The sequence below is a fragment of the Cannabis sativa genome, chromosome 8 (assembly GCF_029168945.1).
Source record: "Cannabis sativa cultivar Pink pepper isolate KNU-18-1 chromosome 8, ASM2916894v1, whole genome shotgun sequence".
Taxonomy (NCBI): domain Eukaryota; kingdom Viridiplantae; phylum Streptophyta; class Magnoliopsida; order Rosales; family Cannabaceae; genus Cannabis; species Cannabis sativa.
The window spans coordinates 14352330-14496508 of NC_083608.1; the positions used below are offsets into that span (position 1 = coordinate 14352330).

Here is a 144179-nt window from a genome sequence, read left to right on the forward strand (position 1 = left end):
TATATTTGTTTTATTATCACAATGAATTAAAATATAACAACTTACTGTGAAAAAAATATATTAGTGCTTGGTTTTGGACGGGTTAACCCGATCAATTCATTGGGCGGGTTAATTTTTTTTCCTTAATTGAGCGAGTTGCTCTTAGATTTTTGTAACCCGATCTTAAATCAAATGTAACGTAAACCGACCAAATTGATCGACGTACACCCTTACTTTAGATGCTTTTTTTTTCAAAACTATCATTTTCATCATATTTTATTGTTTTTGTAAATAAAGGAGAGTGATTAAGTATTCTCACAATTCCTCAGTTTGTTAGTGTATTTTTGATGCGTTATGTGTTTAGTTGTGTATTTATATTTTTAAGTGTACAGATATTTGGAGAAGATGTAAACTTATTGGTTACTCCAAGTCATTGAAGCAAAAGAATTAGCGTTAATGGTAGTTCTGGATTGGTCTCACACGTTGTTCTTCCTCTTTGTTCTGTGGAGTCTGATTGTGTAGCTTTGGTTTATGTTTTTCAATAGCGCTCTCCCTTTTGTAATGAGCTAGTTTTTTTTGCTAGTTTGCTTTCCAGTTTTCCTAAGGCATCCCTAGTTCATGTCAGTTTCTTATGAATTAGTTGTGTATGCACTTAGGGTGGATCGTGAATTAGTTATGATTGATGATTATCCATCTTTTGTTTTTGATATGTATTAAACGCTGGTTCTTATTAATAAGAGTTTAATTTAAAAAAAAAAAAAAGTGAAAGTATTTTTCAAAAATATATTCTATAAAACTATTTTCACTTTTTCACTTTTTTTTAAAACAAAAAAAAGTCACTTTTATTATTTTTTTTAAAAAATTTTTTAATCAATATTTTAGATTTCGACTAGACTCGGACCCAGACCCAAACCCAGCCCTGGCCCTGGTGCCGAACCTAACACCCGACCCGGACCCAGACCTAGACCCAACTTCAATAAAATTAAAAAATAAAATAAAGATAAACTTTACAGAACACACTTTTATTTTTTTATTTTTAAAATTGAAAAACAAAAGTGGTTATAGAACACATTTTTATTTTTCAAAAACAAAAATTTTGAAAACAAAAATTCTACTTTCATTTTTGTGATTGAAAAAAAAATACTACTTTCGATTTGGCGGTTTTGAATAGTTTTTAGCAGTTTTGGGCAATTTTGGACGGTTTATAGCATTTTGATAGTTTTTGGTTTAACTATTTTTTTATTTCAAAAACCGAAACCGACCGCCATATCAAAAGAATCGTAACGAAATTGACTGCCAGATTCGGTGATGATGTGAAACTAAAAATTCAATTACGGTCTAGTCGGTCTGATGGTCGGTTTTGATTTTTCGATTTTTATGAACACCCCACTTTTCACTTAATTTGTCTCAAAGGAACCCCAAGATATTTGAGAGGAAATACCCCCTCTACGAACTTAAAAAAAATGTAATAAGACTTGCTTATTTATTTATTTATTTATTTTTGAAGAAAAGTGTTCATATATTAGATAAAAGATAGTTAGATCTCGCTCTCGCGGTCATTACAAAAAAGGTGTTCAGAAATCGAGGTAATAAGAATATCTCTGAACCTCTGGTGGGAAAACGCCCACTTAACCACATTATGGGCAACACAATTATAGTTTCTACTAATATTAGAAAAAAAAAAGTACAACTAAAAAAAAGAGGGAGAGGACTTAATACAAAAGGAGACATAATTCTCAAGCTCCCACCTGGACTCAGTCATGTTAAGAGCATTGATAACTACCCTCGAATCACTCTCAACTATAATAAACTTCAAGCCAAGATTCTTCGCAACATCCAGCGCAGAGCAGCAAGCCGCCGCTTCTCCACATAGAGCATCAACAAATACCATTCTGGAAGTATAAACCCATATCACCTTGCCGAGATGATCCCTTACAACAACAGCAGTACGTGTAGTGTCCAACTCCACTTTAACATTACAATTCAGCTTTATCCAGTCTTGCGGGGGAGGACGCTAGTCAACTGTTAGGCTAAAATTAGTCTAAGTTTTGGGTCGTATTTTCAGTTAGTTTTCACTCTTTGTTTCTAGTTTTAGGGCTATTTTACGCTTGATTCTTTTGTTTCAGGTCCTCGGGTGTTTAAAGAAAGTATGTACAAGAATTGAGGAAAAGTGGTGAAAGAATCGAGAAGAAAAACCAAAAATTGTGTCGTCGCTTGTTCCGGCCGCGATCGGAAACATGCCGCCGCGACGGAGCGGCAGAGAAATTTTCAAGAAATCGAAGTTCAACCGCGTCGCGACGGGGGCATTGCCAGTCGCGACGGGGACCCAGTGACGGGATTTTTGGGCAGTTTCGTAATTTCACGAATTTTAAAGATGAGAATTGGTTTAAATAGAGGGAGTTCGTGAAAATTAGGGATTATTCAGATTTGGAGCCCTAGAAACAAAGGAGGAGGCTAGAAGAGCGGCTTGTGGTGACCCGAATCAATTGCTTGAACTAGTTCTTTCTCTTCTCTTTAATTTTTCTATGCTATTTTCTGTTTCAATGTTAATTATGGATTTGATTATGGATGTTTTGAACTAAACTCCTAATTAGGGAGAATGATGAATGTTGTTTAAGTTTTTCCTAGTTAATGAATAATTGCCATTCCTTAAATCTTGATTGTGAAATTATCTATATTTGTGTTAATTCCATGTGTAAGCTTGATCACCTTCTACATGTTCTATGATCTCAATTCAAAATCTGAAAAGTGAGAATTGAGAATGCTAAAATTTGATAGTCTAGGTTTTGATGTGAAACGAAAGTATTTACATAGCCTTTGTGACATTTAGATTATTGCTTAATGCTGATTTCATGTTAGTTTAATTAAGAGATTAATTAGAGAGCATGAGATTTAGAACCTAGAAGATCTGAAAAGAGCTAGGTTAATTTATAATCTGTCATTCACTTCAAGAGAAGGATAGCAATTAGACATTAACATTGGTAACTTAACAACAGGATTCGTCTCCCTTTTCTCTCATCTTGATTAATATTCACTTGTTTCTTTAAGTTTCTTGAATTTCTTTCTTCCTTTTTCAATCATAAATGTTTTTGACTTGCCAAATAGAATTATAAGTATAGTTTAGTAGTAATTAATCCAATTCCCTGTGGTTCGACCTCACTTGCGTGAGTATACTACTTGATTGCGTGCACTTGCGTACTAATTAATAATTTCCGCAACAAGTTTTTGGCGCCGTTGCCGGGGAATTGTATAAAGATTGATATTATATAAAATTATACTATCTTCTACTTTGGTTAATTATTTTTGCTTATTTCTAATCTGTTGCTTTTAGATTAAATTTTGTAATATTATTAAAAATTAAATTTTGTTCTAATTTGGTTTTTCTTTTTAGTTTTAGTATTAATTTTATTGTTTCAAATTTTTATCTTTTTAGTACTAATTTAGTTTTATTTATTTTTTTTAATTTTACTAATGTTGTACTTATGAGTTTGACCTGCAAGATAAATCCAGATGCTATATCTTGAGGATTTTGCCCAACAACACAATGAATCATTCTATTCTGCTTGGAGGAGATTTAAAGAGCTTGGAGAAAGATGTTATCCCACTTTCTCAAGTGGATGTTTTACGTGGCTCTTTTATAATGGACTGGATGATGAAACAAAAAGTTGGGTGGATTATGGAGCAGAGGTTACTGGAGAGCATTTGTTAAGGAGAGGCCATGAAGCAATAAATCTGTTGAATGATATGGCAGATTTTGATTATGATTGGCATTGGAATCCATCACTTCAAGGTTGGATTCATCAATACCCTCCTTATTGTCCAAACTCACCCCAACCAATTGAAGAAGAGGAGGATATTCTATCACTTCCAAAAGAGATTAATCGATTGGCAGACATGGTGAAAGCTCTATGTGATAATTTAATGGCGCAAGATTCAGAGAGTTTTAAGGATAATAACTCAAATAACGAAAGTTATGAGAGTTGTTTGAATATAGAAGAAGCACCATCAGATGAATACATAGAAGAGACTGAGCCTAGAATTGAAGAGAAAGAATCCTTTGAAGTGGTTGAAAATTTGGATACATTGGATGCTTGCTCAACAAATGATGAACTCAATTTGGTGAATGAAGAAACATCCATCCTCAATGATGAAATTATTGAAGATCAAATCACAGTCAAGGATGTGGATGGTCATGAGGAAACTGAACAACCAATTGAGAGGTTATTTGAGAAAAGCAAGAAAGAGGTGCCATTGGTGGTAGAAGAATCACTTGTAGTTGTTGATTTGAGGTTGTCAACACCACTATATTATGAACCACCAATGGACCCTTATTTTCCACTAATGCCGCATTCTCCATATTATATTCTCTTCGAGTTACCAAAGGCTTCTCCCCAAGCACATCATCCAAAGTCTTATGTTGTTGGTGCTGACTTTTGTTCAAACTCATCGCTTGCCAAGCTTGAAGGCAAGTATAACAATACTTTTCAAGTTTTCTTGCATGACGCTTATTACGGGCGTCAACCGCTTGTTGATGTGGCGCGCAGGTAAGTATCTCTCAACCACAATTTTATTTTAACACATTGGGGACAATGTCATATTTAGTTTGGGGGGAGAGATTTAAAAATTTTAATTTTATTTTCTGCACTTTAATTTTCTGTGTTAGTTTTTTTTTCTGTTTTAGTTAAGGATGGCATAAGCTAAAAGATAATTGTGTGCTGCTGATTAGTGTGACGTGATCTGAAATTGTAAAATAACTGTGTGCTTGATTCTGTTAACTCTTTGGATTAGTTTGGATGCTTAGAAACCTGTGTTTATCTGCAAATACTCAATCTGTGAAAATTGTTATAATTGTTTTACTATGGTTTGTGGTAAGATTGATAGGATAGCTTAGAACTTGCATGTTTATTCTTTTGAGACGAAATCCTTGATAGTGTTCAATTGGAATATGACTTAGGCATTTGTTGGATAGTTTGAGCCTTTCAAGCCTACCGTAATAATGTGTATCCCTAGTTAACCTTTTGAGCCTAAACCTGTTATGTTTTTCACCCATCGATTTGAAAAATTGCAACCACACTATTAATTTTTCTTCACCATGTTATCCATGATATCATAAGCTACATAATTAGTTTGGGGGAGGAGAAACATTTAGTGTGAGGAAATAGTGAGAGGAAAAAAAAACTTGTAAGATTGAGAAGAAGAAAATTGTGTAATTCAATGTCACTGAAAAAAAAAATGAAATATGATGAAAAGAAAAAAACACAATAAAAAGTAAAAATATGTGTGAAAAAAAAAAGAAAAAAATTTCAGTGATGTTGAAAAATAATAGAGACGTCTTCTATCAATCTTGGAAATTCGGGAATATTATGGGATCTTAGAAAAAAAAAAAATGTAAGAAGCTTGTGGGTTCTGTTTGTGTGCTTATGATATCTTGAGCCAAAATTGTCTTTTGCCTGTCCCTGAATATCTGAGCCATATTACCCAAAGCCTTGAAAAGACCTAAAGATTCCAAAGAGTACTGTCAACATTAGTGGAGAAAGGTAAGCATGCAAGCTTATGAGTTATCGGGCTGTGGAACTGTTGGAAAGAGTAAAGCTTTTATAACAATGCTTCACATTTGAATAAATTTTTGCTGTGTGTGGGCACTACTCTTACACTAAGAATTTCGAAATCTCAATGAGGAAGAGAGAGAGAGTGGGTTCGGCCAAAGATAAGGAGAGAGAAGGCTCAGTTTTTTTTTCTGAATTAGAAGTGTCAGAAGAAAAGTGTAATTTTCGTGAAGCATTCACTATCTATTTATAGCATTCCACTAGGGTTAGGTTTGAATTATTTGGCATTAAAATAATGAAAATATCAGTTTAAATTGCCTACAAAAGTGGTCGGCCAAAGATAGTGGATTTGGGCCTCACTTTTTTCAATTTTGTAGTTTTACCTATTCTGCATCTGATTTTCTCAAAACGTCAATTTTTAAATTCAACCATTTAAATGCCAATTCTAACTATTTAATAACTATAAATAATTATTAAATAATATTGTCATTTATCATATTTATTAATTGAACCATACAAAGTATCATAATTAACAAATATGCCCCTAAAACTCTTTCTTTACAATTTCGCCCTTACTTAGTGAAAAATTCACAAATAGACATAGTCTAATTTGAGAATTATAATTGATTAATCAAAACCAATTACATGAGTCTTACAAGCAATATTATCTCAACTAGTGCGGGGACCATGGGTTTATATAACCGAGCTTCCAATAAGTAGATCAAGAATTTATTACTAAAATTCACTAACTTATTAATTCTTCGTTGAATCCACGCATAGAACTTAGAATTGCACTCTCAGTTATATAGAATGCTCTACATGTTCCACCATATAGACGCATCATTAGTTATCCATTGTTATAATCCTAATGTGATCAATGATCCTCTATATGAATGATCTACACTGTAAAGGGATTAGATTACCGTTATACCCTACAATGTATTTTATCCTTAAAACACTTGACCCCTTATAAATGATATTTCAGCTTATGTGAAATGAGTACTCCACCATTTATGTTCGTTTGGTCAAGCTCGAAGGAGATCATCCTTTGCTTACTATTCGCCAGATAGAAGCTATAGATTCCATGTTTATGCTAGCACTCCCACTCAATTGCACTACCGTGTTCCCAAAATATACGTATCACCCTGACATAAAAGTAGGCTTAACTAACAAATCAAAGAACACAAATAGACTTTCAAGATTGAGCCTAATCATAACATGATTAAGAACATTTGATCTAGGATCAACTATGCGATATTGACTTGAATAGATATTACGGTAAGTTTAATAAATCTAAGTCAAAGTTCAACATCGGTCCCTTCCGATGCATACTCCATGCATCCAACCTGAGCTTTACTTTAACCAATGCTCTGGAAAGAACATAGCATTTCTCCAAATGCAAGCAAACTCTTGTTGTAGATTATCATATCAGTAAAACCCTGTGTCTGATAAATATAGGAAACTTTATTCACATAGTCATGTTTACTTTCCAATGTGTTTACAGCACAATAAACAGGATCAAGTATGTGAAAAGGGTTTCAGACGAATTCATACATTATGTACATATAATCATGAAATAAATCATGTGAACCATGCAACATTAAATGTTATTTCTGATCTATATTAATAAGTAAATCTGATTATATTGAAATGAGTTTTATTTAGGGCACAAAACCCAACAATATATTCATTCACAATTACAGTGATGTCAACACAGTGGAATGTGATTGTGATTATATGATTCAAAAGACTAAGTCCCTGTTTCATCAGTGTTTTTAGATTTACACTGAAGTGATAATCAACGATGAAGTGTACTTACACTTTGCATAAGTGTTATGTTCTTTCCAGAACATTGGTAAAGTATACTAGTTTCGAATGTATGGAGTATACATTGGACTGGACCGATATTGATCTTAGTTAAGATATTATAATACTTACCGTTGTATCTTTCCAAGTCAATATCACTAGTTGATCTTAGATGAAAAGATCTAAATCCTGATATGCTTAGGCTCAATCTCAGGAGTGTTATTCATGTTCTTTGATTTGTTAGTTAAGCTTACTTTTGGGTCAGGATGATACGTACATTTTGGGAACATGATAGTATGATTGAGTGGGAGCGCTAAACATAAATATGGAATCTATAACTTCTATAGGTGTTTAGAAGTCAAGTGATGATTTCCTTCGAGCTTAGTTAAATAGAAGTAAATGGATGAGCTATTGTTTCAGTGATTATATTTTAGTTTACTAAAATATCATTTACAGGTAGCTAAGTGTTTTAAGGAGCCAAATACATTGAGGGGTGAAATGGTAAATTTATCCCTTCTCGGTGTAAATCATCTATATAGAGGATCTTTGATCAAATTAAGATTATAACGATGGTTAGTGTATCTATATCGTGGAACATATAGAGCGCTCTATATATCTGAGAGTGCAATTCCAAGTTCTAAAAGTGGATTCAATAAGAAATTAATAAGTTAGGGAATTTACTTGGTAAATTCGGTTCAACTTATTGGAAGCTCAGTAATATAGGTCCATGGTCCCCATTCTAGTTGAGAACATACTGCTTGTAAGACTCAATAATTGATTTATGATTAATCAATTATAATTCTAGAATTAAACTATGTCTAGTTTGTGAATTTTCACTAAGCAAGGGCGAAATTATAAAGAAAAGAGATTCTAGGTTTTATTTATTAATTAAGAGACTCTATATGTCTAATTAATAATTATATTAAACGAGAATGTTATTTAATAATTTATTTTAGTTATTTTTTTTTATTTAAGCGTTTATTAGGTTTTTTTTATTATTTATTTTAGTTATTAAATAATTAGTTTTGACATTTAAATGGTTAGAATTGAAAAATTTGCGTTTTTGAGAAAATAGAAATAAAAATTGTTAAAATTGCAAAATTCCAAGTGGGGCCCATTAACACCATGGCCGCCCATTTGGATAGGCTTTTCCCAATTAATATTTTCATTATTTTAATGCTAAATACTTACTAACCTAAACCTAGTGGTTACCTATAAATAGATAGTGATGGCTCACACCAAAATAAGAGTTTTCAAGTGATTCAAGAGATTGCCTTCAGAAATTTGAGCCACTCACTATCCTTCTATAGCCGACCTCTCTCTCTCTCTCTATCTCTCTCTATCTCTCTCTTTTCTTCTTCGAAATTTCGAATACCTTGAATGATAGAGTAGTGCCCACACACATCAAGTGGTACCTCAATCATAGATTGGAAGATCGTGAAGAATCCAAATTGAAGAGAAGGACATTCGGACTCAGATCTTGGTGATACTCTGCGATAGAAAGGATACAAGGGTTAGAGATCTGAGTGGAAGGAGACATATTATTCCGCTGCAACCAATGTAAGGTTTCCTAAATTTTATATGTGTTTATTATCGTTTTAGAAGTTCATATTTAGGATGTTAAACAACATACTTGTGAGTAGATCTAAGATCCTGGTAAAATAAATTCCAACAAAATTCCCCAGGGAGAGGACCTCCACAAGTGGAAAGCCACATTACAAGATAAGAACTGATGTTTAATAGTTTCATTCTCTGTCCCACACAGAGGGCACGACACCTCCTCAAGAAATTTTATGAAGATCACAGAACGCACTTGAAGAGCCCTAGCCAGTATACACCACCAAAGAGTCTTCAGTCTTTCAGAAATTTTACAATTCAACAACCTGTTCCAAAGAGTCTTCAGTCTTTCAGAAATTTTACAATTCCACAACCTGTTCCAAAGAGACGGGGCGACCTCACAAAGAGGCGCTATGTCAAGAGCTTGGGCAAGATAAGCAGATTTGCTCGAGAACCGCCCATTACATTCCAACGTCCAAATCAATTTATCGTTGCCCAGACTAGACGAATTACCCCCTTTCAAGATATCAAAAATAGTTTCCTTGTCGAAAAGACTGTTTAACAAGGGGATATTCCATCCTCCAGTATCTAACATAAGTTTCGCAACTTTGTTTACCCCAAATGTGGAGGAGCCATTAGAACGAGGGAAGAAATCTTTCCTATGAGCAATCCAAGGGTCATTCCAAATATTAGTATCATTCCCGTCCACCACCAACTTACAGGCTCCTTTTTTTTAAAGATAGAGTTGGATTTAATCACATTTTTCTAAAACTACGAATCAGAATTCTTGGACGTACAATTAAGAAAAGGCTTACCTTTAAGGTATTTCGCTTCCAGGATCCGACAACAAAGGGATTGGTTGCCATTTAAAAGGTTCCACCCCCATTTAGCCAAGAAGGCGAGGTTCATTTCTCTAGTTTTACGGAAACCAAGCCCCCCTAAAGATTTAGGAAGGCAAAACTTATCCCAAGCTTTTAGATACAAACCATGGTTACCCTTTTCAGACCCCCACCAGAAATCACGAACCATTCCATCAATCTTAGATAATAAGAGTTGCTTATTATCCCATTGAAAAACTTACACGTGAGATTTATTTTTATTTACCCCGAGGCTAGTATTGCTACAAAACTCTTCAAAAACACCATTGACACACTACATCGAGCCTTGTTGAGCTTTTCAGAAGATTATGAAATCATCCACAAAACGCAAGTTAATAATAATTTTCAGACTCTTGCACATCGGATAAAATATGAAGTTCTTGTCTCTGAATAATAATAATAATTAAGTAAGAGACTCCAAAGTTAATTAATTATTATGTAATATCATTAATCATTAACTATTTTAAAAGAGTATTGATATTGGGTACCAGTAGTGTTCAACACCTTCTATAGGTGGTGCCTCACGATTGGTTAGTTATATTTCTAAAAAGTTATTTTTTTAAGTTATATGAGACCCGATACTTAATTATACGAATAGCGGTATGACACTAAGGAGGGTGCTAGATACCAATAGTGACTTTTAGCAATTCTCATTTAGAAAGAGCATTGCTATTGAACACCACAAATACTCAAATAAGTAGCACATCATGATTAGTTAGCTATTTTCTTTAGGGCGTCTTACTAATAGTGCCCAACAATATCATAACAATACTCTTTTCTAAAGTAGAAAAGTAGAATGAGAAAAGAATTTTAGGATTTAATTGTTAAAACAAAACTTTTAGGGACTAAAACCTCATAACCATAATAGTATAGGGACCAAAAATGAGCGATTACATCAACACATCTACGCTTCTTCGTTTCGTCACTGTAAGAATTCATTTCATTTGATCGTTTCACTTTCACAATGACAACTCCGGCGCCTAATTTGGGCTCCGCGCCACCGCCACCGCAATGGGCGCTGCCGCCGCCTCCTCGTCAAGGTTTCTCCATGGCTCCTCCTGGTATGCCTCTTGCTCCCTCAGATTCTTCCTCTACAGTCATCAGACCCAACACTATGCCACCACCAGGCTCAGGCTCTGTTCCGCTCAATTCACATTTCCATCCCCAATTAGGTCATTCCTCGTACCAGTCTATGCCTCCTCCCATGGCGGCGGCTCCTCATCCTCCTCCTCAGGGACTGTGGTTGCAACCTCCTCAGATGGGAGGTGCTCCTCCTAGGTTACCGTTGAATATCAATATGCAGCCGTATCATGGCGGTCCCTTCCCTGTGATGGTTCCACAACACGTTATGCCTCCTTCTGTTCATGTTCCTGATTCTCAGCCTCCTGGTGTTACTCCGTTGTCTTCTGCTGTGGGGATCAAGACTGACTTATCCTCTTCAGGTTTGAGTTGGTTGGGCTTCGTTTTTGATGAATAATCAGTTTTTTTTTTTTTTTTTTTTTTATTTTTTATTTTCTTTAACAAGATTTTTTTTTTTCTTTTTGATGCATTTGTAGGTGATGGTGGCAACCAAGGTACAGAACAGTCGGATCCTTGGACTGCCCACAAGACTGAGACTGGAGTTGTATACTACTATAATGCTTTGACTGGAGTTTCAACTTATGATAAACCTCCTGATTTTAAAGGAGAGGTATTTAATTTGTCATTCTTTTACTAGTTTTTGAAATGTGTGTAATTTCTTGACTTTAGTAATAGAGTTCAAATCACCCAGCAAGATTAGATGATTTCTTTTTAATGTTCATACTAGGTTAGATGAAATCATAATTTATAGCTTCATGAAACGAAGATTACCTTTCTGGGTAATGATCTTTGTATGAGTAGTGAGAAACTTAGAAAACAATTTTTTTTTTTGGAAATTAGCTAGGAGAAACATCTATTATTATTATGATCTTTCATTGGTTCAAAGGTGATTCCGTGTATTGCTCACTACAGTAATCCTCATTGTTGCTTACTACAGTACTTACTTTTGGTTCATATTGGAAGTGATTGAAAGTGTCCTATCAATATCTCTTCTTTTTGATTTCTAAGTCACTAATTAAACATTATATAACTTGAAGTGGGCCTATGGATAACATGTATGCTTGGCTTTGTTTGTTGAGTTAGCTTGTTTCATAAATTAGCATTTGTAAATTTTATTTTTATGTCGAATCATAATTCCTAAATCGCCCATGAGTAGTCTGAGAGTTCAAGCTCCTGGTTTACTCCCATGAGGTCCGGTGTTTAATTATTGAATTGGCCAGCCACTTGCTTTAGTTTCTTGCCTGTTTCCCAAATATCTGGGTATATTTTTAGGGCATGGTTATGAACTCAAGTTTGCAAAAGTATGTTTTGGTTATTTCTGTGATAAGAAATAAAGAAAGAAACCCATACATAAGCAACCAGATTATGTCCATGTTTTCTAAATAGTTCCGTGTTGTAATTCAATCACTCTATTGCTTTTTCCATTGCTTCTCAATTCTAATTACTTTCTTATTCTCTTGTGGTTTTGATGTTGATGCAGGATGAGAAAATTTATGTGCAGCCAATTCCTGTATCTATGTAAGCTCTATTTTAATTTCATAATACATATATATGTATATATTATTTCTTCTAAATTTCTTGTTCAGAAGAAACGACAGTAGTATTAATGGGAGTAGAAGAAAAGTTACAGAAGTTGAGAAAGTTATTATTTCCAGCTACAGAAGATAAATGCTCTTAAATTACATCAAGAGATTCCAAACTCGTAGTAATTCAGAAAAAGATAAAACAATAATATCCTTAGTAAATCAGCTCTATTTTAATGTGTTGGGATTATTATATTTACTGAATTCAGAACAAAATGATTAGTATAGGCTGTTGAAGTCGATTAGTTGGCTAGTGATTGTCATTGGTGCTCTAGCTTTGCTGTTCAAAGGGAAAAAAAAAGCAGAATTGCTAATCATATTATGTCACTACTGTTTGTTGAGGACTGCAATTTTCTATCCTATCTTTGAATGTTCAATTTCTGTAAATTACAGGATTAACTTGCTTGGAACTGATTGGGTATTGGTCAGCACAAGTGATGGAAAGAAATACTATTACAACAATAAAACTAAGGTAGCTCAGAGGGGTCGCTTAAAGTTTTTATTAATTATTGTGGTCTTCCCTTTTTATATATTATTCTCCTTTCAATTTCTTTGGTTCATTATTTTTTAATTCAGTACCAAAAAAAAAAAAAAGAGAGAGAGAGAAATGAGATTTGGCATCATCATAAACAAATTAAAGAAAAGAAGCTATAGAGAGTTATGAAAACAAAAGTTGCGCCAAAAAAATACTGAATTTCCAACTGAAAGAAAGCATAAAAAAAAAAAAAGGGAAGAAAGAAAGCATAATGAGAGATGCATTTTGGAAATCATAGCACTTGGTTATGTGGACAGTGGAACGAGATGTTTGGGTAATTAATGTTTATAGATATGATTCATATTATCTAGTTAACTAGGATTGTTTTAGGTTTATTGTTAGTTGGTGATAGTTTTAGTCTTTTTATTTGGGTCTCAGCATTAGTTTCTATTAGGTAATTTATGTCTTATTTTGTTAAACCTTTGAAGACTTTCTTTTGTCATTCTTTTCATAAATATACTTCTACTTCATCTGCTGTCTTTGATGCCATTACTAAAAATAAGATCAATTGACCAAAGTTTTGCATTTTGTGAAGTACTATGCTTTCTGTCATGGGGAATTAGAGTTTCACTACTTTGTCTAGTAAGTCTGATGATAAAATGAGAAATTTATATTAGGGAGAAGCATTGGGTAACAATAGATTTTATTTTTTGGTTACAGAAAAATGGTGGTTGCCTGGTTGGTTTGTCACAGTTTTCTTCTTGCTAAACCTTTAACAGTGTAGAAGTGTTTACTTATGTTATAGTATCACTGTAGAGATAACTTGTTGGTAAGCCTCAATACTAATTTGTTTGATGTTTTTTCCACAATCAGGTAAGTAGCTGGCAGATTCCAAACGAGGTAACAGAACTAAGGAAGAAGCAGGATGTTGAAATTCCAAAAGAACATTCCTTGTCAGTGCCAAATACTAATGTATTGGCAGAAAAAGAATCTACTCCAGTAATTTTGAATGCTCCTGCCATTAACACAGGTGGTCGTGATGCAATGGCTCTTAGACCCCCAAATGTCCAAGGATCATCGTCTGCTTTAGACTTAATAAAAAAGAAGCTGCAAGAATTTGGAGCTCCTGTTACTTCTTCACCAAGTCCTGTACAGTCTGGAATGGCATCAGAACCAAATGGCTCTAAGGCAGTTGATGCTACAGCTAAAGGCCAACTGAGTGATAACAGCAAAGATAAACTTAAAGATGCCAATGGAGGTGGAAATGTGACAGACTCTTCTTCAGATTCAGAAGATGTAGACAGTGGGCCCACAAAGGAGGAGTGCATTCTTCAATTTAAGGTAAGTCTGCAGCTGCTTCTTTGTTTGCATGCTTCCTTTAGATGTTTTGTCCCCAATGCACTGTAAGCAAACTTTTGAAAGAAATGTAATATTAGGATTATATTTTGGTATCCTGTTCTGTTCTGTTTTAGCTACAGTCAAGATTAATGCCTGATTTACTGAACTGGCAGCATTAAGTTTATACATACTTACATAAGTTTTGTTTCCTGTATAGGAGACATCCTTTACAATTACACCAGTGATCTCAATAATAATTGTTTTTTTAACAGAAATCCTTTACTTGTGTTAATGAAACTGCTCTAGTTGTCTAGATAATTTGAATTTGTCTAAAAATTTATTCAAATATATTATTCTTGGAGATCTGATGTGTTTAAGTTCTTCTGATGTATACTTTTCTTCTTCTTCTTGCTCTGGATGAAACTTTAATGATATACTAACAGAGTACATTGTCTGCTCTGGAAAAATAATCTTTTAATGATTCTTTACCTGAAGGGGTCTGGATGTGTGATTAATGTGGTGCATTGTCGTTTTTCTTTTCTTTCTTTTTAACTTCGTATCTTGACAGATTTATACAGTCTTCTATTTTGAGCCTTTTATTTTCTCTTCAAGAAAAAAAATCTGGCCCTACTAGAATAAAAAGGTTTGCTTGGTAAATTTTTTTATTAAAGCTTTGGTGATTGTAATATGGTTTTATTAGGAGGATATCTTGTCCTCCGTACTGTAATGCCTTTTTCAGTAGTTTTTTAAGTTTTTTTTCCACTTACGAGGGTAGCTCAAATGGTCAGACATGTGGTTTGCTTCCACAAGATCTGAGAGGTTTGAGCCCCTCTTGGGCACCTACATAGTAATTGCTGTAGTTTCCTAGTTCCTCATAAAAAGCTTGGAGATGCGAAAAATGTTTACAGTTTACACTTATGTTTGATTGCTCTACAGGAGATGCTTAAGGAACGAGGCGTGGCACCATTCTCAAAATGGGAGAAGGAACTTCCGAAGATTGTTTTTGATCCACGGTTTAAGGTTTGCTGAACTAAAATATTAAAATGTGCTTTCTAAATTGCTCAAATAGTCAATCATGTAGTAATTGTTATTCCGTCTTGGTCTCCAAATGTTGTAGGCTTAGGCGGTATTAGTTAAAAAAAACTGGAAGGCAGTACTAGCAACTTTAGCACTTTAGGTAATTAAGAGGAACTAAAATAACATGAAGTCGTAACTGTTTTTCAACTTTGATGTTTGTCAGTGTAGTATGTAGTTAATTATTACTTATTAGCCCCCACCCACCACATAAATATTTTTTCATCCTTTATTTTCTTCCCGAGTGTTTCTAAGTTTTAATTTAAAATTGCCATCTTATAATTTATAAAATGAGGGAGACTGATTTTGGGTCTCATTGCAGGCTATTCCAAGCTACTCCACTAGGAGATCCTTGTTTGAGCACTTTGTTAAAACACGTGTGGAGGAGGAACGCAAGGAAAAAAGAGCTGCTCAGAAGGCAGCAATAGAGGGTTTTAAGCAATTACTGGATGAAGCCTCAGAGGTTTGTTTGATAGCCCCCCACAAAAGATTTAGAGCTTCTTGTATTAATCAAACCATGGTATATACAGATGGCTTACTGATTAGCTTTTGTTATTTTCAGGAGATTGACCAGAAAACTGATTATCAAATTTTTCGAAAGAAGTGGGGTGATGATGAACGATTTTTAGCCTTGGACCGCAAGGATCGAGAGCACTTGTTGAATGAAAGGTACTACTTTATATGAAAATACTGGTTGAGACACAGAGAGCTATTTATATATGTTGTATACACAACTTTGTCAGTTCATTATATTCTTACATCTTTGGCTTGTTTTGGTCTCATATTCACTTAAATTATTGATGTTTCTTAATTGTCCCTTTAACCTTTTTACCAGACTATGGAGTTCTATCAGTTGCAATGTAGTGATTGTGTTCTGAAGTTTCTGTGTCAGTTTTCAGGATCTAGCTCTTGTTTGGTGAAAAATCAACTTCTTCTTGCTTGCTTTCACTCATTGACATGATTCAGTCATTTCTTTTTAACCTAATATTTTTTCTTTCAAGATTTGGTTTCTCATGTTTTGTTTTTTTTGTTTAATTAATTTTTGTACAGATTTTGTTGTTTAATTAATTTAATTATAATTTCCTAAAAGGCTGGGCTGGAGCATGGATACTGGATATTTTAAATTTGAACTGATATATTAGATTCCTACTCATTAGATACATATAAAATTGAATTAGCCATCTTTAACTACAGCCACGAGTCTTGACAAAGAGAAAAGTCAACTGTTGCTTTGTCTAATAGCTAAAGTATTTTGATCATAACCTTGGTGATGCTTTTCCACATCCTTTTGGATCCCTTGATACATGTAAATTTTTTGAATTTGAGAAATGTGATTGTGAAAAGAGCTCAAACAAAAAGGAAACAGAAATCTTTTCCAAAAACAAAAAGAAAAGGAAACAGAAATAACTGGATATAAACTAATGATTTGCTTAATCTAATTTTTCATTAGCTCATTATCTTTGAATTTAAGGTCTTCAAGATGTAGAATGCAATTTTATTCTGTATGTATTAGTACAACGGGCTTAGAAATTTGAAAGGGCCATTTTGTTTGATTGCTGAATGTGATTTTCACTAAATTAACCAGTGTAACAACCTCTTAATCCTTTATACATGTGGTGGACTTTCATGTTCGTATATCATTGGATATAATAGTGGTTTCTAATTAAATGTGACTCACACCCTTATAAATTCTTATCATCTTCATTCTTTAACGTGCTCTTATTCCTATTTATATTGAACTGTTTCCAAGACAGAAAGAGTGATTTCTATTGATAACCTTGAAAGCATGATGAGTCAGCAAGTACTAGGCTAGTGACCGGATACTTGGATTCACTTTGGGTGTGTCCTTTAGCCCTGCATTCTTTTTGGATCTGCATGGTAAAATGTTATTTATATCTCTGGGTTCCCCCTTATTTCATAATGATTTTATATTATGCTTTACTTGTATTGTAGGGTCCTTCCTTTGAGGAAGGCTGCTGAAGAAAAAGCCCAAGCAATTCGTGCAGCTACTGCAAGTAGTTTTAAATCTTTGCTTCAAGAGAAAGGAGATATAACTGTTAATTCACGCTGGTCAAGGGTATGTATTTTCTTTATTGATTCTTGCTAGTTACTGATAGGTTAACAACACCTATATATTTACATTTCTTAAGTATGATACTAGTAAATAATTATTGGCTCCTGGATTAACAAATTACATATACTAGCACAGGATTGTTTTAATGTCCTAAAATTACAGTGGGACTGCTTGATAATAGACAAGTTTTACTGCTATGTAGTGTAATTAGTATAGGTATATAGGTTGTTAAATATTGTATATTTATGTATTTATATAGTATCAATGCTATAGAAAAAGTGAGATGCACTTGGTCTAAACTCTTGCATGTTGGGTGCTGTTAAAAGCTGCAGATATAAATACAAACCCATAGATATATATAAAGAATTAATTGAAAAAGATAAGAAACTTTGTAGACACAGCGGTTTTAAGTAAATTATCACCAGCAAATTCTGTGCTTTCTGAGAGTTTTTTGTTCATATATGCTGGAATATCCTTGTTTGTTTGTTGACTTGATTTTTATTATTGTTATTATTATTTTTTTGTTTGAATTCAATTTTTAAAAAGACTCTTGAGTCTAGCTCAAGTGGTTGGGTGTTTGTTGTGTGTAGGAGGTCTGGGTTCAAACCCCAGCTGGACTAATTTAGCAAATGGGCAACTACTAACTGTTTCTTCTGAAAAATATCATTTATAGAAGGCACATTTGTTTTCAAATTATATAACTTTCACATGTGGGGTTTCTGTAGGTGAAAGATAGCCTGAGGGATGATCCAAGATACAAATCTGTTAAGCATGAAGATAGGGAAGCTTTATTTAATGAGTATCTATCTGACTTGAGAGCTGTAGAAGAGGAATCAGAAAGAGAGGCCAAAGCCAAAAGAGAGGAGCAGGTATGAATGAACAGTTTATTATGAATTTTGAGAATATTTTGTCCTGTTTTATTTCACATCATCAGCAAATATCATTTATTTGTACTTTTTCCATTGTATTGTTGTCCCTTGATTATCCTTTAGAGGCGGATGATTCTATTCAAGTTCTTTAATATTATAATTTATTCTTGTCAAGTTTCCATTTGGGAATTGGGCCCCTTAAAAACAGACCAGTTTTTCATTTTGGAGGTTGTGTGAGGCAGTTTACTGGAATTTCTCTAAACAAGATTTGTTGACTGTTTTACTGGGAAGCCTTTTTTGTTTGCTTGTTTTTCTTGTTGCTGTCTAGGGAGTTATTTTGGTTTGCTGATTTTTCATCCCAAGTCCTGACAGTCTTGTCTTCTGTTTGAGGTTCTTGTGTTTTTTTCACTTTATGTTGATTCTAAATGCTCCATTAGCGTCTTTCTTTTTTTTATCTTGTTTTCTTCTGGCTGCTGCACAAGACTTTTTTATTTCCTAGACTTCTACAAAATAAAACTTGATGTTTCTTTTTATTTAAAAAATAGTAGTGGAAATGCAATTTCAGGCAGTGTTAGGATACAGAGGGAATTAGTAAAGGAATGAATATCTTATGAGGGTACCTATTTGTCTTTGTCATGTAATAATACATGTATACTCGACATATCTTTCTATGATATTTCTGAAAAGCATTTTACTGTGTGTATTCTCTACCTGTAAAATTGTTAATTGTTTGTGGCTCTACTGTATTGATACTTAATTGGGATGTATGTTTGATATACAAAAAGGTTTAGATACAAGAAATTTTTTCTGTGTCTTTTTATAAAAGGGAACTGTGGAAATTATTGAAGTGTGTGGCCCCCTCACCTTGATTTTCAGGATAAACTAAGGGAAAGGGAGCGGGAGTTGCGTAAGAGGAAAGAGAGAGAGGAACAAGAAATGGAGAGGGTACGGATAAAAGTTCGAAGAAAGGAAGCAATTGTGTCATATCAAGCTTTACTTGTGGAGACAATAAAAGACCCCCAGGTATTGTTTCTAATCTTTTGTTTTAGTTCTAGGAGCTGTAAAGGACTAGGAAATATTTTAATAACAAAACTGCCGCAGTGCTCTTGAAACCTCTGCTTGCTTATTTTTTTCTATCCTTTAGGATCTGTTAATGGCAAAGAACAAAAGAAATCATCCTCATTTTAGATTCTTAAACCCCCCTTGAAATGCATGGAGTTCATGAAAGGGCTAGGGTTACTGTATAGGCATACATCGTATGTATCCATCCAGGCTATAATTTTATTGACTTTACAAATCAATTATGTTAACTTTCATTTTTTTTATATGCTAACAAGTACAAGTATTTATTTTCTCGGTAATGTTTTAAGAGTTGCCCTTCCATTCTCAAGAACAGGAATACACATTTATGATTGTTTGTTGGTTTAGGAATTATCAACCCACTTTTCAATTATCTACTGGTTTTGTAGAATCTTTGCAAGTGTTGGACTTGGTTTTTCCGAAGGATTTTATTCTCTTACTGCTCTTATGCACTCAGGTATCTTGGACAGATGCTAAGCTGAAATTGGAGAAGGATCCACAAGGTCGCGCAGCCAACCCTGAACTTGATTCATCCGAGACTGAAAAGCTTTTTCGCGAACACATTAGGATGTTGAATGAGGTAAACCTTTTTATTTTTATCTATTCAAAATCAAATTGGCAATTTTAATGCTACTTTAATTGAATTAATTCCACAGTCCACACATTTCAATAATTAGTTTTGCGGTTATATTTCATTTCGTGGAAAATTGATGTCTTACTGTTGTAGTGTCTGTCAGTTCGTACTTCAGTTGGATTAAACTCAAGCATTTTATCAAAAGAACAAAGAAAAAACTTGGATTGTATTTGTTTTTGTCTCCCCTTTTCTATCTAACAAGTGAAAAAAAGTTTGTTTGAAACCATTAACCGAACTCAAATATGTATTGAGCTTAATATTTGTAAGATAAACTTGTAGAAGGAATTTCTCATGTGCTATGAATTACGTTCTCAGCGATGTGCACGCGAGTTCAAAGCTCTGTTGGCAGAAGTGCTGACTGCAGATGCTGCTGCCCAAGAAACAGACGACGGTAAAACGGCTCTTAATTCATGGTCAACAGCTAAGCGTCTTCTGAAGTCCGATCCCAGGTATAACAAGATGCCAAGGAAAGACAGAGAATCATTATGGCGACGATATGCGGATGACATGCTGAGGAAGCAAAAGTCAGAAAAAATGGAACTTGATTCCAAGGACGACAAGAAAGTAGATCATAGAAGTAGAAGCTCTGGTGATTATGGGAGGCTGTCATCAGGTTTGCGAGGATCGCACGATCGAAGGTAGATGCTTTTTCTTTTTTGATTTAGAGACCAACTGGCTCTTGATTTTTCTTTGTTAGTTTTAATCTTGATAGTTTTGACATTGTAAAGGGCATAACAAAAGTAGAGTTGAATTCTGTAATGATACTCAACTGAATTTACGTTTGTTAATTACAAGGTAAAAATATTGTCAAGTTTTTCTTTTCTGATAGCTGTACATTGTATCAGAACAAGATAAATTAATTCCAAATTTTCTCTTCCAGTTTGATAATTTCAAATATTGTTTTTTTTTGTTTGTTTTTAACCTTTTATTACAATTTTTTAGTATACTTTTCAAAAGTACATGTTTCAATATTTTTTTTTTTTCATAAAAGTATTTGTTGTACTTACAATATTATCTTTGTAAATTTTTTAATTTTTTTAAATAGTTTATAATGTTAAAAATAAGTTTGAAGTTTTTTGAACACACATGGTAAATTAGAATATTAATAATAATATAAATTATTTAAAATTATTTAATAATTTACAGAATTAATATTGTAACTATAAATTTAATGAATACCCATTATGAAAATAATTGAAAAGAAATATTTCAATATGTGATTTTAGATATGGAGGTTAATTAAGAGATTGTAATTAGTATTTAAATTAAATCAACTTCTTAATTATTTACTATGAGGTTGATTAATCAATATCTCTTCATCTTTAACCAATTTAATATGTAGTCACAATGTAATTAGATTTGTGTGTAGTTAAAAGTAATTATATAATTTATATGTTTATTTTATCATGTCAATTACATTTTCTAATTAAAAAGACTATTTATTTTACTGTTGTTATTTTTGTTCCTATTGAAAGGAACGTTTTCGTACTTAGTAAATTATTGTATTCGTATTAAGCAAAAAAAATAAAATAAAATAATAATAAATAAAATAAATAAATAAAGGTGGCGTTTGGTAACACTTTTTTAATCAGTTTTCTGTTTTTAAAAGTAAAAAAGTGAAAATATTTTTAAAAAACATGTTCTATAAAACTACTTTTACTTTTCAATTTTATAATTAGAAATTAAAATTTTAAAAACAAAAAAAATCACTTTCAATATTTTTTTAAATAATTTTTTTTTCTTAATCAATCTTTTAGATTACGACGAGACCCGGACCCAAATCCCCTCTCTACGGCTCTGGCGCTAAACCCGACTTTTGACTTGAACCCGAATCCGACCCCGGACCTAGACCCGACTTAAATAAAATCAAAAAATAAAAATAAAAATAAACTTTACAGAACACACTTTTGTTTTCTGTTTTTAAAATTGAAAAACAAAAGTGGTTACAGAACACATTTTTGTTTTTCAAAAATAAATTTTTTAAAAACAAAAATTTTACTTTCATTTTGTGATTAAAAAATTAAAAAACAAAAGTGTTACCAAACGACACCAAAATAAATAAAAAATAATTGTATTGGTGTCTTCTCTCACTTTATAAGTAACACACTTAACCATCTAAGCTAGTCTCTTGTAAGTGGTGACACTGACAAAGTAAACTAAAATGTAGATTTTTTTATTTATTTACTTATTTATAGTAGAAGTGTCACTTTTATTAAAGATATTCATATTTTTGATATTTTTTTAAATTATTATTAATTTTTTTTATAGGATGATGAATATTATAGTTATAATAAATAAGATTTTGGTAATTTAAAAAATGTTATTTAGTATGGTTAAATCTATAAAAAAAATATAATATATATTTTTAGAAAATTTTAAATAATTTATGATACTAAAAAAATAGTTTAAAATAGTCAATTGCACTATGATTGAACTATGTTTTCATTACAATAAATAGTTCTAAATTTTTAGAAAATTTAGTAGAATGTCTTGCATAGCTACAATGTACACATTTATATAAGAAAAATTGATTATTAATTTCTTTAAATGTTCAAAATAAGGACATCTCTACCAAAAGCAACAAAATGTGCCCTTGTTATGAAAACCTCTCCCCTAATTCTTTCAGGTGGGAGCAACTATTGTAGGGGTGTCACTTTTGTCCTTATTGAAAGAGACATATATATCTTCTGTATTTGAAAAAAATTATAACCTATTTTTTTTTTCATATGAATATCTAAATTGGTAGTTACAGTAATTATTTCACTAGTTTTTTATTTTTATTATTTTGAATAAATTTTAAGATACCAATATTTAAACTATATTTTTTACATCATAAATTATTCTAATTTTCTAAAAATTATTGGAATAAATACTATAACTATAAGGTACAATGTCAATTCATATAAAAGTATTTGAGTTATAATTTTTCAAAGAGCATTGCTATTAAATATTATATGGTGCCTAATATTATACCGATGTAGCGAGTTGTGATTGATTAACAATTTTTTATATTATTTATTAAATCAAATTGTGTGAGACCTGATATTAATTTGCACTAATAACAATATGCATAAAGTACCTCTTAACATTTCTTTTTTTTCAAAGTGTAAAAAATAGAACACAAAATATGGTGCGCTAACTATAGAATTTTCGTGTAAATATAATACGCGTTTGAAATTTATGTATTTAAAAGTTTATGCTATTTTACCCCTATTGTTTTCACACAAAAATTTTCACTGCAAATACACTTTAAGAGTAATTTCAGAGTAATAATTCAGACACTTTTTGAGTACTTCTTTTCTTTTACATTTGATAATATGTCACTAATTTAATTCATATAATAAAAGGAGATATAATCCCCACTTAAAATATATTTGTGGAAGAAGTATGTACAATTTAAAAGTGTATGTCTAATATTTCTCATCATCTTTTTTCTTCTTCTTCTTCTTTTTCTTTATTTTTTAAGCATTACTCATCCTTTTTTAATTGTACTTTGTACACAAAAAGTTGATTCTAAATATAGTTTTCATTTTAAAGAGGATTAATGTTGGAAGTTATATACACACATACTAACACAACTTTCAATTATTTAAGATTTGATTGTCATAGTCTAATTGGCCTTTTGCCAAGCAATGAATCTAAATTCCATTTCATACTAATGGAAAATGAAAGGGGTCACGGATATGATAAAAGATTTAGACTTTTTATTTTTTTGTGGGTAAATAATATATTTATATAATATAATAACTATATATAAACTGAGATTAGGATAGAGTTACTAAACAAGTTCATCTAAAGCTTGTTCTAAAGAAAAGAAACTTACTTGTGTATGCAATGCATGTGTGGATTGGGATTGGTGGGGCCATTTGGTCACATGTTCCAATAATGAATAATGCAACTTCAGTCACAATCCACAGAGCCAATCCAATGCATGTAAATTGTAAAGCACCAATGTTCCAAATAAGAAAGAATACTATTACTCATCAAAAGCCAAAACCATTCTATTGACCTTGCCAGAACCTGTCCCACTCCATATCAGACAATATCTCTTCACTTAGTGTTTATTGGACTAGCTTCTATAATATTAATATTAATATTAATTTATATATATATAACATTGCTATTACTATAAGACATCAATATTATTCTTATAGCAATAAAAATAGGAAAATTTGACATTATATGTTTAAAAAAAACATAAAGTATTTTTTATATGTATCTTAAAATAATGTAAAAATTTAACATTCTAAAAATCTTTAATCCCAACAATACTTTCCCCATTTCAAACTCCCACTCTCCCTCTAACTCTCTCGTTTCTCTCTCTTTCTCTAACTCCCCAAACCCACTCCCAATGAAATCCCACCGGACCCATCAACGAAACCCCACCGAACCCATCAACAAAACCCAGCGAGCCCAACAAAACCACCACCTCCGACGAAACACGAAGCCCAGACCAGACGAAAGAGAAATCGCAAAACCCCACCAGACGAAGACAATATCGTGAAACCAGATCACATATCGTGAAACCCCACCAGACGAAGACGATATCATTAAACCCCAAACTCAAATCCAAATCGTGAAACTCCAAACCAAACCCACATCCGAAATCGTAAAAAAAAGTATTTGTCTATTTTTTTTTTTATTTTAAGTGGGTTTTTTTTGTTGTTTATGCTTCATTGTAAAGAAATTTATTTGATTTATGTTCAATTTTTATGATTTCGTTTGAATTTCATTGACGCCCGTTTGAGTTCTGGTTTTTATTTGCGACATATCAAGACATTGTTCGCGGCGTTTTGCGATTTCATTTTAAAATGTTGTTGGTTGTTTCTATGGGCGATGTTTTCTCGACATGTTAGTTGTTTAGCGATGTATTTTGCGACGTATCACGATATATGTCGCGAACTTATCGTGAAATATCACTGAGCAGTACCTGGGATTCTGTTTCACGATAATTAGCAACATATTGCGATATATATTACGATATTCTTCATTTTATTGATTTTTAGCAAAATTTCTTACAATTTTGTAGATGGCTCCTGAACTTAAACTTCTAGTTTTCTAGCATTTCACAGGACGTCTTACCTATCGGGGTACAAATAGGTTTAGATATATCAAGGTCAAGTTTACTCAGCTTGATTTGATTGATACAGTTAAGGCTAGCCCTTTCAGACACTTCTGGGAAGCTGGAGAGTTGACTTTCTCTGGCGCTTTTGTCCACAGCTTTCTCTTACGAAAAATGAAAGTAGATACTGAAAAGAAAGATGGGGTTTGATTTCATGTAGGGAAGAATGACATGAGATTTAGACGGATAGAGTTTGGACTTATTACCGGCTTACCTATGGGTAGTGCCCCTACAGAGGAGAAAATATAAGCTAAGTCCAACGACCATCTAGTTCGGATCGGTTGGTCCCCAGGGAACCGGACTGCCGGTTGGGAGCCAGTCTGCCGGTTGGGGTCATTTTTGGAACCCAAATTTATCTTGTTTTTGTGATCTTTAAGGTTACCATCCAATTCATCGATAGAGTTATTCTTAGTTTTGATTTTAAGTCCCCGATAAGTGTTTTAGCGTGTTTCTCATCGAATTTTCGAATACTATGGTTTAGGATCCTGTAAAGCGTCGAGCTATAGTTCCACTCAGGCTGACCGACACACCTGAATACGAAAACGAGGTAAGATGGCATAAAGTATATACATATGATTGAATGCTTGTTCTAATTATACACAGTACTAATATTGAGGTGTGATAGTTTTAAGGGTGTTAGTACAGTGTAGGATTTTAGGGTAGTTACAGTGTTACCAACACGAGTACCAGGGGGTACGTCGTGCATGTGGTACAACATTCAATAACTCCTCAAAGTGCAATATTAGCCTTACCAACATGAGTACGAAGTCGGTACTTTAGTGCATATGGTACAGTAGTCGTACTTCCGTTGAGAACGTTCTTAACCACTTGGCGAGCTTGGTAATAGGGCTCAGGACGGCTTAAGCATAAAGCCGGTTTGTGATACCTATATATATCTTTATCCATATCTTATTGAGTCTGTCGACTCATCAATTTGCTACCTTGTGTAGGTAAAAGTAAAGCTAAGCTAGAGGAGCAGTGAGTTAGAGCTTCGTAAGAATTGTACATATTGCGGCAGTGCAGCCTAGAAGGTTTCGGTCTTTCAATATTTTGAATTATATTTTATAATTGTCCTGTCGTTTGTAAAAAAAATATTATGAAACTTTATATGTAGTAAATGTAGTTTTAATTGTATTTTAAAACTCGAGATTCTGATCTATAAAATTATATACTTATAATATAATATGATTAATTTTGAATTAGCAAGTTTTTAAATTCGGGCGTTACTTTATCGTATAGATATTATTAAAAAGACACGTATTTTTTTGGATGCTAAGTACACACCCTTCTTTTTATTAACAATTTATTTATCTATTCTTTTAACACCATCTTGTTACTATAATAATTTTAATGAGCCTAACCAAGTCTATGAACTTCTCTCTCACAAGAAATTTTAGGCTGAAACAATAACTAATACCAATATAACAAAAAGAGTAAAGAAATTATAAATAAGAGGTTTGTTTTGTACTATAGAAGAGATTTTTTGTCATTGGATCTAAAATTAACCCAACTTGCATATTTATTTCTGAAATATTCACAGTTATGAAATCAGTGAAAACAAATTAGCATATAAGCTATCTAGGAAGCCAATTTGGCATTTAATTAAGAAAAAAATATATAAAAAAATGATTCATTGAATTGCAATTTGCAGCACAATTTGAGTAATAATAATGGGAAAAAAGCAAGCAACAACAATAAGATTCCAATCTTTATAATCACGGTTCACAAAAAATTAAAATAAAATAATATTACACCAGAAAAAGAAATGCTAATTTCATTTAAACTTATTAGAATTATTATATAAATTTATATATATATTTTGTCTGTAGGTTGGAAAACAAGAAAACAAAATAATTATTTATTTATTATAGAAATGATATGTATATATACTTAAATCAGCTATGTATTGTCACGGTTCAAAAAAACAAAAAATGGCTTAGGCATGCAATTTCATGGAAACAATACTCAAAATCATTATTATTATTATTATTATTATTATTATTATTATTATTATTATTATTAAGATAAATACTATTTTGAACCCTTTATTTTATAAAAGTTATCGATTTAACTTTATCTTTTGTTAATGACAAAATAGATCCTATATTTCCAAAATGATAAAAATAGTTACATGAGCTCAGTTTTCGACAATTTTTTTTTTTAAATATAACCAACTTGAAGACAATTTCTATATAGTTAGTTTTATCATAACATTTCTAGATTAGATTATTATTAAGTTTTATTTTGACAAAAAATCAGTTTAGGGTTCTATTTGTACTATTTTAAAAAATGCATAGTCTATTTTGTCATTTAACAAAATAAATAATCTAATTAGTAACTTTTATAATATAAGATGTAAAATAGTATTTACCATTATTATTATTGCCCTGAAATTAAAAAAACAAAAAACAAAATTTGTCTTATAGTTTATATCATTTATTTATGTGATTTCCTTTTTTTTTATTATTTATTAGAACTAAAATCTATAAAAGCATGGCCCATAATATTTCTGATGAGTCAGAATATATTTTACAGTACTTAATAAGGTCACTGCTCACAAAATAGTACAAACTATTCTCCTTTGTTTTGCTCTTATTATTATTACTTCAACACATAACAAAGAGGTCTCTAATTTCAAAGGAGGGAAATTTAAGAAGCAATGTCAAGGCTTTGTAATTTGCAAGTACAAATTAATGGTGAAGAAACATTTTTTCTAAATGAGGTATATACATTTATATATATATATATATTTATATATATTTATACATACAATTTGGTTAATTATATTTTGTTCAATTCAACTTATTCCAGAGATTAAATTTTTTGTTGTTGTTGTTGCAGAAAGTGATATCAACTTATTCAGAAAAGCTTAAAAAGATAGTGAAACAAGAAAGGAGAAGAGCCCATCAAAATATGATGATGATGAAGAAGAAAATATTGGCTATTGAGATTGATGATTTCCCAGGAGGCCCAGATGGGTTTGAATTAATTTCAAGGTTTTGTCACAACAATGGTAATGGAATCAATATAACAGTTACAAATGTCTCTGTTCTGTATTGCTCTGCTGTTTTTCTTGGAATGACTGAGAAAATCTCAAGTTTCAATCTTTTACAACAAACACAAGTTTTTCTAGATGGGTTGTTTTATTGGTCTTGGAAAGAAATATTGACATGCTTAAATAGTTGTGAGTCATTATTTTCATATGCAGATTCATTTGGTCTATTGGAAAAGCTCATCTCAGCTCTTTTATCAAAAATTTCACAAAATACTACTCTTAATACCTCATCATCTTCATCTTCATCATCACCTGATGAAAGATTCTTCTCTTCTTCTTATTGCAAATCCAATACAACCCCAGAATCTTTATTCAAGTCAACTAATTCATCATCATGGTGGTTTGATGATTTGACCATTTTACCCCCTAAAATCATTGAAAGAGTCATTCATAGCTTAGAAAATTACATGAACAATAGCAGTAGCCTAATCCTTACCAAATTTCTCCTTCATTACCTAAAAGCTTATTATTACTATAATAATAATAATGCTTCAAAAGATGTGCTTGTGAGTTTAGCTAATAGAGCTGTTAATGGGGTTTTATTGTCATGTGGTGAAAATTCATCATCATCATTATTCTCTTGTAGATCACTGTTTTGGGTATTGAGAATTTTATCTGGTTTTGGAATTAGTAAAGAGAGTAGAGTTGGTTTGGAGAGGTTGATTGGTCAAGCACTTGATAAGGCAACATTGGATGATTTAATGGTGTCTGCAGGGAACAACAACAATGCAATATATGATGTTAATTTTGTGATAAGATTGGTTAGAGTATTTGTTAACTCTGAGGATTTAATTACTACTGAGAAGTTGAAAAAAGTTGGTAGATTGATTGATAATTACTTGAGTGAAATTTCACCTGATCAAAGCCTTAAGATCTCAAAATTTCTTGGAGTGGCACAAAGTTTACCACATTCATCAAGAGACAGTTTTGATGGAGTTTACAGAGCTATTGACATCTACCTTGAGGTGAATATCTCTTTCTTTCTTCTTTTTTTTTTCTTCATTATTTTCATCTTATATATGTATTGCCTAATTATAATTAGTTCATGTTTGAAAAGACAAAACAAATGTAGAAATTAAGAAAGAAATAATAAAAAGACTATTTAGAATTTTTGCTCGAATAATGAGTTATGTATTATTGTACCCCTAAACTTTTCAACTTGTTAAAAATAGTCGCTAAAATATTCACAGTTCTGTAAATTAATTTTTCTGTCAAGTTTTGTCATATGTAACAAACAAAATAATAATATGATTACCTAATCATTTGTTAGGTGAGTACTATATGTATGTAATAATTTTAATTTTTTTAATTGAGTTTTATAAAATTTTCTTAATTATTAATTGATTTTTAGTTTAATATTTTTCAAAAATGTCTAATTTTTAATTTTTTAATATTAAATTATATACGTGGTACTGATCTGTTAATTGACTAAGTAGTCATGTCATCATTTTGTTTGTTATGTGTGATAAAATTTGATAGAAGGACCACTTTACAATACTGTGAATAGTTCATGGACCATTTATAATAGATTGAAAAGTTCAAGAGGTACAATAATACATATATCATAGTTCAGTGACGAAAATTCTGAATAGCTCAATAAATTTAGAACTCTTATAGTTAGAAGGTTTTTCCTTATCCCAAGATAGATTTTTAACATAAATTGTTTTCTTCCTCTTATTATTACTTGTTTGTCATATAGAAATTAATTAGGTGGTGGTGATAGCAATAGTGTTGTATATTTGTGGATTTGGGGTATTAGAGATACTGACATCTAATCCAATAGATAAGACCTAAGCTATATATATATATACATAATAAGTCCCCGTGACACTATTGTCTTTTATATAAGATCAATATATGGGTATTCACTTCACTTCCCAACTAAGAAGAAGGCCAAATAAAAACTTGGCCAGCCAGCCAGATTGGGAAAGTGATCTTTTGTGTACATTATTATTAATATTTCTGTTTCATGTGTAAAAGGGACAGCTCCACTTACAAATTGCTTATATTAAGTTCTAAGGGAAAGGAATAAATTTATCATATTTTTCTATATATATCCTTAAATTTTCACAACAACCCAGAACCACACACATATGATATATAGATATATATATAAATACTACTAGTATTAATTATTGTAAGCTAGGGGTAAGAGTAAGATCTTTCTTTGGCATGTATATTTTTAATACTACTAGTAGTAGTAGTAGTGAAAGTGACCCTTGTGTGTTAACATATTCTTTTGCATGTGGTGTTGTTTTGGATTATTCATATTTAATGTGCCGGGCAATCTAGGATATATGTATGTATGTATGGTATATTAATTAATTTGATAGCCATGCATTGACGAAAATATCAATTTGTCGATGTACCAAGAGACAAATGGAATCTCTTTTTTGGATTGATTGGTCTTTCAACTCTTTCCTTCTATTAGAAACTAGCTAGTCACTAGTGTTTTAGTACCACCACCACTCTCTATTATTGCCAATTGGAGAGGTTAGCTCTAAAAGAGATAATATGCAATTTATTACTTATATAGTATATAAGTTTCTCTCTATGATTAATATTAAAATATTAGTAGTGTCTAGCATTATTATTTTTCTGTTATACTATTATTAGTGTAATTAAGTATTATCAATTAAATAACTTTTAAAAAATATCTTTAACCTTTGTAAAGTGTACTTTTAGGTAGTACTAGGCATTGATGTTCAATAAGTGTAGGTCTTATATATGGGTCCCTAGTATTTAGTGACTGTTTTTATGAGTATTTTTAATATTTTATCCGTACATAAGCAAGTTGTAATTCTATTTTTTTTTCTCTTAATTTACATGACTATATATATATAAGATATAATTACACGAGATTTCTTACCAATTATTTTCAGAAAATTTAGAATATTGATGTCAAAATTATGATTCAAAACACAAGTATTATTGCTATTTGAAATTCTGAATCCTACATGTTATAAAATATTAGAGTATTTTTATTTTTACACTTAAAAATAAAATTTCTTTTATATTTTTACAGAAATTTATATGACAACTTAAATCGCAATTAAAATCCATATATATAGCAACCCACATAGAAACTACTAGAACAACTACCGAAATAACCTAACCGTAAAATTTTAAAAAAATATTAAAAATATATATATGATAATTCCCCTAAAATTAATATTTAGAATTTTCTAAAAGAAATTAAGAGATTTTCTGTAACTATATTAACTGTCATGTAATTAAATTTATTTATGTAATGAAAATACTAAAATACTTAAATAACTCACAAACTGTAATAGATAGATATCCTATTCAATTCCTTGTTTTTTAGCTACATGGTGATATCAATACCATCAGTTGAGATGTCATTAGATAATTGATTTTTAAAAAATCTATATTTTTATTTGCTTAATAATTTGAGAGCTAAATTATAATAATTAATATTGTATGTTTTTTTTGGTGCAGTCTCATCCCACATTATCATCAGAGGAAAGATCAAAACTATGTAAATGCTTGAAATTTGAGAAGCTGAGCCTTGAAGCCTGCAAAGAGCTTGCAAAGAACCCGAAAATCCCACCCGAAATCACAATTGAAGCTCTTATAAAACAACAGTCAAAAATAATTCTATCCACAAATAATTATAATGAGTTTGGAGATGATCACCATTTTCCCAGTTTGACTTCGAAAATCGCTTCGAGGAATAATAAGGGTGCTTTCTATGGCGGTTGCAATAATAATAGCAAAAAAATCACAGAAGAAAAAGAATTTGTTGAGCAAAACTTGCAAAGAATGCAAAGAAGGGTTATGGAGTTGGAGAAAGTTTGTAGAGAGATGAAGGGCCAAATGTCAAGGATGGTTAAGCATAGTGTCTTTGCTACACCTCATTCTAAAACCCTACCTAGACTTTGTTGATTTCTTTTCTTTAATAATCATAAGGATTTGGATGTATTTATTATATAAATATATTGTATCATACATGCATGCATATATATATGAACTTATTTTGTTAATCCATGTTTAAAATGTATATATATAACAATTATAATATAGTATGTATATTTATTTATACTCTTCTTTGATAAATCAGCTCCCAAAACGAACAAAATTTCTATTTATTAATCCTTAAACAATTACATATTTATAGGTATGAATTTTTAATCTCTGATAATTTTATTAACTAAGAAAATAAAAGCCATTAAATAGGCTGAGAACAAAACATAAAAGACATTTAAATTACTATCAATATAAATTAATATTTGTTATAAAATAATATAGAATAGATAAGAAGAAAGAAGAATAAGATGAAGAGAGAAAGAGAAAGTGAATGAGAATTTCTCAGTTGTTTATTTTAATGAGGTGAACCCCTATTTATACAAATACAAGAGTCAAATATTAAGAAACTAAGAAAAAGGGAAACTAAGAAAAGAGGAATGTTGATTACAATTAATGGTAATAAATAAAAGATTTGGGACATCCACATAATTATTAATATTTATAACACTCTCCCTTGGATGTCTATGATAACTACTTTATTAAAAATCTTGCTGAAAACTTGATCAAGAGAAAAAGAGTATAGTGTAAACTAACTCCCCCTCATTTAGGCATTCGTAGAGAGATCTTCTAATTGATGAATTTCAATCTTGTCTGCCGTCTTCTCAAATGTTGATGTTGGTAATAACTTTGTGAATAAGTTTGCAAGATTGACACTTGATTGAATTTGTTGAACACCAATATTTATTTTCTTGAAATGTATAAAGAAGAATTTGGTGAAATGTGTTCTAACTCTATCTCCTTCAATGTACCCTCCTTTTAGTTGAGCGATGCAAACAGTATTATCTTCATAGAGAACTGTTTGTGTTGATACTTCTTTATAGAGTGAAATCCATATGTTTCCCGAATATGCTATGTCAATGATCTCACTCCCACACATTCTCTACTTGCTTCATAAAATGCAAGTATGTTAACATGATTTATAGTTGTCTCTTTAAAAACCTTGTCAGAAAAACCCAGTGGGATAAAATCTGAGCTAAGGAAAAAAGAGTACAATATATATTTCATATTCATAACTATTTGCAAGTTGGCTCGTTAAAAACCTTGCCAGGAAAACCGAGTGGGACAAAACCTGAGCTAAGGGAAAAAGAGTGCAACATGAATATGTCTCCTCCTCATGCACATATGATCCATAATCCTTTTGGTGATAATAGATCTCATAAGATAATTTTTATCACTTTTAAAATATCACCATATATAATCTTTGATCATATATTTTCTATAACTCTTCCAGAGTATGTATGGACTTCTAAATTATAGATGAGGGGTTCGTGGAACATTAATCTTTATCTAACTAATTGTATCATTCATGTGTGTATACAATCTTGTTCATACTAAAATTTAACATTGCAAGTAGATATGAACATATATAACACATTAATGATAATATAAATTTTCATTTGTGACAATGATGGTACTCCAAGACCATATATTTGTTCCATCTTGTTGTATGATCTTAATTTCCATATCAAATGATCATATATCTATAATTCTTGATACATATGAAGTACTAATATTTCTCAAAATACAAAAGAAATAAAAGTTGTTCTTCAATTAATCAAAAACTCTTCAAGAGTCTATCACAACGTATAATTTACGTATTTATACTGCATAGACAACCATACATATTTTTTAAATAATAATTTACTTACATGTCTTTATTTCATACAAAGATCTTTGTCATATAGTGCGCGCTGCGCGCGACTTTGAATTTATATCACTTAAGACATGTATTACATTCTTCTTGAATTTTTAGATAAGGCTTATTTCAAATTCTCACTATATTAGGGGCTCCAAATAAATAACCTTTTGTTGCAACATTTATGTGACGCTTATAAATTCTCATAAAATATATTCCAGGCTATAATCAAATCATGATTATATATATTTTCTCAATATTTAAGCCTTATTTTAATCAATATCATGTCTATGCAAACTTTGTACAACAATTCATTATGTACAAATACATATATGCAAATTTCTCATTAGAAATATTTATTTGCACACCCTACAGGTCTTACTTCACTTTATGCGAGTGAACTTGCCTGGACTGCGTCATAATATTTTGGCCAAAAACAAAATGTATGTCGATGATTCTTGACAAATCTAATACCACGATCCTTGCTATCTCATGTTAGTTTATTGCATATGCACACATTCCATATTTATTGTCGAAAAAAATTTCATTATATGATAATTTCCTCCCATATTGACATAACTTATAGCTAGAGATCTCTTTAAATTACATATTTTTCAAATATGTTTATCATTTATAGGTACCTATATAGAATCACTTCATGAATTCAATTATGATCAAATGTGTTATGTCTAACTTCTCCTGGGATTTTCTTCTGGAGTACCGTTTTCATCACGGTTATCATTTTTAAATCATCAATACTTTATAACAGTAAGGTATCTCCATGAGTACCTCTAGATTTAACAACTTCAGGGCAAATCAAATGAACATTTACTAATAATTTCTATATTGTTCATTTATGCTTCAGGCGTTTTCAACTCATTCTATCTCAACTTTGAATAATATTGATTTGCAGTTGGTATATATCATTTTGAACTATATCGTTCTTATATACTTTGTGCAAGGATTATTTTTCAAAAATTATCATCGATCCCAACTGCTTCTCTCCCCCTGATCGAGAGAATTTATAAAAATTGTGATATCTAATAATATTAATATACCAGTAGGGATTTCAATATATCACAATGAATCAATATTTATTTAAACTCATATATACTATATGACATTGAACTTTAGGTTCAATAAACTTCAGTTTCAAGTTCAATCCTTATGAACTTAATTCATTTCTAAGAATGAGTCCTATGTGTATAATTAGAAATACATAAATTTACACATTTTGTAAATGCATGATCATATAATCTTATCACATTGATAAGAAACTATGCAATAAAAATCTAACAATGGCTCAAGATTGTTAAAGAAATATAAATAAAATATTTTCTATGTGTAAATATATGTACATTCTTCTTTGGAGCCTTATAAATTAACAATGAGAAGAATCTTCTGGTTCTTCAACAAAATTTAGTCAAATCCTTTGACAATTTATTGCATATGATTGATCATGTCAAAATAACTCAATTCATGAACTTCAGGTTTACTATAATTTGTATTTCAATGAAACTTTCAAAAGGTAATGTAAATTCATTACAAGTTTAATTTTTATATACACGAATAATATAATTATATTATTCTCCAAAACATATACACTCTTCAGGAGTCACTATTATGTTTATCAAACTTTATATTTCTTCAGGAATTACTATCATCAATTCAATGATGTGTATAATTTAAAAGATACATGACAACTTCATCATGTTATTGTAATGGTCAAATAGATATAACCATAATATATCATTCATTTTTCCTGGTATCTTTTTAACAAGTCGTCTAATTTATTAATAGACTATTCATTAGTCTAATTATCATGACTTGATATATTATATATTTAAATGTACAACCAGTACATATAATAAGTTATTTCTTATTACTTTCATAACTAAATAAAAGTTATACATCTAGGTATACATACAAATATATTTTACTACTCCAAGTAGTAATTGTATGTAAGACTTCTTCAAAAAACTTTTCAAATACTCATTTTGTGATTCTTTATCACTTTGATTATATTAGATCACTAACAAATATTAGTAAGTTATATATTCACTTCTGGAAATATGCAAACTGAATTAAATAGTAACTGCATATATACATATATATCTTGTACCAACAATAGTTTGAAACTATTGATTTCAAGAAATAATAAAATATGTATGTATTAATTTACTTCTGGCATTGCCAATATATGTGAAATCTATATTCTTTGAAATAGAATTTCATGTCTATTCATTCTTTTTAGGGAATGATATTTAAATATTCTAAATGTACAATAAATTTGCACAATTCACACTTATTCAATAATCAAATATATTTTTATCTTGATTATAAGTGTGTCCGTACTACAGGTACGCGACTACTATTATTCAATTCCACACATGATATATAGATTTTATGCACTTTGATTGTGTGTGGCATTTTATCTTTTGGTTGTTTCCAATTTCTTCTTGAAATATTTGAGTAGCAAACAATGCCATTGATTATTTAAAATCATTACATTCACTTCGGGGAATGACGTTGAACAAGTAGAATATTATTATAAATTTCTGAAAAAATTATTACTTGTTCATATATAAAAAAAAATTACTCAGCAATTTCTTTAACAATATTTCAAAGAATATATGAATATAATTTTTGCATAATCTCCAAGATGTATGCAAAATTTGATCTTTAATATATGTCACATGCAATAATTTTCAACATTGCAAGTAATAACAATGTATAGTACTATGGCTAATACAAACAATCTTTAAAAGTAGTTGAATTCAATTCGTATCATTCTCTGAAGGGAATGATGAACAATAAATACACGTCTCATGTATTTAAATAATATTAGTCATGCTCATTGTTATTCTTATACTTTGATGTTTGAATGTAATTTTCTTAACATTCTTTTTAGGTATTCAAAACCCACTATAAAATTGCATCAATAGTAATCATTTTTAATGATTCTTTAGTTGTATTCACATAAATACAATTATTTTTTTTTTTGATAAATATAAAACATTTACTTCAGGAAATGTTTGTCAAAATGTATATCGATATTAGATTACTTTTCATTGTCCTCAAAGAATACAAGAACATATATATAAATATGTATTCATCTCTTTCATTATATATCCATCAACTATATAATGAATATTACGTTTGCATAATCTTCAGGATATATGCAAGATTTTATTGAGGACACATAATCATCAGGATATATGCAATATTTTATCGAGGATGCATAATCTTCAGGATATATGCAATATTTTATTTAAAAAACAATATTAGTAATAGCAAAAAAAAAAAAAAAAAGCCCCTTTCAAGAAAAGAAAAATAACATATACTTTCATCTCTGTCAGCTCCAAAACTTGAAACTTATTTTTTTGATAAACTATCATTGAAGAGGTTAGTAAAAACATATTTTGTCTACTTGTAATGCTTAGAGTTATTTATATTTAAATTTGTAGTATTTTAGTGCATTTTCAAAACAAAAGAAAGAGAGAAGTTTTTTCATATATTTTCTTTAGTATGTGGAGTATTTTAGCTTCTCAAGCTTTAAACTAATTTATTTTCTTCCTGATATATATTATATTTTTTTTATTTGTGAAGGTTATTGAAGAGGCAATCACCATTCACAAAATATTATTGGCAAGTATTCAATAATGAAATTATAGTTAATTAGGATTTTTGCCTTCTAAACTTTGACATGTACCAAATCATGTCTTCTGAACCTTTCTGGTCGTTAAAAATTCTCTTTGAACTATTGAGATTGTTGGATTTAATAAGAACTTTTGTCCAAATTCATTTAATTTTACCAATTCGATGATTGTTTATTCACTAAATCATGCTCTCCATACTTTGATATCCATCAAATCTTGCTTCTCAAACTTTGATATGTACCAAATCATACTCTCTGAATTTTCATCCATGTTAGACTTTTCTTACTAAAATTGTATCAAGTCCTTATAAATCTAACAATTTCAATAATTTAAGCAAAAATTTTAACGGTCTTTAAAGTTCAGAGAATATGATTTGGTATATTCAAAATTCGGAGGACGTACAAAAATCTTAATTAGCCTTAAATTATTGAATATCATTAATAATTTACAGATAATACTGTTGAAATTCAAAAATTATTCATGTTAAGGAAATAAGAATATAATTAATGATATATCACACTAAACTCTAATTATTTGTATATACTTCATGTGTATATGTGACAAATAACAATAATTACTGAAAATGGACATAATACCTAGCATTTATTTATTTATAATTGAAAATTGTAATATTAATTAATTCAAGAAAAAAAATTTAGGACCAATAATTAAATTAGGGTGTGATGAAGTGGACTCTAATGTACTAATTAATTGACTATTATTTTAAGTACAAAAAGAATACATTTATTACACAAGAGGGACCAGCAACAAATATGGGTACTGAACCGGTGGTCAAGCTCACTAGTCACTATATATATTAACTATACTACTACTACTCCTATACCTTGTTTAATTTGGAGTTGACATGAAAATGAAATCCATGTGTCTAACCCATGTACCTTTCTATAGATGTATAATAGATCCACCCCACTTTTTTTGTCAACTGGGATTCTGTAATTTTAAACAATTAACTTGGAGGAAGAGGAGTAGTTCAATTCATAAATATATATAGAGGAGTGCTAAGGACACTCTCTATCACACTTTCTTTTGTACTCTCTATTTAATTTAATGACAAATGTCATCTTTTAAACAATGTTTAATTTTACTTAATAACTAATCATAATATTATACTTTTATTACAATAATGTCATTCTAATTAATTTACTCAAATAACTTTTATTTATTGAAGAGAAAAACATATTTAAAAAAAAAGCCATAATAAAAAAAAAAAAAGCTAAGTTTTATAATGTTACATATATATTTGGAAAATGATAAAATTTATTTACACTCCAAAACTTCTGAAGACAGACACCTTATTGTAATAATTTTTATGCTATATAAAATTTATATCTTTAATGAAATTAAGTTTTTTTCTTCACTTTTTTTTTTCTAGTTCATATTCTTAAAAAATACACTTATCAAATAAAAATAAAGTGTATTTTAAATATTACGACCAAAAAAATTATATAAAATTTTATTAGCAAAAAACAAATAATAAAAATTATAAACATGGTTTAAAAAAATTATGAAAATAAATATTAAAATTAACACAAAATAATGTAAGAAAAAAATTAAAAAATATTAAAAATAATTTTTAAATTAAAATTATTTGAAACTTCATTTGTTAAATATCGGGTGTACTAATTATTTTGTAGAGTGTAAATAGAACTCCACTTACAAATTTTAGTTATAATATTATAATCAAAACTTTAATGAATATAACTCTACTAAATGTATGTCTTTCACAAAATATTAAAAAATAAATTATTCGTCTTAAAAAACCAATCATAAAAAATTAATGCATATAATATATAATAATATACATTTTTTTTTTGTTTTACTTCCTCTTCATTTTTTTTTAATTTAATTGTTTATATTTTACTTATTTTCATTTCTTTATATACATATTAAATTATAAATTAATACCTATACATGTTATGAATTTGAGAATATTATAGAGACGATATTTCTTTTCTTATGTACTGCATATTGATAATAACATAGATATATTTTTTTAAAAAAATAAAAATAAAAAATATGTTATATATATAAATATGTGCACATTAATTTTGTATATATATTATTCAACTTGCTCTAAAAACAATCAACAATAATATAATTTTACATACATATTATATTACAATATTAATTATGTTTATATAGATAGTATACTCATGTGAGGTGTGGTATGAGGTGTTTAAATTTTTTTGAAAAAGCTCTTTTTTATTAATTAAGAGGAATTAATAAAACATATGTAACAATAAAAAACTTATATATATGTATTGTGTTTATTTATTTATGTTTATCATGACTTACTTTCTTTAAAATATTTAATTTTTAATAAGTCAGAAATTATTTGAATAAATTAGTGGGAATGGCATAGTTGAAATAAAGGTATAATATTATGACTAGTTATAAAATAAAACTAAGCCTTGTTGAAAAGATGACATTTGTCGTTAAATTAACTAGAGAGTGTAAAAGAGAGTGTGATAGAGAGTGTCCTTAGCACTCCTCAAATATATATGCTTAAAGGAATAATATATAAATATTGATGGAAAATGCCAAAATGGCCCTTTTTGCCTACACTCAAGATGTTGACCAACACTAATTACTCTTTGTGTTGATTTTTGGTATATATTTCTGTGTTTTAACGAAATACAATTTCAATAATCGATAATGTTGACATGCACACATTAATTTTACGTTGTTCATGATCTTCTCTTGATGAATAAGTTAAGGAAAGAAGACTCGAAGCTGTAATGACATGTTTTTTTTTTTACTTATATGTATTTGCAAAACCATGCAGAGTAATTTGTCTTTAGTCATTAAACAACACAATATATATATATATAAATAATTGATTTTAATAATGTTATGTTTGAGAGAAAAGAGAAGAAGAGATAGAAACAAATGAACAAGTGATTGTCTTATTCATTGAGTTTGAAATTAAGAGAGGTACATTATATACAACCGAAGCTTAACTGTCAATAATAGAAATGTACAGCAAGCTAATCTAACTCTAACAAATTATAACTAACCAGCTCTAACAATAATTAACTATTATCACCCTTAACAGCCTCCTTCAAACTTAATGTGTGTTGAGAAACAACATTGAGTGTGGTTCGTAAATCAGGAAACTTAGAGCTAGAAACTGGTTTAGTTAGACAATCTGCGATTTGAGCTGCAGCTGAAACGTGCTTCACTTGGAGTTAATGCTGCAACACTTTGTCTCTAACAAAGTAAAGATCAATTTTTATGTACTTGGTAGTTCGAGCATGCAAAACTGAATTAGCTGCAAGAAAAATCGTGCTTTGATTATCACACCAAACAGATGGAATGCTCGATTGCTGAATGTGTAGTTCTGTTAATTGTGTTTATTCACTTAAAGTGTTGGCTAAGAATTCAGCTTCTGTAAATGACCTTAAGCAACAAGGTTCCCGCCTAAGTAGATACAGTAGCCCGTGGTGGACCTTCTATCATCAAGGTCTGCTGCCCAATTAGCATCACATAATGCTTCAATAGAAAAATCAGAGGCAACTTTAAGATGCACACCATAATCGAGGTGCCAGCAGCAATGTACCTACCTTAAAATTCTCTTGACTGTCATCTAATGTTTTTGCAAAGGTGTTTGCATAAATGGACATATTTATTAATATACTCCCTTGTAGAAGTATCTTATATGTATGAGCATTACTATAAAGTACCCATAGTATCTAACAACACGTACGATAAAGTATCGTTTTCTAATTAGTTAGCGATTTTTTATAATATTTATTAAAGTAAAACATGTTGGACGTGATATTAAGTTGTACCAACAGCCAGTGACGGACCCAGAATTTTTGATCTGTGGGGGCTTAATTGTTATAAAAATATTTATTATTTACTTTACATTAAAATTATAACTATTTTGTGGAGGCTTTTTACTATTTTGTTGTATAATTATTGAACTAAATAGAAGATATTTAATTTTTTTTTACACTAATTTTTTTTTAGTGGGGGCTATAGCCCCACAATCTTATTAGTGTGTCCGTCCCTGCAAACAGCAATCTTACATCTTAAAAGGGTGCTAAACACCATGAATAGCTTTTAATATTTCTCTATGTATGGAAAATATTATTTTACTGTCGTGATTTATTTATGTGGCAATATGTAAGTGGCCATACGTATAATTTAGTGATTTTACTAATGGTACCTATCACTATTTAGAAGTGACAATTGTATAGTAGAAGTTCTCTAAAAATTATTACGTAGATGCAATACTTAATTCTACCAACATATCATACCGAAAAAGTTATAATCACGTATGTCTTTTTAGCATTTCTCATATATTTATACAGAAGAGAATTGAGTGAAGCAACGAAGGTTGACTATGGCAAACAATATTGACTTTGGTAGTCTCTTCTCTTGTAAATGGTGTTTCCAACTTTCCAACCACTTTACTTTACTACCTCAACTCAAACTCTCAAACCATTTTCATTGCTTGCTTGAATTGGCTTAGCTTACCAAAATCTCTTTCTCTTCCCTGGATTCCATCCAACTTTGATTCACCAATTTCATGGCTGAAGCTTTTCTTACTGTTCTGCTTGAGAATCTGAGCTCTCTCCTCCAAAACCAAATTGGAATCCTTTTAGGTATCGACAAAGAGATGCAAAGAATCTGTAGCATGCTTTCAACCATTGTTGCTGTGATTGAAGATGCTGAAGAAAGACAATTATCAGATCGTTCTATCAAGAATTGGTTGCAAAAGCTTATTGATGTTTCTTCTGAGTTGGAAGATATTTTGGATGACTGTTGTGAAATGGAGGCTTTTCGATTAGAGTTAGAGTATCAGCAGCAGCAGCAGCAGCAGTCATGGATTCGAAAGGTACGATCTTCTTTATCTTGTATCAATCCTATGAATCTTTACTTTCGTAAAAAGATTGCTAACAAGATGAAAGAGATTGGGGATAGATTAGATCAAATTGGGAATGAGCGAATTAATTTTCACTTGCGAGGTGTGGTTGTGGTTGGGGAGAGACGAAGCCAGATTAGAGGAAATCGTCTTACTAGTTCTGTTATTACTCAACCATGTGTGTATGGAAGAGAAGAGGAGAAAGAGAGAATTGTTGGGTTTTTGGTTAATGATGCCATCCATTGTAATCATACTTGTATTTACAGTATTGTTGGTTTAGGAGGTATGGGGAAAACAACTCTAGCACAATTGGTCTTCAATGATGAGAGGGTTGGTAACCATTTTGAGCTTAAGATGTGGGTTTGTGTCTCTGAAGATTTTGATGTGCTTAGATTGATTAAAGCAATTATAGAATCTGGAACTGGAAAAGCTTGTGAAGCATTGGATATGGATCCTTTGCAGAAACGACTTCGCGATATGCTTCGAAGAAAGAGGTTCTTGCTTGTTTTGGATGATGTTTGGAATGAAGATCATGATCAATGGGACAAGTTGAGATACTTATTGGATTGTGGATTAGATGGTGCTTCAGTTGTTGTCACTACTCGTTCGAAAAAGGTTGCATCTATTATGGGAACGGTTCCAATGCTGATCTTGACGGGTTTATCAGACAATGATTGTTGGTTGTTATTCAAGGAACGTGCATTTGGGAATCAATCAGAAGAGCGGCCTAACCTTGTGAAAATCGGAGAAGAGATAGTGAAGAAGTGTAAGGGAGTTCCATTAGCAGCAAAAGCGTTAGGAGGCTTGATGCGCTTCAAAATTGAAGAAGATGAGTGGCTTTCTGTTATGCGTAGTGAGCTTTGGAATTTACCAGAAGACAAAACTTCCATCTTGCCTGCTTTGAAATTAAGCTACCTTCATCTTCCAATAGAGCATAGGCGATGTTTCTCTTATTGTGCTATATTTCCCAAGGATCATAAAATAGAAAAAACTCAACTAATTCATCTTTGGATGGCGAATGGGTTGATTTCTTCAAAGCAAGAATTTGAGGTGGAAGATGTTGGAAATGAGATGATCAGTGAATTATATTGGAGATCATTTTTTCAGGACATGGAAAAAGATTTTTTCGGAAATATCTTAAATTTCAAGATGCATGATTTATTTCATGATTTAGCTCAATTCATAATGGATGATAAATGTCGTGTTGTGGAGGTTAATAATAATAATAATGGTGAGATTATCAGCTTGTCAAAAAGTGTTTGTCACTTGACTTGTACTCTTAGTCAATTTAAGAAGATTATAATACCAAGTGGTCAATCTTTGAGGACATTCATGCTATTAACAAATTGTTCAACTGATCCTAATAAGAATTGGAAGTTTCACTCATTAAGAGCACTTGATGCCAAATTGTTAATCACTCCATTATCATCCCTATCATCATTGGTGAGTAACTTGAAACATTTACGCTACTTGAATCTTTCACATTGTACTGTTGAAGTCTTACCTGATTCGATTTGTTTGCTGCACCACTTGTTGATTTTGGACATACGCTATTGTCATTATCTTTATAAGCTGCCGAAACACATGATTCGCTTGAAAGGTCTTCGCCATCTTTACATTCAAGGTTGTTCAAGATTATCACATCTACCTCCAAATATTAGGCAACTAACTTGCTTGAAGACTTTGAGTAATTTCATTGTGGATAGGAGAAGAGGCTGTCAATTGGATGAACTGAACCACTTAAACTTAGGAGGTTATCTACATATCAGCAACCTAGATAAGGTGAGAAGGCCAAAAGAAGCTAGATTTGCCAATCTCTCAGGGAAAAGAAATCTCAAAAGGCTTCACTTGTCTTGGAATACAAATGAAAATGAATCTGAAGACAATGCAAAAGATGTACTTGAAGCTCTTGCTCCTTCGACGGGCTTGACTGAGTTGAACATTCAAGGTTACAAAGGTGCGTATTATCCATATTGGTTTATGAATGAAATCCTTGGAAATGTAGTTAGTATCACTTTATCTAACTGCAATAACTGTAGAGAACTTCCACCTTTTGGGAAACTAACATCTCTTCGAGATCTCTCTATATCTAGAATGAACTTGGTTGAGTACATAGACAATGAACTCTCTCATGGAGATTGCTTTCGATGCTTAAAAAGTCTTGAAATTACAAATCTACCAAATTTGGAAAGATTATCAAGGCATGATGTTGGTAACCAAAAGTTTCTAAGCTTGTCTACATTGTGTGTGAGTAAATGCCCGAAATTGACCCTACCTAATCTGGGATCAGTTAAATCTTTGCGAGTGTATGATGGGACACACCAGCTATTAGAATCCATCTCTAATCTCCATGGTCTTACTGATCTTGACATCTATGATAATGATAACATGAGTTTCCTTCCCCAAAATATGCTACATGATCTAACTTGTCTACAAAGGCTTACAATTGATAGGCTCAGAAAGATTCAAGAGTTGCCAGCTGATTTCCTCATTGGCCTCAATGCGCTAAACTTTTTGTGCATCAAATTTTGTCATGAACTCAAGTGCTTACCAGAGGGAATGTTTCAAGATTGTACCTTGCTTAAACATATCATAATTTATAGTTGTAAAAAGATGGAATCTTTATCAGAAAGTTTTCAATATCTCAATGCACTTGAATCTATAGAGATTGTTGATTGTCCAGAGCTAGATGGCTTTTCAAATGGTGTTGATCACCTCACTTCTCTCCGAACTATGATAATATCAGGGGAAAATATCATTGAAACAGACCAAAATGGTAGGTGTTGGCACAAACATTGTTCTGATAAGCCGGTGGTTATGCCTGAGGCCTTGCAACACCTCTTCTCGCTTGAAGTTTTGAGAATATCATATTTCAAGGAGATTGCATCGTTGCCTGATTGGCTTGGAAATCTTAAATCTCTTCAGGATTTACGTATTGTAGGTTGCGAAAATTTGTCATCTCTACCAACAAGCATCCAAATGCTCACCAACTTGAAGAAACTGTCCATTGAAATGTGCCCAAACTTGGAGAAACGATGTGAAAAGGAAGTAGGTGAGGATTGGCACAAGATTGCTCATATTTCAGATGTGTATGTTAGCTCAACACTCATGAGATCTTTTTCCTTTTAATCATGAAAATTTCTAGGTGGTGGTGCAACTTGGTGAAATGAAAAGCCTTATAAGGTGGTAGTACTTTTTTTCGTTTGTTTGTCTTAGATTATGGTTCTCTATTTTTGGTGACTCGGGACTCTCTTTGAAGTTTTGTTTTGTTTAGACTTTACTGTGTTTTCCTCCTAATAAAGCTTTGTTTAATATATTTTGTGTTCTTGTTTTTGATGATGTTAATGAAGATGGTAATGAAATAAGAATGGCACTGTAGAGGGAGTAATTGTGTTATTTGGTCATTAATTGATCACCATTCAATATGATGTCAAAAATTATTATTGTGAACTTGGACTACATTTATTTTTCTTAAAACATTCTTCCTGAAACAGAAGGTGACATATATTTATACAGAATTAGATTTTTTTTTTCTTTTTTATAGGTGCTATTTCAGTTTATTCACTTAGATGTGGTCTATCAATAATAAAAAGTTATATGCTAATGAGTTGGGTGTAAATGACTTGAGGCTAGCTCAAGTGGTTATAGGAGGATGTGTGTGTTGGAGATTCTCGGTTTAAGTCGCAGTTATGCATTGTAATATATGTATTATTATTTTTATTATATATAAAAGAGATTGAAAATAATAACAAAATAATTTTGGAGTATACAGTATGCTCTACAATTACCTAACCTAAATTAGTTTGAGCTAATATACATTTAGCTCATATGATGTAGAGCTTTTTTAAAACATTACATCTAAATTTATGAAGATTTGCTATTTTGATAGGATTTAAAAGTTCTTTAAAATGAAGGAGCTGGTGGATGGTCATTTAAGCACTTTAGCTATTAGCTATTTGATGGGGACGATCTAAGGATATAAAAACTATATCATATTTCTTATCTCTTTCAAAATTTCGAGAAAAGTAAAAGATTAGATATGATTTGACTATATTATTCAATGGTTGAGATCGTGGTCAAATTAATTCATTGGTCTAAATTTATTCGTCAATATCTTATCTTCAAATTTTAAAAAGAGTAAAAGAGTATATATGATTCGGCCATACCATCCAATGATTAAGATTGTGGTTCAAATTAATCTATTGGCCTACATTTATTCACCGAATATCTTATCTTCAACTTTTGAAAAGAGTAAAAGAGTGGATATGATTTGACTATATCATCCAATGATTAAGATTGTAGTTCAAATTAATCTATTAGCCTACATTTATTCGCCAAATATCTTATCTTCAACTTTTGAAAAGAGTAAAAGAGTAGATATGATTTGACTATACCATCTAATAGTTAAGATTATGTTCAAATTAATTCATTGGCCTAAAATTATTCGTCAAATATATCTTTAAAATTTGAAAAAAGTAAAAAGATTGAATATGATTTAACTGTATCATTAAATGATTAATATCATAGTAAAATTAATTTATCGGTTTAGATTTATTAGTGAATATCATATCTTCAAGTTTTTGAGAAGAGTAAAATATTGGATATAATTTGGCTATACCTTGCAATTGTTAAGACATTGTCAAATTAATATGTTAGCCCAGATCAAATAGCTTGATTTCTTATCTTCATCAATTATAGATAAGCTTGTTACACTATAAAACATGGATATCATGTTTGAAAAAAAAAAAAAGTGCATGAAGGATGAAGGTGATGTTAATGCAACTAATGAAAACTGAAGTGCAAAGTTGGGTGATACACAATAAACTTCGAAATGTATTAATTGAACATTTGTGGATCGAGTATTTTAAATTATTATCTTTAATGTGTGTTGTTTTGTAATATTTTTACCAATATAATTAATTTTGTTATAATTTTATAAATAGTTTAATATTAAAGTGAATATTCTTAATTATATAAGAAAATAATAAAGAATATGCCTTTTAGTGTCGTAGTTACCCCATTTTTGTTTGACTAGTCTTTCTTCAAAGCATTTCGCAATCTCTTAGGATTAAAATTGGACTACATACAAATATAAATTTTACAAGAAATTAAATTGTGAAGATGAATAGTTTAGATTCAGATGTGCTTATAAAAGGTAGGATTGGAAAACTTAACCCAAAAGAAAGAAGAAAAAAAAATCATACTTTACACCTTAACTCAACTTTACAAGGTTCAGATTCAGAACTCTTTGTTGAAGAAGCTCATAGTCTACTTGGATAATTCAATTAGGGAAGAAAAAATATATATATATTAATTTAGAAAACAAATTGTAGGTCTCAATGTTAGACCACAACTACCAACAATGTGCCTTACTGCTTCTATTTACAAGTGTCTAACAGAGAACTCCCCTAAAAATGACTACAATTCAAATCTCTCAAAACACTTATAAGGTACATTAAAATACAATATCAAACTTACAACATAACTTAATACACCAATTACCAGGAATTTCTGGCCATATCTTACCATTAAGATTTGGAGAGGATTTAGGGCTGAATGATATATTTGTTTTTATGAGCTGTTGTTCTGAACAGGCTGTGACGAACATCTTTCCTCGATACCAAACGGATTCTGGATCTTTCTCAAAGAGCGATATTGCAGTCGGACATTTTCACCACTTTCAAGAATCTTGAGTAAATACCTGAAACAAATATGAGATTAATTTTATTTTAGTTTAACAAAATAGCCACCAAGTAGAACAAGATAAATTTCAGGTGCGTCTCATATAATATGGCCATATTGGATAGCAAAGTTCAGCTTATTTGTGTTTGGTAAAAGTTTAGATTTGATGGGAATGGGAATGGGAATGTCAAACTTAACCCATGTTTGATAAATTACATTTTAAAGATCAATGGGTTTATGTTTCCAAGTGGGTCTTACTTTTTAAGTTTAATCGATGGTAATATTAACCCCTCCAACACTTAAGTTTCATATTCTCTTAATCTAAGCACCCTCTAACTTTACTCCCTCCAAGTCTAACCCACATAATAAACACCCCATTAAGGTACCAAGAGAAACCCATTTTTCATTGAATTAAATCAGCCAATTTGTAATCATGCAGATTTTTTTTTTCTTTTTGCTATTACTTCCTTCTCTTGATGTACAGTCACTTGTAATCATCAACAGACACTAGCTGAAGATTTGTACCAGGAACTTCGAAAGTAACCCTACCCTTTCAGACAAGGCATATAGTGAAAAAGAAGAGATCTTTCAGACAAGGCATATATTTTCTTGAGAAAGAGATAACGGTCGACTAACCTCTTGGATGTCCCAATTTTAGGAAGCCTCACTTATGGCGGAGGGACATCAAGGTAACAAAACAAAACATCCATTACAATATTTACACATAAGATACTAATATCTTAAGCTCAACTCAGCCCAGAACTCAAAATCCTAGATATTAAATCTAAACATTACGTTCCAAGTATAATATATCAATCATGGCATATATATCAATGGTAACTGCTCGAGAAGGTGACAAAGAATGTGTTAGATAATAGTCCTCTTCGAGAGAGGACAAATCTCCAAATGCACTCTTCGAGACAATGTCAATCTCCCAATTGAACCGAAGTTCTATTTTCTCATTCCATATTTAACAATAGCTACACAATTACATATTTAGTCTTTTACACTCTTTACAAATTACTAATAAGCCCCTGCACTATTTCATAGTGTAACACTTTCCCACCCTTCAAAATCACCTTGTCCTCAAGGTGGTAAAACTAAAAAATGGTTACAGCTTTAGCAACATCTCAGTGTACATGAGATGCTATAGGGGATAAAAGAAAACCCAACCAAGTTTTATGGGACGAGATCATAAGAATATATTTTGGGTTTCCATTTAATTTTATGATGTATAAGAGTTCAAAGGTAAATAGTAATGGAATGGGGTTTAATGTTTCACATTAGTACTGTTAGTTTGCTTTATCTCCCCCCTTGTAATCTTACCTAGAAATTGAATGGGATTTTCCTTTAATTTTTTTTGTAGAAATAAATAAATGATAAATAAGAGAGAGAGGATGTCTAGGCAAGAATTTATTGTCACAGTGAATCTTGGTGATGGAGGCACATAGAAGGGAAAAAGGAAAATTAATGTGGCAACATTTTAATTTTCAATACAAGGCTATAAAAGCATAAAAGGAGATAGGTCATATCTCACCAGCCATTAAGACATTGAGAAGTGATGACAGCTTCCTTGCCCACAAATTTTTCTGGTGTCCTTCTGTTGCCCTGCAAAATTAAGTATTTTCTTCAAAGTTCAAATATTGGTGAAACCAAAAACGGTGAGCCTCTCAATTTCTCATTTTAATATTATTTTAATAAATGATTAATGTAGTTTATTTATTTGAAAATATAATCTTAATTCTAAACAACTATTAAAATCTTAATAAGGGGTCACTGAAAATGTAATCACTATAGAAACGTAACTGAAAACTCTTAAATATACACATTCAAAACAAAACATACCTTAATTACCACTTTTTCATTTACTGAAAATGGATACTGCACACCACGAATCATCCCGTCTTCACCAATATCTCCATTTTCCTGCAAACAACTTATAAACCCATATAAAAAATTGTTGAACCCGACCAAAGAATTGACCAAAACAAAGAAAGAAAATGGAAAAACAATTGGCATATCGCTCTAAACTACTAAAATAAACCATTTTCTTTCATAAGCAAACCGGTAAAAATTGAAATGAAAATACAAGTGCTGGGGACAACAGAAAAAAATAACATTAAATAGAGGCCAAATCCCCTAACAAATCCTTACAAAACTTAACTCTTTTGCACCAACTAACCATAATAGTGTCCAATACTAAGATAAATACTAAGATACTACGAGAAATAATCATAACACTGTGGGTACATTATAAAAATATTCTATGTTTCCCTAACCATAATGTCTGTCAGACAAATTTAAATTCCGTAACATTAAATTCGACCCAACTATGAAATGCAATATTAAGAGAATGATCCACAAACTGAGTATTGCTCACTTCATGAGTACCTTTCCAAAGATGATAACCAGTCAAAATCTTCAGCTTTCAAAGAAGCACATGGCCCTTCGTCATGAATTAAGAAATTATGACTCTTCCAATGCCTAGATTCTTCTGTCCTCCAAACAACCAAAGCCCCACAATATTTACTGCTACCACATACAAACTCAATATTTCCTTGCTTATATTGGTGTAATTAAATCTAACCAAAAAAAAACTTGCTTATCTTAAAATTCTTCTTGGTCACAGATCAACAAACTGCTGAGTAAACTGACTTCCCCACTTGCAGCCTCAACCTTTTACTGCAGTTAAGGTAACTCATACATAGAACTACATCAACCTTATTTCATAATGGTCTGGTTCTATTTCTATCTTCATCTGTCAAGCCTCCTAGCACCTCAATAATAACCAAATCCAAAAAAACATAACCAAGAGGATTTGATCCCAAACATTTAACTGGCCAACTTCCAACAGAACAGATAACACTTTTGCTAGACTTTTTAGGATAAGATCAATATAGATACCCAATAACACGATTTTCTTCATATTTCATGCATTCATCAATCAAAAGATTTATATTAGCTAAACCAAATGTATTATCAGAAAACTTAAAATGAGGGACTTTGATGGCATCTTTCCAATAGTTAACCTAAGAAACTATTTCTTTGTTCAGCATCATCTATTAGTCTCCCAAAGCCATCAACAACTATCAATAAAATATAGGGAAGAAAAATCACCTTGACTCAAACCCCAGGTACTAACACTAAACCAAATGTATCAAATCAAGGGAGATATTTCTGTTTTAAAGTGACGAGAGTGGCTCAAAGTTGCATAACATTCAGTACGGCTCTGAAAGATACAAACAACCTATTCTAATATATAAAAGCCTGTGTTTTAACTTTTAACACTGAACTCCCATTAAAACATAAAAGTGCCTGAAAAACTATCATTTCTATCTTCATATGCTAGACTCCTAAAACTACTGAATTTTCAAAATACAAAGTATGAACAGCTTTCCAGCTATTTTAAATTAATCTTTCGACATCATCTGTCAACTTCTTAATATCTTCTTCCATTCCAATCTGAACAAAAATTACTTATACATTGAAATAAATTGGTGAATATCCAGCACCCAAATAAGCGACCAATCAAAAAGTACTAGGTGTACATACCCTGGTTGGTCTCCTCAATGGATCAATTTGATCACCTAACTCTTTCCGACGCTTTCTGAGAGCAGCATTATGAAAAAGCCTGCGATTGTCCTCATGCTTCACAGCTGCAGCCGCAGCTCTTAGAGCTGGGGAGTAAATAGTTTTACAATATAAAGATATAATACCAAAAGTAACTCTAAATTAAATAAATAATAATGGTACTGTTGATGAAAATGACAGAGTTTATTAGAACAAGAGAAGTGTAGTAGCATTGGGAAATGTCAGAGGGGAAAATCAAATGTGATGATAGAATAAACTCATAAAAACTTAAATTAAAAAGGAACATACCAATATTAGGGATCATCGCCCCAGTCGCAATTTCTTGACTGCAGAGAGTACATCTGGACTGATCAGTTAAGCAACATTTCTAGTCATGATTCAAACAAATCTTATTCATCTAGAGGTAATAAAAACATCATATAAGGGAGACAGAAGCAAGATTAGCAAAAAAACAATAGAGGCTTAGTTCAAAGTGTCGAAAAATCTGCATTGTAAAGATACTCAAAGTAAAAAGTAAATACACCAACAAAAAGAAATTCATAAGAGTATTGGCATGCCAAATTAAGAAAAATATACAAATTTTGTGAAAAGGAAAGAAACTGTATTCACGTACTAACAATATCATTAAGCAATTGTGATAAAGTAATTAAAAGTCCACTAAATTAAAATAGGGGGATTAAATCTACTTACCATTTCAATAACTCTTCTCAACATTAGACCACCAAATGAATGTCCACACGAAACAAATGTAGCATCTTCGAGAAATGCACCACTCCAAAAAGGAAATAAATTAATGTTAGTAATAATAACAATTACACAAAAATCTCTCAGACATGCTATCCAAATAAACAATTTCATCTTGAATGTTCATTCATGAGAACAAAGTAGATGAATTAAATGCAAAAAAAAAAAGATTATTATTTGCACAAATAGTCATCAAAAGCCTAGTGCATATGCTTCTAAAACAAAATATTTAATATAACTAGCTTTGAAACACCCCACCCCAAAAAAGATATTAATTGAACAGATAAATAACCAAAAAAAATCACTCACGATAACGGATCTGAGAGAACACTTCTTAATGATGGTTGTTCCGTATTTAAATTGTTCCGAGCTATCTGCGAATTAAAAAACATGATAAGGAATTCAGACAAGACATAAAATAGCAATATAATTTCACCCAAAAAAAACTGCATAAACATTAAATTGGAAAAAATATTTTCCAATTTAACCACATTTAAATTGAAGTTCTGTGCTAAAACTTCTGTAACCAAGGTTTTCCTCCACCACAAGGCACAAGTGAGGGTCTTCAATACTTAACGGGGGAGGGTTCAATCTAAGACAAGTAGCCTCTTTCTCTTTTTCAAGAAAGAAAAAAGAAAAAAAGGAAAAATTATTTTCTTATGACATTTTTTTTCTACACTTTTATCTTTTCTCACCATAAAACTTGCATAGGCAAGAAGTCTATAGAAGACAAAAAGACTAAACAAAAATACCACTAGACAAGGGAAGAGTTGAACCAAACCCCAATTGATAAAAGTTTTCAAACATGAGATTTTAGTTTTTCCGCATAACATTTAATGAACTGTGGCTTAATTTATAGGTTGATGATCAATAGTATTAGGAAAAAGAACGTTTTATTTAATGAACCAATATTACTATACTGCTAATCCTATTACTCTGTAGAATATTCTCAACAAATATCATATGTTATAAACAAAAGCAAATAAAGCAACAAGATTGCTGAAGATTGTCTCTGCTCTAAAGTTGTATCAGAGTAGCAGCAAACTTTTCCGCAATTGTACAGAAAGAAAACATCAGAAAACACTAGTAACCAACATCACGACTTATGTGTGCATATTACTTCCATTTTTCATATAATTCTCACTTAAATAATATTTCGCTTGAAATTTTCTTCTCGATGAATAGCTTGTTTTGTTAAAAAAAAAAAATGTATTATTTTGTCATCTACCACTACGACACATCTTTAATAGTAATTTTCTAGTTCATGTAGATACATACACATATATCGCACAGGCATATATAGAATATATTTATGAATAACTTACATAATCATTGTCTGATCGACTACACAAAATATCTTCCTCGGCTGAAAGATCGTCCATAAACTGGCTAACAGATATTGGCACATAACTCTGTGGAATGATATGACCAGCCGCTGCAATTGGAGAACAATCTAATACCGCATTGCCTTGTGGCATAAGTCTAAATGCTAGTGATGCCCTACAATCACAAAGCTTGATAGGGTAATTCAAAATGAACTTCGAGAGAAAAAAACTCCAAAAAATCGAACAAGCTGCAATAAATCCATCACAATGTTCAAATCATACAAAAGCAATTATACCTTCCACCACCATTATTGGCCAAGTATTCAGAAGAAGCTCTATAAGATGCAGCTGGTCGAAGGCCAGCAGTAGTATGGCTAAGTGCCTTCCCTGTAAGAAGTAAAAGATCTCCAGGACTTAATCCGCTGTCTGCTAAATACCAGCGACCATTGGGATCACAAACCTAAAAAAATAAATGATTAGTTTCAATGCCAAAAAATTAAAGTTAAGACATTACAAGTCACCTGGTTCTTTTTCACTTAAAATGTCCTCAACTAGCACATACGACTGACAGAAACATATAAATATATACATGCTACAACTGTTCATAAGTACATGAAAAGCACCTGCACACCAGGACTATCCGATGAAAATAATGTCAACAATCCCTTTTCAATCTCTCCATTTATTCCAGGCTTCCCTCCTCCTGTGCTACCTTTCACATTCAGCATGGAAGAATTTGAGTAGGAAGCGACAAGCACTGATGAGGACACCTCATTAGCAGGCAACGGCATGTCATCAAGTAAGTGGTTAAAAACACTGCAAATATAAAATTCCTGTAAGTAGATATATAGACTTGAGTATTTTAGAAAAGAATAAATAAATAAAATAAGAATAATCAAAAAGCAAAATATATTTAGTACTTACTCGCTTCGCAAACGAAGATGTCGTGCTATTGCACAAAGAGCAGCACGTGAAGCCTTCCCCATGCATCTAAAAATATCAGCCATGCAAGGAGGGGATGAGTCCCAATCTTCCAGAGCCCTGCAAAATCAAAAGCTCATGATTACTGAACAAGCTACAACACTCCCTATCGACAGCAGATTTTAAGATCATGTCTTTATATCATATAAATCTCACCGAGTAGAGTATCATCTAGAAATAATGCTCTTTCACAAGTAATTCAAACACACATATGATGTTGTAACTACTATTTCTGATGAGTTTCCTTATTCTCTTTTTCTGTAACTCCATTTTTTTTATATCAAAATGAAAGTTTTTTAAAAAAAAAACGCCAGTGTAGGCTAGAGTAGCAGAATCCACCGCTAGCTATCTCTTCTTTTTCTTAACTGTTTAAGAATCACTACGAGTGTCTATTAGTCTGTACCCTGTACATCATGTATACTCAAAGGGTATCATCCATCCTATCTTACAATCAAGACACCAAACATGGGAACATTAACTGCTTCTGCTTCTTTGATTATTATGGAAGAACTAAATGTTAGTAATTCTTCTTCTTGATTATTATCGATAACTGAATGAAAGTTGCTTTCACTACTAAATGTACTATAGTAAGCACAAACTATATATAATTCTTCCATAACTTTATTTTAGCACTACTAAATGTACTATGGTAAGCAAATAATCAAGAAGCAGCAGCTAAATGTTTACCTATTCCATAGCAGATTTTTTACCGCGAAAGTTCTAATTCATGTGGTAACAACAAATCATAACCAAAGGTTCATAGAAGCTATAAATTTACATATAAAAGAGTATTGGTAGAAATGTTGGATTACCCAAGAACCAACCAACGTGAGTAAAATACTTTCATCACCTCTGCTAGTATTGTAACCTAAAAACAGCAAAAATACATAACTTCAAAGCCATTTGTTGCCAATTTGTTTTGATATATTCAGCACTTAATTAATCGTTGCAAATATCTTCATAAATCACTGGAATTCAACTTTATTCAAGCTACATTGCACAATTTTCAAATCCCAAATTTGCACGCAACCACAATTTTGTATAATCACAACACAAAAAAGTACAAACCATACACAAATCCAAATAAAAAAAGAAACTTTTTTCTTAAAAAATAAAACATCAGAGAAAGGAGCTTCACATACCTTCCAGACCTGTACATGTAAACACTACGACCTCCCTTCCCGCCACTCAGCTGAGCCTTACTCCTAAAATACAACCTAGCAGCTTCCAAGCCACATCGCATAACAGCAGCATCATCGCTTCCCAACTCAATCACCGCCGCATTATGCCTCATCAAGGAGCCAGAAAGGGCTTCCACAGCCCTCAAATAAGGCGCAACAGGAACACCATCGTAAAGAGCAATCTCCGAAAGCCTAACCCTGGCCAAGCAAGGCGACGAAGAGGTGACAGCAACAGCAGCCATGGTGTCACAAATTGCATGGTCAGAAGGGTTGCGTAGGACGGTGGGAGTGGAGAGAGGAGCGAGAGAGAGAGGGGTCGGAGTCGGAGTCGGAGTGGGAGTTGGAGACCTAAGAGAGCCGGAATTGTTGTTGCTGCTGCTGTTGTTGATGATGATACCGGCTGTAGTGGCGGTGGTGGTGGTGGTGGCGGCGGCAGTGGTGGTGGTGGCGCCGGAAGAGGGCTGTTGGTTGTTGTTGGTGTTGTGGTGATGGTGATGATGCATGGTGAGCATGATAAGAATCAATCATGATGAAATGTGAGAAAATGTTTTGGTTTGGTTTGTTGGATTTTTGAGTTGTTGAGTTTGAGTTGCCTCAGATGAAAATTCAAATTCAACCATTAGAGACTTTTTCTTGTTTTACCATTTTAGGGTTTCTTTTCCATTAAAGAAACAAAAAAAAAGTACTATATTGGGAGACTGTGTGTGCATATAATTATATATCTATATAATATGTGTATGTATGTGTATGGTGAGTTAGACAAACTTTGCTTTGGATTTTCAGAACTTGTTAAAAGAAGAAGCTGAGGAAGAAGAAGAAGAAAATTTGTCTGATTTTTTTTATATTATTTATTTATTAATTAATTTTATATATACAGTATAAAGCTGTTTGTTTTTGAAGTATTTATTTCAAATTATAATAAATTTTAGGAATTTTTTAATTTTATATTTAAAAAAAATTATATTTTTATGAACTTCTGCATAGAAATTCACGTAGCAAATAATGGATCAACTAAAATTTACATAGCAATTTATATAAAAACTATTAAAACAATTCAAACTATAAATTAAAAAAAATAAAAAAAATAATATATAAAATAATTCTCTAAAAACAAAATTCATTTTATAATGAAAAAATGCCAAAAGACTAAATTTAATGTTGTCTTTTTTACTAAAATTAATCCAACCTAACACTAAAAGATCTTATATATAAGATTATCTACAATATCCAATTATTATTAGTGGGATACTATGGATCACATTAAAATTATTTTTTCTTTTTTAATTTTTAATAATTAAATTTTCTTAATATATGTATTTGATTTATACTTATATATAAAAAACCCTTACAAAAAATTATTTATACATAAAAATAATAATAAAAAAGTATGTGACAGTCAATAGTCATGTGATTTGTAAGGAGAAATACTGGGTAAGTTGTACAATTCCACATCGCTTGAGAAAGGTCAAGTGGGATGATTTTGAGAGTATGTAGGTATGGGACTACACAGTTGAAAAGGCTTAAACGAATTGATTGTTACTACCTGTATCAATATGGTGCATCTTGTTTTTCGATAGCTCATCACGAAAGAACTCCACGGTGAAGCGTGCTTAACCTGGAGTAATTTCAGGATGAGTGACCTCCTGAAAAGTTTTCCTAAGAAGTGTGCGAGTGAGAACGAAGCACGCTGGAAATACTTGTGTTGATTTGTAGGGCCAATCGTCATTCCATGAAGCAGCCAGAGTGACGTACTCGTGTATAAGAGTCATCATTCCATGAGTGTAAGGACCTAATGAAGGCTTGAAGCGGGGACATTATAGAATATACTTTTTTGTATAATTTATAATATTGTAGTTAGAATTGAAAAAAAAACAAAATAGTATTAAAATAGTATTTTTTTTTTTTTTGTTGATTTAACACTAAATTTAGGGTTTCTCTATTATAGTTGCTCTTATAGTGTTTAAAAGCACTTCAAGCAATTCCAAGAGTTTCTTTATTCTATTATTTAAAATACAACACACTTTTACATCAAATCATACATTAATTTTCATAATATTATTAAATTAATATTATTATTATTTTCTACACTATTAAAATAATAATTTTTTCATATATACAATACACATAAATAAATAAATTATTTATACATTATTAAAGTAAGTTTAGAGAATACATTATTCATGCTCTATAGCAAGTTGTATTGGTTTGAATATATCTCTATTATACATATATAATTTAAAGGAGTTGATTGAAGCACTTTGTTTTTCTCACATTTAGTAAAAAAAAATTAGAAAATCCCTACTTTAAAGAAATTGTTGTGAGTGTCCTATTATATCGAATTCTATTTATTTTACTATAATAAAGATTATAGAAAAAATGGTTAATTAATTACAAGACACTATTTTTTTGGTGAGATAAGTAGAAAATTATTTTTTTTTATTACACATTAACTAAATATAATTTTAAAATAATTTAAATTGATAAATACCCTCTTTTATAATTAAAGTACCAAATATAATCTCACATAATTTATTAAAATTAAAGTGTTTAACGTACATAATAAAAATATAATTTATAAAACTGAGTATAAATTAAAGAGTTATAAAATAAAAGTAAAAATTAAAATAAAAAATAAAAAATAAGTATACAATTTATAATAGTGTTAGATTTAGTGTCCATATAATAATGCTTCATATAATTAGGTTTTTTTTTGCTTTTTTGAAAGTGGAGGAAGAAAGGAAAGGTGTGTATTTACTTTTTAGTCAAAAGGCACGACCACGAGTTTACTTCCAACTTTCATCTTTTCTATTTATTTATTTTCCTGCCGTTTTATAACGGATTTATTGTCTTTTTCCATTTCTCATTTCATTAACAAAAGTGGTATATACAAGAATATTGATTGATTAAATCAATATTTTTTCTTTTTGAAATAATGAGTCCATTTACAATTTTAAGATGTTGAATGTCAATATTAAAATAATAGTACATTTATGAAAAGAAAAATTAAAATAAAATAACAGATGCTATTACCAAGCAAACCTTTCAATAAAAAAACCTTAGAAAATGATTCAGCAAAAAATAAAAAAGAACTTTAATATTTTGAAAAAATCACAATATTAACCAAAGTGAAATGTTAGAAGGTACATATATTATCTAGCACCCTTGTAACTTGTAAAATGTAATATCACTATTGGTATGTTTAAATATCGAGTTCTACTTAAAATTTAATAAAAATTATAAAAAACAACTAACTATTTTATAAGACGCTAATGATGTTAAGCACTTTAGAGCATTTTTATGGGACACCAAAATACCTAGGACTACTACGGAGTGACGTCTTATAATTTGTTAATAGCTTTTTATAATCTTTATTTATTTTATAAATAAAGATATTAAAGATCGACTAAAGTTAGCTAATTGTTCAACCAAATAATATCCTTAGCTACTTTTCAAAAAAAAAAAAAAACATCCTTAGCTAAATCAAGTAAACTGTTTATTTCATTGCAATTGAAATTATAAATATTCATGAAAACATCAAATTAAATTATTGTAAGCTTTACAACAACCAAAAAAAAAATGAAAGAAAAACACACATTGAATTTCAGGTAAATATAGATTACAATATCCCAATTTTTCTGACTCAAATTTAAATAGAAAATAAGAGGGAATTTCTGGTTGTCACTTGTCGGTATTAGTGTAAGGCAAGGATAACTGAAAGTAGACAAAAGTCAAGAGACTTGAGTGTTCATCCACATTCAGCAAGCAGTATAAATAATTGTTCATCTGTTATAGCTCCCATCTCCATTGCTCTTTCTAGGGAACTTAGGCCACCGCCATCTTTGATCGATGGTCGGGCTCCTCTGCATAAGTATTATGTCAGTATATTCTATTACTAAAGCATCAATTCATGCAAAACAGAAGTGAGACTTTAGTTTTTCTCTTCTTTTCTTTAATCATATTCTATTAAATGTCATGGGAAAAAGCAATGAAAAGTACAATATTTTTCCCACTGACAAGAGGAAGATTATTACCTTTTAAGGAGAAACTTTGCCAAAGAATTTTTCCCACTGGCCACGCAGTGATGCAAAGGAGTTCTTCCGTGGAAGTCCCGCAGATTTATGTTGGCACCAAATTGCAATAATAATTCAATCATAAGCAGATTCTCACAATGGCAGGCCAAATGCAATAGTGAACAACCTTGAAGACAGTTCCCTGGCTCGTTGGAGTCCTTCATTCTATCACAGGTTCCTGGATCAACGTGTTTCTTTTTAGTTGTCTTACCTCCTAACTCGGTTTCTTGTGCACCGACATGGTGATGTAAATCAACAGGAAACACATCATCAAATGTAGTATTTGTGATATTCATGTCTGACATCACAATGAGTCTGTAGACTTCTTTTAAGTTATTACTCTTAACTGATTCCCAGATTCTTGAGGCACGAGCAGCAGGCATTTCAGCAACGGATTCATCTCTAATCACCATTAATTTCTCTACATACTGGGACAAGTAATTCTTCATGTTAACCATCTCAGTCAGATATATTAATTTAATATCTACATACGAAGTCCAGTTATTTGCTAGACTCATGGCATTTTTTAAAAAAAGAAGGCTACAATGCATGTATATAGATATATATATTTTTTAAATTAACTTGTGTCATTTCTTATCAAATTAAACAATATCCAATGACAGAGCAGAAGTGTTATTTATCTTTTGCACAAAGCAACATCAAATATGCCACAAATAAAAGTGTAATTTTTATCATAGGGTTGAGGAAAATAATTAATCAATGTTCTACCTTAGCTTGAATAAATTTTTCCTTCAGGTGAAAGGCATCCTTGGGGCATGGTTTTGAAATGGATGTGATCAGAGCATTTGAGTCATCCGTTCTGGCATCAGTTTTTCACATTCATCAAGAATCAAGATAAATTATAAAAATAATATTTCCTAATAAACATTTTTTTGCTGAATATTTATTACTAGGAAATATATTTGTTTAAGACGTGTGCAGGAATAACATAAATATATTTGTATAAACTGTAAAGAGGTGTCACTATATTTATTATTCACATAAGCTAGAGAGTATTGTATAAATTTCCACTAGGGAAAAAAGGGGTGTCAAAATATAAACCAGCCAAGAATTAGACTGGAAAAAATTGATACTACTAGAGATTTAACAAAGAAAACCAGAAATAGGAATGTGTAAGTGTCCTAAGATGATAAAAGCCCTACTAAGGCAAGTTTCATACTAGAATTCAATTTTTAACTTCAAATATGGTTACATTACATTCAAATATAAATTCGAACCGGTCATATAATAAATCAGTCTATTCTTAAGCTAAATCCACCGCACAAATTATTTACTTATAATGTGAAACAAACCATGAAATGTTTGAAGCTTATCATCCAATAAATGAAGACATAATTAAAACTAAGTCTTCTGACTACTTACTGTGCATTCTCAAGCTGGAGCAATCCCTCCCATATAGAGTTGCAATAAGTGTTACCCAAGTTGCGAAATAAATCCAAGATAGTAGGTTCCCAAACCTTGACGTCTAGTTTTAGAGATCTCACCTGCAGTGAATTGGACATAATGTTCCTCTAACTGTTAGCTATCAAACTTCTTTTTATTCCAATGATGCCTTAAGTCAATGAAGGACTTCAACACACACACACACACTGGTTATTGCCCTAAATAGCTTAAAACTGTAAATCTATGTAATGCTAATTGAAAATAACAGAGCCAAATGTTCTAGCGTTTTTAATACTAGCTCGCAAATGAAATAAAGACTGACTTGACACGACATGACATGTACTATTTTCAGGCTTCTACATGATGGTATCCAGGTCAATCTTGATTAAAAGGATTTGTGTAGTTATGAGTTATGTAAAACCCTTAATAAGGCCATATATTTCATACAGAATTTATTTCCAGATCCAGTATCAGATGAGTGTTTTTAGCCACCACAGGTACTGCACTCAATACTTACGAAATCAATTTTAGGCTTTTATCTTATATTTCTCACTTTTTAAAAAGAAAAGAAAGAAACAGAATGATTATATAAAAAGTAATGACAACCATAATAGACTGCATCAAGAATCCCCAGACTAAAAACAAAAACAGCAGGAATATCACCCTTATAATACAAACACAAACCCCAAACCAATTATAACAAAAGCTCCAATCTTTTAATCCTATATTTCGAAAGACACATTGGATTAAATACAATCAAGGTGTTGATAGGAAGTCCTCTGCCACTGCTAAGATTACGGTCCTTAGAGTACTTCCTCAATATCCCACTGCTGCTATCCTTCCTGAAATCTAGACTATCCTAACTGAAATTGACAAATTTGCAGCCCAGTACGTGAAAAAGGACAGCATACAACTAAAGGCTAAATTTTTTGTTTAGATCTGCCTTATACGTAGTCAATAGATTTTCAAAACCTCATAGGAATGAAAAAAGTAAAAAAGACTGAATTTGAAAGACTACAGCATATATTAAGCAAGCTTGATTTACACAATGGTTCATTCAGCAGAATTGTTAAAACTTCTGATGAAAAAACTTGTGAGCTCCAGAAAAATAAACAACCTCCCAATCCAAATATTTTAAAATTACAAAGTCAGGAGGTGACACAATTAAAATCCCACAGTTAAATTATATGGTAGTCGTGAAATTTTTACCAATATTTTTTAGGTTAATAAGATGCTGAAAATTAAGACAAATAAGTTCTGGATTCAATCTATTTTCATACAAACTGAAAAGTATTTTCTTTCATACCTTTGAAATATGAACTCCGAAATTTCGGTGAACGCCAGAGCACTCAATGCATAATAATACACCAAGATTAAGAGAAGCCCAGTCAGGCTCAGGAGCACTGCACTCTGCACAAAGATCATTTCCAGGGACTGCTCTAAGAATACTAGAGACGCACTCTATTCTGTTTGAGTTTATGTCATCCTCCAAGTTTTGATGGCCTCCTAATGTTTGAACATCACATGAAGCACCACGAGCTGATGACTTATTATTCTCAAGAATTGTGGCAACATGTCTCGGCTGCAGAAGATCCTCACTAGTCAATATTGTATGGCTTGCAACACATCTTAATAATAAGTCATGCAAGAAAGGGAAAATAGTTTTTAAGGAGTACAACCTGGTCAAAAATCTGTGAATTCAAAAGAGACGAAATAGCTCCTGTTATTTTGTTTATCCAGTCCATTCTATCTGCATCATTTTCAGCCTGGGCAAATGAGAAGAAAGAAAAACTTAAGTCAGGAGCTCAACCTCTCAGACCTACAGCCTATTGATACATAGTTGTCCTCATATGTCACTACTGCCTTAAATTTAGTTAGTCATGTACACAATTTGTCAGAAACAAACAAAAAGAAGCCAATAACCAGCAAACTTACCTGTAATGTGTAAGTTTTCACGGGAGATATTATTCTAAAGCAAAGACGTAGATCTGAATCATCTGCATCTATCTTTATTGTTGAGGTACGTAGATCAACTGTACGACAGCCCAGAACATCTTCATTGAGTGAGGCTGCTCTGTTGTGCTTTGAGCGGAATCTACCAAACATACCGCTGGTAGGTTCAGCTGAACGAGTATAATGGTGTGAATGGGAGCCCTATGATAGTGCAGATCAAGGGATAAGAAGGATCAGGAGTCTGCTACAACAAGTCAGCAATAATAATTCAAAATTAACTTGCATTTCAAATAGTTTGTTAAAACTGACAGACAGATAATATGATATCGGAATTTAGACGAAGAAAAGGAAAATTTATGTTGTAAGTACCTAACTAGTACTCATGAGTCATGATATAGGATAAGACCCTAAAGATTGAAATATTGGAAACATAATAGAATGTATGGCAGCTAATCCTAACAAGGAACAAGTGCCCAATAATAGAAAAAGGTACAAATACTAGTGAGCAAGATGCCCCTTGAATGGTTACTAAAATGAAGCCCAATCCCTTCGAAATTCTGCAAACAAAAACTTTTGATATCTTTTGCATAAATATCTACAACCCATAAAGCAACCTAAAATTTTCATCCCAAAGGTAAACATACATTTGGCATGAGATGGTTGACTATTGAATAAGATAAGTTGTTTAAGGTAACAAGTGCATTAAAGTTAGAACCTGTAAATGAACCAACAAATAGGAGTTATTAGTAAGTTGAAAAGGTTAAAGACAGACATTTTGTCATAATGGTGAAAAATCTGTTTATCTTGTGGCTTGGAAGGAGGTTTGTCGTTCTAAATCCAAAGGAGATTTGGGCACTAGGAACTTGCCTTTATGATTTTGAGTAATTATGAAGATTCGTCAAGAAAAGTATGCTTTGTGGAACACTGTGATTTGGAGTAAATATTGGGTGAACATGTGAGATTTGAATAATCAGAACTTTTCATCCCCTGTTTTCCTAAGTTTTTCTAGTATTTAATAATAGTTTATATTTCTGATATCAAGTAATAGTTTTGTTTCTTATAAAACAAAATCAACATAAACAAAATGCTTCTTTTCGAACTTGGAGGGATTAAGAGAAAAATGGCCAACAAAGGCATACCAAGAAATCTGTGTGCAACAACCGAAAAATGGCCAACAAAGGCATACGCAAGTATGTTGACTTTGACTTGCAGTGAGCTATCAACTACAGTCTACAGCAGCATATTCTTCTAGACATGGAACTTTTTCTAGCCTCAATAGTAATTGCTAAAATCAAGACAAAATTGGTAGAAACTATAAATTTTTGTAGTACAACATACCAAAGGTTTTGTACCCTTAATTCTGTAATAAAATAGAGTTCCTTGACTGTTAAGTACAAAGAATCTCCTCTTCCAGTCTCCCCTTAGACTAGAGGAACGCTTCAACAGATAGCCTTGCTTTATCGTCAGGACCTAATAGAATTGAAAAAATAGATTATGCAATGACAATTCTAACAAAATTATACTTTTATTTATTTATAAGAAATAAAAACTTTCTAGTTGTATGAATAATCGAAAGAGGAAAAATTAAAAGAAAAAAAAAATGATAAGGTAAACAAAAATACAACCTAAAAATAAAAGTAAAGAAACGAACGAAAGAAATTAAGTCCTACTAAACAGTATTTCTCTGGCCCAGTAATATCTAATCTGGTCTTTTATTCATAGAATCAGAGCTCAATGATACAATATTTATGAGACTATCAAGTGAAGAATAATTGATTGAATATTTCATATTTTACTAAAAAAATCTCTTTGTAAAAAACATGTAGAACTGAAGTAGTACTACAGACGTGAGAAGAAACTCCTAAACCAATAAACTTACCTCCCCATTTGCGTTGGACGGCACAACTGCCTCTATACTTTTGTAAGAGTCCATGCCAATAACACGAATGCCATCAAGAGGTGTGGAAGGTTCTATGTTACTGGATGCTCGTAAAGTGTCCAGCTCAGCTTGTGTCCTGAATTCCTGAATTCTTTTGGCAAGTTTATCTTGTTCCACTTTTGCCTGTTCTTTAGATTGTTGCGCATATGTCAATACCTGATTTCAGGAAAAGTAAAAACCATTTTAATTGGAACTGGGTTTAGTAAGCCAAAGTTTATAACCTACCCAAATGATAACAATAAAAACATATTCAAGCAAGCAGAGTAGTTCTTCCTGGAAAAGGCAGACAGTTACTTGGACTAATTACATTTAAGTATTCAATAATGAAACAAAAACTGTTAGAATGTGAGAGAGTTTATGGAGGCATGGAAGAAAAATGCTGGCAAAAGTAAATGCTGAAGAGAAGAATGTCAATTGCATGAAGAAGTTCATGCTAGGACAAGACAGTACAAAATTTATTTTTTGGCCTTCTAATCGCAATGATTGACTAACTATGCAAGACAGTGCAAAGGTGACATGCACGAGTGACCTTCTCCCAAATATATTGAGAGTCCTCGCTTATGGCAGAGGGAGGCCGTGGTTACAAACACCGACAAATTACTGAACAAACTTTGTACAAAAACAGAAACGAAAACTATTTACAGCACAGTCACATGTAGACTATTATTCCTTATTTTACAGTAATAGCAGTAGCTGATGGGAAATTTATTTATTTACTGGGTGGAACAGTTAATTGAAAGTATACCTGATGAATATATGGTTCCATTTGGCTCAATAAGTCATAACCCTGAAGCACATAAAAATTTATCTTCAGTTTGAAATGAAAAATTTGCTCACATTTAACGAACGGAGGTTACAATTAATAAGTACACAAACGAACCAGCTTAAAATATCTAAGGTGGGCATCCATAATTGCACTAACAGATTCCAAGAATTCGTATTTCTTCTTCGCTTCAATATTCATTAATGAATTTACCTGCAGTCCTTAAAATCACTGAGAGTAAATTACAACTTACAAATAGAAAGATGTACTGAAAGCTAACAGGCAAAGAATAGACACGCAAATGAATAAGACATACTAGATTGAAGCGGCTTTTCTCAAATTCTGATTTGGAATTTTCTAGATCCTGTCACAAAGAACGGATGGTGAGGTTGTCAAATAGCAACAAGACATCTTGACAAAATCATCTAGTGAAAATGTACCTGTGTTTTTATAGATAGCAAGAGATAAGAGATATACTATGCTTACAACTTAAATCTGAGATAATTCGTTTTCCCTACTTCTTGGTAATAAAAAAGCTCTACAAAATTACAGAGTACATAATGAAATATATTCGTTGATGTGATTCTTTTTATGTTATAAGTGGAAGTACATGAATGTCACTCCAAGATATTAAAACTTATGCCAAAAATTTAACCAAAAAAAAATGAAAAATGAGGAGCAATGGAGCTTATATGAAAGCAATTGCAGCAAGTAATTTGCTGTAATTTGAAATAACCAAGAAAGAACTTTCTGTTGAAAAACAGACACCAAAGTGATTCTACAACTTCATTCCTGGTAGAGTTTTAGAATTGTGAGGGATTGTTTCCTAGAAATCTTGTAGTTTCCTTATTGTATTGTCTCTAATTTCTCAATTGTTTTTCCCTTTTCTCATAAGAGTTGTCTGTATACTTTCTAAACTTTTTCTGGAATGGTACTTTCTCCCCATGTTCTCAATATGATATCATCAGAGATGTTTGTTCTGTGATACTAGAATCTGATTTTCTTTCCTTCTTTTTATTTTTTGTTAGAACACAAGTTAGACTAGCCAAGTGGTGAAACCAAGAACATCAGCATGAAAACAACAGCTAGCTTAGAATATCAGCATGGAAACAAAAGCTTCATAACATCAAATTTTTTTTTTTTTTTTGCAATGATCTTAACACCAAATATTAATGACATTCTATGTATACAAAAGATACTAATGAAATATTATACCAAAAAGTCTGGTATACAACATTTACAACATTTACTCGTATACCTCCTCTAGTTCAGCAACAACATCATCCCGAGTGTTCTTCTTTAATGATACAAACCTTTCTCGTGCCTGACAACAGATAAAAAAACTACTTAGCTTTGAAAAACAATTGAAAGCAATCATACAAGATATCAATCAGGAAGAAATATGCATTCAACTGTATATGAGCATAAAGAGCAATATCGACCATATAACACTTCAAAAGAGCTATATCCTCTTTTTTTTTTCATTTTTAATGAAATAACATAGGTTTCGCCATGAGAGCGAGAGTGGGAAGCAGGGAGAAGAAAGAACAATCATACAAGATATCAATCAGGAAGAAACATACATTCAACTGTATGAGCATAAAGAGCAATATCGACCATATAACACTTTAAAAGAGCTATATCCTCCTCTCTTTTTTTCCATTTTTAATGAAATAACATAGGTTTTTCCATGAGAGAGAGAATGGGAAGAAGGGAGAAGAAAGAACATCAAGAGGCCTAAAAGTACCAAGTACATTAATTGGTCAGAAGCCAAAAACTATATCTGAACTGCCTGACTCAACACTTTGCCCTTCTTATTTTTGCAAATGGTAAATGTCCTGCCCCTTTCTAATTACTAAACGGGTGTTGATATTGCCAGTAGCTGAATCTAATAGATGTTTTCATCACAAGTTATTGACTAAATATTAGATTTTACAAGATGGTTTCTGTCATTTTTAAAAATAGAAAATAACACCAAAGAAGTGCTGATGTAACCCGCTGGTACACACTCAGAAAATATAGAGAAAAAGCAGTAGAAAGAACAAACAGAGAGACAAAAGAAATAGGTTCTGAATTGATATTGCAGATAAAAGAGAATTACAGTGACAAGGACCTTAGGCATTTGAGAGGCCTAGATTCTCCATGATGCAGAGAGAGAAATACTCTTATACCCTCCTCTACTAATCCTGGGGTCTAACATGTGCAGGGGTAACTAACAGTGACATCTCTCAACATGCAAATGACACAATAAATTCCCATGTACTCATATTTTACAGTCATTGTCATTATACTTTACAGACATTGTCATCATACTTCCCTGCGTATTACAATCTAAGAGCAAGTTAACTAGTGGGGAAAGTTTTATTACCATATAAGTTCAAGTACCTGGTCATAAACATGTATAGATTTATCAAAGCGTCGTCGGGATTCCTACAAAATTAAGCAATGAGCGCATGAGGAGATAAAAATCAAAAGAAGAGAAAGCAAAATATCCTTCTAAGAAACAGGACTGAAGAAAGTAGGATCATTTAACAGTAAGCCTTCCAAAAATAAACTTCAAATAATATAATAAATTGTGAATAACAAGCTTAAGCTATTGGCTATTTTAAATAACTTGTCTAATACTAAGAAAAGAACAAAAAGAACTCGCCATTATTCTTCTTCCAGCTTCATAAAAACCATGCTTAAATGTTAAGAGTATTCACCAAACATTCATTTACTTTATTCTAAAAAAAATTCAACAATTCCAAACGAAAACTCAAGTAGCAAAAGTTGTTTTGAAATCCTACAAAGTGCATCTGAAGATTGAAAACCAATTACTTTTATAAACATTTTTTCACAAAATATTTCTTTGTCTAGCAGAAAACATTACAACGAAAACTGTAAAGATAATCGCTAATTTCTTAGTAGCAAAAATCATTGTCGAGAGAAGAAATAATAAATATACCTTTGCTTCTTGCAGATCTACTGTCATAAAATTCGTCAAACGGTCGATTAAAACATGCTCAACCTGTAACACAACATTTTTGACAGAACAATTTAAATATTTCAATCGAAATTCAGATAATTAGGAGAGTTCCACTCTCTTCTGTGGCACACAATGACTTCCATTTTACTCAATCGAAATTCAGATAATTAGGAGAGTTCCACTCTCTTCTGTGGCACACAATGACTTCCATTTTACTTTAAGGATGTGGAGAAATGCATTTGAATCCACAAATGATTATTGTGTTGGCTTAGCATTCAAATTTCCATTGACTTGCTCAATAAATTAAAAGGATAAAGCAAGCCATTATGCACATCAACAAAAGAAAAATAAAATTCCTCACCAAATGAGAGAAAAATGGTAAAATAAAGAAATGAAAGGTCTCCAACTAAACTAAATAAAAGCCATATTAAAATATACATATATATATATATTAATATCTTTGAAATTCTTGTCAAAAAATAAAAGAAGATTACTGCACTTGAAAGATGAAAGTCACTTTGCTTAATTTAAAGGATGTCTTAGTTTCCTCTTTTTTTTTCTTTTTTTTTTATTAGAGGACATCTAATTCTCAATTTCTTTGGTTCAAGACTTTTTAATTCTCTTTCCACAATAAATATATTTTTTTCCTATTCTATAAAATAATACTGTCATTGTGATCCTATATTAAACAAAAAGTGCAAAAGCAAGCCCTTTAGCGTTTATGTATATTTTCTTGGATCATTTTCATTACTTATGACTTAGGACTCACTTGAGAACGAAGAAGCTCTTTGTAAGTAGCAAGCTCATGAAATGCAGAAATGAATTTGGACATCACAGGACCTGAAACAAATAAACGACATAAATTTCATTACACATCCTCGGACTCAAATATTGTAAGCTTACAAAATAGACTAATTATTTATATGTTATCAAACTATTATTACAACAAGTACCTGGCTTTTTAAATAGTAAGCAACAACTTTGCCGCCAGCACGAAACATTGATAAGACGGATATGATTCAAATGTAAAAATTTGCTCACTTTAATACAAGTTAACTTTTCAATGTATTAGAACGTATTATGATGACTACTGAGAGCGACCGCTAAAATAAAATTGTGTTGAAAACTCAGCTCTCTACCCTCCCTTGTAGAATTTGTATAGGTTGATTACATGACATGCACATAGGCAATGTAGATTAAGTTTTTTTAGTGTTGCGTGTTTAGTAGGCAGCTTTATGTTTGATCAAAAGTGTATTCTCTTCCTATAAGAAGCAGCATATTTACCCTAAGTGATAATTTTAAAAAAAGAAATAAATCTGGAGCATAAATTTAGTTAAAAGCAACCTCCTATAGATACGCTGACAGGATCATCAGTTCCTCCTCCAAATGCTTCCAGAGACTCAGCAAACACAGTATCACCATTGTATGCTTCTCCAAGAGCTGCCCTGTAAAAAGGCAATAACAAGAGTTATAAATCTGGGTCTGCACTGTCTTGAAATTTCAACCACTAAATAAATTTCTTTGGAGGGAAAATTTAAAAGGTAGAGAAAATAGTATGCCATACATTCTTACCCACCTAAGTTCTAGGTAATAATGTTTTTTCCTTTCCGTATTGGTAATGTTATATTTTGAAAGAAATAATAGAATTTTCTTAAGATGAAGAGAGGGGGATATAAAGTTGTTCCAGGAAACAGCAAATATTGAGTAGCATTATGGCTTTTTGGTAAGAGTTGAAGGAAATTTTGTTTTTGTTATCTTAAATGAGTGGGGGAATGTTGTGGTAATTATGAGGAAACCCTGTCTTCTTATTGAAGTACTATTTTCTCTATATAATAAAATCATCTGTTTCTTTAGCTGCTGCATAAAAAAAATTAAAAAAATAGTATACTGTGTTCCTCTGACAATAAATCATAAAGAAAAGAAATGCTTAAGACTTCAATTAAAATCATCAAAAGTTTAATGTATTTAAGTCAGGGTACTTTAGATATTCTGTAGACAGATCAAATGTAATGCTACTTAGTAAAAGACCTTATTGTTATAATTTTAGTTTATTTTAACTACCTATTTGAGGAGTCGACATAAGGTTATTGAAAATAATTCCCATTAAAGATTATTGAAACCTAAGCCTGTACATTTTCTCCAATATTTCTATTTCTACGCTTCAACTCCTTGAAAGAGTATAAACTTCACCCTTTCTACTTTCTGTTTCGCAAAAACAAAGCCATTTAAAAATCCAAACCAAAAAAAGTTCGATTTTATTCATTGGAATTTGTCTGAAAGTAATATCCAAACACTTACATAAACTTCTTACAGCCTTTAAATAATTTCTGGCAGCGATCTTTCAACTCATCAGCTGACTGCTCTATAGAACAAACCTGTCAAAAAAAACAATTGGATCATCATTTCATTTATCAGTTTCCACAAACACCACTCAAGTAACTCTACAGGTTCCACTGATAACTGTGTTGCAGAGCCTTGAAATCTCAACAACTCAACACACTACACAGGATGTATAAATCTTGTATCAAATAACACTAATTAGAAAAATTCAGAATGAAAATTAATGTTCTTGTTTGATACATTATCTCAAATGTGGATTGCCTATGCTTCATTACCTAAACTGAATTCATTAACATATTATACATACAAATCACAGTCCAATGATTCAAACAACAAGAATTTCAATGCTCATCCAAAAAAAATAAAAAAACAATAGTTTCATTTTATCGAATAAAATCATATAAATGCATTGAAATCCGCTCAGTGAAGCTCAGGATACGAAGAAAAAGATATGGCAACGAAATCCAGTGGAGATTAACGATGAATGGGATAGTAATTACCTGATTCTGAAACATAGGGGAATCGTCGAGCCTGATAAAGGCCGCCATTGTTGGGTTTCTCTCAAAAACTCAAATCCAACAATATTTTTGCTTTTTGAGATCCAGTGAGAAAGAGAGTCGGAACATAAATAAATAAAAGAGGAAAGCAAAACAAAAGATTTGGAGGTGGACAGGGGTAAAATGATAATTTCCCTTGTAATTTTGAGTAAATGACAGAAATGAAAGTCGTCTAACTATTAGCTGATGATGAGAAAGGGAGGAAAGAAAATGACGAAATTGCCCTCAGGATGTGATGTCTCAACAGCTCTGCCACGTCGATATAGATGATGGCAACTCATGTCACTCTAAAATAAACTTAGCCTGTCACATATATCTTCACACTTTCATGAAGTAATTATAAATCATTTTTTTTTTAATTCGTAATTATAAATCATTTTTTTTTTTGAAATTTAAGACATATTTATTGACACTTTCAATTGTGAAAAATATAAATTTCATCAGAGAGAAAAAAAATGTTATACAGTGAAAATTGTGAGTGGTGTGTAGTAATTTTTCTTTACTGTCGGAACAAAATTTTACAGATGTAACAAAAAGGTGAATCAGATGGTTTTCATTTCTAAGAGTAAGATAATTTTGAGCTCTTTTTGGTAGTGTTTGGCAGTTTTGGTACACAAGAAATAAATTGAAACAGATCCTAATCCTAAAGGACACTAGGTGTTTAGTACTTTTGTTATTGGTCTAATTAAGTATCGGATCCTATTTAATTTAATATAATAATTTCTAAAAAAAAATTGTTAGCTAATCGCAAAATGATATGTCTAGAAGTGCTAAGCACTACTGGTGCCCAATAGTAATGTTCTTAAAAAAACAACTTATCAACATCAAAGAAAAGCCATAATGATATTAATGGTTTAACTAAGGGTGCATTTGAAAGTTGCTATATAATTACAAGATAGTGTAATTATTAAAGTGGTAATTACACAGTCTAGTAATTACGTTATATTTTAAAATACAAAATATGTTTGGGTATGAAGTGGTAATTAAATATGGGTAAATACTATTTTGAACTCGTAATTTGCAAAAATTACAAATTGGATCCTCTATTTTGTTAAATGAGAAAATGGACTTATCTTAAAAAATAAGGTTTAGAGATACAAGTGGCAAACTTGAACGACCAATGGTGTCAAGTTGTGTTGCTCACAAAATAGAAAAAAAAAAAATTGAGAGTTTACAGTAGTCAGGGGGTCCGATGATGGTGGTATGATTTCAGGAACTAAGACGGTGGGTCGATTGTGATTCGTATGAGGGTACTCTGATCAGGCTAAGTGGTGATGCAATTCCGATGATTGTAATCGCAAAAGGTGAGAAGCCATTTGGAGATTTAGGTTTCCTTTTGAATGATTTTAGAGCCAGTTTGGCACAACTATGAGAAAAGTAATTGTAGTTGTGCGGTAAAAAAAACAGCTATAGCCGAACTGTGAAAAATAATTTAACTGAGTGTTTGATAAATTATAAACTTTAAACTGCTGTGAGTTATTAAGATTTTATTATAATTATTATAATATTATAATCTATTTCATTATAATCACAAATATATAAAAATTTTATTTATTTTATATATTTTTTTCTTTCAAAAAATATTTTATTTTTTGTAATATATTGTAAATAAATCAATATATTTTTAGTACAAAATAATTTAGTATAAAGTCTTTTAATTATAACAGCTTTCTTTAAAAATTGAGTTATATCAACTTTAACCTTTAGACGTAACTTCTCCATAAATTTTTTTATAAGCTGTTTTTTAATTGTTTGACAAACAATTTTTTATCACCAACTTTTTTTAAAAGCAACTTTTAACTTTTTTTCTCAAATCTATACTGTTGTGCTAAATAGGTTCTTAGTAATATTTTAGTTGTTATTTAAGTTTATTGTATTTTAATTTAATTATAAAATTAACTAAGAACTAACAAGTATTGATTTTTTTTTTTTTTGAAATGTCACAATTTATTTATTTACTAATTATAAGTTTATTACATTTGGAAATAAACATACCGTTGGTTTTTATTGTTATTTGAAAAAGAGAATTTTTAAACCAATATGTAGTTGCCAAGTGTACAATAATTAATTATTACATGCTTTGAACATGGGTATACGATCTTCTATTAAGATCCCTTCATTTAATTAGTACTGAGTAATATAGTAAGTCACATTAAATATGGGTATACCAATAATAAAATATTAAAAGCAAAAGCCCTAGTTTTTACTATTTAGCCCAAACGAGAATCCTAGGATTAGGAAATAAGAATATATTATATGTCAGACTCATAAATTGAATTTTAATTAATTAAGGAAACTATAAAGAAAAAAACCCAAAAAACTTGGTCATGAAGAAAAAGTTCAAATTTGAAATATTTTAGCATAAATATATGAAGGCCACCACTCTGATCATTACTATTCTGCTTTAATTTCCCTCGAGTTTTTGCTGGGTTCCCTTCTTCTTCTTCTTCTTCTTTTTTTTTCATACACCACACCAGTTCTTGTAATGGACAACTCAATCAATCAATCCGACACTATAGTATGTTTACACTTTAATTCCTTTCATTCATTCGTTTTGATTAAGTAGATGATAAAGTGTCATATTTTATAGGAATGTGATGTTTGATTTCAATGATCAACATTTTATGTTTTATGAATTAATTTTCATACAATTGGGGTTCTTTTTTTGGGGTTGTAACTGGGTTTTGATTTCTTTGTACTTGTACAGGTTGAGGCAGCCTCTGCTGTAGTCCCACTCTCCAAGTCTGGCCAAAAACGTATTTTTCTTTTTCATTAATTCATCCTTTAGTTTTTCATGAATATGATTTAGCTCAAAAATTCTAGTTAGACCATCTTTAATGGAGGTATAAATAAGTGGTGAAAAATTAAAATATAGTTATGTTATATTAAGTATAAAAAAGTAATTTTGTGGTAAATTTACACTAAATTTTTAGCTTTGTGCTCTAATGCATAATTACAAGATTTTGATGTAAAATTTAATATCTAATTAATGTTTTTTTAAAAAAAAAAATTAATAATTTTATAATTAATTTTATTATTATTTTAATATGTAAAAAAATAAAAAAAATAATATAAATTTTTCATAATTTAATGTTATAGTTAAATATATTAATAAAATAATAATATAAATGTAAATGAAAAAGTAATGCATTTATTTTACATTATGTTAAATGTTGTGCTAAATTTGATACAAAATTTATTATGTACCAAATTTACATCACTTTTTACACACCATTGAAGCACATTTTTTGTGTTAAACAAGCTATATACCACTTATTTATATCTCCATTGGACATACTCTAATAATGTACTGTTTAGAGAAGTTGTGAACAAATGCTTTATTCATTTGTATCTCTTTAGCTTTGTAGTTAATATGTTTTCTTCTCCCACTAACATTTAAGCTCCAAACAGGTACTATGTGTAAGAGAAAGAGAAGTTTGGAAGAAGAGGGAGAACAACAACAACAAAAACCAGGACAGTGCTCCAATGTGTTTGTCAGTTTCTCAAAGAGACGTACAGGGCTTTTCCATAAGGCAAGTGAATTATGTGTCAAGTTCGGCGCTCAAATCGCCATTGTCATCTTATCACCAACAGACAATCCTTATGCTTTCGGTCACACTTCAGTGGATGAAGTTCTTCAACACTACCTTCATCAAACTACAATCATTCCCCGTTGCCTCACTGATGAACACAAACACCAAAACCAGAGAATTGAAGGTCTCAAGTACAGCCGAAAGCAAGAGCGGAAACTAGAGAGTATGGATGAGGAAAGTAAGGTGGTGATGGGACTCAAGCATTGGATTGAGAATGAGGTTGAAGCTGATTGTAAGACTAGTACTGATGTGGAAGAGTTGGAGTTTTTGAAGCAAAAATATTTGGTATTGCTTGACCAAATTAATCAGAGAATATTGGGGTCTGTGGAAAAAGGAAAAGAAGAAGATATTGTTAGTATTGACAGCAATTCTTTCAGTACTGATGAAGTGTTTACTAGTATTGATAGCACTCCTTTCAGCACTGAAGAAGGGTACTTTGACTTTGATACCACTCATTTCAGCACTGAAGAAGAGTACTTTGACTTTGATACCACTCATTTTGAGGAAGAGTTTGGTATTTCCTTAGCTGATTTATGGTCTTGAGTCTTGAGATAGAGAGAGTTTTTGGGTTAACAACACTTATTAATATTAACTCTTGTTTTGATAGAATAGTTATTAACCAATATAAGCTAGGTAGTATACATATGAAATCGGGATATTCATTGTTTGGAAAGTGTAGAGGAGAATGTTACTAATGCAGTAACATAATTTGAGTTATAAATAAATATATAATATTCATTTTAATTTCATTAAATTTAAAGATTTTTGTCTAATTTTATTAATTTATTAATTATCCGTGTACTAAATTATACTTCTCCGATTTTGATATCTACCAAATCATGCCACAAAAGTTCTTAAATTTAACAATTTCAATAATTCAGAAGGAATTTTTAACTGCTTTAAAAGTACAAGAGGCATGATTTAGTACAAGTTAAAATTCGTGGACGAAAATTCTAATTAGCTATAGTTTTATTTTGAAATTGTAACTCCAAATTTATTGCCTTTAATTTTTGAAGCATTGTAATTTTTTTTTGTTTGAACAAAGGGTAAACCATGCATGCATGCATGAAATTAAATGCACATGTGCTATTAAATGCATGCATGAAATTAAGTACTATAATGTAAGGTACATGAGATTTAAATTTGCTTTAAGAATGTATCACCATTTGCAAAATGATTTAATAATTGAAACACTTCTTTCGAGATCATCACTTGAGATCACAATAGCCCTTGTGCATTAATTTTAGAACAAAATTTTAGATGAGTGTACTTCAAGCATCCAATAATTTGCATTATAACATTTTATTTTAAACACAAAAATAGAGGTTTCATGTATGTAAGTACGGGCATATATACAATATACATTGGTAACTTAAAAAAGACATTATAAGCCACCGGCTGCCTCAAACTTGCCACTTCCAAAATACTTACTATGCTACTTACAATTGAAATTGCTTTGACTGGGTCAAGACTGAACAAGAGAGAGCTTTCTTTTCTGCTCATGTTTTCTGTGTTGGATTAAAAATTGGAGAAGATTTCCTGAAATTCCCACCTCTAAACTCCATCTTAACTTTTGTGGAGCCTCCAGTTCTGGCGGACTTGGAGGACGACACCGCAACCGGCCAATGACCACAAGTGACAGCCATGTCCTTGAGATGTTGAAGACTTTCAAGAGTTTCAATAATGATTGGCATCTTAGGCCTGTCTTTTGGGTTCAAACTAATGCAATGCAATCCCAATAAGGCCATTTCCTTCGCTCCTTTCACAGAATATTGGCCTTGAAGTCTTGGGTCTATAACATACCGCAGCCTCCTTGAACTAGTCAAGTATGGTTTTACCCAATCCACAAGGTTTTGCTCACCTTTTGGCCTTGATTTTTCCATTGCTCTACGACCTGTTAGCAGCTCTAGCAGCACCACTCCAAAGCTATATATGTCACTTTTGGTTGTCAAGTGTCCTGTAAATTCATCCAATATTACAATTTTTGTTGTGAATTTTCGGTATCTTATATATTGATTATCACTGCTCCCTTGTTCCAACATCTTTCTTCTATCAACTAACCAAAATCACTAGTTTTTGACTGATATATGAAGTTTGTTATTATGCACAATACAATCAGACTCATTAGATGCATCCTCAAAATACAATTTTGTGTGATGATATTTTTAATTCAATTTCTAGAAGTGAAAATCTTGTCCAAACAATATTTTGATTTTCAGTCTTCAATAAACTTAAAATTCCATTTAAGTACATGCCAGATTCTATAGCAGTGTTACCTGTTGAGACGTATTCGGGTGCCGCATATCCATAGGTACCCATGACCCTTGTCGTGACATGTGTTTCTGATCCTTCAGGTCCCATCTTTGCAAGTCCAAAATCTGATAATTTTGCTGTGAAATCCTGTTAAAAAGAGTTTACCAGCAACATCACAATCAAACTCAAATTATGTACAAAGTTAGAGTTTCAAAATTTAATAACAGGAAAAGAAATATATACGCGCATATTACAGAGTCTAGTAAGACATTTGAAGTTTTGAAATCGCGATATATGACAGGGTTTTCAGCTCCATGCAAGAAAGCAAGACCTTTGGCTGCTCCAATTGCAATTCTTAACCTTGTTCCCCATGGTAATGACACTGACAGTCCTGAAATCACAACAAAAGAAAATATGTATTTTTTTAATAGTGTTTGTAACCCCACAGACACATATATGATATCTATATCTATACTAGTATTGATTTTGATTAGGAAATTTACAATGATATAACATTTTCTTTATCTGTCTTGTTTACCATGTCTTGGGGCTTCATCAACTAGTCCCACTATGTTGGTGAATTACAGCCTATACCATAGCAATACTAAAAATAATATTGTGGCCACTACCATATAGGCATATATAAACCATATTATTACTACATGAAAATTCACTTAATATATCAACTTGAGATATAAGAAAACTGAATACTAGCTCATTCTAATTTATAGATATTGAAAGTTTATATTAGAAATAAGTAGAAAGAGGGAAAAAATGTAAACTGACTTTTGAACAAGTGATTCTCTAAGCTTCCACGGGGCATGAATTCATAAACCAGTAACCTTTCTTCATCTTCACAGCAATATCCAATTAGCTTCACTAAATTTACGTGCCTTAGTTGCCCCAGAAATATCACTTCTGCCTGCATCCATTATTAATTAATACATTAGAACTTGATGATCTCTGATTAAATTTCTTAACAAATTAATGGTTTCAAATCAAGGAAACTATTAACGATTATGTTGTTTCATATATAGTTTAACTTTGCTTTCAAAAAAAATATATATATATAGTTTAACTTTAGTAGTACTTTTTAGTGTAAAATTGTGTAAGACTTATTTAGATAATAAAATTAAAAGAAGAAAATATATGAAATCTTAGTATAAAACTAAAAATAAATATTCATTAATTTTTTTTAAAAAAAAAATATATATAATAATAAAATAAAATAAATATTAAGAAGAATTTATTTTATTTAGGTGTAAATATAATGACCATATATTAATTATTATTAATTATATAAAGAAGAATAAAAAAGAAAGAAAATAAATTTAGACAGTGATGACTTGGAAGAAAAAAATTTAACAGGCAATAGATACTATTCAATTCATGTATTTGTGTAAAAATATATAAATAAATAAACAGTTATGTAATTTAAATAATTTTATGTTAAAATATACATTTTTTTCCAATTAAAATAAAATAAATAACTTACAAGCCATTCCCGGTGACCTTGAAGACCTTCAATGTCGAGAAGCTTAACAGCCACCGGTTGAGGCTTCAAACCCTGCCTCAGATTCTCATCCACATAACCCTTATGCACAGTCCCAAACCCACCTTCTCCCAACAAATAATTACTCGAGAAGTTCTGAGTTATACCTCGCAACTCACTCAATTGAAAATCGTACAACTCAGCCCCAAAATTAAGCGCCAAGTCTTCGTTAATACGCGTCGACGACGACCGACTCAAATCCGAGAACGAAATTCTCCGAAACGACGGAATCGGACCAATATTCTTCGACGAAAGCTCAGTCGATCTCGAAGTTCGGCACAAGCTAAGCTTCCTGAGAATCGTTTTATCCTCAGCGGAACAACAGCTCGTGGCAAAGGCCGGCCGCCACGGCTGCTTGGAGCTCTTGTCGCGGGGGGTGGTTGCCGCGGAAGAAGAATTCACATTCGAATTAGGTGAGGTCATGGCTGAAATAGAATTAGGGTTAGGGTTTGGGGATGTTTAGGAGGGAAGTTGAATTTCCTCTTCTTATGTAAAATTGAAAAGGGGTTGTGAATTTGTGAGTATGTTGTTCATAGGGTTCGTGTTCTTGTTCTTCAACTGCTCCACTACTATAAACAGCCATGGCTACCGGTTCCATGGATTGGGTTTCTTCACCTGCTCTCTCTAACTACTCAACTAGTATTGGATATTTTTCTGTTTCGAGTCTTATTCAATGTAATCTTCTTCCTTAATAAAAGTGAGTTTGTCTTTATTGTTGGTTTATCTACAAATATAGTCTTATAATATTTGTGCCGTTGATTAATATTTGATCGGACGGTTGATATGGGGTCGAATTACATCACTTCACCTAATCCGTACGACACCATTGCTGAATGCTGCTGAGGCTAGTTTCTCCATTTTTAGTTACGACTCTTGTTTGTCTTACTATTGTCGTGTGTGTACTCTCAAATAATTTAGGGTTTTTTCCTATTTTAGGTTAAAATTAGTTAAAATAAACATTTATACCATCTTAAGAAAAAATAAACATTTATACTTTTACTAATTACAAAAATAATATTTATAAAGTTTCTTTATTACAAAAATACAATAGAGAGATAAATACCAAGTAGAAAATGAGAGAGTGAGATACACATGTGAATAGAATAGGAGAGTGAGACTCACACCCGAGTGGGGAGAGTAAAGTTTTTTACTGACGCGCGTCAGAACTACAACGTCAGAATGTGGCAGTGACTCTGCGGCTGCCACATGGCAGTTTGGACGAAGTGAGTTTGGGCGTGTTGGGTTTTCTTTTCTCAATGCACCAGTTATGCGAAAACAACTAATTAACAACACAAAAACAACTTAACAACAATCAAACTTCAAAAGAAATTTAAATATTAACATATTACATTAACACAATTAAAATTTATAAATAAGACAACAACACCGTACAAGAACTACTAATTGAACATATAAAAAATGTTTACAAATTTAATGTAATAAATATAAAAAAAAATTGAAACACATAAACTAAATAAATATAAAAATTACACCAAAATAATAATTTTTTAAAAAAATAAAGTGATTAATAAAAAAATATGCTCAATTAGAAATCAAGTAGACAATAATATCAAACATTTATATATATAATTTAAACATAATTAACTCAAAATATATCTATAAAAAATTATACTTAAGATAAGAATCAATTAAAATATAAAATAAAAATTAATTTGATATTTGTTTACTATAATACCATTCAAAAACTATAAAGTACCCAAAAATAAATAAAAAACAGTATTAAAATATGTACATATGAAAACTAAATATATATATATATACATATGTATTTATTTTTTTTCTTTTCTTAGTTAAACATTTAATAACAATAAACAATTAGCTAACAGTAAATAAATAACTATATAAGAAAAAATTCAAATATATATATATATATACAAAAATTGACTTTTAACTTTATTTGGCAACAAATATATCACTACACAACAATACTAATTAACAAAAAAATATGCAAATCAATTGGACATGAACAAAATATTGTCGACAACCTTAAAAAAAACATAAACACAACACACACAACCATAATATATGTTTAAACATCTAATTAACAACCAACAAACAACTGTATAACAACACAAAAACAATCTTAATACATATATTTATGAAAAATTAAACAATTATTATTTTAATATTATTTGGACAACTAAATAACAACAGTAAAACAACACAATAACAACCCCACTTTAATATGCAAATTAAATAGATTTCAACACCACATTGTAATAACAAAAATAAAAGCTACAACCCAATACAAAAATAAATAGATTTCAACACCGAATTGCAATAACTTCTTGGGTTCTCACAATACATACACAATCTTAATATATGTTTAAACAATTAATTAACAACCAACAAACAACTGTTTAACAACACAAAAGCAATCTTAGTACGTATACTCATGAAAAATTAACACATTATTTTTTTTATATTATTTAGACAACTAAAATAACAACAATAAAATAACACAATAACAACTATACTTTAATATGCAAATTAAATAGATTTCAACACATTACAATAACAAAAATAAAAGCTACAAACTAATAATCTAAAAAAAAAACTAAAACTAAAAATAACTACAAAATACTTGTACACTAACTCAAAATTATATGTACCTATGAAAAATGAAATAGAGACTGATTTTTAAATTGGTTGAACAAATAAATTAATAAAAAAAAAAAAGAAAAGCATATAATAACTCTACTTTAATATGAAAATTAATTAGACATCAAAATATAGCGCCTAAACTCAAAATAAAAATTTAAAACAATGAAAATAAATTTCTTAAATATATTGTCACAAATCAAATGAATTTAAAATGTTATCTTTTGAATACATAAATATATAACGTGGGATTAGAATTGCTAACTTCCATTCAGATTTTTTTTAATTGCTAACTAACAACATAAACAGAACACACAAACAATACTAATACATGCTTGAACAACTAAATAACAACAAACAAACAAAATGATAACAACTCCCATCAAAATATAGCATCAAACTTAAAATAAAAATTTAAAACAACAAAAATTTGTCACAAATCAAATTAATTTAAAATATTATATTTTGGATATATAAATAAATAATCACGTGGAATTAAAATTAAACAACACACAAACAATCTTAATACATGCTTGAACAACTATATAACAACAAACAAACAACATGTTAACAACTCCTCTTTAATATGCAAATTTAGACATCATCCTCAATTGGAAAGTTTCCACTAACAATTATCCACTCTTTTGCTTCATATAATCTCCTCTCCATAATCAAACATAATATGAAGTCTCTATAGTCATTAGTCCTTGGAGATACCCCAAAGTACTGATAAAGCATAGAGCTGGCTAAGCACACATCATCATCACCATACTCGCCGGAGGTACCACCCAATTCAGCATAGAGTTAACTGCATCCATTTCTTTCTTTTTTTAAAAAAAATAAAAAATAAAAAATAAAAAATAGAGAGAGAGAGAGAGAGAGAGAGAGAGAGAGAGAGAGAGAGAGAGAGAGAGAGAGAGAGAGAGAGAGAGAGAGAGAGAGAAAGAAGTTAAAGGAGAGTTGGTGTGTTTGGAAAAAGAAAAAATAAATAGGAAAGAAGAAGAAGAAGAGTTAGAAAAATAGTGTGATGAGTTAGAAGGTATATAGATTAAGATGAAAATGAAGATTATGTTCAAAAAAAAAAAAAAAAGATGAAAATGAAGATGATTATGTGCATGTAAAGGTTGAAGTACACGTGTTAAGGTGATAGCAAAAGTTTTGACAGATGGAATGGAAGAATTGAAGGTGTAATTTTGGTTTTTCTTGCATGAATGCTCTGTTCTCTTCTGTTCTATATTATATTATATTATATAAGAGTTAGAATTTCTATTTTATCAGTGTGCTCTAAGCTTTTTTTTTTTTTAAAAAAAAAAAAAAACTTTCTCTATCTCAAACACATTCTTTATTGATTGAAATACTTCAAACACAATCAAGTTTACAGTCCTCATTAATCAATGACTCACATCATTTAACCTCATCTAACACACTTAAAACAATACCCAATTCAACTTTCTCACATATCTCCATATAAACACACCAAATCCTAGAATCGTAAAAGGAACACTTTTTTAAGACATTTTATCGAACACTTTATGAGCATGCTCAAAATAACCAGCAAAAACTAAAGTAGCTAATAAAGAGTTACATATTTTGGGTCTAAATCTAATAGAGCCATAAATAGAATAATGAAGAGTAACTTTTTGGATTTTCACTTGCTTGAGGAGAGTATCAATGGCATTGAATTGGGGGAACAAGAAAGAGATTTAAGGATTGATTGGTAAGTTATGAAAGTGTGACTGAAACACAGTTGTTGGGGTCTGTCAGCTTGAAGAATCTAAGTGCAAGTGAGTGGTGAGGAAGAAGAAAGGGGTCGATGACTCGGGCAACGAGTGATGGGGAGAGTGAGTTGCGACAACGGAGTCGGTGCAATGCGTTCTTGAGGGAAGAACTCCATGAACGAGTTGGCTTTGTGTAGTTGGAAGTGGCGATTAGAGCTTGACTTATCCGACTTGCGAACTCAGTTGTCGAACCACCACCCTTCATCAGCAATCGGAAACAAAGAAGAAGAAACGAAAATGAGAGAAACCAAATGGTGAATGTAGTATTTTTGTAATTATAATACTTTTTGAGATCTAAAAAAGTAAAAGTAGTTTTGTAAAATGTTTAATAAATTGATAAGTATTAAAAATGTAAAAAAGTAATTAAATTTGGTACCTAGTGTAAAAATCTCAATAATTTATTAGTTTTGTGATGAAATGTTGACTTTAACATACTATTTTTCTTTTTTATCACATTACTATGCTATATCTATATATTTTTATTTAATTATTATTATTATAAAATATCACTCATCATTTACAATTATACTATCAGGTGACTTGGTTATTAATAAAATAAAAAGAAAATAATTTTTTTTGTTTGATTTTATTTTAAAATATTAGAATGTCATTCTTATTCTAATTATGTTTTTATATAAATAGGTGTTTGTTATGTGAGTTTGAGTTAGATAGAGTAGAGTTAGAATAAATAGACTTGGAGGGAATTTGAAACTAAGTGTTAGAAGAGATTAACATTACCGCCATTTTAATTTAAAAAGTACGATTCATTTGGAAATACAAACCTTTAGTTATTAAAATTTAATTTAATTTGACATTCTCATTCCCATCAAGTCTAAACCTTATACCAAACGCCTCCTTGGTGTCTAATAGTAGATGGGAACACGAATAGGATTTAATGGGTTCACATATTACGGATTAGGAATAATAACACCCGAACCTGTTCAAAACTGTCACGAGTTTTTATAAATTCGAGTTTGGGTTCATCTCTGTTGATCCCATTCTCCATGCTAAACACACATCTCTTCCGACAAAACCAAGTGTCATAGATCCCACGATCAACTTGCTCATGCAGACTTGTCCGATCCATATTTTCTGAGCACAGGAGATCATCCAGGCCTTGTTCTTGTATCTGCTCCTCTGTCAAGACTAGATTTTTAGTCCTGGCGTCAAGCCATATCCATGGCTTTTGCTGCGAAAGACAAGACTGCGTTTTTTGATGGTAGTCTTCCTAAACCTCTTTCCAACTGATCCTCTTTTTTGTTCTTGGACCAGGTGCAACAACATGGTCATGTCTTGGTTGCTTCAATCTGTTACTCCTGAAATTTCTCAAAGCATCATGTTCTTCAACCTCGCATCTAAGATGTGGAACGATTTGGCTGGCCGAATCAACCAAGGAAACAGACCTCACATCTTCCAATTAAAGGCTGAAGTTCATAGTCTTTAACAAGTCGAGACGGCCAACTCCTACTTCACCAAACTCAAATCGCTTTGGGATAAATTAAAGGAGTTTCAACCTACTACAAATTATACTTGTGGTTCTCTTCAACGATTGCGGGAGTTTTATAACATGGATCAAGTCCTTCAGTTCTTAACTGGACTTAATGAATCCTACAACTATGTAAGGGCTCAAATTCTTCTTATCGAAAATTTACCTTCCATTCTCTAAGTTTTTTCTATAGTTGTTCAAGAAAAGAGACAAAGAACTCTTGGATCTTACTTGCCTTCTATGTCTGTTGATGTCCATAACCAAATCCTCCTACTAGGAACAAAAAACCTCGACCTTCTTGTTCCAATTACCATAAGCATGGCCATCTGGTGGATATATGTTTCTCCATGAATTTCCTCCTAGATATGGTGACAAAAATTGAACTAAAAAGTTCAATTTTCTTCTGTCGGGCTACGACAAAGAACGCTGAAAATCTCATGCAGTGCATCCAAAAATATGAGAGCTGGTCGGGTCAATGTGTGAGCAAGCAGAAAAGTGGAGTGGTGTTTTCCCCAAACACAACTTCTAGGATGCGTGAGGATATTAAGAGAATTATTGGAATGAATCAAATTAAAGCTACATAAAAGTATTTGGGCAATCCTTTCTTCTTCACTGCGAAAAAAAGAGATGACTATCTTTTCTTGAAAGAAAAATTTTGACAAGGCTAGAGGGGTGGAAGGCTAAGCATCTTTCACAAGCTGGGAGAACAACACTGATCGGTTCTGTCCTCCAAAGCATTCCAAACTATTTTATGTCTACAGTCCAAGTCCCTAGTACCCTATGTGAAGAACTTGATCGCCTTCTGGCCAGATTTTGGTGGGTGGGAAATGCTGACAAAAGAAATTACTGTGCTTTGAAGTGTTGGGATGAGATATGCCAACCAAAGAAATGTGGAGGGCTTGGTTTCCGGTGGTTTAAAGATATGAACATGGCGCTCCTCTCAAAATTATTTTGGATGATCTTACAGGGAAATGACAAGGTTTTGGGTGAGACTTTTCTTGGAAAAATACTGCCATAAGGTCAATGCTTGGCAAGTGGAAAGTCAAGGAACATATTCTAGAGTTTGGAGAAGTATGCTTCAAGCCAGGAAGACCTGCTTGGATGGTGCAAGTGTTTTGGTTGCAGATGGGGAGTGTGAGTTGTGGGATAGACCGTGGATCCCTTGGCACTGCCAGACGACATTAAGGAAAGGTTTCAGTTCATTCACAATCATGCATTATGGAAGGTAAAGGATCTGTATCTAGAAGGAACTCGAACTTGGAATGAAATTCTGATTAGGGATTGTTTTGAAGAGGATATAGCTCATGAGATTTTGAAGATCAAACCGTTACAAGAAGGACCTAATATCCTTTCTGGAAAGCTACTAATTCAGGTAACTTCTCTGTGAAGAGTGCTTACTGGACCAATCAAAAGCATCGGTTTAAGGATGGTATGGTAATTTGGGAGAAGCTATGGAAGGCAAGAATTCACCCTCGCCTACAGCTTTTCTGTTGGAGAATGATTTTTGACATCCTTCCAATAACCTGTAGAACTAGTTTTATACAGGTCCATAACCCTTTGTGTAGTTTCTGCAACTCGGAGATGGAATCTTCTCTGCATTTGTTCTGCCAATGCTCTTTTACTAGGGGCCTTTGGTTTAGAAAGGGGGTTCGTCTAGATTCCTTTCAATGGTCGAATATGATGGAATTTGGTTCCTGGTGGTGCAGTATTCAGGATTTTGAATTTCAGTTGTTCACGGCTTGTACCTGTGAGATGCTATGGAAATGGCGCAACGATATGGTGCTTAATGGCAGGCAGTGTAATCTGGATATGGTGTACATCGACTGCCTGCAAAGAATGACTGAATTCCTGCAAAACAAGTTATGGTTTGATCAATCTGATCCTCCTGAAGCTGCCCCTTTGCTGCAACAAACTCCAATTAGCAATGATTTCTGGCGCGTTCAAGTGGATGCTTCCGTTGTTGGCAATGAAGCAAGGTATGCCGTGATACATCTGCAAGTGCAGACTCCTGAATCGTGGGTATCTGTTGGTTTTGCCCATGTTGAATTCATTCTTGAAGGATAATTGTGTGGTATTGCTTGCGCTTTGCAGATGTCGATTGTAAAAAAGATCTCTAAAGTCTGGATTGAGACCGATTCCAAAACTGTTGCAATGGCCTTTGAGTCAAGAGACCTTCCTTTTGGTTGGAGCACTTATCCACTTTTTAATTAGTGATTATCCCTTTGTAAGTCCTTTTACGGATGTTAAAGTTGTTTTTATTCCTAGGAAGGAGAATGAGTGTGCTGATTCCCTAGCTCGTTGGGCTAGAATCACCAAAGTTAAGAACACTGGTTGGTTAAGGGAAGTGGCCCCATTTTGTGGCTACTAGTTTCTGTTTGCCTTAAATAAAACTTTACTTATAAAAAAAAAAAAGCTCATCAAGCCACCATTGCTAAAGGTCTAGTCCTTGCACCAACTTTTTCCACTAATTTAGGACAACAATTGACTAATCTTTCACCAAATCTTACTGCTCATTATCAGTAACTGATCTTTTTATTAAGCTAACAACTCCAACAATAGAATGCCAAATCTGATCTAGCACCTGATGTTGTTGCTTCCAACCTCAATGGTAACAATTTTATCCCTTCATGTTTTTGGATTGTGGGCAGTAGTGCTACTCACTATATATGCTTTTGTTCTAATCAATTTTCAAGTTTCACCAATGTTCCTCATCCCAAACATGTTATTTTACCAAATATTTATTTGATTGCCATTGCTAATATTAGTACAGTTCACATAAACCAACATATTATTTTAAATAATTTCCTGCATATCTCCTCTTTTAAGTACAATTTTTGTTCCATTAATTCTTACTTAGAGGACCAAAATAATATAGTGTTCTTCACTAATTCTTACTTAGTGACATGGCCTTCGCAATTCAGCCATACATCCTCGCCTGGGAACTAAAAGATTTAGCCTTGTTACCTTCTCTATGATACCCTTATTGTTCCGTAGGGCCCTCACTTGGTTAGCCACATTGGCATGAAAGTCTTTCATTGCCTTCATTGCGGCTGAATATGGAAAAAGGGAAAGTAATAAATATTAGCAAGAATCACAAGTTATCATACGCACAAAAGCAAAAGAAAGAGCAAAGTCAAAATGCGAATAGAGATCCAAGATCGACCCCTAAAATTGGATTCAGAGCCTTTAGATTTTTCCAAAGAAAAGGCAAGTATGTTGTCCCGCTCTAAGAAACTTTCACACTCTAAGAAACTAGGATAATGAATAAGGATGAAGGAGTCTAACCTAGTTTTATGAGAAGGAGGGATGAAGTGTGTGAGACTCTGAACAATCTCGTCAATGCAAAGGAGAAATTGTTTGACAAGGTCCTCGGTAACTGCTTGGAGAGGTCTCCACTAGACCCTATTTCCCATAACATGTAGTTCACAGACAAAAGAATTAGGAACACAAGAAGGAAAACAAAGAAGGGTCCTAAAATTGCATCGTCCGACACCAAAAAGGTCCCCAAACATATGGAAATTAGTCACGACAACATCATTCAAGACCTTGCCAAATCCCGCATAAACAGCGGTGATGGAGAGTGGAAAATGCAAAATTATCGGAATTAAATTTCCTTGAAGCATCACAAAGTTTTCTAGGTTCGATTGTCCCTACTAATTCTTAAATTTTAGACAGCAACTTGAAATGTCACCCTGCATGGTGGCGCGCGCAACAGATTACCAATGGTAAACCCATAAAAAAACCCAAAGCCACCTAGCATTACAATTCGAAATATGATACCCAGAGCCTATCTACCAAGAACACAATCACAATATGGGAGCAATGTGGAGGCACTTAGTTATAAGAGTAGGTACTGGGGGTGTTGGGCTTTGAAAGGTTGAACAAAGCTTCGCCTTAAAAATAACATTTTAATGGCAGTACTCATTTATGTTGATGACATTGTCATTCCAGTAACAATGGTGTTGCTACTACAACTTTCAAAAAAAACATGGACCAAAAATTCAAACTCAAAGATCTTGGACCACTTAAGATTTTCTTTGAGATTGAAATAGATCGATCCTCCAAAGGTATATACATTTCCAAATTGCCTTTAATTTTATAATTGCTCATTAAAACTAGTCATCTTAGTGTTAAACCAGTTTCTACTCATGGAATACAACTTAAAGTTGAGTTCCACCGAAGGATCTTTGCTCTCCAATCCTACTTCATACAGAAGCCTCATAGTCAAACTGTTATACCTTACCATCACTCCTTCAGACTTCTCTTTTGCAGTTAATAGACTAACCCAGTATTTGGCTTCTCCTCGAGTACCTTACCTTTAGGTTGCTTAAAGTATACTGCAATAAACTTAAAAGCCACACCTGGTCAAGGCTTATTCTTTCCCAATCAAAATAATTCTCATATCTCAGCATATGCTAAAACCAGTCTCAACATCAAAATTTTCTCAAATGCCTATTGGGGAAGTTGCATTGACACAAGGCGTTCGATCCTAAGTTACTGTGTCTTTATTGGCAACTCCCTTGTCTCTTGGAAATTAAAAAAAGCAACCCTCTGTGTCCCGCTTATCAACTGAAGCTAAATATCGAGCCACGACACATGATACATATGAAATCACATAGATTCTTGCCATCTTAAAAGACTTTAGTATTAAACACAACCTCCCAGCTACACATTACTGTGATAATGATGCAACCATTCACATCTCGTAGAACCCTGTTTTTCATGAACGCACTAAACTTGTTGACATAGGCTGCCATATTGTTCAACGTAAAGTAACACAATGAACCATCAAGATGCTCCATCTCCCATCCAAAAGCAACTTAGCTGACATCTTCACCAATGTCCTCTTTGGAGCTTCTTTCAAGGACATTATCTCCAAGATGGGTGTCAATAATCTTTACACTCCACCTCGAGAAGGACTATTAGATATTAAGTTAGTTAGGTTGCTTTTAGTTATACACATGGAGAATTTCTTGTTAGAGCTGTTTTGTTTCAGTTATTGTAACAAAATCTCAATTGAGTGATTCTTGATCTCTTGTAGTCTATATAAGTGTACTTGCTAATTTCCTTCTCAATTCACTTAGAATTATCAGTAAAGAAAAGTTCTCTTATTTGATTTTCCAAACTTAATATTGCTATTTCAACCTATTACTAAACTACATAAATTTATAATATATAAGTTAATATATAATATTAAATAAAATGTAAAAAACATCGAATTGCTTTCCATTCCATCACGAGAGAAGATGAGGGGGGAGAGACTCAAGAGGGAGGGTGAGAATGTAGTGATGCAAAAAGTGAATAAATATATCTTGCGGGGCAAATTACAATATATATATACTAGTAAAAAATCACGTGCGAGGCACGTATACTAAATTTTATGTTAGGTATAATCTACTTTATTTAAAAGTGATACAATTACTAATTGAAAAAATATTATTAGTTATTAAGTGATTATTATTATGTAAATCTAAATAATATAATTTATAATGTTGACAATTAAAAGCAAATACTGAATGCAATATATTAGTATTTAAGAATGCTTGATAATTTAACTTTAATATGTTCTTAAGATAATTCAAAAATAAACGAAAAATTAATGCTCAAATACTAAAGCAAACACAGCTTAAATGTGTGTAAAATAAAAAAGAAAATTAAAAATTAATTTCTAAATTGTTGATAATTGAAGATAACATATGCCTAAAAGTTGTAGATAAAAAAAATAAAGATACTCTTAATGGGTGGATTTTAATCTTCCTTTGCTTCGACAGAGACAACAGTGTAATGTTTGTGTTTTGCACTTTTCATTCTAGCTGAGTCCGCATATAATTGGATTGTCCATTTTTTTGTGAATAAATTGTATATGACAGTGTCGACAAAATGGCAGTATTCCTGCAAATAGTTATTTATTTTTATTTAAGATGATAAGACATGGTGTAAATAATTAATTTAATTAAAAAATCTACTTATGAAAGGTAGGTAAAATTATTTTTATTAATTTAAAACTACACCTCTGCAATATAATTCATTAATTTGGGCAGACTAATCTTAATTCTTAACACAGCTGAAAATATGTAACTCCAAACTTCTTATATCCTAGAACAAGAACAAGTTGAACAAAAACAAACTTCAGTTCTGAAAAAAAAAAAAAAAAAAACAAAAAAACAAATATACCTCCCCAGAATGGTGGAACACCAAAGAGGAATGTACAATATAACACCAGCACTCCAAATAAGCTTTAAGTTAATCACAAGAGTGCCTAATACTTAGTTTATCAAGCTCCAAATCCTGAAGAAAAACGAAAAAAGAAAAAAAAAAAAGTCTTTTTTAGCTTGAAGATTCTCAAATGGGTTCAGAATAAAAAAATCGGCTCAATTGGGTTCAAAATTAAAAATCGGACTAATCGGACCAATCTATAACTCAAATATAAAATTGTATCAACTATGCATTTTTTATTTTAACAAAAATTATTTATAAAAAATCAGACCAATCACCACAGGGAAAATCAATAACTCTTCAATGAAAATCATAGTAAAAAAGAAATACCTCAGGAAGAACTCGAATAGTGCAAGTAAGTGGCAACTTACCAAAATTGCATCAGAACTTGCAGACTTCTCTGCGGTCTTTCTAGTGGATAATAACTTTCCATAGTTCTTCATATTGTAAATTGTAGCACCACGAGAAACCTACTGGAACAACACATAGATCTTTAATTGGCTTACTCATAACAACACCTAACCATGGGACTGGAGTGCTTGCAACAAGCTGTCAAGAGAATAAAAATAGTCTTTTGGAGCTAATAAGATGTTTTCAAATTAGAAAAACAAATATTAATTCAAAGAACTTAGTAAGTAAAAGAAGAACCATAAAACACACCAGAAAAGGGCAGTATCAACAAAAGCTACTTAATAGTTAAGGTTATTTTTAAGGCTTAATTTGATCAATATCCTATAAAAATAAACAGTATTCAATTAATCTAAGAGAAATTGAATTTAGGAGTCTCTACAATAAAAGCATATGAAAAGGTAAATAATTCATCTTTGTATCAATCAATGAAAACTCTAAATGTAAACGACAAATAAAAGAGACATAGGGACGATAATAATAATAATAAAAAAAATTAACACCCTCAATTGACTCCTTAAAGGAAAAAAAATATACATTTACAAATTCTTAATTGATTTCCACAAATAATGTCAACCTGAAACATCATCTTATAAAAAACTCACCGCTAAAAATTCCCAAAAAAATATGCAAAGGGAGAGAGTGAGGGTCTCGGTATCGAATTCAAAACCTGCAATTATACGAATAATTAATTAAAAGTGAGGGAGAGATCCGAAATTCTCTTGAGCTGACCAAATTTATGTAGTCAAGTAGAGAGATATGCGGTTGTTTTCTTTTTAAATGGGTTGTGATTATCGAATATTTAATATCAGTTCAAATATCAATTCAAATATTAATGGGATTTGTTTTATTATTATTTTATTATATATAAATAATATTTTATTATTTTATTAAATAAAAATAAAAAGTCACCCATGAATTTTTCATAAACCAAGAATTTCAGTTATATAGTCACACTTTATATAGAATAGATATATGCATTTTTGTTAATTAATAATTATAATTATATATTTAATTACTATTTTTTAAAACATTTATTTGAAGTCTACAACATGTGTTTTTATTATTCTTATGTTTTTTCTTGTTCAGATATTATCTTTCACTTTCTTATTTTTTTTTTAAAAAAAAATTATTATTCTTTTACCAGTCAATCTAATTTTTTGTATTTTTGGTTAGTAATTATTATTTTTTATAACTTACTCATGTTTTGAAACTTATTCACTAACATGTTGTGCTTGATTTTTCAAATCTAGATTTCATATGTTTTTTGTCGTTCCTTTTTTCTTCTTGGGCGTTTTTTTTTCTTAAAACTAGTTACCGACTGTTTTGTTTTCTGAATGGTTACTAATTACTATGAAGCTTCTATTTCTTTTCTTCTTATTCAGTAACCAATAACTTTAAAGCATTGAAAATATTGGTAATTAGTTACTGATATATTAATAAGCTATTGTTTAGTTGCTGTGAAGATTTTTGTTTTTGCTAGTCTTTCTGATTTAGTTTATAGGTTACTAGCTTACATATTGTCTAATTACTACAAAAATTAGCGAACAATCTATATCTCATTACTGAAAATATAGTTACCAGCTACGATTAAGTTACTAGTTAAACAACTATTATATATTAATACATTTTGTTTAATTATTGTGAAGATTTTTGTTTTCTAGTCTTTATGGTTTAGTTTCTAGATTACTAATGTTTTTATAGTGGCTAGGGGTTACTAGATTACCTACGTGTTGTCCAATTACTAAAAATAAAAGATTAGTAAGTACCAATGAAAAGATTAGTTAATTATAAATTGTGTAATATATAAACGTTTAAAAAACAAAAAAATTAATTATGATTTTACTTTTTATTTTTACTGCAAACTAATAAGGGTTGGCAAAATGTTTTAATTAAAACATGTACACTATCAATATTATCAGCAAAGTTGATATGATTTCTTTATATGACATCATAATTAATGAGTATAAACACTTGTTATTTGCCCTTAATAATGTGACTCTTAATAATGTGACTGTTATTTTTATTAAACGATCTGTAAATAAAAAATTTTAAAGATGGTTGTACTATTAATAGGAATTCTATCTCTGCTAATTTATTATCTTTACTTTTGAAGGATGTTTGAAGTTGATCTCTTTCTCAAAAAAAAAAAAATAAATAAATAAATAAAATAACTAGTTACTACTCTGAAGAAATTGAAAGAACTTACTTAGTAACTGATTACTTTGTTATGATTTTTAGTTTTAAAAAAATATAATTTTAAAAATGAAAATTCAAACCCAAAAATTGATTAGGATTATTATGGATGAATCTTGCTATATTTTTAGCTAGCAAGAGTAAAATGAAGAATGATGGGATTAACAGTTAGTAAGTTACCCTCTTATTGAGTATGGATTAGATTTTACTTTTAGGTAAAGTTTAGATGAGCATGAATATGAAATTATTGTAAAACTTATTGGAAAGATCCATATAAAATGTTAATGTTAAAAGGAAATCCCATAGAAAAGCTAATTTATCAACATCCTGCATATTTCGAAATGGTTGCTGTTTTTTATGGAAAAAATCCCCCAAAGAAAGAAACAAAGGTAGTTTTGAAAAAATATCTCAATAAAACTACGAACTAGTGTGATATTACTCGAAATGGGCCAATGTGCATGCCAAATTGTAGTCTAGTTAGGTAGGCCTCTCATAGAAGGCCCATCCAAGTTTACTAAGCAAAATAAGGGGAATTTTCATTTTTTATGGTTTTTAAAGTATAAGTTTGCAAACATATAATTTTTTTTTCTTAAAAAAGTTATTTTATAAGAATTTTTTTTTAAAAAAAAAAATTTAAAAAATATGAAAAAAAAAACATCACTAGTTACTTGATTACCTCCTTATGGTAACTGGTTACCCTCTGGTTACCCTTTGGTTAGCCTTATCTGTTTTTTCTATAATTTTTAACTTTTTCTTTAATTTTCCATAAAATAATTTTTTTGAAAGAAAAAACTATATTTTTGCACAAATATAAAAACTCACAAATTTTATAATCATGTTGGCTAATTTACAACGGTGTTAAGTAGGGGTGCACACAGGGCAGAGAATTTATAGGGAGTGCTCTCCCAGTTTCCATCCCCGTTAAGGATTTTAATCCCCATCCTTGCCCCATCCCCACTTATTCCCTATCGGGGATGGGACATGAATCTCTTAATAGGACAGGGATGGGGTGAGGAATCCCCTAATAGAAAAATAAAGTATATTTTAAAAATTTCAATGTATAAAATTATTAAATTACCTAAAAATTAAAATATTACACAATATTTATTATTCAATATACTAATTAATATGCAAAAACACAACTTAAAAAATTATAAAAATAACACTAATATGCTAAAAAAATACAAACACATATTATAAAATATAAAAATATTAGTAAGAAGATAATTAACAAATTAAACGGGTTCCCGTCGGGGCGGGGAGTGTCATCCCCATCCCTGCCCCGTTTAATATTTGGGGACAAAAAATAATCCTCGTCCCCCTCCCGTTCTCCATTTAGACGAGAAATTCCAGCTCCATTAGGGGACAAAAACTAATCCCCGCCCCTTCCTTGTCCTTCTCGTTCTCCATTTAGACGAGAAATCCCCATCCCCTTCCCTATCCTGATCATGAACTTAAGAAAAGTTAAAACTGTTAACAGAATTTTACATGTTTGATAGCTATTCTAAAGTGATTAAGGGTGGACCATCCTATGGTCATTAAGATAAGAAAGTGTTTGTTTTAACAAATACTACTTTTCTAAGAATTTGACTAAATCTGAAAACAGAGTTGTAAAGTAGAGGAGATATTTTCAATTCCAAAGTGTTCTATCATCTTATTCTATATAAGATGGTCCCAATGCCTCAGTTTTCTTGACACAACTGATGAGAACAATAACATTAATGTTCTTTGACAGAAAGTCACGGTACCTTGTCGTAGTGGGAGAGTTTTAAGGAACCCACCCTGTTATGACTTGGAAGACACTTGTGATAAAAATATTCTATTGTTAGTTTAAACAAGTAATGGATAATCAGAATAAGGAACTAAGAAGCAAAGCCAAGAGAACTATGGTTAAAACCATTCATATAGAGTAACCAAAAGTTGTCTATTATAAGGACTAGAAGAGAAATTTCGATAATAAGTCTATTCAATAAACTTAACAAAATTTCCCGATCCTAGTATCATATGTTTGAGATTATCTAAACCTATGGCTTGTGGTATACTTGATAATTTACTTACTCTAGCGCAAGCAACTTACTTTAGTAAGATGTTGAAGTATTTTTCTAAATGGCTAACTATAAAGGAAGTTTTTTGGCTCCTAGACATAAATTTTATTTATCTAAGGAACAGTTTCAACTATTCTGGGAAAAAAAATCATGAAAGAATTCCTCAAGCATCAATAGTGAGAGGTCTCATGTATGCTCTGGTATACATTAGACCAGAAACCTGTTGTTGAGTGAGAGTTATGAGTATGTATCAGTTTAATGCAGGAAAAGAATATAGGAAGATAATCAAATAAATATTAAGATCAAAAGATAAACTATATGTTGGTCGATAAGGGTGGTATTTTAATACTCTTAGACTACACCAAATAAGGTTTCTAAACTTGCGTTAATGCTAGAAAGTTTACTTATGGGATGATGATTACTCTGGGGGTGGAGCAATGATTTTTGAAAAAGTATAAAAACTAATCTAGAGTCTCTAACTCTACCAGTGAGACTGAATGTTAAAGTGAGCTACTAGATAATTATTCAGTCTATGGAAAGTTCTATACAGTTTTTGGCATTATTCTAGTAATAGATTAACTACTAGTGTTACTTCCTGGCTAACACAGATATAGTTGCCAAATAGTAAAGAATCCAGTACCCTAAGAGGAGTAAATATATAGAAAGGAATTTCACAATATCAAAGATTTTATGACTAAGGAGATGAAATGGTGGAGAAAGTTTGTACTGAGTACAACTTGTCAAATCTTATTACCAAGAAAATACTACATACCACACTTGATCTGGACATTAAGGTGCTGAGATAATGAAAATACACTTTTAGTTTTGTATTAGTGCAAATAGGAGTTTGTTGGGTTTTATGCCCTAAATAAAATCTATTTTCAAAATAATCAGATAACTAGTTAATAAAAGATCAGAAATTATTTTATGTTGCATGATTCACATGATTTCTTTCATGATTATATGTTTAATGTTCCTGAACATATAGTATTATTTTTAATTATAGTGTTGTCAACACAATAGAATATAATCATGATTATATGTTTTAAAGTTTAAGTCCCATAATTTGTCAGTACACTAGATTTACACTGACTGCATCGAGGCTGCCTTAAGGAGTCTTTTTAGTAATTATTTTTTGAGTAGCCACCGTAGTTTCAGCAACACCGTAGCTTAGATCTTGTTTCAGCTCTTAATGAAAGTAATAAAATGTTTTACTGAGATTTTCAAAAACTCATAAAATAAGAGCTTAAGAAATACTAAATTTAATAATGGAGAAGAGAAAAACTTTTACGAGCACTACTACAAACCAAGCTTTTAGAGGCACTTTTTTTCAGCAAATATTAAAGAACCGACGTCATAGGGTTGGAATTTTTTGGAAGGGATTTTGACACCACCTATGGCGTCGGTTATTTCTAAAAAAATCGACCCCTAAAGGGTTTATAACCCTAGCCCAGCCCATCATCTTCCTCATTCGACTAGCCAACCCAGAAACCCCCAAACCAGAGAACCCCAAACCCTCTCCGCCAACCACCACGAAAAACCACCCCCATTTCACCATTTTTTTACCATTTTAGCTCATTTTTGTTTCTAAATCTTTTATTTTTCATACCTAAAACTATATACCTGAAAAGATCACATTTTTCCTCATTTTTTAGGGTAAACCCAAGGTAGAGGTAGTGGTGGTGGTGGTTATACCTCCGACCACAGTTTTTAGTGGAGAAAACATTATTTTTCAACGTCTATTAAGGTATAAATCTAATTTCTACTAATTTTAGTAATGTACATTGCTTTATTTTTTATTTTATAAATTTTTTTAGGGTTTTTCTATATTATTAAATATGTATTGTGTTGTATTGAACATGTATTGTGTGTATATATTGTGAATAAGAAATGTATTGTGTGTATATATATTGTGAATGAAAAATGTGATATAAGAGAGTATATATGTATGTATTTTGTGTTGTATTGAATATGTATTGTGTGTGTATATATTGTGAATGAGAAATAATATAAACAAGAGAGTATTTTATATATTGTATATGTATATATTGACTATTTTAAACTAATAGTTTTGTTAAATATTGTGAATGAGAATGAGATAAGAGAGTATTAAAATAAAAGTTTAGAAATTGTTTTCTAAAAAATTAGTTTAGAAACAAAAGTTTAAAAATTAACTCTATTTTGTATCATTTTTTTTCTATTTTCAATTTTATTCATGTGTTTTTATTTTTTTTAGTAGCTAGTAGATAGTTAATTACAACTACTTAGCAAGTTACTAATTTTCATTCTATTCATGTATTTTTATTACTATAACTAGTTAGTAACTAATTACTCATAAATTATATAACTAGTAAGTAGCTAAATAAAAAAATTTACAATTTTGTAGTATTTCTTTATGTTGTAGGTTGTGAGGTCAATTTGCAAGGATCTGACTTATTTGGTATTGATCGGTTTCTAGTTAGCTCGAGGTATACACTCACTAAATTTTATTATAAATTAATTATGAATGCTTAGTAGAGTTTGAATATCTTAAATATTCATCCGTAGTGAAGTAGGTTCTGTAATATATTGTATCTTACGGGATCGATGGGTGAAATAATATGCATGTTAGATGAGTTTGAATATCTTCAATATTCATCCTTAGTGAAGTAGGTTCTGTGAATACATGTACTGCAGTCGAATGGGTGGTAAATTTTTATATTGCTAAATGTTGTTGTGATTATTTCATATTGTTTTGAATTGTGTTTTGTTGTTATTAATAGGTTTGATTTTTTCGGAAACGTTCAATTATAGTCGTTATGCTGCCGAAATTTCAGTAAAATTAGGATAATATTTGATTTTAATTTCTCTTAAACTTAGTTGTTAGGATTTTATCGAAAGTGACTTTATCGGAAGACAAGTACATAATTTTTGGTATAAAGTATGCTTTCTTTAACCTACATTTATAAGAATATTTTTTATATATATTTAGACAATCTTTAAATGCTTAGAGTAATTTTAGAATAATATTGATGTAATACATAGGATATATATTGTTGAGTGCTAAGGATAGATATAGTAAGCTATAAAAAAAAATACAAAAAAGGGGTCTATATTGGGATTTGAACTTTTGACCAAAAGGATAGATTGATAAGTCTTTACCAAGATACCAAAACACAATAGAATTAACAAATACATTATAAACATTTATTCTAATACTTAAAATAAGAATTCTATTAGTTTATGTTAAGTAAAATAGCAAAATAAAACACAAAAAATACCCAAGTTCAAAAAAAAAAAAAAAAAAAAATCGCCTCAAGCGGACAACCAGATCAAAAGTTATTAATGTTTAAAGTTTTCAAAAAATTTCATGCAAAGTTTAACCCTTTATTTACAAAAATACAATACACTACAAAAATGATACTAATATATTAAAAAAATTATAAAAATATACTAATATACTACAAAAATACAAACACATAATATAAAATATTAATAAAAAGATAGCTAATATACAAACACTTAGAGTAATGTAGATGTGTATTTATTCAACTTTTCAATTTAATTTGTATTTATGGTTATTATATATAATTTATACTTAATTTAATTATATTAATAACAAAATAATATATATATAAATTATGCTAAAATACAAAATTGGAAGTTGAAAAAAAAAATCATAGGAAGATCCTATGGCGTCGGTTATTTCATAATAACCGACTCCATATGTGTCCTATTGCGTCGGTTATATGAAACAACCGACGCTATAGGACCACTATGACGTCGGTTATTATGGGGGTCCTATGGCGTTCGTTATTATGAAATAACCGACGCCATAGAGGTCCTATGGCGTCGGTTGTTTTTAACCCTTTAGCGTCACTCGGAACAGCGTCGGTAGCGAATTTCGCCAATACCAACGCTGAAAGCCCTTAAAAACCGCCTCTAAAGCCCAATTTTGTAGCAGTGGAGGTTTAGGCATTAATGAGGCTTAGTACATGAGTCAATTTATGACCTTAAGAGGCTTTTATAATGTTTTTACAATAGTGTTTGCAATAAACCCTTATAACTCTGCCCACTTGGTTTCTCTTGAAGAAGAAGAAAGCAATTTGGCAGAGCCTTAGCTATTTTGTTTTCAATCCCCCTTTGTATGGAAATCAAGGGGTATTTATAAGCTAAAGTGCGGGTATGGACATGTCTATGATCCACCTAGGATTTTCTTGCAATAAGCTCACTATTGAGATAAAATATATGTACTAATCTGACTGTTTGGCCCCCAAGAAGGTTTTTGCTCGTGCATAGAAGCAGTTGGGCAATATGGGACCACGATTGGTACAGGGCACGTATTGCCAAAAAGTTTCACCTTGAAAAGAAGACGCCTAGACAAATCGTCAGGCAGAAAGGTGTGCTCAAAGGTGGGGCGAATGCACTACCATAGTCTGATGCAGGAGACAAGATCTGATCTTGTGTCAGACAAAAATATAACAAATCTGGGGCGATTCAGGTCTCTTTTCATGGTAGACGTTCAACTTCTTTTGAGCGATCAATGTTAGTGACAGGAACTTCGAGTAGCCTTCTGGGTGTCGTTTGGACATACCTAAGCTTAATCATCTTCAAATTTTGGAGGGATAGTAAGGCTTTCGAATCTCAGATGGCAAGGTGCTGCAGGACAAATCTCCACGTGGCTTTTGAGCTCGATCTATTCCCGTATTCGCAAGCCTTCTCCGTAACCCGCTCTAATTAGGAAAACTTAATTAGTGACCGCTTGAGGTTGTATTTCTCTTTTCATGCCACGTGTTCCTTGTTAAAAAATACAGATAACAATATTAATTAATTATTAATTTATCATATTTAATTATGAGATCATTACAATTATACTACATATTCAAATGTGTTAGTAGATTCGATCTTGTTTAAATTTCTCAAACAACAGGAACTCTTATAATTTACGTATTATAAGCTAATGACTCTTAAACAATATGAATTTAAATAGTATTATTTTAGTTACATGTAAATGATGAATGTACATCAATTATTTTTCAAATGGTTTCTAATTAATATATGATATTGAAGTACTCTTGAATAAAAAGCTACAACTAAAAAAAAACTCTCTCAATTCTTATTTCAACAAAATAAAATTAAAAAACAAAGAAAGCACATGTGGTACTTATAGACATATATTCTAGTAATCTCTCCCCAATTATCAAAACATAAAGGGTTAATTAGATACTTTAAATATGCAATATATATTTATATCTTTATATATTAAAAGTGCCTATTTAACGTCAATTCTTGGTTTAACGATTCTTTTTTTTTTTATTTAATTTAACAGACTATTAACGTTAAACGTTAACAAATAAATAAACCCAATAATTAAACCAAAAAATTAAAAAATCTTTTTTTAAATTAAAAAAAATATCTTACCCACATATCTCTAACAAATCCTACCATTTTTGAATTTTTTTACACGGCTACAATCTTTTTTTTTTAAAGTAAAAAAAAAATATCTTACCCATATATCTCTCTAACAAATTCTATTGAAATTTTTTAGACGGCTTCATTCAAATTTTAAAAAATAAATCCAATAATTAAACCCAAAAAATTAAATAATATTTACGATTAACTTACATATCTCTCTAACAAACTACAATTTTTGAAATTTTTTTTAGCTTCATTCAATAAACCCAATAATTAAACCAAAAAATTAAACAATCTTTTTTTAAATTAAAAAAAATATCTTACCCACATATCTCTAACAAATCCTACCATTTTTGAATTTTTTTACACGGCTACAATCTTTTTTTTTTAAATTAAAAAAAAAATATCTTACGAAATTTTTTTACACGGCTTCATTCAAATTTTAAAAAATAAACCCAATAATTAAACCCAAAAAATTAAATAATATTTACGATTAACTTACATATCTCTCCAACAAACTACAATTTTTGAAATTTTTTTAGCTTCATTCAAATTTCAAAAAATAAACCCAATAATTAAACCCAAAAATTAAACAATCTTTACGATTAACCCATTCATCACCCATACAGGCAAACACATATTATTACTATATATCATCATGATCTCACCCAATGCATATATTTAATAATTAAACCCAAAAAAATTAAACAATCTTTGGTCCAAATCTCATGATCTCACCCAATGCATATATCTAATACTTTATTTTCCACGCTTTGGAAATTTCTCATCACATATTATTACTATATATCATCATATTATAATAATTAAAAGTGTCCTTCTTACCCTCCAAATCTCTTCAAGTAACTCTGTAAATATAATAAACCATATACCTATTTCTTTACGTGAAAACTTCTCTCTATAATATAAACTACAAATTATAGTACTTCATTTCTTTTCCAAGAGATCGATCCATATATGTAAATATGGCAGGGATTCATACTCATCAAGTTTATCCTTATAATGATGATGAATTCGATTTTGATCAAGAAACTGCTTCGACGATTTCAGAAAATTCCAAGGAGTTGCACTACAGGAAAAAGGCGAGACGATTATATTTGGTGGCAGTAATCGTATTATTCTTAACAGTTGAGATTTTGGTGTTTTCAATAACAGGCAATCATCGGATGAAATTTTTATACTTCTTTGTTACTTTTGTTGTGCTATTTTGAGTGACGGTGGCTTTATAATGAGCAGATGAGATTAGCATTGTTAAAATTCATGACTTCTGGTAGGCTGACAGTGGTAGCTTCTTAGGAATACTTGTACACATTAATTTTAATTTTGCTCTGTTTTTGACTCCATATCTAAGATTTCTCCTTGGTAGTGAGAATGTTCCAGTGTTAGGCAATTCTTGGTTTAACGATTCTTGGTTTAACGATTCTTTTTTTTATTTAACTTAACAGACTGTTAACGTTAAACGTTAACAAATAAATAAACCCAATAATTAAACCAAAAAATTAAACAATCTTTTTTTAAATTAAAAAAAATATCTTACCCACATATCTCTAACAAATCCTACCATTTTTGAATTTTTTTTACACGGCTACAATCTTTTTTTTTTTAAATTAAAAAAAAATATCTTACCCATATATCTCTCTAACAAATTCTATTGAAATTTTTTAGACGGCTTCATTCAAATTTTAAAAAATAAACCCAATAATTAAACCCAAAAAATTAAATAATATTTACGATTAACTTACATATCTCTCTAACAAACTACAATTTTTGAAATTTTTTTTAGCTTCATTCAATAAACCCAATAATTAAACCAAAAAATTAAGCAATCTTTTTTTAAATTAAAAAAAATATCTTACCCACATATCTCTAACAAATCCTACCATTTTTCATTTTTTTTTACACGGCTACAATCTTTTTTTTAAATTAAAAAAAAATATCTTACGAAATTTTTTTACACGGCTTCATTCAAATTTTAAAAAATAAACCCAATAATTAAACCCAAAAAATTAAATAATATTTACGATTAACTTACATATCTCTCTAACAAACTACAATTTTTGAAATTTTTTTAGCTTCATTCAAATTTCAAAAAATAAACCCAATAATTAAACCCAAAAATTAAACAATCTTTACGATTAACCCATTCATCACCCATACAGGCAAACACATATTATTACTATATATCATCATGATCTCACCCAATGCATATATTTAATAATTAAACCCAAAAAAATTAAACAATCTTTGGTCCAAATCTCATGATCTCACCCAATGCATATATCTAATACTTTATTTTCCACGCTTTGGAAATTTCTCATCACATATTATTACTATATATCATCATATTATAATAATTAAAAGTGTCCTTCTTACCCTCCAAATCTCTTCAAGTAACTCTGTAAATATAATAAACCATATACCTATTTCTTTACGTGAAAACTTCTCTCTATAATATAAACTACAAATTATAGTACTTCATTTCTTTTCCAAGAGATCGATCCATATATGTAAATATGGCAGGGATTCATACTCATCAAGTTTATCCTTATAATGATGATGAATTCGATTTTGATCAAGAAACTGCTTCGACGATTTCAGAAAATTCCAAGGAGTTGCACTACAGGAAAAGACTGAGACGATTATATTTGGTGGCAGTAATCGTATTATTCTTAACAGTTGAGATTTTGGTGTTTTCAATAACAGGCAATCATCGGATGAAATTTTTATACTTCTTTGTTACTTTTGTTGTGCTATTTTGAGTGACGGTGGCTTTATAATGAGCAGATGAGATTAGCATTGTTAAAATTCATGACTTCTGGTAGGCTGACAGTGGTAGCTTCTTAGGAATACTTGTACACATTAATTTTAATTTTGCTCTGTTTTTGACTCCATATCTAAGATTTCTCCTTGGTAGTGAGAATGTTCCAGTGTTAGGCAATTCTTGGTTTAACGATTCTTGGTTTAACGATTCTTTTTTTTATTTAACTTAACAGACTGTTAACGTTAAACGTTAACAAATAAATAAACCCAATAATTAAACCAAAAAATTAAACAATCTTTTTTTAAATTAAAAAAAATATCTTAACCACATATCTCTAACAAATCCTACCATTTTTGAATTTTTTTTACACGGCTACAATCTTTTTTTTTTTTTAAATTAAAAAAAAAAATCTTACCCATATATCTCTCTAACAAATTCTATTGAAATTTTTTAGACGGCTTCATTCAAATTTTAAAAAATAAACCCAATAATTAAACCCAAAAAATTAAATAATATTTACGATTAACTTACATATCTCTCTAACAAACTACAATTTTTGAAATTTTTTTTAGCTTCATTCAATAAACCCAATAATTAAACCAAAAAATTAAGCAATCTTTTTTTAAATTAAAAAAAATATCTTACCCACATATCTCTAACAAATCCTACCATTTTTTATTTTTTTTTTTACACGGCTACAATCTATTTTTTAAATTAAAAAAAAAATATCTTACGAAATTTTTTTACACGGCTTCATTCAAATTTTAAAAAATAAACCCAATAATTAAACCCAAAAAATTAAATAATATTTACGATTAACTTACATATCTCTCCAACAAACTACAATTTTTGAAATTTTTTTAGCTTCATTCAAATTTCAAAAAATAAACCCAATAATTAAACCCAAAAATTAAACAATCTTTACGATTAACCCATTCATCACCCATACAGGCAAACACATATTATTACTATATATCATCATGATCTCACCCAATGCATATATTTAATAATTAAACCCAAAAAAATTAAACAATCTTTGGTCCAAATCTCATGATCTCACCCAATGCATATATCTAATACTTTATTTTCCACGCTTTGGAAATTTCTCATCACATATTATTACTATATATCATCATATTATAATAATTAAAAGTGTCCTTCTTACCCTCCAAATCTCTTCAAGTAACTCTGTAAATATAATAAACCATATACCTATTTCTTTACGTGAAAACTTCTCTCTATAATATAAACTACAAATTATAGTACTTCATTTCTTTTCCAAGAGATCGATCCATATATGTAAATATGGCAGGGATTCATACTAATCAAGTTCATCCTTATAATGATGATGAATTCGATTTTGATCAAGAAACGCCGACGATTTCGAGAAAATTCCAAGGAGTTGCACTACGAGGAAAAGGCGAGACGATTATATTTGGTGGCAGTAATCGTATTATTCTTAACAGTTGAGATTTTGGTGTTTTCAATAACAGGCAATCATCGGATGAAATTTTTATACTTCTTTGTTACTTTTGTTGTGCTATTTTGACTGACGGTGGCTTTATAATGAGCAGATGAGATTAGCATTGTTAAAATTCATGACTTCTGGTAGGCTGACAGTGGTAGCTTCTTAGGAATACTTGTACACATTAATTTTAATTTTGCTCTGTTTTTGACTCCATATCTAAGATTTCTCCTTGGTAGTGAGAATGTTCCAGTGTTAGGCAATTCTTGGTTTAACGATTCTTTTTTTTATTTAACTTAACAGACTGTTAACGTTAAACGTTAACAAATAAATAAACCCAATAATTAAACCAAAAAATTAAACAATCTTTTTTTAAATTAAAAAAAATATCTTACCCACATATCTCTAACAAATCCTACCATTTTTGAATTTTTTTTACACGGCTACAATCTTTTTTTTTTTAAATTAAAAAAAAATATCTTACCCATATATCTCTCTAACAAATTCTATTGAAATTTTTTAGACGGATTCATTCAAATTTTAAAAAATAAACCCAATAATTAAACCCAAAAAATTAAATAATATTTACGATTAACTTACATATCTCTCTAACAAACTACAATTTTTGAAATTTTTTTTAGCTTCATTCAATAAACCCAATAATTAAACCAAAAAATTAAGCAATCTTTTTTTAAATTAAAAAAAAATATCTTACCCACATATCTCTAACAAATCCTACCATTTTTCATTTTTTTTTACACGGCTACAATCTTTTTTTTAAATTAAAAAAAAATATCTTACGAAATTTTTTTACACGGCTTCATTAAAATTTTAAAAAATAAACCCAATAATTAAACCCAAAAAATTAAATAATATTTACGATTAACTTACATATCTCTCCAACAAACTACAATTTTTGAAATTTTTTTAGCTTCATTCAAATTTTAAAAAATAAACCCAATAATTAAACCCAAAAATTAAACAATCTTTACGATTAACCCATTCATCACCCATACAGGCAAACACATATTATTACTATATATCATCATGATCTCACCCAATGCATATATTTAATAATTAAACCCAAAAAAATTAAACAATCTTTGGTCCAAATCTCATGATCTCACCCAATGCATATATCTAATACTTTATTTTCCACGCTTTGGAAATTTCTCATCACATATTATTACTATATATCATCATATTATAATAATTAAAAGTGTCCTTCTTACCCTCCAAATCTCTTCAAGTAACTCTGTAAATATAATAAACCATATACCTATTTCTTTACGTGAAAACTTCTCTCTATAATATAAACTACAAATTATAGTACTTCATTTCTTTTCCAAGAGATCGATCCATATATGTAAATATGGCAGGGATTCATACTCATCAAGTTCATCCTTATAATGATGATGAATTCGATTTTGATCAAGAAACTGCTTCGACGATTTCAGAAAATTCCAAGGAGTTGCACTACAGGAAAAGACTGAGACGATTATATTTGGTGGCAGTAATCGTATTATTCTTAACAGTTGAGATTTTGGTGTTTTCAATAACAGGCAATCATCGGATGAAATTTTTATACTTCTTTGTTACTTTTGTTGTGCTATTTTGAGTGACGGTGGCTTTATAATGAGCAGATGAGATTAGCATTGTTAAAATTCATGACTTCTGGTAGGCTGACAGTGGTAGCTTCTTAGGAATACTTGTACACATTAATTTTAATTTTGCTCTGTTTTTGACTCCATATCTAAGATTTCTCCTTGGTAGTGAGAATGTTCCAGTGTTAGGCAATTCTTGGTTTAACGATTCTTTTTTTTATTTAACTTAACAGACTGTTAACGTTAAACGTTAACAAATAAATAAACCCAATAATTAAACCAAAAAATTAAACAATCTTTTTTTAAATTAAAAAAAATATCTTACCCACATATCTCTAACAAATCCTACCATTTTTGAATTTTTTTTACACGGCTACAATCTTTTTTTTTTTAAATTAAAAAAAAATATCTTACCCATATATCTCTCTAACAAATTCTATTGAAATTTTTTAGACGGCTTCATTCAAATTTTAAAAAATAAACCCAATAATTAAACCCAAAAAATTAAATAATATTTACGATTAACTTACATATCTCTCTAACAAACTACAATTTTTGAAATTTTTTTTAGCTTCATTCAATAAACCCAATAATTAAACCAAAAAATTAAGCAATCTTTTTTTAAATTAAAAAAAAATATCTTACCCACATATCTCTAACAAATCCTACCATTTTTCATTTTTTTTTACACGGCTACAATCTTTTTTTTTAAATTAAAAAAAAATATCTTACGAAATTTTTTTACACGGCTTCATTAAAATTTTAAAAAATAAACCCAATAATTAAACCCAAAAAATTAAATAATATTTACGATTAACTTACATATCTCTCCAACAAACTACAATTTTTGAAATTTTTTTAGCTTCATTCAAATTTCAAAAAATAAACCCAATAATTAAACCCAAAAATTAAACAATCTTTACGATTAACCCATTCATCACCCATACAGGCAAACACATATTATTACTATATATCATCATGATCTCACCCAATGCATATATTTAATAATTAAACCCAAAAAAATTAAACAATCTTTGGTCCAAATCTCATGATCTCACCCAATGCATATATCTAATACTTTATTTTCCACGCTTTGGAAATTTCTCATCACATATTATTACTATATATCATCATATTATAATAATTAAAAGTGTCCTTCTTACCCTCCAAATCTCTTCAAGTAACTCTGTAAATATAATAAACCATATACCTATTTCTTTACGTGAAAACTTCTCTCTATAATATAAACTACAAATTATAGTACTTCATTTCTTTTCCAAGAGATCGATCCATATATGTAAATATGGCAGGGATTCATACTCATCAAGTTCATCCTTATAATGATGATGAATTCGATTTTGATCAAGAAACTGCTTCGACGATTTCAGAAAATTCCAAGGAGTTGCACTACAGGGAAAAAGGGCGAGACGATTATATTTGGTGGCAGTAATCGTATTATTCATAACAGTTGAGATTTTGGTGTTTTCAATAACAGGCAATCATCGGATGAAATTTTTATACTTCTTTGTTACTTTTGTTGTGCTATTTTGAGTGACGGTGGCTTTATAATGAGCGAGATGAGATTAGCATTGTTAAAATTCATGACTTACGGTAAGAATTTGTGAGTGGTAGCTTCTTAGAAATACTTGTACACATTAATTTTAATTTTGCTCTGTTTTTGACTCCATATCTAAGATTTCTCCTTGGTAGTGAGAATGTTCCAGTGTTAGGCAATTCTTGGTTTAACGATTCTTTTTTTTATTTAACTTAACAGACTGTTAACGTTAAACGTTAACAAATAAATAAACCCAATAATTAAACCAAAAAATTAAACAATCTTTTTTTAAATTAAAAAATATCTTACCCACATATCTCTAACAAATCCTACCATTTTTGAATTTTTTACACGGCTACAATCTTTTTTTTTTTAAATTAAAAAAAAATATCTTACCCATATATCTCTCTAACAAATTCTATTGAAATTTTTTAGACGGCTTCATTCAAATTTTAAAAAATAAACCCAATAATTAAACCCAAAAAATTAAATAATATTTACGATTAACTTACATATCTCTCTAACAAACTACAATTTTTGAAATTTTTTTTAGCTTCATTCAATAAACCCAATAATTAAACCAAAAAATTAAGCAATCTTTTTTTAAATTAAAAAAAAATATCTTACCCACATATCTCTAACAAATCCTACCATTTTTCATTTTTTTTTACACGGCTACAATCTTTTTTTTTAAATTAAAAAAAAATATCTTACGAAATTTTTTTACACGGCTTCATTCAAATTTTAAAAAATAAACCCAATAATTAAACCCAAAAAATTAAATAATATTTACGATTAACTTACATATCTCTCCAACAAACTACAATTTTTGAAATTTTTTTAGCTTCATTCAAATTTCAAAAAATAAACCCAATAATTAAACCCAAAAATTAAACAATCTTTACGATTAACCCATTCATCACCCATACAGGCAAACACATATTATTACTATATATCATCATGATCTCACCCAATGCATATATTTAATAATTAAACCCAAAAAAATTAAACAATCTTTGGTCCAAATCTCATGATCTCACCCAATGCATATATCTAATACTTTATTTTCCACGCTTTGGAAATTTCTCATCACATATTATTACTATATATCATCATATTATAATAATTAAAAGTGTCCTTCTTACCCTCCAAATCTCTTCAAGTAACTCTGTAAATATAATAAACCATATACCTATTTCTTTACGTGAAAACTTCTCTCTATAATATAAACTACAAATTATAGTACTTCATTTCTTTTCCAAGAGATCGATCCATATATGTAAATATGGCAGGGATTCATACTCATCAAGTTCATCCTTATAATGATGATGAATTCGATTTTGATCAAGAAACTGCTTCGACGATTTCAGAAAATTCCAAGGAGTTGCACTACAGGAAAAAGGCGAGACGATTATATTTGGTGGCAGTAATCGTATTATTCTTAACAGTTGAGATTTTGGTGTTTTCAATAACAGGCAATCATCGGATGAAATTTTTATACTTCTTTGTTACTTTTGTTGTGCTATTTTGACTGACGGTGGCTTTATAATGAGCAGATGAGATTAGCATTGTTAAAATTCATGACTTCTGGTAGGCTGACAGTGGTAGCTTCTTAGGAATACTTGTACACATTAATTTTAATTTTGCTCTGTTTTTGACTCCATATCTAAGATTTCTCCTTGGTAGTGAGAATGTTCCAGTGTTAGGCAATTCTTGGTTTAACGATTCTTGGTTTAACGATTCTTTTTTTTATTTAACTTAACAGACTGTTAACGTTAAACGTTAACAAATAAATAAACCCAATAATTAAACCAAAAAAATTAAACAATCTTTTTTTAAATTAAAAAAAATATCTTACCCACATATCTCTAACAAATCCTACCATTTTTGAATTTTTTTTACACGGCTACAATCTTTTTTTTTTTAAATTAAAAAAAAATATCTTACCCATATATCTCTCTAACAAATTCTATTGAAATTTTTTAGACGGCTTCATTCAAATTTTAAAAAATAAACCCAATAATTAAACCCAAAAATTAAGCAATCTTTTTTTAAATTAAAAAAAATATCTTACCCACATATCTCTAACAAATCCTACCATTTTTGATTTTTTTTTACACGGCTACAATCTATTTTTTAAATTAAAAAAAAAATATCTTACGAAATTTTTTTAAACGGCTTCATTCAAATTTTAAAAAATAAACCTAATAATTAAACCCAAAAAATTAAATAATATTTACGATTAACTTACATATCTCTCCAACAAACTACAACTTTTGAAATTTTTTTAGCTTCATTCAAATTTCAAAAAATAAACACAATAATTAAACCCAAAAATTAAACAATCTTTACGATTAACCCATTCATCACCCATACAGGCAAACACATATTATTACTATATATCATCATGATCTCACCCAATGCATATATTTAATAATTAAACCCAAAAAAATTAAACAATCTTTGGTCCAAATCTCATGATCTCACCCAATGCATATATCTAATACTTTATTTTCCACGCTTTGGAATTTTCTCATCACATATTATTACTATATATCATCATATTATAATAATTAAAAGTGTCCTTCTTACCCTCCAAATCTCTTCAAGTAACTTTGTAAATATAATAAACCATATACCTATTTCTTTACGTGAAAACTTCTCTCTATAATATAAACTACAAATTATAGTACTTCATTTCTTTTCCAAGAGATCGATCCATATATGTAAATATGGCAGGGATTCATACTCATCAAGTTCATCCTTATAATGATGATGAATTCGATTTTGATCAAGAAACTGCTTCGACGATTTCAGAAAATTCCAAGGAGTTGCACTACAGGAAAAGACTGAGACGATTATATTTGGTGGCAGTAATCGTATTATTCTTAACAGTTGAGATTTTGGTGTTTTCAATAACAGGCAATCATCGGATGAAATTTTTATACTTCTTTGTTACTTTTGCTGTGCTATTTTGAGTGACGGTGGCTTTATAATGAGCAGATGAGATTAGCATTGTTAAAATTCATGACTTCTGGTAGGCTGATAGTGGTAGCTTCTTAGGAATACTTGTACACATTAATTTTAATTTTGCTCTGTTTTTGACTCCATATCTAAGATTTCTCCTTGGTAGTGAGAATGTTCCAGTGTTAGGCAATTCTTGGTTTAACGATTCTTGGTTTAACGATTCTTTTTTTTATTTAACTTAACAGACTGTTAACGTTAAACGTTAACAAATAAATAAACCCAATAATTAAACCAAAAAATTAAACAATCTTTTTTTAAATTAAAAAAAAATATCTTACCCACATATCTCTAACAAATCCTACCATTTTTGAATTTTTTTTACACGGATACAATCTTTTTTTTTTAAATTAAAAAAAAATATCTTACCCATATATCTCTCTAACAAATTCTATTGAAATTTTTTAGACGGCTTCATTCAAATTTTAAAAAATAAACCCAATAATTAAAGCCAAAAAATTAAATAATATTTACGATTAACTTACATATTTCTCTAACAAACTACAATTTTTGAATTTTTTTTTAGCTTCATTCAATAAACCCAATAATTAAACCAAAAAATTAAGCAATCTTTTTTTAAATTAAAAAAAATATCTTACCCACATATCTCTAACAAATCCTACCATTTTTGATTTTTTTTTACACGGCTACAATCTTTTTTTTAAATTAAAAAAAAAATATCTTACGAAATTTTTTTACACGGCTTCATTCAAATTTTAAATAATAAACCCAATAATTAAACCCAAAAAATTAAATAATATTTACGATTAACTTACATATCTCTCCAACAAACTACAATTTTTGAAATTTTTTTAGCTTCATTCAAATTTCAAAAAATAAACCCAATAATTAAACCCAAAAATTAAACAATCTTTACGATTAACCCATTCATCACCCATACAGGCAAACACATATTATTACTATATATCATCATGATCTCACCCAATGCATATATTTATTAATTAAACCCAAAAAAATTAAACAATCTTTGGTCCAAATCTCATGATCTCACCCAATGCATATATCTAATACTTTATTTTCCACGCTTTGGAAATTTCTCATCACATATTATTACTATATATCATCATATTATAATAATTAAAAGTGTCCTTCTTACCCTCCAAATCTCTTCAAGTAACTCTGTAAATATAATAAACCATATACCTATTTCTTTACGTGAAAACTTCTCTCTATAATATAAACTACAAATTATAGTACTTCATTTCTTTTCCAAGAGATCGATCCATATATGTAAATATGGCAGGGATTCATACTCATCAAGTTCATCCTTACAATGATGATGAATTCGATTTTGATCAAGAAACTGCTTCGACGATTTCAGAAAATTCCAAGGAGTTGCACTACAGGAAAAGACTGAGACGATTATATTTGGTGGCAGTAATCGTATTATTCTTAACAGTTGAGATTTTGGTGTTTTCAATAACAGGCAATCATCGGATGAAATTTTTATACTTCTTTGTTACTTTTGTTGTGCTATTTTGAGTGACGGTGGCTTTATAATGAGCAGATGAGATTAGCATTGTTAAAATTCATGATTTCTGGTAGGCTGACAGTGGTAGCTTCTTAGGAATACTTGTACACATTAATTTTAATTTTGCTCTGTTTTTGACTCCATATCTAAGATTTCTCCTTGGTAGTGAGAATGTTCCAGTGTTAGGCAATTCTTGGTTTAACGATTCTTTTTTTTATTTAACTTAACAGACTGTTAACGTTAAACGTTAACAAATAAATAAACCCAATAATTAAACCAAAAAATTAAACAATCTTTTTTTAAATTAAAAAAAATATCTTACCCACATATCTCTAACAAATCCTACCATTTTTGATTTTATTTTACACGGCTACAATCTTTTTTTTTTAAATTAAAAAAAAAATATCTTACGAAATTTTTTTACACGGCTTCATTCAAATTTTAAAAAATAAACCCAATAATTAAACCCAAAAAATTAAATAATATTTACGATTAACTTACATATCTCTCCAACAAACTACAATTTTTGAAATTTTTTTAGCTTCATTCAAATTTCAAAAAATAAACCCAATAATTAAACCCAAAAATTAAACAATCTTTACGATTAACCCATTCATCACCCATACAGGCAAACACATATTATTACTATATATCATCATGATCTCACCCAATGCATATATTTAATAATTAAACCCAAAAAAATTAAACAATCTTTGGTCCAAATCTCATGATCTCACCCAATGCATATATCTAATACTTTATTTTCCACGCTTTGGAAATTTCTCATCACATATTATTACTATATATCATCATATTATAATAATTAAAAGTGTCCTTCTTACCCTCCAAATCTCTTCAAGTAACTCTGTAAATATAATAAACCATATACCTATTTCTTTACGTGAAAACTTCTCTCTATAATATAAACTACAAATTATAGTACTTCATTTCTTTTCCAAGAGATCGATCCATATATGTAAATATGGCAGGGATTCATACTCATCAAGTTCATCCTTATAATGATGATGAATTCGATTTTGATCAAGAAACTGCTTCGACGATTTCAGAAAATTCCAAGGAGTTGCACTACAGGAAAAGACTGAGACGATTATATTTGGTGGCAGTAATCGTATTATTCTTAACAGTTGAGATTTTGGTGTTTTCAATAATAACAGGCAATCATCGGATGAAATTTTTATACTTCTTTGTTACTTTTGTTGTGCTATTTTGAGTGACGGTGGCTTTATAATGAGCAGATGAGATTAGCATTGTTAAAATTCATGACTTACGAGTAAAATTTGGCAGGTGGTAGCTTCTTAGGAATACTTGTACACATTAATTTTAATTTTGCTCTGTTTTTGACTCCATATCTAAGATTTCTCCTTGGTAGTGAGAATGTTCCAGTGTTAGTTATTCTTAATTTTGTAATATTTGTAATATATATATATCTAAGATTTCTTCTTGGTAGTGAGAATGTTCCTTCAAGTGTTAGTTATTCTTAATTTTGTAATATTTATTTTTCCAGGTCAAAGATGTTCTTGCTACTATTATTGGAACAAATGCAACATATATTATAACCTTATTATTATTGTTTCCCATATATTTTTACTAACATTTGTAGTTTAATTTAAACTCCATTATACTAGACATAAAAGTTTAATTTAAATTTATTATTCAAATCTCTCTAAATTAAATATTATTTATTTTTGATTCATTTATTTCCTTCCGAACTCATAATATAATACTTAATATAAAACATAACATATGTGCATCGCACGTAACAGTATACTAATATATATATATATATAGAAACAACCACATATACGTACGTACTTTCATTTTAATTGAACTATATTAATCAAACATATTAATTCCCTAACAAAAATCGAAGAATAATATTTACATGTATGTTATTACATGTTCTATTTTTAGAATATAATATACTTATCAATAAGATATTTTGAGTAATATGTATAAGGATATTCGGATAAGTGAGTTTATCAACTAATTAGATTGAGATGATAACAACATATATTCTATCATTATACAAAGTTTTAGACATACATACCATCCATGAGTAAAAATAAGTCATAATCTTTTTATATTATAAAATTATGTGTGATTATATTTATATAATTTTTTTTTATATATTTTATGAAATATTTAATATTCATCAATTTTTTTTTCTACATTTTATAAGGTTTCTTTTGGTAGAATGGAAGTCACAACTCTCAAATTTAAAGTTTTATCATATTATTGTCTACTTTTTGTATAACGTGTTATTTTTGTTATTTTAACTATTATCAATTATCAAAATAACAAAATAATTATATAATCTTGCTATAAGAAAAAAAGAAATTCTATATATTAACTAAGATCCCTTAAATATAATATTTTTTTGGAGATTTTGGGAACTAGATTCCGATATGTATTAAGCCAAGACTGTCATTTTCTCCAAATCAAATACGATTCAACTTTTTTAAAGATACGTATATTAAAAGAATTAGTTAAAGTGAATATTTTCTTTTGGGGAATTAAAGTGAATATTTATAATATGTCAAATATATATACATATTTATTAATCGTCAATAACTATCTATATATAATTAATATATATTCTAGCACATGATAATTTTGGTCTATCTATTTCCCTAACTTTATTTACTTTGCTAAATATGATCTTTATCTTTATTGTAATAACATTCTTCTTTTATTAATTAACATCTTTTATTTTTTTTGTCTTTTAATTTTCCTCTAAAATATCTCATTATTGTAGATATATTGTCCCACATTGAATAAATAGTAAAGTATTAAATCATATATAAGAACATGCTACTCCACTTATTACCAATTAGTTTTGAGATGAAATCCTATAATTCTCAACACGTATAAATATATTGTGAGGGTAATTGAAAAATGTTATATAAGAAAGGTAATTTTATAAAAATGAATATAAAAATTAGTATTTTTATAATGTGCGGTACAAAAATTTAAACTACAATCGCACTGCAAAGAATTTCAAACTGCATTATTTTTGCGGTACGGACAATTTTAGCGAACACCCCCAGTTCTAAGTCCTAGTGCTGATTTATTTGTATATGAACAGTATGATGTAATTGAATGTTTGAGCAATACAATTTCCTTATTCATAAAAAAAAAATCGCCCAAGTAGACATATTGCCAACCTCAAAAATTTCAACTAGCAGTTTAGAAGAAGTCTTCTAAAATTCGTCCGAAATTCAAAAAACTTAATAGTAATAGTTCAAATTTTTTTTAATAACTTGAAAAATTCAATAACATAATTTAATACATGTAAAAGTTAAAAAAAAAAATACCTAAAAATATAGAGCTTGTTTGGCTGTGTTTTCAGTTTTCAGTTTTTAAAATTATGTTTTTAAAAGTGAGAATAGAAAACAGTTTTTTGTCATTTTAAAAATTTAATGGTGTTTGGCACAAATTTTTAAAAACTGTTTTTAGATATTTTTTTACGAAAAAAAAATCAATATTTTAGCACCATACCATGACATTAACCCATCCGGGTCTAAGTTCGGGTATGGTTTCGGGTCTAGGATCCGAGTATGTGAGCAAAATATAAATAATAATATGTTAGACAAAAAAAAAGTGTTTTTGAAAATTGAAAACAGCATTTTGATATTTTCTGTTTTCTAGTTTTTTAAAACTGAATTTTTAAAAAATAGTTTTTAAATTTTTTTCCAAACGACTCATAATAATTTTTAAAAACTGTTTTCATTTTTAAAAAACAGAAAACAATTTTTAAACTATAAAGCCAAACAACCTCATAACTTTTTTTTTTTTAAGTTAGTTATACGTTGTTGTGGCTAACATATGGCTAATTGTGCGATTTCTGGTTCGTCCTAATAATTTACATGCAAAGAAGGAAAGTCTAGATATTTCTATACATAAATACAGGTTTACATATGATCAAAATACTCATCTCTATGACTAATCTTAGACTTAGATACACATTCAAATTACTCAAAGCAACTTAATTATTTGGATGGCTTTTTTATATTATTATTATTTTGAAAGGTGAGAATCTGATGATTTAATGGTGGGACATATATTATTATATTATGATCACATACCTTTTTATGATATGGACCTGCCCTGGCCTATCTGAGTAGTTAGCTACTTGAAATGGTAACACAAAATAATTACGGTCACAAGCATATTATTATTATTATTATTATTATTATTATTATGCATATAACGCTGTCGAGCAAGTAAATAAGCCACGCCTATATATATGGTTATATATATTTTGGTCCTCAATTTGATCCATAGGGCTGCTCCACACTTATATACCAATTGTTGTTATTCCTTTGGCAAGTACCTTAAACATGTATATACAAATATATCGAATGAGAATTTTTAGAGAAGAAAAAAAATTAAAATAATAATTAATATATACAAGTACGTACATTATTTACATGTACTGATGTACAGTTTTACAGAGTAATTATAATGTTGTATTTATATATAATAAAAATTAAGATAATCAAATGAACTCAATTAATCCCAGCATTATTATTCAAATATATATATTGGATGTCACGAAGTCTGATCTATTTATGTATACTTTACTTGAATAAAAATATATATATATATATATATGATAGATATGGCTGATCATCATCTTCATCGAGTATTGTTGGAAATTATGGGGTTCTATCTCAAAACCAATTAGCAATGAGTGGAGTAGCCCATGTTCTTATATATGACTCAATACTTTCACATTTAATCCACGTGGGACAATATTCTCCAATATCATGGTGGCTATTTTTACTCACCAATCTTGAATCACCTTATCTTAAGTAGTACCACTCGCTTATTTTTTTTTTTTTATTTTGCGGTTGGGAATTCTATTTGCTCGCTTAATCTTGTTCGCGGTTGGGAGTACTATTTTGCTCGCTTGCGGCTGGCTAACTCTTTGATAAGTGTGGATCGAAAGCTCACTAGGGATATGGCTCTGATACCATGTTGTGAATCATGGTGTTCCATCTCAAAATCAATTGGCAATGATTAGCAATGATATGAGTCAATACTTTCACATTTAATTCATGGGGGACAATATTTTCCAATAAGTATATATATATCTATTAATTATGTGATTATTACCTTATATATATAAATATATAGATAGATTCGTATATTATTAGAATATATTGAAATTATTATAAGAAGGAAAAAAAAAAGAGATGATATTTAATAGAGTATATATGGTGAAGCTTATAAGTCGTGGCTATATATGTGCCTATAGATGTGCTGCAGTCACGTCCATGCAAACACTGAATATATATATAACATATACTGCTTTTTATGATTGATCATATAATAATTATTTGAAGCAGTTATATATCTTCTATGTATATACAAAAAATCATATATGAGAATGAGAGAATCTTATAATTAATGGTGGGAGCATGAGACATTAACGTACGTACTTTATGATGGACCCGATTCCCATTAATTAATAGTTTTGATTCAAAAGTAAAAAAGCAGAAAACGCCAAGGCCACAACTCTAACGCTGTCCATCAATCAAATTAGCCACGTCCACTACATATACTCTCCATCCTCATCACTCTAAATCTGATTCTGTATAGTGCTAGCCGATTTATATTTTTAAAATATGAATTTTATTGTTTCGGGCTATAAAAAATATAAAATTGTATCATATCGGGTCGTAAAAAAATATAAGTCGTGTTCTTTTAGACAATAATTTTATAAGATAAGCATGACACGTTCTGCAAGCTCAGTAATTTTATATTGTGTTCAAATTTATATCTTACTTTATACGAGCCGTTATATTTATTTAATATTTTTCTTAAATAGACTAATCTATTCTTTCACTACTATAAAATTAGTTTTTTCCAACGGTTTATAACTGTCTTTTATACTATTTCCCAACGGTTCTTAAAACAGTTGGCTATGTGGGTGTCATAAAAATATGAAACTTTAAAAGACGATTTATAACTGTTGGAAAAAGTTATTTTAAATGACAGTTTATAACTGTTGGAAAAAATCTTTTTAAATGACTGTTTATAAGTATTATATAAATTAAAAAAAATGACTACATATTATATGTATGACATGTTCTGCAAGCTCAGTAATTTTATATTGTGCTCAAATTTATATCTTACTTTATATGAGCCGTTATATTTATTTAATATTTTTCTTAAATAGACTAATCCATTCTTTATACCGGTTTATATTTGTGCTTTGTATTTTTATATTTTTATTATAATTGATGAGCTAAATATTATATGTATTTTATAATTTTAATTACTTTTATCTTTTTTCAACAATGGAAGAGGTTTCAATGGTTACATTTTTATTGTAACCATCATGGTTACATTTTTTTAAGCCATTGGATTACTATTAAATGGTTGTGATTAATTTGGAAATTAAATAAAAATAAATAATAAATAACTTGTAACCTGAAAGTGACCTAATCATTTATTTCCTTATAAAATTTTAATTAAGATTAATTATATTTTAAAATTAAATTAATTATAATTATTAATTAATTTTTTGCAATTTATTACTGTATAAGGATCTTTTAGCAATTTATTTTTTTATACTTAAATTATTTAAAATTTTATAGCAAAACTTTTTATAATTTAAAATTATACACATATAATTTCATAATTTAAATTTTATTATACTTGTAATCTTAATTTTAAATTATTAATTATTTAATTTTTTTATTTAAATATTTAAAAAGTAAAAAAAGAAATAAGTTGAAGGATTTTTTTTAAAAAAAATGGCTGCACTTGTTATTGATTGATTAGCTTGAGGCCTCATACTTAGTTCATATAATTGTAACAAAATAATTAAATATCATTTAAAAATAATTAATTATTTGAAAAATTATTATAAGAAGATAATTTTAATTTGTGTCAAAAGAAGTTTAATTTTTGTAAAAAAAAATAAATTTTATTGTAAATATTATAATTAAATGGCATAATTATTAAAATAATTTAAGTAAGGATTTAAATATAAATATTAATTGCTAAAAGATGTCTTGTTAAATATTTAATTAATTATTTTAAGAAAATAGTTAATTATAATTAAATAATTCTAAAAAAGGAATGTCTACTATTTAATTAATTATTTTAAGAAAATAGTTAATTATAATTAATTAAATTTAAAAAAGGAAAGTCTACCTATTAGTAACCTGCTATTACAGGTTAAAGAAAAATGTAACCATATGGTTACAATAAAAATGTAACCATTGAATAGTCACCCTTTCAACAATATATTAAAAAATAATTATAATTAATAGTATGTGAATATTACTATTATTTTAATTGATAAATAAATATTTAACATTTATTATTATTATCAAATTATTGAGGTTTTTAATGTGTCATATTTTCGAGCTAATTAATTCGTGCTTACGTCGGGCTTGCCATTAGTGGTGGACCCAGTAGTTGGTAGGATTAAAACATTTGACCTCTAATATATATATGCAATATAGCTTAACTACTACACCAAAACTAATATTATGTCCATAAATATTATCTTTTATTATAAATATATGTTATAATTAACTAAAATATATATACATTTTAAGATTTTTTAGAGGGCAGGTTCAATGAGGGTCAGCTTGTCCACCGTATCGTGCCTAAACCTATATTTTCGTGTTGTCTGATGCCAATTCACAATATCGTGTCATTTTGTGTTGTGTTTAAGCCCATATTTTTCCGCATTGTGTGCACATATTTTTTTGTGTTAGGTTGTGCTTGTGCCGGTTTCATGTCAAAAAGTTCGACCCATATTTACAGTGTTAATCTTGATCTTGAACTATTTTCATAATATATTTAGAGTATTGTTATTAGACACCTTAATGTGATGACCAACACTATAATATAATACGTTAAGTAGTTAGTAATTTTTTATATTATTAATTTAATTAAGATATGTTAAATTTGATAATAAATGCACTAATAATAACGATATTAAGCACTAAAGAAACCAATCTTAAAACTACATGGTATAGATTTTTTTTACCTACACATTTTCATATATATATATATATTATATAAATTCGCAAAAAGTTATCTACATCAATTCATAATTTATCTTAATCTGTCACTGATAGGTTATTCCACTTCTTTTTTAGATATAAATGTGCATTGATAAAATTAAACTTTGTGATCATTATAAAAGATGTTTGTTGGAACGGAGGATATTGATAAACAATATTATTGTGGACAATGTCCACTCTGATACGGTTCAAGATTGATGAGCAAAAAATAAAGTTCTTTTATCATATTATGGGCAATAAAATTACCAATTTTACTAATATTAAAATAAACAACCAACAAAATAAGAAATATTCTTTTACAAAATGAAAAATAGTTCACAATCTTTCATCTAGTCTCCTTGCCATTGAGAGTATTAATCATTATCTTAGAGTCGCTCTCCATAATAATAAATTTAATACTTAATCATAATTAAGTTATATAAGCAATAAGTAGTTTTATTATTATAATGTTCAAAATTTATTGTTAAAACTTCTTTATGGTAAAAAATATAGGAAAAATACATAAAAAATTTCATATAAAATTCATTGTCTACCTATTAAGTTACTCTATTTGGGTCGGAAAAATTGCGATGCAAGATCAACATGAGAGAAATGCTCTAAAAATAACTAAGCTGTAAAACTTTAAAAGACTCCAACTAATCATTAAAAACTTGAGTCAAATTTCGTGCACCACAGACCAATTGACCTAAGTAAATTTTAACTATAATAAAATTAAAATAGAGATAAATTTGAAGTTGAAAGTATCTAGTCAAACTTAATTTGTCTAAGAATATTAACAATATGAAGAAACTTAAAACTATCTTTAATATGTCCTGGAGCAAACTTTGAGAAAGGCAAATCACCTCGAAAGTAGGAGTGTTCGCGGTGCAGGTGGTGCGGTTTTTAACTATTTTTTCAAACCAACCTGCACATGCGGTTTTTCCAATTTTCAAACCGCATCCGCACCGCGAAACTAAAAACCCGCAAAAACCGCACCGCAAAAAATAGTGCGGTGCGGTGCAATTTTTGTGTTTTATGCGGTTTGGACTATCACTAATACAACAAACTTTAACCATAAGGCTTGAAAATAAATATGAAAAAAAAAATTAAGTGCCAACAATACAATAATTAGTGGACTTTGAGTTGAACATTCACATATTAGACCTAAATAAATATAAAAATTCGTATTTTTATAATGTGCGGTGCGGTGTGGTTTGAACCGCATATTAACAATTCAAAACCGCAAACCGCACCGTACCACATAATTTAGGAAAAATTCAAACCGCGACCGCACCACAAAGAATTTCAAACCGCATTTTTTTTACGGTGTGGTGCAGTGCGGGTGGTTTGATGAACACCCCTACTCGAAAGCATAGATTTATCGTGTGGCTGGTTATGTGAAGAGACTTAACACAAAGGATCGTATTACTAAATACTCGATTCATCCTTGAATCAACTTTGTTTGTTGTGTGGGGAAGACAATGAAAACTTGAAACACTTGTTCTTTAAATGTATATACAAGAGGTGCTTGGAATCTATTAAAACATGGCTCAATTGGAAGGTGAAGATAGAGTCGATAGCACACTTGTTGAAATGGTTGTCCAAATCAAAAAGCATATCCAGCAATTAATCCAAAAAAGATTATTATTGCAATAATGGCAGCGGTTGTATATAATTTTCTGAGGGTATAAATTGTTTTATGAGAACAAAAACTTTGGCAGATTATAACACGAGATTATAGGTTGTTTTTTGCCTTATAACATGAGATTATAGGTTGTTTTTTGCCTTATAAAATTTCTGTTGAAGATAAAAATTGGGTTGCAAAATTAGGAGTATAGTATACCTTTTTTCAAAAATTGAGATGTAATAGCAGTAAATATTTTGATAGTGCAATACTTATCTTATTCATAAAAAAAAAAAAAAATTAATATATATATATGCATGTGTTTCACATATATATATATGTACGTCGTCGACAATTGTTTCTTGATTATATAAATATGCATATATAATAAATTAAAAAATATATATAATTATTATTATGAGGTGATCCGAGTGCCGACTTTCTCTATCATAATAAGATTATTACATTTGAGATTGAACATTTGTAATTGTAACTCCAATAATAATAACTACTGAAACTACGTACCACGTGCAATTATAATTATGCCTTTGAAATCGACCATTTTCTTTTAAATGAAAAATAGACTACTCCACCCATTATTTAGTTTCCTATATTTTTATAACTTAATTATATAATAATAATAATCTTTTTTATTTAGTCGGTCACTAATTTTTCTGGTTGTGGACCGGCCGACTCCATTATCATCTTTCCCTAAAAAAAAAGAGAAAAAAAAGAAGAATATATATATATCGATCTATAATGTGTAGATTCTGTACTTATAAAGATTGACTATTTAAATTAAATAATGTACTTGACATAATAATTATTAGTTTATGAAAATTAGTAACAATAACACTAAAGATAGACAAATAAACAAAGAAGAACTTTTACATGTTCTTGCTAATTTGGAAGAATATTTTTCACATGTGTTACTAAATAGAAATTATATGCAGATCCATCTTAATACTTTCTGAACGTATTAATTTATATAATTGCCTATTATATATAGCTTAGAAATAATAATAATAATAATCGAAGAAGTATACTTCTTTAAGCTAAAAGGTTTATCGTTTCACTTGGGTGTGTTTGGATAGTTATATGAGAATTGAAATTTGATGTAATTGAAAGTTATAATTTTAAAATAACTGAATTTTACCTCTTTTGGCACTAGTCATGAATATGCCATAATATTATTATAAAATAAAATGAATAAGATATGACTCAAACAAACTTTGAGGATAGTCATTATAAAAATTTTTACTTTTAGTCACAACAAAACTTGTGGCTAAAAGTAAAAAAGTTATGATTAATTATAAATTATTATTCTTATGTTGTGACTAAAAGGTCCGCGGCTAAAGGTATTAGTTACAAAAATTATAAATTGTTGTGACTAAATTTATTTTTAAGTATTATGACTAAAACTAAATTAGTGACAACTTGTGTCTAAATGCAATATTTTAGTTACAAATAATTTTTTGTTGCGACTAAAAGTCACATTTAGTCACAAAAAATCTATGTTGTGACTAAAAAGTTGTCACTAAAAAAGTAGCAATTTTTTGTAGTGAGTATTATGAATTATTACAGTTTGATTGAAAAGAATAAAAATATAGGAATGATGATAGAAATAGAATGAAATTAAATTTAAAATACATAAAAAAAAAATCTCATTTTAGTTGAAATAGTATTTCCTTCTAAATTAATAATATGGGTTTAATAATATGGTATTAATTCTCATACAATTATTTATTAAATTTTGGAAAAAGAGAAAGTAGTGAGGCACATCCAAATAGCGAGAAAATAAAAGCAAATATTCTCCCCCATTTTTACAGGGAATACCTTTTCTTTTCCTAACTTAGTTTATTTTAATTTTAATTTTATTAATTAAAAATAAAAAAGATAAATATACCCTTTAAAAATTTATAAACATAAAATAATTACATGTTCTGATAATAGCAATTTTATCAAATTAAAGCATTCCGATTACCTTTTTTAGTTATGTAAATAAAATAATATGATTCTATTTTTCTTTCTGAACAGTTCAGTAAACAGCATAATAAAATATTATTTTTCGATTATTTTCTATTTTAAACCGATTCATTTCTTTTATTGATTATTCTGATTCTAGTTATAGTTAATTAGTAAATGTGCCATTAGTAAATAATATAAGAAATTTCTATAAACTTTACTAAATGATCGTTTTGGTATATAGACTCTTAGTCTATTTTAACATTTTTAGAAAACTTTTTTAGACTAATATTTTTTTTTTTTATAATTATATATGTTGTAGCTAATTTAAGACTATTTGTAAATTTTTAAAAAATTTTAAATAGTTTACGAAGCTGAAAATAAGATTTAAACAGTTACTTACTAACAAGCAGTTAAAAAAACAGTCGCTCGTACAATAAAATATGTAAATCTTGTTTTTATCATTGTAAACTACTCGATTTTTTTTTGAAAATTTACAGATTGTCTTAAATAACTACAACATATACGATCATAAAAAAAAATTTAAAAAAAAAAATTTAGATACCGAAATAAATAAAAGTGTATCAAAACATCTAAAAATGTATTATAAATTTACACAATAATATATACATATATTAAAATATTCATATATGATAGTAGGTATAGGATCAAATCAACTATCTCTTTTGTTAAACCAATTATTTTAAGTTGAAATTTGAGACATAAATATCTTTATTATGAATTTATTTACTAATCAACAGTAATGTATATGTATGTATATTATATAAAATTATTCCACCTCCCGACATGGGCCTTCCATTTCTTAAAGAAATTATTATTTAAAGTGGGTTGGTTTGATATATGATTATTATACCTATTTATTTATATATTTTTAGAAATATTTTATGTATATTAAAGTATATATTTTTCACTTTCAGTTGCTAACAACAAAATTCTCCTCCAAATGGGGCCAACAACATGTGCCTGTCTTTCCAAATATGTATATAAATTAAATGGTTTGAATTCAATTGTGTTAGTATTCTACCAATAATCAAACATGTGCATGCAACCAAAAATTGAAAATAAATAAAACCATGGACTTCTGATTCTTAATAAATTGCTTACCAATTTAATATATTTTTCTTTTTGAAAATGTCTGCATTTAAGTTAACAAAAAGAGAGAGAGAAAGAGCAATGGATTATAAATTAAATTAATTATTCTCTTTGTTATTATTTTTTATTTAAGAAAATGAATTAATGTTTGTGTATATTTTTATATGTATAGTTGAAGCCGTTGAACTAGAGCATCTGATACCAAATTTTTAATTTAGGAAAGCCGACTGCCGATTGGTTCCCTTGCATTATTCAATGCATGTGTGGAAATGAAAATTAATTAGTAAATAAAGGTATTACATTTATTTATGCTTTATTATAAATAAATATAATTACCATATATATAAATATAGCAATATATATACTCTTTGAATATTTCATAATAAAATGTTTATTCTTTTTCTTACAAAATCAAATAATCAAGTCCATCAGCATATTTTGAATAAAATTATGACTAGAAATATAACTAATAATTCTATTAATTTAAATCACAATAATAATTTTGAAAATTTTATTATATCATTGTAAAATTATTATGTTTGATAATGTAACCAATTATGTAGGTTTTACGTATCGAAATTACACCTTCAACTTTTGATATGAATATTCCTACACTTATAATATCTTCTAATTTTTAGATGAATAGAATAAAATAAAAATAGTTACTCTTTTATTTGGTGTTATTAAAAATCAAAATAAGTATAACATAATATTTGAGGACTAGCCAGTACCTTATTATATAAAAAAATGTTATGTGTAAACACTACAAGATTTGACATATTTTTATTGATACATTTTAATATCACGCTCTACATATTTTAATTTAATAAATAATATAAAAAATTACTAATCAATTATAAAGCGAAATGCTCAGCTTAATATATATGATTTTGGTAACTAAAATAATATTAATAATATAAAATATTTGTTTCACCATATAGGAATTGGACGTATACATAATTACTAAAACTTTTTATTTTAGATATTAATTATTAAATATTATTATTTTTCTATGTAATTATCACATCATCACATCTAAATACATATTGTATGTATTTAAAATATTAATGTGAAATTATTAAAAGATATATAAATGTTAAGTAATTACATAATAACTTTCAAATATGTTCTTCAATATTAGATTTATAGCTGTTAAGGAATAGCAAATTACCTACAGTGCACCTCTGTTCTATATCCTGCACCAGCAACTTGTTTTCCATCAGCATCAGCACGTGTGCAAATTCCTTCTCCTCAAGGATTGCTGACCTGTACAATTCTGTTAGGATTTATGATTGTGTAATCATTACAGGATCAAGGTTGTTAGAATATTCTCTCTGTATTTGTGTCCAGCTGTATTGAGCCGTTTGGCTCCTTTCTCTGTATTCATCTTTTCCTATATAAATGAAATACTGAGCAGCCATTTCCTTGAGCTGCATTTACTAAATACAATACCTGCATATATTTAAACTTGGTATCAGAGCACTCAGGCCCGTGCCATGTCTACCCCTACCAATCAAGATGGAGGAAACAACGCAGCTCCGACTGCTGCTTCTGAAGAAAGCTCTGCAGTCCAGGGACCTACATCCAACAGAAATGGTGGTTCGTCTTCTCAAAACACACACACACATCTTCCTCCACTCACAACCCTCAATCAGCCCTTTTCCCTAAAACTCGATCGAAATAACTACACCCTGTGGAAGACTATGGTTTCCACGATCGTTCGGGGTCACAGACTCCATGGCCATTTAAATGGCACTCAGCCATGTCCTCTGGAATTTCTACCAACTGAAACCGTCACTGTCGATGGCGTCTCCAGAGAAATCATACAAGTTAACCCTGAATTCGAACACTGGATCATTAATGATCAATTGCTCATGGGCTGGCTTTACAGCTCCATGACAGAAAGCATAGCCACCGAAGTAATGGGCTCAGCCTCTGCTGCAGATTTGTGGCGTGACCTGGAAAGCTTATATGGAGCATACTCAAAATCGAAGATGGACGACACCAGAACTCTGATTCAGACGGTTCGAAAGGGATCGACACCCATGACGGAATACTTAAGACAGAAAAAGAATTGGGTCGACATACTCGCGCTTGCTGGAGACCCCTATCCCGAAGCACACCTTGTGGCTAATGTGCTATCGGGCCTTGACGCTGAGTACCTTTCCATTGTTGTTCTAATCGAAGCTCGACCCAAAACAACTTGGCAAGAGCTGCAGGATATTCTCCTCAGCTTTGACAGTAAAATCGAAAGATTACAGACCTTGAACTCAAACAACAAAGCCTCTGGTGCTGTTCCACAAGCAAACATGGCTGCGAAAACCAACTCAGGGCACTCTTCTGGACGTGGTCGTGGTGTTTTCTCTCATCAGAATCAAAACTACAGTGGAGGAGGAGGTAGATACTGCGGCGAGAGGTGGTAATCCCTGGAAGATCTCGAGGCGAGGACGTACAAATGGTCCAAGACCCACTTGCCAAGTTTGTGGCAAGTATGGACATACTGCTGCTGTGTGTTACAATCGCTTTGATGAAAGCTTTATGGGTTCTGACCCCAACAATTCTCAGCCTCCAAGCAAACAACCTCAAAACAGTCACAATGCCTTTATTGCTACCCCTGAGATATTGGAGAGTGACGCGTGGTTTGCCGACAGTGGAGCCAGCAATCACATTACTTCGGATGCTTCAACCATGAGTCAGAAACAAGACTACAATGGTAAAGAAAAGGTCACAGTGGGTAATGGTAATAAACTTAGAATTTCACATGTTGGAAATGGCTTTCTAAACACTAAAATAGGAAATAAGCGGTGCTTTGAAAGATATCTTTGTTGGTTCTGATATAGCCAAAAATTTGATTAGTATTTCTAAACTAACAAATGACAACAACATACTAATCGAATTTTATCTTTGGTTTTTGTTTGGTGAAGGACAAGGTGTCAAAGAAGGTCTGCTTCAAGGGGTGCTTAAAGATGGGTTATATTGGTTTCACCACGAGTCTCGGTCGTATTTTCCTTGTTTTCTTTCCACAAAGTCCGATTTACATCGGACAAGTCCCCGTTATGCTTTAAATCCGCTATAAACCAGTGTGTTAATCGGTCTAATGTTAGTAGAAATCGTGTCTCTAAAGTTGATGTTTGGCATAGGCGTTTAGGCCATCCATCAACTCGTGTGTTGAGTCAAGTTTTAGAGTCAAGTCATGTAAGAATTTCTAAGAATGAAATGAAAGGCTTCTGTGATGCTTGCCGACGGCAAAGCACACTCCCTTCCTTATAATGTCTAATTCTAGAGCTAACTCTGTTCTTGATCTTATACATCGACTTATGGGGACCAGCCCCCATCTCTTCCAATGTAAATCACAGATTCTACATACACTTTGTAGACGACTATAGCAGATTTACATGGTTCTATCCTCTCAAGTTCAAATCTGATGCCTTAAATGCCTTCCTTGAATTCAAAGCCTTAGTTGAAAATAAATTTGACAAGAAAATCAAAAGTATCAGATGTGACTCAGGAGGAGAATACAAAGCTTTCTCTGACTTTGTCAAAACTCATGGCATTGAGTTTCAACACCCTTGTCCTCACACCTCAGCCCAAAATGGTCGTGCTGAGAGAAAGCATCGACACATTGTTGAAATGGGCTTGACCTTACTTGCTCAAGCTAAAATGCCCTTAAAATATTGGTGTGATGCTTTCACCACTGCTGTCTTTCTCATAAATAGGCTGCCAACACCAACCTTACAACACTTGTCACCACATGAAGTCCTTTTTAAAGTCAAACCCGATTATAAATTCCTCAAGGTGTTCGGTTCAGCATGTTTTCCATGTATTAGACCGTATCAGTCACACAAATTTCAATTCCACTCCTTGAAGTGTGTCAACCTTGGTTATAGCACCTCTCACAAAGGATACAAATGCCTTACTCCAACTGGAAAAATTTACATCTCTAGAGATGTAGTTTTCAATGAACTTGAATTTCCCTTTGAAAATGGTTTTCTAAACAATTTTCAATCACCACAACCAGTTGTGATTCACACATCATCCTGGTCTCTCCTTCCCACTTTTGCCACGGATAATGAACCCTCCATTCCAGCAGCTGATACTGCCACACAAGCACTCAGTGAAGCACACCCTCATGCACCTCTGTCACCATCACAACAGTCTCATTCCTCTGTTTCCAGTAGTGCTTCAGGTTTAGGAAGGGAAGCTCATTACTCTACTGATGATGAAAATACTGGTATGAACATCGATCAGTTTTATGTCACAGATCCTGAACCAGAAAGCATTGATTCTCCACCAAGATACGTCCTGACGGAAAAACCAGCACCAGTTACTCACCACATGGTGACTCGAGGCAAGGCTGGAATATTTAAGCCTCGAATCTTCCTAAGTCAAAGCTCACATTCTCTCGACAATACTGAACCTAATAGTGTTGCTGCTGCTCTTCAACATCCAGGATGGTCGAAAGCTATGGATTGTGAAGTCGTAGCACTTAAAAGGAACAACACATGGGTGCTGGTGCCTTATTGCAGCTGGATGAATTTGGTGGGAAACAAGTGGGTTTATCGGATTAAAAGAAATGCTGACAATACCTTTCAAAGGTACAAAGCAAGGCTTGTGGCAAAGGGTTTTCATCAAAGGCCAGGTGTGGATTATGGAGAAACATTTAGTCCAGTAATAAAGGCTGCTACTGTTCGAATCATACTAACTTTGGCTGTATCAAGAGGATGGGATATAAGGCAACTAGATGTCAATAATGCCTTCTTGAATGGTGATCTTGAAGAAGATGTGTACATGGTACAACCTCAAGGTTTCGAAGAAAAAGGAAAAGAGAATTATGTGTGCAAATTGAACAAATCTCTGTACGGTTTGAAACAAGCACCTCGAGCATGGTTTGACAAGCTCAAAAGTGCATTGCTGAAGTGGGGATTCAAAAACTCAAAGTCAGACACTTCATTGTTCTTCTTCGAGTCAACAAGCTTCATTCTCTTTGTCCTAATATACGTCGACGATATCATTATTACAGGAAGTGACACTACAAAAATGACAAGCTTTATTTCAGAACTGAACAAGCAGTTTGCCTTGAAGGATTTGGGGCCTCTACACTATTTTCTTGGTATTGAGGTGTACAGAGATGAATCGGGACTTTATCTAACTCAAACAAAATATATTGAAGACATCCTAGAAAGAACCAACATGAGGAACTTGAAGCCGTGTCCTACTCCAATGACAGCAGGGAAGCCTATGTCAATAAAAGATGGTGAGCCAATGGTAAATCCCACAATTTACAGAAGTACAGTTGGAGCCTTGCAATACTTGTGTCACACTAGGCCTGACATTGCCTATGCTGTGAACAAGCTCAGTCAGTTCTTACAGCAGCCAACCAATACTCACTGGAGTGGAGTTAAACAAGTGTTGAGATACCTACAAGGCTCCAAACATCTTGGTTTGCACATCACCTGCAGCAACAAACTAACCATAAATGGCTTCTCAGACGCTGATTGGGCTTGCTGCCCAGATGATCGAAGATCAATAGCTGGTCATTGCGTCTACTTGGGTGAAACTCTGGTCTCGTGGTCATCAAAGAAACAACAAGTGGTATCAAGATCAAGTACCGAATCGGAGTATAGAGCGCTTGCACATGTTGCTGCAGAAATTTCCTGGATCGAGTCACTCCTCAAAGAAATTAACTTTCCTCTGATTGCTCCCTCGGTAACATGGTGTGACAACTTGAGTGCAAGTGCTTTGGCCTCTAATCCTGTGTTTCATGCAAGGACGAAGCACATTGAAATAGACATGCACTATGTAAGAGATAAAGTCCTTCAGAGACAATTGGAAGTAAGATACATCCCCTCACACGATCAAGTAGCAGACTGTTTAACAAAGGGTCTCTCTCATTCTCGGTTTGCTTTCCTTATTGACAAACTTGGTGTGAGGAACTCACCCTTTCGTTTGAGGGGAGCTGTTAAGGAATAGCAAATTACCTACAGTGCACCTCTGCTCTATATCCTGCACCAGCAACTTGTTTTCCATCAGCATCAGCACGTGTGCAAATTCCTTCTCCTCAAGGATTGCTGACCTGTACAATTCTGTTAGGATTTATGATTGTGTAATCATTACAGGATCAAGGTTGTTAGAATATTCTCTCTGTATTTGTGTCCAGCTGTATTGAGCCGTTTGGCTCCTTTCTCTGTATTCATCTTTTCCTATATAAATGAAATACTGAGCAACCATTTCCTTGAGCTGCATTTACTAAATACAATACCTGCATATATTTAAACTATAGCTGAGGATATATGTAGATATGTGAAAATAAGGACACGAAAAAATTGGAAATTTTCTCCCAAAAAAATACAAATAAAAAGAGAGAAAGAAGATCGAAGAGCATAGTATGTAAAGTCATCAGTATATTCCCTTAAACAAATAACAGAAAAATAAAGGTAAATATAAATAGTATATATTTTTGTTGGTTTTCGCCTATTGTTATTTGTCTTCTTGTTGGGATTTTATTTTTAAATTTTAAGGCCTGGTATTTGATTTGAAAGATCATTATTCCCAATAATCTTTATAAAAAATTATTTGAGTTTTAGCATGATTCGAGCTTGGGTTTGGTTGAAAAGACATTTAGATAATCATTCTATTAATTTAAATTAATTGTAGGTAATGCCTTTTGTACACATTTTTCTTTGTCTTTAATCAATGGACTATGTAAATGTATTGTCGGTCAAGTAAAGTACCAGTCAAATTCGCTTAATCCACTTTATTAATTAATAACATATGGTTTTGGCCTTCCAATTAATAATTATGATGTTAATTAAGATCTTATTTTATTTATCATGAATTTTTATTCTTCAACATGGAATGTTATTAAAAGTTATGAAAAGGGTTAATAAAAGAGCAAGACTAGAGAGTACTACCGGAGTGACTTAGCTGGAAATATATATGTCTCATTTTCGACACTGGTAGTAATGTTCAAATTTATAGAATGAATATTTTTTTCTTCTCAAAATATATTAAATATATATTTTTAATGTATATTACTTTACTATTAAAAAAAATGTATATTACCCTTAAAATATATTTGCAGTTAGTGTCTTCTGGGCGGTTCTGTGTCGATTCTAATCAATTAATCTCTTATTAATTTTGGGTCTGTGTCGATTCTAATCAATTAATCTCTTATTAATTTTGGGTCTCATTAATTACTTATAAATACACTTTCTTCAATGGCTTAGCACATGCTTTCACGGGCTTCACAAACACTAACTATTTCTTTATTTATTATTATTATTATTATTATTATTATTATTATTATTATTTTCATTTATTAATTAATAATAATGTATTAATTTGTTAGAAATTCCTTTATGATCTCTTTTACATAACATTATTTTACCATAATGAATGTTATATTTATTTTTCCATTTAATAAGTAAGTTGTTCAAACCTGAATATGTGGAGTGGAGTTCTATATAACCTAAAGTTATAACCCTTTCAAATAAATAAATAAATAACGTATGATACTTTTGAGTTGAGTTAGTTGAGAAGGTATTCAATTAATTCTTAACTATATATATTCTTCCCTACAATTTGAGTAGGTATATGGTGGTTAGTCTATATATATATATATGATTTAATAGAGAATAATAGGACAACATGTAATGTACAACATATCATTGTTACAACATTTAACTAATATAATTCTCTTTAAAAGCTTTAATATTAAGTTTGTAGTTACGATGAAATAATTAATTATTTACTTATGTAGATTGATAATTAAAAAAAGGGAAATTTTATTTACACCCCAAAAAGTTCTAAAGGCACCCCATTTTGATAATTTTTATTTTATATAAAATTTATATTTTTAATTGTACTACTTTTTTTTAACTTTTTTCTTTCAATTCATATTTTTAAAAAATATACCTATCAAACAAAAATAAAGTGTATTTTAAATATTATGAAAAAAAATTAAAATAAAAAATTATGTGATATTTTTTAAGAAAAAAAAAAAAAATACACATGAGTTAGAAAAAATTATGAAAATGAAATCAAAATAAGTATTGAAATTAACATAAAATAATGTGAAGAAAAAATTTTAAAAAAATATTAAGAGTAATTTTTAAAAATTATTTAAGTTTATATTTTTTTTAATAATGGGGTGTATTTATAAGTTTAAGGGGTGCAAATAGAGCTCCCCTTAAAAAAAAGATTACGTGGTGCAAATTCTTTTTTTGTCCTTTCGATATTTTAAATAATTTTGGGAACCATGTGCTTAAACACATCGTACACTTTGAGAATTTTTATTCCATTAAAAATGATACTGTCACAACAAGCTAACCTCTCAAAGAGTTAAATATAATCCTCATGAGAAGATGCAGTGAGATTCGAACCCTTAACTCAAGTAAGTAAGAATACCAATAAAAATATTCTTATAATTCCACCACACAACACGTGATTCCAATAATAATAAATGAAGAAGCTAGTCACTTAAAACTTGGCCGATTTTCCATAATGCCATTGCCATGGATTTCTCAACCAATAATTGTTTATCAAGAGAACTGTTTTTAGAACTTATCTTATTTTGAGTAAAAGAGTAGAAAATGGGAAGAGAAAGGGTAAAGATATTAGCCGAAAGATAAACAGTCAAAATGTGTGGAAGAGAATTTTCAAGTGTAAGAAGATTTTTTTAAATGTGGCACAATCCAATCCCAAGAATCTATATATGAGGAATAATAAGTCAAGCTATAGAGTGTGAATGCGTGAGAATATATGGTTGCACTTGCACATATTAAAAATGTGATGATAACTTTGTGAGCTCACTTTTACTGCGGTAGATTAGATAAAACACAATTTGAATTTTACAAAATTTACAGTGAGATGTACTGATGCTTTATTCTTTTTCGATATTTAAAATTAATTGTAGTTATTTAAGATATTTAGTAAATTTTATTATCTTATATTGTTAAAATACAAAAAAAAAAAAATAAAAAATGTATCTATATAATCTTTTAGTTAATTAAGATTTTTATCTTTAAATTTTGACATTTATCAAATTATGCTTCTTAAATTTTTAAGGTCATTAAAAATATCACCTGAACGATTGAGATTGTTGGATTTAAGGACTTTTGTCTAATTTTAGTAAAAAAAAATCTAACATGAATCAAAGTTAAGGGAACATGATTTAGTATATGTCAAAGTTCGATGGACATAATTTAGTAGATATCAAAATCTGAGGAGCATAGTTTAGTACATAAATAATCACTGAAATAGTAAAATTAAATGAAATTAAATAAAAATCCTTCAATTTAACTATCTCAATAATTCAAAAAGCATAATTTAATAGATGTTAAAATTTAGAGGATAAAAATTCTAATTAACCATCTTTTTTAAAATGTATTGTAGTAGCACCCGTTCATTATTTGAAGAGAGAGAGAGAGAGAGGATTATAGGATCTATTAATTGAGTCCAAAACAAGTCATATCAGCAACAGGGGACAAATTAAGCCATTTGACAAGAAAGGTGGGGTCCTACCCTCTATTTGAATCAACCTTTTCATGTCGTCAAGAAAGTCAAAAGAGGAAGTTAGGTTTGTATACATCCTTTTTGTCAATTTCCTACTCAATTTTCCCATCCTTCATTTAATTAATTAATTAATTTAATGTTATTTTTAATTGCTTTCTCTTCGCCAAAAGGATTACTAATATATCATATAGGACTTGGTCTCTATTTAGAAAAATTCCATTAGAGATGCTCTCCTTGTGACAATTGTCACAACTTAAAACCCCCCCTTTCTTTGTCTCCTTCTTCTTGGGCTCTCTCTCTCTCTCTCTCTCTCTCTCTCTCTCTCTCTCTCTCTCTCTTAAACACACACAATCTCCTTCTTTTTTCCCTCCCTTTACAACCATATAAATAAAGCTACCAATCCCTTCATAACCAAAAAAACTACACACCATTTCTCAAGTTTTCACCTTCAACTTGTTCTTCCAACTCTTTTTGCAAAAACAAGTAAGAAAATCATATAAGAATGATATACTCTTCTAGCCCACCTCTACTTGATCACTATGGAGCTCTTTTGAGACACTCAAAAACAACAACAACCACCTTGCAGAAAACTCAAGAGTGCAATAATGGCCACTACTTCAATAATGGAGTGGTCATGGAAGAATGCCAACTTCCATTGATAGACCTCAATGGCTTAAAAAGTCATGACATGTGGGAGCAGGCAGAATGTGTTAGAGCAATCTCAAAAGCTTCATCAGAATGGGGTTTTTTCCAAGTAGTGAACCATGGAATAAGCCCTGAGTTAGTGAAGAGGATGAGGGAACATCAAATGAAACTTTTTGAAGCACCCTTTGAACACAAAGCTTCTTCTAGGCTTTTGAATAATTCATACAAGTGGGGGACACCAACTGCTACTCGTCCTAACCAGTTTTCTTGGTCCGAAGCTTTCCACATTCCTCTCACTAAAATTTCAGATGAATCTTGCTATGGAGAGTTTAGCTCCTTAAGGTAATTGCAAAAAGGAAAATAGTAAAAACTACACATACCCTTTTGAGCATTATGCAATCACATTTCATGATATAGAATTAGGAGAAAGTACCTACTTGTAATGACACCCTTTTGGAATGGATGACTAACTGCATTGTTTTCATTTTTTTTTACTCAGGGAAGTGACAGAAGAATTTGCATCAGCCATGTCAAATCTAGCAAGGTTGCTGGCTGGGATTCTGGTGGAGAACTTGGGCCACCACAGACAAGTTTTGGAAGACATTTGTGAGGAAAGCACATGCTTTCTTCGCTTGAATCACTACCCGGCTTGCCCAGTTTCTTCAGATATTTTTGGTCTGGTGCCACATACTGACAGTGGCTTTCTCACAATTCTTTGTCAAGATCAAGTTGGTGGACTTCAGCTCATGAAAGATTCCAAATGGGTATCTGTAAAACCAAACCAAGAAGCTCTTATTGTCAATATTGGAGATCTCTTTCAGGTAAAAACTATTCTATCTGACTATTATTATAATGCCTCTTCTAAGATTTGCTCATTTTGTTGACTCATAAAGTCTAAGTTGACTCAATCTGGATTTCCTAATAATATGGTCCATGACATCTTTAATGTAATTAATATCATACCATGTTAAAACACAATTAAATAATGAGTTGTTAACAAAAATAATAGGCATGGAGCAATGATGTGTACAAAAGTGTGGAGCACAGAGTAATGGCTAGCAAGATGGAAAGATTCTCAGTAGCTTACTTCCTCTGCCCTTCATATGATTCTTTGATTGGGAGCTGCAGAGAGCCTTCAATCTACAGAGACTTCACTTTTCGTGAGTACAGAATGCAAGTCCAAGAAGATGTTAAGAAGACCGGGCGCAAAGTAGGCCTTTCGAGGTTTCTTCTTCATGATCAAGATCAAAGTATGCATACTAGAGTAATGCAGAAGAGGCAGCTTTGATAGTCTTGACAAGTCTGTTGCGCGCTTCTATTGAACCGCAGCTGTCCTGCTGCATCGAGTTCTTCAGAACCTCTCAACTCAGGCTGACCTGCTTCAAGACTTAGCCATGGCTTCAGAAATATTTTCACTGGAAAAGCAAGATAATTATAATACTATAGCATACATTATGTATATTTAAAAATCAAAGTACGTATATACTATATAGCTTATGAAAGAGTTGTTCCTGATTGTAAGAGTTGGATATATAATAAAATAATTTATTATTTCCTCATTTTGCAGATGTGGATGGTTAAAACTCATATAATATGGCAAATGTCTCTATTGTATTCACCATAGAATACAATTTAACATCTGGGGTGGCAAATACCACATCTATTATTAAAATAAGGTCATAATATAATTTTTGGTACCATAACAAATCAGCAGCCTTTCAGTGTTTTACATAAGTGTCTCAGAATTTAGCATTATAATATATACAGAAAAATCAACTACATTTCTGAGAATTATGGTGACCAAGATTAGAAGAATACAGTACACTCCCATGGGCTGAAATTCAGAATATAGTAAAATCTAACTATTTGCACAAATTTGAGAAATATTCAATCAAGGAACATTGCAACCTTGTTCTTTGACAAAAGGACTACTTCTCTAGCTATATCGATCTTCTTACTTTGTATACCAATCTATTTCATACACTTGGGAAAATTCCATATCCTTAATTACAATCATTTTTCATTCTCCGCTATAGGTTTCTCAACAAAGGACCTAAAAACAGATTTAGCATGTCATGAGCAGGATCCCCTGTTCCTCCGGCTTTAATGACACTTTCTTCTGTTGCAGATGAACTATCGTTCGCTTTGTAAGAACCACCAATATCATTGGTTGTTGATGTTTGAATGAAAGAGCTAGTATTATCATTAGTGGTTGAGCTTTGCTTACAATCTTCTGAGTTTATACTAGAAGATATTGTTGTTAATGGTCTACTTCTCAAATCAAACTTTCCCTTCACTTCTTGCTCTTCCTCCTTATCCTTATTGGCTCTAACATACTGCACACAAATGATCCAGTCATTAGATTTTTATCAATTATTTTTTTCTTAACTACATTCTGGGATTGAAGAACATCCCAAGAGAGATCCAACTACTGACTGTCATTCATTTTACAGTTGGTATTCAGTAGTATAATGTTATTCATTTTAACATTGTTTAATTAAGATAAATATAACAAAACATGTCCAAATGAAACAAAAACAATGAAAATGAGTTATGGAAGAGAAAGTAACCTCTTTAGCAATGGTCAAAAGATCATCAACTGTCAGTTCAAAATCATCACCCTCATTCATAGGCTGGATATCTTCTTTCTGAACATCTTCAAGCTTCTTTGTTTTCCGCCTTTTCTGAGAAGAAGGTTTGGACAATTTTCTCCTAGTTCTATTAGACTTATTATCTTGCTCATCTACAGATATTTCAGTATCAGAATAGGCATCTACTTTTTCTGCCTCTACTTTTCTTTCCCCGGTCCTACATTTCACAAGAGCATCTGAACTATGCAAGCTCCCTTTTCGCGAACATTTTGCCAAAGTTCGAGATGAGAGACTTTCCTCTGGTTGCTTTGTGGTTGATTCTGTTGTTTTACCAGACTTCTCCACTGCTTGAACATCAGAAGAACTTCCCAGCATCCATTGTGGTAAGCGCCGCCCACTTCCCTCCACAAGAGCTCCTCCAACCATTTTCACAGAAAACTGTCATAAACCAAATCTGAGTGAAAACAAGAAAAGAGTTTGTTTACCATAAAAAGCTAGCTATGAACACCCTCATTGGAATTAAGCGTTGTACATAAATGGACATTACTACCAACCATTGAAAAAATTACAATAACCACATCCTTAGTTTCATTTATAGAATGAAATTTCACCAACTACCAAAATGATGATCAGATTATAAAATTGAAAACATTGCAGACAATTCAAAACTTTAATTCATGAAAAAAGATAAAAACTTTATATTTTTAAAATTCCAAATTTGAACGCCAAGAAAGAACAAATTCAATTGAGTTTGGTAACAGTAAAAATTACTTAGGCCATAGAAGAGAAGTGAGCATGAATGAACCCTAGGTAATTGTAATTGAACAAATAAAAGAAAGATACCTTGAATTGGAGCCGGGGAATTCAACATTGGATTGGCGTTGACGTTGGGATCGTCTTCTTCCTTCTCCTAATTCAGCCACAACCATTTTTATATGGGGTAAGTTGAAAAGTACCTCTTTTATTCATCAATTAATCAAATTTACCTCTAATTTTATATTTATTTGAAGCATACCTCTTTTTATATGTATTGTACCCAAAATACCCTTACATGTTATAATCACATTACAGAGTATCTGCCGACAGTGAAAATTGGTACAATGTTTAAAAAAAGAGGTAAAAATGATAGATTTTAAAAAAGAAGATAAAAATAAAAGAGAACAATATAAAAAGGGTATAGAGTGTAATTTCCTCTTTTTATATTTGGAATCAAAATCAAAATCAAAATAGTAGAAAAAGGTTTAATTAGGTTTATACCATATTTATTCAAACTATCATATTCAATGCCAAAAATATGTCATTTATTTTACAAATACACATAAAAAGTTCATTTGCGTGGTAGGTCCCAAATTTTACACGGTTTGATAAATTAGTCCCTAATTATTTTTTGGGGGGTTTATGCACCACATATTAAAATTTTTAATTTTTTTTTCACTTTTTTTACTGTAGCATGAATTTTTTTTAAAAAAATACCGTGTGTTTTTTCTTCAAAAATACTGTATAAATTTTACATTACTTACTGTGTTAAGTTTTCACTGTTGTTCCACGGTTGTTTTTTAGTTGTTTCACTGTTGTTTTAATTGTTCTGTTTTTTTATTTTACGATTGTATTATAAAAAGACAGTATTTTTGTAAAAAATTTCGTACGGAGTAAAATTATAAATTTTTACTCAAAATTTAATATTTTTATAAAAACTCCTTATTTTTTTTAGAGCAACTTGGTCTCTCCTCAACTTCAATTTTACATGAAAATAGACGTAAATAAGAATTTTGTTAGTTAAAAAACATTGTGCATTATTTTTTAGAAAAGAAAATATTTATATTTTTTTTTAAAAAAAAAAACAATAATAAATCAAAGAATGTAAATAAAATAAAGAAACATATAGTTTCAGGATTAATTCGGAAAAAAAAAAAAAGAAAAGAAAACTGAAGACCAACCTAACCCAATCCTAAAAATTTGAGTGGAACAACCATCCAATCTAACCCAATTATCCGAAAACATGAGCTCAGCAACTTAACCCTATCAAATTCACGGAGGAAATTAGATTTTATACCCTCTTTTATTTTTCTCTTTTTTTTTATATATATTTTTTAATCACATCAATATATTAATCAATATATATAAAAGAACGGTGACATAGCAGTTTAAATTAATTTTATTCTATTCTATTTTTTTTTCTCTTTTTCTCATATTTTTTAATCACATTAAATATTGAATTAATAAAAAACAAATCAACCCAAATACCACGTTTTTCTCTTCTTCTTTTTTTTTTTTACAAAATTTAACCATATTAAATCAATTTATTATTTGTACTTTCTTTAATTTTTTCACTTTTAAACTTTTATTTCTACTTTTCTTAATTTTCTTTTAGTGAGTTTAAAAAATTTAGAAAGAATTAGATATATCTAAGTCAATTTTAATTTTTAAATACCCTCAATCGCACCAACCTAACTCATGTGGAGTTCTAATTTGGGGATTTTACAAGTTTATCAGAAATTATATATTTTATTTACAAAAATACGATTAGACATATATTTAAACATTTATACAGTTTATGTTTTGTTTTTTTCATTTTTACTGTAACATTTGGAGAAAGTAAGAAGAAGGAGAAGAGAAAAAATAAGAGAGAGAGAGAGAGAGAGAGAGAGAGAGAGAGAGAGAGAGAGAGAGAGAGAGAGAGAGAGTTGGAGGAGAACGTGGCTGATTTTTAGAGGTTGGATATTCCGGGGATGGGGTTCGCCTGAGCTCACGGCAGAGAGCGACGAGGGTAGACCGTAGAGCTGAGAGAGTGAAACGGAAAGAGAGCTAGGGTCTCCATCGACAATCTGCCATTGTTAACAGTTAGAGAAATAGAGGTCCTTTATTTAACTTGAATTTTTACATTTTTACTTATGAAGAAATATAATATATATATGGCCAATTATGTAATCCCTCACTAACTTTTTGAAGGATTACACCCCTCTAATAAGACAAAATAACTATAAGTTGATAATAGTGAATTACATAGATAGGAAACCGGTTGATAATTTAAAATTTAAATATTGAAAAATTAATAAAGTACATTTTTGAGGTCAAACATGTCATTTTCAATTAAGTTTGAGTAATATTGAATTATAGAAAATGGTATAATTGTAATTGTATACTATTCTAATATTTTATTGTTTGTATTTGGCATAGAGTAGTTTGTATTTTTATAGAAGTGTTTTGTATCAATCACTACAAAATATTGTATCAAGCCATTTCACTAAGGAAAAAAATTACTATAATATTGTATGAAGCCAAATGTGACAATAAAAGAGATTATGCTACTTGAACAAAATTAAAATTTATTTAAAATAGATTTTAAAAATGCAAAAAAGAACAATAAAAGGTGTTGTTTGGTTACACTTTACTTTTTTAATTTTTTAATCACAAAATAAAAATAAAATTTTTATTTTTAAAAATTTTGTTTTTGAAAAACAAAAATGCGTTCTGTAACTACTTTTGTTTTTCAATTTTAAAAATACAAAACAAAAGTGTGCTCTGTAAAGTTTATTTTTATTTTTTGATTTTATTTAAGCTGGGTCTAGATTCGGGATCGGATTCGGATTCGAGACAGAGGTCGGCTTCAATGCCAGGGCAGTGGCGAGGATTTGGATTCGGGTCTGGTCGGAGTCTAAAATATTGATTAAGAAAAAAAAATTGTTTAAAAATATATTGAAAGTGATTTTTTTTCTTTTTGTTTTTAAAATGTTGATTCTCAATTAAAAAATTAAAAAGTAAAAACAATTTTATAGAACATGTTTTTGAAACATATTTTCACTTTTCCAAGTTTAAAAATAGAAAATTGATTAAAAAAGTGTTACCAAACGCCACCTAAATAATTAACTTTTTTATTTATTGACTAAATCAATAAATGTAAATAATATTGTAATGTTTTTTTTGTAATTTATTTTTTAATAAACTTAATGTTTATTAATACGATTATAAAAACATATTAAAATGATTAATGTATGTTTAAGTAATTAATGAATTATTTTAAAAAATTAAAAAATATTTAGTTAGTTGAAACCATTACTTTACTTATTTCTTCTTCTCCTTCAAGTTAAAGTTAGATTACAAAATTCACAATTCATTGTATAAAATATACTATTTTTTTTTTTAATTTAAGACTTTATATAAATAAAAATACTATTTTTATAATTTAATTTAATGGAAACAAAAAAGTCTAAATTTGGATTTATTTCTATTATAAAGTGAACAAATATTAATCTACTTTATATGTTATTTAGACGCAATTTTTTATCAACATATTAGTTGACAGTAGAATCTTGTGAACTAAGTTATTGGCTGGAAAATGAAGAAATTATTAGAATTTTATGCTCTAAATAAAATTTGTTTTAATATAATCTTATTTACTAATTAATAAAAGATCAGAAATTATTTTATTGATCTAATTAACAAATATATTAAAATAATAATTTTGTTTGATAAATATTTATAATTATTAAATAGATAAAATTAATATTTAAATAAATACATTAGATGAATGGTATTTTTAAAAAAAAATATAAGTTTCTTTCATTTAATGAAATAAAGTGACAAAAATCAAAGCCCTAAGGCCTTAGTGTATTTCGAGCTAGGCTTATGGTTTTGGGCTCACTATCTTTTTTCTAGCCCACATAATATAACCCTAGTCCAGTAGAGAGCATATATAAGGAAATAGATGGAGGCTTTGTCAGATAAGTGAGAAAATCTAATTCAAGTGACTTGACCTAAATCTGACTAGAAAAAACTCTCTCTCTATATATAGATTTATGAATTCTCTCTCTACCATCTCTCTAGAAATCGGCCCTATATTGAGTTGAGTACCGACCCACTCTATTTAAGATGGTACTCAAATCTTTGTGAAAGACTATGTAGAAAATGAGTTTGCAAATTCAAGAAAGAGACTCAAGTTTATTACTTGGCAATAACCATGCTACAAAAGAGAATTAAGGGTTATAGTAATTGAATAGAAGGAGACATTTAATTTTGTTGTAACCAAGATAAGGATTTCTAGTATCTTATCTGTTATTTAATCGTTTTATGAATTTCATATTTTAGGATGTTAGATTATTTATGTGATAATCAAACATACATGTTAATAAATTAAGACCTTGGTAAAATAAGTTCTAACAAAAACTTGTAATGAATATATAGAAAGTATGAAATAACTTATGAACTTAAAGAAGACAAATGATTTGTAGAGAAAATGGTGCTTGTATTGATAATATGATGTTCTCTTGCTACAAATTTTTCATCCCTCTCTTTAATGGAGTGAATAGGCATTTATAGTTGAGCTCTATTAGCCTT

General features: G+C 30.3%; 9 protein-coding genes across 10 annotated transcripts; 5 read left to right on the forward strand and 4 right to left on the reverse strand.

Annotated features, from left to right (window-relative positions):
• Positions 1–10541: 10541 nt before the first annotated feature.
• On the forward strand, positions 10542–20861 carry LOC115699400 (pre-mRNA-processing protein 40C). The gene is made up of 13 exons (XM_030626788.2): positions 10542–11208; positions 11323–11456; positions 12327–12364; positions 12823–12901; positions 13778–14245; positions 15179–15262; positions 15639–15779; positions 15879–15985; positions 17270–17393; positions 18116–18259; positions 19136–19282; positions 19797–19919; positions 20289–20861. The coding sequence occupies exons 1-13, from the start codon at positions 10731–10733 to the stop codon at positions 20613–20615; spliced, it is 2394 nt and encodes a 797-aa protein (XP_030482648.2). The 5' UTR covers positions 10542–10730; the 3' UTR covers positions 20616–20861.
• Positions 20862–27603: 6742 nt separating this feature from the next.
• On the forward strand, positions 27604–32154 carry LOC115701490 (BTB/POZ domain-containing protein At3g19850). The gene is made up of 3 exons (XM_030629302.2): positions 27604–27817; positions 27937–29115; positions 31610–32154. Exons 1-3 carry the CDS (start codon positions 27755–27757, stop codon positions 32054–32056), a joined length of 1689 nt encoding a protein of 562 aa, XP_030485162.2. The 5' UTR covers positions 27604–27754; the 3' UTR covers positions 32057–32154.
• Positions 32155–42047: 9893 nt separating this feature from the next.
• On the forward strand, positions 42048–45512 carry LOC115698492 (putative disease resistance protein RGA1). Its single transcript, XM_030625564.2, has one exon. The coding sequence runs from the start codon at positions 42048–42050 to the stop codon at positions 45510–45512; it is 3465 nt and encodes a 1154-aa protein (XP_030481424.2).
• Positions 45513–47668: 2156 nt separating this feature from the next.
• LOC115699641 (uncharacterized) lies at positions 47669–56759 on the reverse strand. The gene is made up of 12 exons (XM_030627145.2): positions 55849–56759; positions 54650–54766; positions 54349–54541; positions 54022–54185; positions 53726–53900; positions 52710–52774; positions 52347–52428; positions 51945–52002; positions 51618–51742; positions 49911–49991; positions 49603–49673; positions 47669–48084 (listed from the first exon to the last, which is right to left on the reverse strand). The coding sequence occupies exons 1-12, from the start codon at positions 56397–56399 to the stop codon at positions 47955–47957; spliced, it is 1812 nt and encodes a 603-aa protein (XP_030483005.2). The 5' UTR covers positions 56400–56759; the 3' UTR covers positions 47669–47954.
• A 2604-nt stretch (positions 56760–59363) lies between these two features.
• Positions 59364–72027, reverse strand: LOC115699141 (ADP-ribosylation factor GTPase-activating protein AGD4). Its single transcript, XM_030626388.2, has 19 exons — positions 71825–72027; positions 71283–71359; positions 70329–70429; positions 69754–69824; positions 68964–69026; positions 68402–68446; positions 67275–67340; positions 66333–66380; positions 66134–66229; positions 65999–66040; positions 65194–65409; positions 64653–64784; positions 63297–63515; positions 63041–63127; positions 62668–62943; positions 61341–61462; positions 60687–60777; positions 59919–60385; positions 59364–59747 (listed from the first exon to the last, which is right to left on the reverse strand). Exons 1-19 carry the CDS (start codon positions 71870–71872, stop codon positions 59633–59635), a joined length of 2382 nt encoding a protein of 793 aa, XP_030482248.1. The 5' UTR covers positions 71873–72027; the 3' UTR covers positions 59364–59632.
• A 3270-nt stretch (positions 72028–75297) lies between these two features.
• LOC115699894 (agamous-like MADS-box protein AGL29) lies at positions 75298–76017 on the forward strand. Its single transcript, XM_030627437.2, has one exon. The coding sequence runs from the start codon at positions 75298–75300 to the stop codon at positions 76015–76017; it is 720 nt and encodes a 239-aa protein (XP_030483297.2).
• A 724-nt stretch (positions 76018–76741) lies between these two features.
• On the reverse strand, positions 76742–80232 carry LOC115700556 (probable serine/threonine-protein kinase PBL15). Its single transcript, XM_030628126.2, has 5 exons — positions 79223–80232; positions 78514–78649; positions 77982–78118; positions 77751–77874; positions 76742–77431 (listed from the first exon to the last, which is right to left on the reverse strand). The coding sequence occupies exons 1-5, from the start codon at positions 79700–79702 to the stop codon at positions 76974–76976; spliced, it is 1335 nt and encodes a 444-aa protein (XP_030483986.1). The 5' UTR covers positions 79703–80232; the 3' UTR covers positions 76742–76973.
• Positions 80233–135723: 55491 nt separating this feature from the next.
• LOC115701137 (gibberellin 2-beta-dioxygenase 8) lies at positions 135724–137813 on the forward strand. Its single transcript, XM_030628841.2, has 3 exons — positions 135724–136596; positions 136754–137075; positions 137264–137813. The coding sequence occupies exons 1-3, from the start codon at positions 136112–136114 to the stop codon at positions 137540–137542; spliced, it is 1086 nt and encodes a 361-aa protein (XP_030484701.1). The 5' UTR covers positions 135724–136111; the 3' UTR covers positions 137543–137813.
• A 281-nt stretch (positions 137814–138094) lies between these two features.
• On the reverse strand, positions 138095–139789 carry LOC115701138 (uncharacterized). Of its 2 annotated transcripts, none has more exons than XM_030628842.2 (3): positions 139689–139789; positions 138825–139283; positions 138095–138590 (listed from the first exon to the last, which is right to left on the reverse strand). In XM_030628842.2, exons 2-3 carry the CDS (start codon positions 139269–139271, stop codon positions 138285–138287), a joined length of 753 nt encoding a protein of 250 aa, XP_030484702.1. In that variant the 5' UTR covers positions 139272–139283; positions 139689–139789; the 3' UTR covers positions 138095–138284. The 2 variants fall into 2 exon arrangements, with proteins under 2 accessions (XP_030484702.1, XP_030484703.1); XM_030628843.2 differs by having other exon boundaries at positions 138825–139299; positions 139689–139782.
• Between the last annotated feature and the right edge of the window lie 4390 nt (positions 139790–144179).

Bases quoted from the DNA above. Each gene is read 5' to 3' on its own strand.
- LOC115699400 (XM_030626788.2), top strand. From the start codon at position 10,731: ATGACAACTCCGGCGCCTAATTTGGGCTCCGCGCCACCGCCACCGCAA. The intron at 11,209-11,322 runs GTTTGAGTTGGT...ATGCATTTGTAG, and splicing joins GACTGACTTATCCTCTTCAG to GTGATGGTGGCAACCAAGGT. The intron at 12,902-13,777 runs GTAGCTCAGAGG...TTCCACAATCAG, and splicing joins ATTACAACAATAAAACTAAG to GTAAGTAGCTGGCAGATTCC.
- LOC115701490 (XM_030629302.2), top strand. From the start codon at position 27,755: ATGTCAAGGCTTTGTAATTTGCAAGTACAAATTAATGGTGAAGAAACA. The intron at 27,818-27,936 runs GTATATACATTT...TTGTTGTTGCAG, and splicing joins AAACATTTTTTCTAAATGAG to AAAGTGATATCAACTTATTC. The intron at 29,116-31,609 runs GTGAATATCTCT...TTTTTGGTGCAG, and splicing joins CTATTGACATCTACCTTGAG to TCTCATCCCACATTATCATC.
- LOC115698492 (XM_030625564.2), top strand. From the start codon at position 42,048: ATGGCTGAAGCTTTTCTTACTGTTCTGCTTGAGAATCTGAGCTCTCTC.
- LOC115699641 (XM_030627145.2), bottom strand. From the start codon at position 56,399: ATGCTCACCATGCATCATCACCATCACCACAACACCAACAACAACCAA. The intron at 52,429-52,709 runs GTGAGTGATTTT...TCCTTTTTGGAG, and splicing joins GTTCTCTCAGATCCGTTATC to TGGTGCATTTCTCGAAGATG. The intron at 51,743-51,944 runs GTATGTTCCTTT...TTTACTCCCCAG, and splicing joins GGCGATGATCCCTAATATTG to CTCTAAGAGCTGCGGCTGCA.
- LOC115699141 (XM_030626388.2), bottom strand. From the start codon at position 71,872: ATGGCGGCCTTTATCAGGCTCGACGATTCCCCTATGTTTCAGAATCAG. The intron at 66,381-67,274 runs GTATACGAGTAA...TCTTTGTGACAG, and splicing joins TTGTTGCTGAACTAGAGGAG to GATCTAGAAAATTCCAAATC. The intron at 62,944-63,040 runs GTTGTACTCCTT...GATCTTCTGCAG, and splicing joins ATTCACAGATTTTTGACCAG to CCGAGACATGTTGCCACAAT.
- LOC115699894 (XM_030627437.2), top strand. From the start codon at position 75,298: ATGTGTAAGAGAAAGAGAAGTTTGGAAGAAGAGGGAGAACAACAACAA.
- LOC115700556 (XM_030628126.2), bottom strand. From the start codon at position 79,702: ATGACCTCACCTAATTCGAATGTGAATTCTTCTTCCGCGGCAACCACC. The intron at 77,875-77,981 runs GTAATATGCGCG...TCTTTTTAACAG, and splicing joins CAAATGTCTTACTAGACTCT to GATTTCACAGCAAAATTATC. The intron at 77,432-77,750 runs GTAACACTGCTA...ATGAATTTACAG, and splicing joins ACCCGAATACGTCTCAACAG to GACACTTGACAACCAAAAGT.
- LOC115701137 (XM_030628841.2), top strand. From the start codon at position 136,112: ATGATATACTCTTCTAGCCCACCTCTACTTGATCACTATGGAGCTCTT. The intron at 136,597-136,753 runs GTAATTGCAAAA...TTTTTTACTCAG, and splicing joins GGAGAGTTTAGCTCCTTAAG to GGAAGTGACAGAAGAATTTG. The intron at 137,076-137,263 runs GTAAAAACTATT...CAAAAATAATAG, and splicing joins ATATTGGAGATCTCTTTCAG to GCATGGAGCAATGATGTGTA.
- LOC115701138 (XM_030628842.2), bottom strand. From the start codon at position 139,271: ATGGTTGGAGGAGCTCTTGTGGAGGGAAGTGGGCGGCGCTTACCACAA. The intron at 138,591-138,824 runs GTTACTTTCTCT...ATTTGTGTGCAG, and splicing joins TTTTGACCATTGCTAAAGAG to TATGTTAGAGCCAATAAGGA.